The 143,798-nt window shown below is 45.2% G+C and overlaps 1 protein-coding gene across 5 annotated transcripts; it reads left to right on the top strand.

Moving 5' to 3' along the window:
- The first annotated feature begins 34,607 nt into the window (after positions 1-34,607).
- On the top strand, positions 34,608-127,999 carry GATA3 (GATA binding protein 3). 5 transcript variants are annotated; one of them, XM_087968900.1, is made up of 6 exons: positions 34,608-34,888; positions 58,831-59,569; positions 70,027-70,560; positions 114,501-114,643; positions 124,828-124,953; positions 127,688-127,999. In XM_087968900.1, the coding sequence occupies exons 2-6, from the start codon at positions 59,329-59,331 to the stop codon at positions 127,970-127,972; spliced, it is 1,329 nt and encodes a 442-aa protein (XP_087825026.1). In that variant the 5' UTR covers positions 34,608-34,888; positions 58,831-59,328; the 3' UTR covers positions 127,973-127,999. The 5 variants fall into 5 exon arrangements, with proteins under 5 accessions (XP_087825026.1, XP_087825024.1, XP_087825023.1 ...); XM_087968898.1 differs by having other exon boundaries at positions 34,619-34,888; positions 114,498-114,643; XM_087968897.1 differs by lacking the exon at positions 34,608-34,888 and adding an exon at positions 57,808-58,655 and having other exon boundaries at positions 114,498-114,643.
- The last annotated feature ends 15,799 nt before the right edge of the window (positions 128,000-143,798 follow it).

Here is a 143,798-nt window from a genome sequence, read left to right as displayed (position 1 = left end):
GCCTCTCTGAGTTTCTACTTCTCTTTTAGGGGAAAATATTCTGCCTTTTTAATATATCCTAAAATATTTCATTTCTCTAGGAGAGGGTTGGGTTTGAACTTCCAACAACTCTGGGAAGAGTGCAGAGAAGAGCAAACAAGATGATTAGGAAGCTGGAGGCTAAAATACATGAAGAACGGTTGCTGGGATTGGATTTGTCTAGTCTAGTAAAAAGAAGGACCAGGGGTGACATGATAGCAGTCTTCCAATATTTGAGGGGCTGCCCCAAAGAAGAGGGAGTCAAGCTATTCTCCAAAGCAGCTGAAGGCAGGACAAGAAGCAATAAGGATGGAAACTAATCAAGGAGAGAAGCAACCTAGAACTAAGGAAGAATTCCCTGACAGTGAGAATAATTAATCAGTGGAACTTTGCCTGATATTTATTTATTTTATTCATCGAGCATGTATTAGATAACAGATATAATTAGAACATGACCATGATTACATGAAATGGGTACAAATAAAAGGGGGCATTAGGACAGGGACAGTGGGCACATTGGTGCGCTTCTGCACGTCCCTTACAGACCTCTCAGGTGAGGTCAACAGTAGACAGTCTAAGGTTAAAGTTTTTGGGGTTTGGGGAAGAAACCACAGAGTCAGGTAGTGAGTTCCATAAGTCTGTTGCTGAAGTTGTATTTTAACTATTCCAATATTTGTTATCATCGGAACCTTGCCTTAAGTTTCTCAGGGCCTTTTCTCGAGGATTAATTTTGTGATTTCTCCATCTCACCGACCAGCTTTACCTGTTCTTGAATCCTGCTCCGTTCACTTCTTCGCTGTCAACTTGAAAGTTCTTAATATTTAACACTGACATTATTCCCCCCCCCCCACACCTCACTTTCCTGATGTGTAAGGAAGCTGTCAGTGAATGCAAGGGATTGGAAGATTCTGCGATATATTCTCCACTCTTCTCAAATGCTCTCCTGGTTTATTTTTAATGTTAGCTTCTTTCTTTCTTTCTTTCTCTCGTTTTTTTTTGGCAAGAGATACCATGGTTTATATAATGCTACGGATGAATGTTATCCACCTATATATGGAACATAATTCTTTTCAGTGCCCAAGCATAAGAACTATCTATTCAAGATTGACAAAATAGAAATAAATACAGGTCTATAGAAATATGTAAGAATACACAATGTAAGCAATACCACGATCGGACTGTATGTGAATATAGTTTAAAGTGCATAGAGTGATAAATGTAATAGCGTATTGCAGTACAAATATGAAAATAATAGTTATAATTACGATGTACAACACTATGTAGTCAAAGGGGCTATACTGTATGACTATGAGAATCATAACTATAACAAGGATTTATACTATGATGTTGTTGTTTTTTTAAAAAGGACTTGATGTTGTTGTTTTTTTCAAAAGGACTTGATATAACCACTACACTGACATTACAAAATTGGAAATGTGATGAATAATAATGAAAAATGTACAATAAAAATATTTTTTTAAAAGAACTATCTATTGGGCCATGAAACCCCAAGAACTCAGATTAAAAATAAAAAAATTCCCCCCCATAATCTGCTCCCTGGCTTCAAATGTCACAAACTGAATGCAGTGCAAAATAACACCTAAGTGCCCAGAACTCATGATTAAACCGAGTGAGTTGTTGAACTATCAGGAAGAGGAGACGGTGTGCTGATGGAAACAGCAAGGGAAACACTTGGGAGAAAAAGTTTATTTTATGAATCCCCCCCAAAAGGAATGGTTTACTTAGCTTTTAAAACAAAAATATTCTGTGCAACCAGGGGTAGGATTCAATTTTTTTTAACAACCGGTTCTGTGGGCGTGGCTTAGGTGGTGGGCGTGGCTTGGTGGTCATGTAACTGGGTGGACATGGCTTGGTGGTCATGTTATTGGCTGGGCATGGCCAACTCAATATCACTCACATCGAGGCACACATCTCCTCGCCTGGCCTCATGACTGTGGGGATACTGCAACAGTCATAAGTGTGAAAAATGGTCATAAGTCAATTTTTTTCAGTGCCATTGTAACTTTGAATGGTCACTCCACACAAGCAAAGTACCAGCAAAGGAGGGAAAAAAACCTCCAGAGAAGTTCCTGAGACAGGAAGTCTAGTCCTGCCAAGAATGTAATAAGGGTTAACGGAGAGGCAGTTTCTGTAAGCAACACCAGAATGTTTCTTTCCTGCCTTCCTTACAGGATTAGCCCAGTAATTTCTTCTAACAACCGGTTCTCCGAACTGCTTAGAATGTTAACAACCGGTTCTAGCGAATAGGTGCGAACTGGTAGAATCCCACGTGTGCAACTAAGAAAATATACATTTCTTGTGTGGGTTCACACAATGTACTTAGCCTGGTTATTGAATTAGAAATGATCCTTGACTTATGACTTACAATCCTTGACTTATTGCAGGGGTGGGATTCAGCCGGTTCAGACCAGTTCAAGTGAACCGGATGTTAACTTTACGTCTGGTTTTGCAAACTGGTAGTTCTGACGACTGGCTCGCCCCACCCCACCTTTCCCCTCCCAGGAGACCCCACGTGGCTCATTCTGTATCCCAGGTAAGTGCAGGGGGCATGTGTAGCCCGGGGAAAATGGGCCTCCCAGAATCTCATGGAGGGCCCATTTCCAGCTTCCAGAGCCCAGGGGAGGCCATTTTTGCCCTCCCGGGGGCTTGAGAAAAGCCTCTAAGCCCAGGGACGGTGAAAAGCACCCCCCCCCCATGGTGCAGGAGGCTGACTAGGCCACACCCACCATGGCCACGCCCACCCAGCAACCAGCGTTGGTGAAATTTTTGAATCCCACCCCTGAACTTATGACTATAAGGGAGCCTGTCCCTTCACATCATAAGTCGTGACAATCATAAAGTGGCTGGTTTGATTTTACTTTTTTGGGCGGTCATAAAGTGAACAGTCCAGTCATTAAATAAACCCATTGTTCCCTATGGTTTTTTTTTTAATTTTTGCCGAAAACCAGAAGTAAATGCCATTTTCCAGTAAAAATATAAATCAAGGTCATCTGACGGCGGGATGCTGCAAACCGTCATAAATGTAGGATGTTTGCTGAGTGGCCAAAATGCAATCAGATGACCACAAGAAGGGGTTACTTGTTAGAACTTCAGAACTGGGCTTGAAGCAGGGATGGGCTGCTGGGGGTTTGCCAGGGGTTCAGGAGAGCCCCTAACTAAGATTCTCTGCAGTTTGGGGAACCCCCAAATCCCACTCCTGGATGGCGCTGCCTACCCTGCCCCGCCACTCCCAGGAGTCCCCGAGTGACCCATTTTGGAGGCAGGTAAGTGGAGGGCGCACGTAGAGGCTCGAGGAGGGTGAAAACTGGGCCTCCCAGAAGTTCAGGAAGGCTGGAAATGGGCCCGTTTCTGGCTTCCAGAGAGCCTCCAGAGCCCGGGGAGGCCGTTTTCACCCTCTTGGAGACACAAGGAAAGCCTTCGGAACCGAGGGAGGGCAAAAATGCCCCCCTGGCCATGGTGCAGGAGGACAATTAGGCCACGTCCACCATGGCCACGCCCACCCAGCAACCCGGCAGAGAACCTGTTGCTAAAATTTTAGATGCCCAGCCCTGGTTTGAAGTAACTTTTGGGTTCGACTTTTGGGTCCATCGTAACTTTGAACACACAAAGCAACCAGTCATAAGTCTAGGGTTATCTATATCCCATGCTCTTCACACAGTTATAGGAAGTCCTCGAGTTACGAGCACCACTGAGCACAACGTTTCTACCGTTAAGTGAGACCTTTGTGAAGTGAATCTTGTTCCATTTTACCACCTTTCTTGCCACAATTGTTCAACGAATCACTGCAGCTGGGAAATTAGTAACACGGTCGTTAAATAAATCTGCTTTCCCCATTGACTCTGCTCCTCAAAAGGTCCTAAAAGGGGATCACATGACCTCCCAAGATACTGCAACCGTCACAAATACGAATCCGTCACCAAGCAATTGAAGTTTGAAATTCTGGGAGTTGAAGTCCACCTGTCTTAAAATGGCTAAGGTGAAGAAATATCGCCCTAGACTCTTTCCCAAGCATTTTTGCAATGGCAATTTCCAGAATTCTGCAACCACACTGGCTGTGAAACATGGAGATTGTAGTCTTCATTTATTTATTTATTTGATTTGTTAATCGCTTACAAGATAATAGAATAGGTATAAGTATAAACGTAGTTATGAATACATGAAATGGATATATATATAAGAAAAATAAAAAGAAACAATAGGACAGGGACGGTAGGCACATTGGTGCGCTTATGCATGCCCCCTATTTATTTATTTATATTTATTATAGTCTCCCCTTATTTCAAGCCAGGAAAACAAGATTTTAATTTCCTGAGTTTTATTTGTATTTTTCCCTTTTGGGGTGTGGGTGTGTGTGTATTCTTTCTTTCTTTTTTCCCACTGAAGACTTTTATTGGCCGGGTCTGCAAAATAAAAAATACAGAAATTAGCAAGGCTGAACCAGCCCCTAACCAACGTTAATCTCTCCAGGCCGCCTGCCTTTGGTGATTTTATTATTCCTGCTGTTGTTGTTGTTATAATATCTCAGTGCAATTTGGAAATCTGTGTTGCTGTGTATGCGATTTAGCCTCAGTTTCCCCTCCTTTCCTGTCCTTTCTTCTCCATCCCCGCCTGGAAATCAGCCGACATCTCCGCGGTGCAGAGAAAAACTGGGTAGGAAAATGGTCAGGAGGAAGAAAGGAAGGAGGGAAGGAAGGAAGGAAAGAAAGAAAGAAAGAGAAAGAAAGAAGAAAGAAAGAAAAGAAAGAAAGAAAGAAAGAAAGAAAGAAAGAAAGAAAGAAAGAAAGAAAGAAAGAAAGAAAGAAAGAAAGAAAGAAAGAAAGAAAGAAAGAAAGGAAGGCAGAATAAAAGTTTAATAAACGTGTTGTGTGCCGCCGATGACTTTGTGGCGACCTTTGTCGCACATCGTCTATGCATGTGGAATAATGGCTCCGTGCAGGAGAGGGAAATGGCTTAGCGCTATCGCGGTTGCCACGGCAACGATCAGAGTCTCCATCTCGCCGAGAGAAATGAGTTATGAAAAGGCTTGAGTGGAGAAGGGATTAACACATGATCTCTGAGACAGCATGTCAATCAAAAGCGGCAGAGAAATTAGGCTGCCGGTCGTTGAGAAATTTCCCTGAGCAGGCTGTCTTCTGAGGGGATTGGAATAGATTGGGGGGAACAGAGGAAAGGCGGCCTGAGCAAATTTGGGTTTTGGGCATCACGCTGGGGATGGACGGTTGGGGGCTCCTTGAGGGCAGCTGGGAGACAGAGAGAGGGAAAATAAAAACAGATGACGAGGAGGAATATTAGCATTCTTGGTGGTGATGGGAAGATGGGAAGATCATAAAGAGGAGAAGGAGAGGCCGTTTGGGCTCGTGGTGAAGGCGCCAAGCTAGAAGCCAAGAGACTGTGAGTTATAGCTTTGCCTTATGAGAGACCTAGCTGGGTGACTTCGGGCCAATCACTAGGAATCATTGAGTTCTAGTTCTGCCTTAGGCATGAAAGCTGGCTGGGTGATTTTGGGCCAATCAACAGAGGACTGTGAGTTATAGTTCCACCTGCCTGGCTAGGCAATCAACAGGTAAAGTCAGATGGGTGACTTTGGGTGATTTTGGCCAATCACCAGGTGTCTGTGAGTTCTAGTCCCACCTTAGGCATGAAAGCTGGCTGGGTGATTTTGGGCCAATCAACAGGTATCTGTGAGTTCTAGTCCCACCTTAGGCATGAAAGCTGGCTGGGTGATTTTGGGCCAATTAACAGAGGACTGTGAGTTATAGTTCTGCCTTAGGCACGAAAGTCAGATGGGTGACTTTGGGTCAATCACCAGGTGTCTGTGAGTTCTAGTCCCACCTTAGGCATGAAAGCTGGCTGGGTGATTTGGGGCCAATCAACAGGGGACTGTGAGTTCTAGTTCTGCCTTAGCTATAAAAGCTAAGGCTGGGTGACTTTGGGCCAATTAACAGGGGACTGTGAGTTCTAGTCCCACTTTAGGCATGAAAACCAGCTGAGTGACTTTGGGCCAATCACCAAGGGACTGTGAGTTATAGTTCCACCTTAGGCATGAGACTTAGCTGGGTGTCTTTATGCCAATCACCAGGAGATGCTGAGTTCTAGTCTGGCTTTAGGCATGAGAACAGGCTGGATGACTGAGCTAATCATCAAGAGATGCTGAATTCTAGTTCCACCTTAGGGATGAAAGCCAACTGGGTGACTTTGAACCAATCCTTCTCTCAGCTGAACCAACCCTCACAGGGTTGTTGTTGTGGGGAAAATAGAAGAAGAAAGGAGTATTATGTTCACCGCTTAGAGTTAGTTACAAAATAAAAATAAAAATGGCAGGGTAAAAAATATGAAAGGAAAAAAAAGTAAAATAAATTATGCGGATTCTAAGTATGCTGCATTGCATACCTACTCCTCCTATTATTTTCTACTGGAGTAATCTAGGTTACACAAGAACAGGCTCCTTAGTCAACTATTGTTAATAGCATCTTTTTTTGATAATATACTTAACAGATAACCATACCCATCATTATGATGGAAAGATTAGGATCGTGCGAACCCTCAAGTTACAGAAGCTTCATCATACTAGCAAAACAACATGATGCACGTGTGATATAAACAGGCTCAGATTCATAGCAAAAGCTCACGACATAAATTCATGAGGATCAACATGGTAATTTTTACCGCCACTCCATCATGTTTTAAAAATACAGCATATAAATAAAATACATTGTGGGGAATCGGTTCTCCAGAAATATTTTGCAGCACATACAATGCCTTCCATCCAATGTAATTGTCTACATTCGCACAGTCTGCTGAACCCTAAATCTTATTAACAGATTAACAGAGTTGGAAGGGACTTTGTAGGTCATCTAGTCCAACCCCCGCCCAAGCAGGAAAGAAGATCTACACCATTTCTGACAAATGACAGTCTCTTTTTGAAAGTCTCCAATGATGAAGCTCCCACAACTTCTGAAGGCAAATCTGAGTCAGTAAATACAATTGAGAACCCCAAACAAGCCATAATCCGGTTGTCCACTTCACACAGCAAATAAGATGACTCAGAAAACTTAAAAAAAAAACACTCAGGATCTTTGTTGTGTGAATCAGAACCTCTGGAAAATAGGTTAATCGCACCAAACTTGATTGCAGGAAATACGACTTCAGCAACAGAGTGGTCAATGTCTGGAATTACCTGACTCTGTAGTTTCTTCCCCAAGCCCCAAAAACTTTAACCTTAGACTGTCTACTATTGACCTCACCCCTTTCCTAAGAGGTCTGCGCACCAATGTGCATCCCTGTCCTATTGTTTATTTTTATTTTTCTTATATGTATCCATTTCATGTATTAATCATTATGTTTAAACTTATACCTATTATCTTGTAAGCAATTGACAAATCAAATAAATAAAATAAAAAAATAAAATAAAATGTATCTTCAATACCAATAATTGCAGAACAAAGTTAGGAACGAGATTAGACTGTTGTCATCTTCTCCTTGGTGGAATATTAAAAAAATCACCTAGGCCATACAGATATCCTTGACTTACGATAAATTAGTAACCCAGTTGTTTAGTGAATCTGGCTTCCCCACTTAACTGTGCTTGTCAGACATTTGCCAAAGGCAGGGTTCCCAAACTTGGCAACTTGAAGACTTGTGGACTTCAATTCCCAGAATTCCCAGATGAGGGGGTCTCATCTGACTCCTGGACCCTGCAACCATCATCAATGTGAGTCTGTTGCCAAGAATCATGGGAATGTTGTTCGCTCGATTTCATGGGGATGCTGCAAAGATCGTAACTGTGAAAAAATGGTCGTAAGTCCCATTCTTTGGCGCCGCAGTCCCTTTGAACGGTCTCTAAACTGAACTTGTTATAAGTTGAGGACTTACCCATACAAGCACCACTGCTCCAGGGGCCCTTGGTGCCCTCTGAACTTTGCTGGTGTGCTTGCAGACCTTTCGTTATCCAACCAGGTAATGTCATCAGTGCTTACCTAGTTTGCCCAATGAAAGGTCTGCAAGAAAACCAGCAAAGCTCAGAGGGCACCAAGGGCCCCTGGAGCGATGGTGCTTGTATGGGTAAGTCCTCGACTTACAACTGTTCAGCTTAGCGACCGTTCAAAGGGACAGCGGTGCCAAAGAATGTGACATGTTACGACCGTTTTTTCGCAGTTACGACCTTTGTATGCAAGAAAACTAGCAAGCTCAAAGGGCACCAAGGATCCCACAGTTCTTCCCCTCCTCCTCCTCCCCTCCTCCTCTTGCTCTTGCTCTTCCTCCCCTCCTCCTTCCCATCCTCCACCTCCCCCCTCCTCTTCTTCATCTTCCTCTTGCTCTTCCTCCTTCTCCTCCTCTTCCTCTCCCTCCCCCTCCTCTCCCTCCCCTCTTCCTCCTCCTCTTCTCCTCCTTCCCCTCCTCCTCCCTTCCTCCTCCTTCTCTTCCTCCCCCTCTTCCTACTCTTACTCTTCCTCCTCTGCTCCTCTTCCTCCTCCCCTCCTCCTCTTTCCCCTACTCCTTCCCCTCCTCCTCCTCCTCCTCCCCTTCCTCCTCCTCTTGCTCTTGCTCTTCCTCCTCCACCTCCTCCTCCTCCACCACCTCCACCTCCTCCTCTCCACAAACCTCACCTCCTTCTAGCACTGATGATGTATCCTACTTGGGTCATGAAATGTCTGTAAGCAAACGACCAAGCGCCAAGGACTCCTCATCTCCACCCTGAGCTACAAATTCTCTCTCTCTTTGACAACCTCTTTAATCCCGATCCATTTCAGTGCGCCGTGGGAACCCAGAAGCGGGGTACATCAGGAACCAGAAGGTCATCTGAATATGCATCCCTACCCTTCTAAACAAGCACAAAGAGGGTGGCTTCCCTTCAGGCTCCCGTTGGTCATTGTTGCGTGCAAGTAGCTGCCCCCGATCGCTCCACCCTGTTGTAAACCTGTAACACCGACCCAACACCCCTCCCCCCAGTCCCCCACCAAAAAGCAGCCCAGAGCCTCCGGCAACCAAACTCCAAAAAGTCACACTTCTTCTCCTTCTCAAGCAGGGTTGCCTTTCCTCCAGCCCCACCACCGCTTGACCCACGCCTAGGATCTCTCCTGCTTGAGCAGGGGGGCTGGACTAGATGACCTCCGAGGGTCCCTACCAGTTCTATTCTGATTCCTTCCCAAGCCAGGTTCTTGTTTCCTCCAGCCCTGCCGCTTCTTGACCCACGCCTAGGATCTCTCCTGCTTGAGCAGGGGGCTGGACTAGATGACCTCCGAGGGTCCCTACCAGCTCTATTCTGATTCTGATTCCTTCCCAAGCCAGGTTCTTTTTCCTCCAGCCCTGCCGCTCCTTGACCCACGCCTAGGATCTCTACTGCTTGAGCAGGGGGGCTGGACTAGATGACCTCCGAGGGTCCCTACCAGCTCTATTCTGATTCTGATTCCTTCCCAAGCCAGGTTCTTTTTTCCTCCAGCCCTGCCGCTCCTTGACCCACGCATAGGATCTCTCCTGCTTGAGCAGGGGGCTGGACTAGATGACCTCCGAGGGTCCTTTCAGCTCTATTCTGGTTCTGATTCCTTCCCAAGCCAAGTTCTTTTTCCTCCAGCCCTGCCGCTCCTTGACCCATGCCTAAGATCTCTCCTGCTTGAGCAGGGGGCTGGACTAGATGACCTCCGAGGGTCCTTTCCAGCTCTATTCTGGTTCTGATTCCTTCCCAAGCCAGGTTCTTTTTTCCTCCAGCCCCGCCGCCCCTTGACCCACGCCTAAGATCTCTCCTGCTTGAGCAGGGGGCTGGACTAGATGACCTCCGAGGGTCCTTTCCAGCTCTCTTCTGATTCTGATTCACTCGCCCAGCCCCGTTCCCTTCCTCGGGGCTTCTCCGGCGGCGGGGAGGCGCGGGGCGAGCCGAGCCGAAAGCGAAGCCCGCTTTCCCCCACCACCCCCACGGCGAGGCGGCGGGGCGGCGGCGGCGGCGGCGGGCAGATGGCGAGAGGCTGATAGCGGGAAACCTTAATCCTTCGCCCGGGCTCTGCGGACGCCTCGCTGGCCGGATCGACGACCACGGCAGCGCCAGCGAGTCGCCGGGCTGGGTGTCGGCCTTAACCGTCGGCTGCTTTGTTTCCCGGGGGCCGCCTCCCCCACCCTCCCCGCCCCAAGCCCCGGCCAGGAGAAATCCATCCGAGTCGAGCTGGAAGGGACCTCAGAGGTCATCCAGTCCAACCCCCTGCTCCAGCAGGGGACCTTATTCCGGAGGTCTCCAAACTTGGCAACTTTTAAGCCTTATGGACTTGAATCCTTCTTCCTCCTTCAGGGATGAAGCTCCCGCAACGTCTGAAGGGAACCTGCTCCACGGGTTGGTTTGTCCTCCTCTGTGAGGAAGTCTGTCCTGGAGATTCTCAGTCTTCCAGGTCAGGGTTGGCTCAAAGGTGCTTTTTTTTTTTTTTTTTTCAGGAGGCAACTGGACTTTCTGGACTTTTTGTTTTGTTTTTTGTTTTTAATTTTCTTTTGACGATGTTTCGCTTCTCATCCCAGAAGCTTCTTCAGCTCTGACGCTCCCCACTATCCTGCCAGAAGCTGAAGAAGCTTCTGGGATGAGAAGGGAAAAGAAAATTAAAAACAAACAAACCAAAACACTAGAAAGTCCAGTTGCCTCCTGAAAAAAGCACCTTTGGGTCCCCATGAGGAAGTTTCTCCTCAATTCCAGGTTGCTTCTCTCCTTGATTAGTTTCCATCCATTGCTTCTTGTCCTGCCTTCGGGGGCTTTGGAGAAGAGCTTGACTGCCTCTTCTTTGGGGCAGCCCCTCAAATACTGGAAGGCTGCTATCATGTCACCCCTGGTCCTTCTTGCTAACCAGACTCAAAATATGCCACCTGCAGTTTTATCCTTCCTTCCTTCCTTCCTTCCTTCCTTCCTTCCTTCCTTCCTTCCTTCCTTCCTTCCATCTTTCCTTCTTTCCTTTCTTCCTTCCCCCTCTCCCATCTTTCCTCTTCCTTCTCTTCCTTCCTTCCCCTTCCCTCTCCTTCCTTCCTTCCTTCCTTCCTTCCTTCCTTCCTTCCTTCCTTCCTTCCTTCCTTCCTTCCTTCCTTCCTTCCTCCTTCCTTCCTTCTCCTTCCTTCCTTCCTTCCCTCCTTCCCCTTTCCTCTCCTTCCTTCCTTCCTTCCCTCCCCTCCTTTCCTTTCCTTCCTTCCTTCCTTCCTCTCCTTCCTCCTTCCTTCCCTCTCCTTCCTTCCTTCCCTTCCCTCCCCTTTCCTCTCCTTCCTTCCCATTTCCTCTCCTTCCTTCCTTCCTTCCTTCTTTTCCTTCCCTCCTTCCTTCCTTCCTTCCTTCCTTTCCTCCTACCTCCCTCTCTCCCTGCCTCCCTCCCTCCCTTCCTTTTTCCTTTTCCTTTTCCTTCCCTTTCTCTCCTGGGCTTACAGGCCTGGAAACCTTGGATGCCTGTGAGACGACATGGGCCTAATGCTCTAATGCTGCAAAAAGCCACAGCTTAGCCTGCTTGTATCAGACACACCGATGCAAAGATGTGATCACGGCGTTTGCATGTTGACTCACCTTGGTTGCTATTTGGGCTGGCTGTGAACGTGATTGCTAAGATTCCTTCATAACCAGGCCTCACTTAACCTGGCATTCAATTACTCCCAGGTGGCCCTGTGTCTTTAAGATGTCCAACCTTGGCCACCAACTCCCAAAATTCCCCAGCCAGCCTTGGGAGAAAGTTTTGGGAACCCCTTCCTCTGCACCATGACAAATGCAGGCCCAGCTCTCTTGCATCCTCTTAGATTGTGCCAAGTGCCATTTTGCTCTACCATGTGCAATTTGCACATGAGAACAAGCTCTGATTAGCTATTGAACATCGCCCTGCCTGGGCCCTCTTCTCTTTTTCCTTCTCTCTGTTTCAGTTTTTTCCTTCTTGTCTGTTTCCCTCCTTTTCAAAATCCTATCTGAATATGGGAACAGGGCGAGAAAACAAGTGGAGAAAACAACTAGGAAAATTCAAGAGCTACAAGAATCTGGGCTGTGAAAGACTTAGTCCGCCACTAGGTGGCAGGAAAGAGCCTAGGATTTCTATACCTCTTGGCACCATCTGGTGGCAGGTCTGAGTTTTGCAGCTCAGACTCAGCCATTGTGCAATAGACTTTAAACTTTAACACATTTCACAGTCTCGTTGAGGAACTGATCCCTCCTCATCCAGATGGCTTTTTGTGCAATTGGTTCAGCGATGATAACTAGAATAAAGTTTCCCCGATAAGATGGGTGGCCAATAAATTTAATCAATCATTAAAATAAATAATATTTTGATCGTGCAGGGTGCTTTTTTTTTTATAAGGGGAAAAAAATAGGTTTACAGCGGCCAAAGAGTTACCTTATATACATCATTTTTAATGAAACTGATCAGAGTGATAAACTAAACTCTAATTTCATTTTTACTGGCATGCATTTTATGGTTGGGTAGACAGTAAAACACAGATTTAGGATAATGGGTTTTATGGAAATTAGAGGGATGTCTTACCCTGGTATTAGCTGGCTTTCTTTTGTTATATTAATCTCCCGAGAATTTAAAAGCACAGTTCAAATTCCTAGTAGGGGGCAGAATTCAATGTAAAATAAGAGCCCGTGTTTAGGCCCATAAAGAAACATTTACCTCCAAGTTAGTTCAAACCAGAGATGATAAGAAAAGGGTATGGCAGAACAAAAGGGCTCATTCATTGGTTGAGATCGAGAGGGCAGGAAGGATCTGGCATTGACCTGGGTTAGTTTAACTTGCCTTTTTAAAAGAAAGTTAAAATTGGCTGAAAATTTAATGTAAACTTTTTTGGGGAGGAATCTATCCTGGAGCCGTGGTGGTTAGAGTGCAGTAACGCATGCTGCTCAGAGGTGGGGTTTAAAATATTTTACTACCAGTTCTGTGGGTGTGCTTGGTGGGCGTGGCTTGGTGGGCGTGGCAGGGGAAGATTACTGCAAAATCCCCATTCCCTTCCCACCCCAGTAACCTGCTTTCCAGCTCTGTTCTCCTGTGCAGGGCAATCAAAGAAGACCCAGCCAATCAGGTGGGACTCGGGAGGCGGAGAAGAGATGGGGGCGGGGCCAGTCAGAGGTGGGATTGTGCACTCAAAATTTCCTCTCCCGGTTCTCCAGAACTGGTCAGAACCTGCTGAAGACCCCCATTGAGGTTACTTCTGCTGACTGCTGGCTGCCTGCAATTGGGCAGTTTGAATCTCACCAGGCTCAAGGTTGACTCAGCCTTCCGTCCTTCCGAGGTGGGTAAAACGAGGACCCAGATTGTTGGGGACAAGAGGCTCACTCTGTAAATCACTTAGGGCTGTGAAGCACTGTGAAGCGGCATATAAATCTAAGTTGCTATTGCTATTCCTTCCTTCCTTCCATCCTTCCTTCCTTCCTTCCTCTCTTCTCTCTCTCTCTATTCTACTCTATTCTTCCTTCCTTCCTTCCTCCTCTTCTCTTGAAGTCTTCTACTCTACTCTCCACTATCCATCCTTCCTTCCATCCTTCCTTCCTTCCTTCCTTCCTTCCTTCCTTCCATCCTTCTTCCTTCCTTCCTTCCTTCCTTTCTCTCTTCTCTTCTCTTCTACTCTATTCTTCCTTCCTTCCTTCCTCCTCTTCTCTTGAAGTCTTCTACTCTACTCTCCACTATCCATCCTTCCTTCCTTCCTTCCTTCCTTCCTTCCTTCCTTCCTTCCTTCCTTCCTTCCTTCCTTCCTTCTCTTCTCTTCTCTATTCTACTTCCTTCCTTCCTTCCTTCCTCCTCTTCTCTTGAAGTCTTCTACTCTACTCTCCACTATCCATCCTTCCTTCCTTCCTTCCTTCCTTCCTTCCTTCCTCCTTCCTTCCTTCCTTCCTTCCTTCCTTCCTTCCTTTCTCTTCTCTCTACTCTATTCTTCCTTCCTTCCTTCCTCCTCTTCTCTTGAAGTCTTCTACTCTACTCTCCACTATCCATCCATCCATCCTTCCTTCCTTCCTTCCATCCTTCCTTCCTTCCTTCCTTCCTTCCTTCCTTTCTCTCTTCTCTTCTCTATTCTACTCTATTCTTCCTTCCTTCCTTCCACCTCTTCTCTTGAAGTCTTCTACTCTACTCTCCACTATCCATCCATCCTTCCTTCCTTCCTTCCATCCTTCCTTCCTTCCTTCCTTCCTTTCTCTCTTCTCTTCTCTATTCTACTCTATTCTTCCTTCCTTCCACCTCTTCTCTTGAAGTCTTCTACTCTACTCTCCACTATCCTTCCTTCCTTCCTTCCTTCCTTCCTTCCTTCCTTCCTTCCTTCCTTCCTTCCTTCCTTCCTTCCTTCCTTCCTTCCTTCCTTCCTTTCAAGTCAATAAATCAAACAGTAAACAACAGCCTAATCAAATAACTACCAGGAACATCCGCACCAACACTGACAAGGCAAGCTGCTTGCAAACAAACAGAGAGCAAACCCCATTCCCTTCTAGCACTGATGATGTTAGCTAGTTGGGCAATGAAATGTCTGCAAGAAAGCAACCATGCTCAGAGAGCACAAAGGACCCCACAGTTCAACCCTGAGCTACAAATATTCTTTTATATTCTTTACACCTAAGTAGGACACTGGCTTCTAAAGCAGAAAGTCCTGTCTTCATTCAGGAAAATAGTCAAGATGAAAATGTCGGTGAAGCTACTTACTACAACCAAGTATTCCAGTGTTTGAGGGGCTGCCACAAAGAAGAGAGGGTCAAATTATTCTATAAAGCAGGGGTCGCCAACCTTTTGGACCTCAGGGACCACCAAACTCATAATTTTAGATTCCAGGGACCACTAACCGGTTCTGTGAGTGTGGCCTAATTTGTGGGTGTGGCTTGGTGCTCATGTGACTGGCTGGGCATGGCTTGTATGTAAATATTATAAGTATATAATTTTTTTTATAAAAAAAGAACAACTTTTACCCAAAATCAGGCAAAGCAGGCAGATTGAGTTGCTCACAGAATCATTCAATGATCTATCTATCTGCCATCGGCTAGCTCAGTCTCTCAAATTTGCTTGCTATGAGTCTGCACTGAATTTGCTTGCAAGCAAACCTTCAGTCCTAAGGGAGGTTCGGCTGTGCTGAGCAGAAGATCTAAAGACTAGCTAGAAAGCCAGAAATCCAACCATTTCCTGCTTCCTAGCTAATCCAAATCTCCCGGCACAGCAGAACAGATGATGGTCGGAAAAAGGAAAAATAGCAATTTAGCAGGCAACTTTGCCGGGTAAGGAGTGAGTGGGTGGGGAGGTTTCCCGCAGGCCATGTGGGTGGCACAGCCTTGTGTTTCTGCGCAGCCTGGATTAATTGCTTTGTGGGGGTGCTCTGGGGGGTGAGATTTCTCTGCGGCCCACCAAAATTTTCTCATGGCCCACCAGTGGGCCGCGGCCCACCGGTTGACAACCGCTGGACTAGATGACTCCCAAGGTCCCTTCCAGCTGTATTCTATCCAGTTTTGAAATTCCAACATCACACTGCCCACTCGCAGTTTTAGACTGCATTTTAGGCAACTGGCCGCCTTTACGGCCATTTGAAGTGGCCACGTGACCACAATTTAAGAAGATTTTGAACCAGCGCTCAATTTCCGGCAAAATCCACCCCATAGCGAACAATGGGTTCACAACTTCACAACTGTGACCAAAAAAAAGGCTGCAAAACTGGATCCGTTCGTGTGGTGACTTGCTTTATGAGCTGGTGACCTGACTTATGACAGCTAATTGCCAGACTCAATTGAAGTTGTAATTATAGCGAGAGCCAGTTTTGTGTGGTGGTTAAAGTGCTGGGCTAGAAATCAGAAGGCTGGGAGTTCTAGTCCCACATTAAGCAGGAAAGGCAGCTGGGTGAGTTTGGGCCAATCACTAGGAGAAAGTGAGTTCTGGTCTTATCTTAGTTATGAAAGCCATCTGGATGACTTTGGGCCAATCACCAGGAGTTCTGGTCCCACCTTAGATATGAAAACTGGCTGGGTGGCTTTGGGCCAACTTTCAGCCAGCCCACCTCACAGGGTTCTTGTGGAAAAAAAGAAAAACAGGATGTAGTCCATATACCTTAAATAGGGCTGGACTTCAACTCCCAGAATTCCAGTTGAAGTCCATGTACCTTAACTAGGGTTGGACTTCAACTCCCAGAATCCCAGCTGAATTCCATGTACCTTAAATAGGTCTGGACTTCAACTCCCAGAATTCCAGTTGAAGTCCATATAATTTAAAGTTGCAATATAATTTAAAGTTGCTGAAGTTGCAAAAACACAGCACTAGATTCCAGGCCAGTGTTTATTTTCCTATAGTTTATTGAACAAACCATCCTAAGCTGAGCTCACACAGCGCACTGGGCCACAAGAAGCAAGCCAAGATGTCCATTAACCCAGTTAGTGCATTGCACCAAAGCAGGGGTCCCCAAACTTGGCAACTTTAAGGCTTGTGGACTTCAACTACAGGAAAATAAACAGTGGCCTGGAATCTAGTACTATGTTTTTGAAATTTCAGCAACTTTAAATTATATGGACTTCAACTAGGATTCTGGGAGTTGAAGTCCGGCCCTAGTTAAGGTAACTGGGATTCTGGGAGTTGAAGTCCAGCCCTGGTATATGAACTACATCCACAAGTCTTAAAGTTGCCAACTTTGGAGACCTCTGCACCAAAGGAATAGCTCGATTTGCAAGCGACCTGCTGAACCTTGCTGGTCCTCCTCGCCTGTTTATTTATATATACCTCTTAAAGAGAAATATTTTTGGAAAGGGGGAGCACCAGCTTTTCACCGAGAATGGAAACTCTGTGAGGGTGGGGGTTTTCCACTAACCCACTTCCTTCCATTGCCCCGATCAGCAAACCCTTGAAAACACATGCTTCGGGGTTAACCAGGTTCTACCCCTTTACTTCCGAGGAAGCCCATGGAACGGGATTTCCAGCGGGTGGGCTCTCACGACTCCCAACAGATAAATTATTATTATTTTTTAAATTCGAGTTTTTATTTTTCTAGCATATAAAAACCCCATCATCAATTGAACAGTCTGTTGTCTGGGTACAAATATTTTTTAGGATAATATAATAATCAAAAGAAGTTTGCAATCATATTCATGTCATTAAGGTTCCATCTAATAGTATCAATAATAACAATTACAATATTTAGAATGGAACAGAACAGAATTCTTTATTGGCCAAGTGTGACTGGACACAGAAGGAATTTGTCTTGGTGCACATGTTCTCAGTATGCATAAAAAGCAAAAAATAAATAAAAAAATTAGTCAAGAATCATAGCTATAACACTTAATAGCAGTCCAAGGGTACAAATAAGCAGTCAAATCATACTAGAAACCATAATAATAAGCGATCAAATCAAATCATAGAATAAAAAATAATAAGGATACAAGCAACACAGTTATATTCATGCAGTCATAAGTGGGAGGAGATGGATGGAAGGAAGGATGAGAAGATGAATAGTAATAGTCATTGTTTTCTTAACCGATTCAACATGCCTTTCTTATATTACTGATCCTATCCATTTCCCTATATCTAGCTCCTGTTTTTTCTAGCCAGCCATTGATAAAATAAGTCCCAAGTCAGAAAGTATTCAGTTTCCTTCTTTTCCTTGATTATTAAGTGTTAACCTATCCATTTCTTCACATTTTCATCTGTTGGGATCTCTTCCACATTTCCCAAATACAATTCTAGCTGCAGTCACAGTATATGTAAGATCAAATATGCATAAGAGGGTTAACGTCATTGCCCAGAGGATCATTGGTTGCCCTCTCTCCTCTTTGGAACAGCTTTATAGCTCAAAAGTTCAAAACGTTCTTAAAGATCCATCTCATCCTGGGCACCCTTTTTTTTGACCTACTACCATCTGGCAGACGTACGGGATAATAAAAACAAGGACAAATAGGCGAGAGAAAAAAAGGTTCTATCCCAGGGCAGTGGCCCTGTTGAATTCTGCTGCATAATGCAACATTCATGCAATATCAGGGGTTTTCAATTCAATGTATAGAATGTGAAGGATGTGCGTTTGTGTTTATTTTCACAGTCATAATGTACACTGAAGATGGTATTTAATTTCGTTGTACGAGATGCAATGACAATTAAAGTAAACTAAACTTTATTATATTGATCTGGCAAAATGCCCAACAAAAATATCTCTGGTTCCTAGTTCCTAGAGAGAGAGAGAGAGAGAGAGAGAGAGAGACCGAGAGAGAGAGAGAGACCGAGAGAGAGAGAGAGAAAGAGAGAGGTGGGTATAGAGATACATGATAGACACACACACACACACACACACACACACACACACACAGATATGCTGTTTTATCAAACATTTTTCCCCAGCCATGTTCTGACCCTTGACTCCCAAGGAAGCCCATTGAACGAGCGGGCAGGCTCTCATAACTCCAACAGAGAATTTTGTTTTGTTTTCTTCTTGATGCCCACTGCTTCGAGTCAGCAAAAATTGGCAAGGAAACAAGCGTGTATTTATCATATCTGCCAGCCTCCCCTTCTTTTGGGTGGGTGGGTGGTGCTGGGAGGGGTGTCAGGGAGGGAAAGGCCCCAGGGGGGCCCCGTGAAACTGATAGGAGTCCGTCCCCATGTTATTCTCCAGCCTGGATGGCAGACTGAGGAAGGAAAGGTTCTCCTGCCTTCCCATAACACGTTTCCCTCCCTGCTTCTTGAATTTAAGGCTTTCCTGGGTTCCCGCAGCAGACTGGATTCTAGATCAACCCAATTAGCTGGTCTTCTACGCGAGGCTGAACCAGAAACAAACTTAGAATCTAGGAAGAGAACTAATCCAGTTTAGCTCTTGGGGAACTAGAGCCAATTTGGCCCAGTGGTGAAGAGATCAGGCTAGAAACCAGGAGACATGGGGAGTTCTAGTACCTGCCATAGACATGAACAGAAAGCTGGTTTGGGTGACTTTGGGTCACTCACCAGAGACATGGGGAGTTCTAGTCCCGATTTAGGCGTGAATACAAGCTGGCTTGGGTGACTTTGGGCCACTCACGAGGAGACGGGGAATTCTAGTCCCGATTTAGGTGTGAATACAAGCTGGCTTGGGTGACTTTGGGCCACTCACCAGGAGACGGGGAGTTCTAGTCCCGATTTAGGTGTGAATACAAGCTGGCTTGGGTGACTTTGGACCACTCACCAGGAGATGGGGAGTTCTAGTCCCAATTTAGGTGTGAATACAAGCTGGCTTGGGTGACTTTGGGCCACTCACCAGGAGACGGGGAATTCTAGTCCCGATTTAGGTGTGAATACAAGCTGGCTTGGGTGACTTTGGGCCACTCACCAGGAGATGGGGAGTTCTAGTCCCGATTTAGGTGTGAATACAAGCTGGCTTGGGTGACTTTGGGCCACTCACCAGGAGATGGGGAATTCTAGTCCCGATTTAGGTGTGAATACAAGCTGGCTTGGGTGACTTTGGGCCACTCACCAGGAGACGGGGAGTTCTAGTCCCGATTTAGGCGTGAATACAAGCTGGCTTGGGTGACTTTGGACCACTCACCAGGAGACGGGGAGTTCTAGTCCCGATTTAGGCGTGAATACAAGCTGGCTTGGGTGACTTTGGACCACTCACCAGGAGGACGGGAGTTCTAGTCCCGATTTAGGCGTGAATACAAGCTGGCTTGGGTGACTTTGGGCCACTCACCAGGAGACGGGGAATTCTAGTCCCGATTTAGGTGTGAATACAAGCTGGCTTGGGTGACTTTGGGCCACTCAGGAGGAGACGGGGAGTTCTAGTCCCGATTTAGGCGTGAATACAAGCTGGCTTGGGTGACTTTGGGCCACTCACCAGGAGACGGGGAATTCTAGTCCCGATTTAGGTGTGAATACAAGCTGGCTTGGGTGACTTTGGGCCACTCAGGAGGAGACGGGGAGTTCTAGTCCCGATTTAGGCGTGAATACAAGCTGGCTTGGGTGACTTTGGACCACTCACCAGGAGACGGGGAATTCTAGTCCCGATTTAGGTGTGAATACAAGCTGGCTTGGGTGACTTTGGGCCACTCACCAGGAGACGGGGAGTTCTAGTCCCGATTTAGGCGTGAATACAAGCTGGCTTGGGTGACTTTGGACCACTCACCAGGAGACGGGGAATTCTAGTCCCGATTTAGGTGTGAATACAAGCTGGCTTAGGTGACTTTGGACCACTCACGAGGAGATGGGGAGTTCTAGTCCCGATTTAGGTGTGAATACAAGCTGGCTTGGGTGACTTTGGACCACTCACCAGGAGACGGGGAGTTCTAGTCCCGATTTAGGTGTGAATACAAGCTGGCTTGGGTGACTTTGGACCACTCACCAGGAGATGGGGAGTTCTAGTCCCGATTTAGGTGTGAATACAAGCTGGCTTGGGTGACTTTGGACCACTCACCAGGAGACGGGGAGTTCTAGTCCCGATTTAGGTGTGAATACAAGCTGGCTTGGGTGACTTTGGGCCACTCACCAGGAGACGGGGAATTCTAGTCCCGATTTAGGCGTGAATACAAGCTGGCTTGGGTGACTTTGGACCACTCACCAGGAGATGGGGAATTCTAGTCCCGATTTAGGCGTGAATACAAGCTGGCTTGGGTGACTTTGGGCCACTCACCAGGAGACGGGGAGTTCTAGTCCTGATTTAGGTGTGAATACAAGCTGGCTTGGGTGACTTTGGGCCACTCACCAGGAGACGGGGAGTTCTAGTCCCGATTTAGGCGTGAATACAAGCTGGCTTGGGTGACTTTGGGCCACTCACCAGGAGACGGGGAGTTCTAGTCCCGATTTAGGCATGAATACAAGCTGGCTTGGATGACTTTGGGCCACTCACCAGGAGACGGGGAGTTCTAGTCCCGATTTAGGTGTGAATACAAGCTGGCTTGGGTGACTTTGGGCCACTCACCAGGAGACGGGGAATTCTAGTCCCGATTTAGGTGTGAATACAAGCTGGCTTGGGTGACTTTGGACCACTCACCAGGAGATGGGGAGTTCTAGTCCCGATTTAGGTGTGAATACAAGCTGGCTTGGGTGACTTTGGACCACTCACCAGGAGAGGGATTCTAGTCATTTAGGTGTGAATACAAGCTGGCTTGGGTGACTTTGGACCACTCACCAGGAGACGGGGAGTTCTAGTCCCGATTTAGGTGTGAATACAAGCTGGCTTGGGTGACTTTGGGCCACTCACCAGGAGACGGGGAGTTCTAGTCCCGATTTAGGTGTGAATACAAGCTGGCTTGGGTGACTTTGGGCCACTCACCAGGAGATGGGGAGTTCTAGTCCCGATTTAGGTGTGAATACAAGCTGGCTTGGGTGACTTTGGACCACTCACCAGGAGACGGGGAGTTCTAGTCCCGATTTAGGCGTGAATACAAGCTGGCTTGGGTGACTTTGGACCACTCACCAGGAGACGGGGAGTTCTAGTCCCGATTTAGGTGTGAATACAAGCTGGCTTGGGTGACTTTGGGCCACTCACCAGGAGACGGGGAGTTCTAGTCCCGATTTAGGCGTGAATACAAGCTGGCTTGGGTGACTTTGGACCACTCACCAGGAGATGGGGAATTCTAGTCCCGATTTAGGTGTGAATACAAGCTGGCTTGGGTGACTTTGGGCCACTCACCAGGAGACGGGGAGTTCTAGTCCCGATTTAGGTGTGAATACAAGCTGGCTTGGGTGACTTTGGGCCACTCACCAGGAGATGGGGAATTCTAGTCCCGATTTAGGCGTGAATACAAGCTGGCTTGGGTGACTTTGGGCCACTCACCAGGAGACGGGGAGTTCTAGTCCCGATTTAGGTGTGAATACAAGCTGGCTTGGGTGACTTTGGACCACTCACCAGGAGACGGGGAGTTCTAGTCCCGATTTAGGTGTGAATACAAGCTGGCTTGGGTGACTTTGGGCCACTCACCAGGAGACGGGGAATTCTAGTCCCGATTTAGGCGTGAATACAAGCTGGCTTGGGTGACTTTGGGCCACTCACCAGGAGATGGGGAGTTCTAGTCCCAATTTAGGCGTGAAAGCCAGGTGGACAACTGAGTCATTTACTAGGAGACAGTGAATTCTAGTCCTGCCTTAAGGCATGAAAGCCAACTGGGTGACTTTGGGTCAGTCTCTCTCTCTCAGCCCAACCCACCTCGCAGGATTGGTGTTGGAGGGAAAATAGGAAGAGGAATGAACATTGTGCGTGTTCCCTGCCTTGACTTATTGATAGTTATGTAGATATAAAATTAATAAAGGCAGGATTTATATACACGTATAAAATCAAAACTCAGCTCCGTGGTTCTCGCAAGGTACCCTCAGAAGTTTATGTCGTGTATATTGAAGGTGGTGACCCTTTGAGAGCTATATGCAGTGAAATTTCATTTTAATGTATGCCGATTAGTTTGTATTCGAAGTGACAATAGTCTGTCTGTCTGTCTATCTCTATTTATCTATATCTATCTTATGCTAGCTATCTCTATGTATCCATCTCTATCATCTATCTATCTATCTATCTATCTATCTATCTATCTATCTATGTATCTATCTATCTATCTATCTATCTCTATCACGATTCCTATCTATCCCTATTTATCTCTCTCTCTGTCTCTCTCTCTCTATAGATATATCTACATCCATCTCTCTCTCTCTCTGTTTCTCTCTGTCTCTGTGTGTGTATCTGTATCGGTATCTCTCTCTCTCTCTCTGTGTGTGTGTGTGTGTGTGTGTGTGTGTGTGTCTATCATGTATCTCTATATCCACCTCTCTCTTTCTCTCTCTCAGTCTCTCTCTCATCTATCTCTATATCCACCTCTCTCTCTCTCTCTCTCTTTCTCTCTCTCTCTCTCTCTCTCTGTGTGTGTGTGTGTGTGTGTGTGTATCTAGGAACTAGGAAGCAATTCAGAAAGAGCAGGGGAGAGATTTCCTCTTTAAGGACTTTCTCTGTCTTTTGACATTTTCCGTTTTCCAGAGAATAAAAACATGCGTGAGGCAAGCCTTTCACCCCAATTTGAAGGGAGAAGCACTGGCCAGGCTGGAGAGAAAGGGCGAGGCGTGTGTGTTTGTGTGTGTGGGAGATTGCAGTTTAGCAGACGGGGTACGTTGGGTGGGAATTGAAAGGGGTAAAAAAACACAAGAGCTTTTAAAAATAACATTCTTGCACAGGCACGATGGCTGGGGTGCCCTTTGAGTCACAACTACCTAAGAACCATACCTAAGAACTGTAAGATTCTCAGTCCTCCAGCTCATTGGTTGTCCCAAAAGTGCTTTTTCAGGAGGCAACTGGACTTTCTGATTTTTTCTTCTTCTTCTTCTCTTCTGTCAGAAGCTTCTTGGATGAGAAGTGAAAAGTCTTCAAAAGGGAAAAAAAACAAGAAAGTCCAGTTGCCTCCTGAAAAAGCATATTGGGGATAGACCTATACCTAAAAGATACAATGAAGTGTTACAGGAACTGGGCATCATGGCTAGTCTGGTGAAGAGAAGGACCAGGGGAGACAGGATAGCAGTCTTCCAATATTTGAGGGGCTGCCACAGAGAGGAGGAAGGGGTCAAGCTATTTTCCAAGGCCAGACAAGGAACAATGGATGGAAACTGAACAAGGAGAGATTTAACCTGGAAATAAGGAGAAACTTTCTGACAGTGAGAACAATCAACCCATGGAACAGAAGTTGCCCTCGGAAGTCGTGGGAGCCCCATCACTTGAAGCAATAACGGAGGGATACAATCAAGATCAAATGAGGTACTAATACCACTCTATAAAGCCTTAGTAAGACCACACCTAGAGTACTGCATCCAGTTTTGGTCACCACACTATACAAAAAGAGGTTGAGACTCTAGAAAAAGTACAGAGAAGAGCAACCAGGATGATGAGGGGACTGGAGACTAAAACATATGAAGAACAGGAACTGGGCCTGGCTAGTCTAGTGAAGGGAAGGACCAGGGGAGACAGGCTAGCAGCCTTCCAATATTTGAGGGGCTGCCACAGGGAGGAGGAGGAGGGGGTCAAGCTATTTGCCAAGGCACCCGAAGGCCAGGCAAGGAATCATGGATGCAAACTGACCAAGGAGAGATTCAACCTGGAAATAAGAAGCAGTTTTCTGACAATCAGCCCATGGAACAAAAGTTGCCCTCCGAAGTTGAGGGAGTTTCATTATCACTTGAGACTTTCAAAAAGAGATTGGATTGCCCTCTGTCAGAAATGGTGCAGGGTCTCCTGCTTGGGTGGCAGGTTGGACTAGATGACCTTCAAGGTTCCTTCCAACTCTGTCCATCTGATTTCTATTTATAACCAACATTCCCTGCGTATTTGGGGTTGCCTCCCGATGAAAGGCGAGGAGGATCCAACGGAGCCGGGAAAAGCGCCAGGGCAGGTTCAGGAAGACACGTGTCCATGTCTTTTGCCTCCCGCCCCGCCTCTTTCCAACGACTCCTTTGCCTGCGATTCCAAGGGAAGCGTCCCATGTGAAAGTCTTTTTTTTTTTTTTTGACAAGCAGCCGCATAACGCGGCTCCGTGGTCATTGCATACAAAGGACCCCCTCTCTTTCCCACCCACTCCCGCAGCCCCCCAGCCCTCCCCGCAAGGAAATTTCCCGACCAAGCGGGGGAAGGAAGGCTGGGAGTGGAAAAACGGCGGGGCCCCAAATTGGCTGTTCGGTGGGAGCCGGTGGGAGGGGTCGTGTTTCTTTCACGCGTGGGAGTGCGCCTGGGAGGGCAGGAGGGGTGGGGGGAGGAAGGGAAGGGGAGAAAGGGTGCAAAAAAAAATAATAAATCTGGGTGAATGGGGGTTTTTTTAAGGGGAGGGGGAGCAACGCATAACGGCTCCTGTGCGTGCGCGAACGCGCGTGTTTTCCCCGCCTTCTTCTCCTCCTCCCTCCCCCCCGCAACCAGAAAGCAAATCACATAGAATGAAATCCTTCTCGCTTCCCAAGAACAGAAGGAAAATCGATTTGGCCCCTTTATAATTTCCTCCTAAAAGTGACACAATTGTTAAAGGAATTTACACATCTTGGCTCGCTCGCTCGCTCGCTCGGCTTCTTTATTATTATTATTAATATATATATAAAGAAGGGAAATACACACACACACACACACACATACACACACACAAGATCAATTCTCTCCCTCTCTCCCTCCCCCCTCTGTCTCTCTCCACACACACACACACACACACACAAACATTCATATATAAATATTCAATATATATTAAAGAATATATATATGTACACACATATACATGCATACATATATATATACATACACACACATTCATATATAAATATTCAATATATATTAAAGAATATATATATATGTACACACATATACATGCATACATATATATGCACATACAAATACCAGGAGAACCTCAGAAAACACATATATATATATATATACATACACACACATTCATATATAAATATTCAATATATATTAAAGAATATATATATATGTACACACATATACATGCATACATATATATGCACATACAAATACCCGGGAGAACCTCAGAAAACACATACATATATATATACATACACACACATTCATATATAAATATTCAATATATATTAAAGAATATATATATGTACACACATATACATGCATACATATATATATATATATATATATATATATATATATATATATATATATATATATATATATATATATATATATATATATATATATATATATATATATATACATACATACACATTCATACACACACATATAATATTCAATATATATTAAAGAATACACACACATATATATATATACACACACACACATTCATTCATATATATAAATATAAATATTTAATATATATATTAAAAAATGTACACACACACAATAGATCGTGTGTGTGTGTGTGTGTGTGTGTATTTCCCTTCTTGAATTTCGCTGTTATAAAAAGAGGGGATCGAATCTTTTTTCCTCTCTGCCCCCACTCCCGGGGAAAAAAGGCGTGGGGGGGAAGGAAGAGAAGGAAGAGAAAGGGGGGGGGGTCCTTTTTCACAGCCTCGCCGCCGATCGCTTTTCCGCCATCAGATTCATTGTGATGTATTAGATGCAATAAATTATACCAAGTAACAAAACATCGCAAGCTGAAAGGTTGATTATCTGGGAACCAGAGATAAGAATTCATTATTCTGAATCATTATGAATCCGGCGTTGCCTCTGACTCTTTTCTTAATCAGCTCCTCTGATCCTGGATATGTGAGCGGCGCAGATAAGGACAAAATCATTTATAATTCTTTTTTTTCCTTTTTTTTACCTCGCCTTAATATTTTAAAATAAAGTCGGGGACAAGGGAGACGTCATAAAACGCGGGAGGGCGGGCACGCGCGCCCCTCTCCCGAGAAGATGGCAACTTCGGAATGAAACGCAGCTTCGGTGTTACTTGAGTCAAGGAGTGAGGTTTAATTCACGGCGCCTCCCCTGTTATTATTCGCCCACCTTGGCCCCGTGCACACATGCATGCCTTTCCACGTGTTTTGGAAAATTTGGATATAAAAACAAAACGGTGTTGTTTTTTTCTTTAAACACACACCAAGTATCCACCAAGTATCCTTGCAGGATATTGTACTTATCTTTGTTTATTTCTACTGATTAAACAGATGCGTTTATGAGTATTTTCTCAATTCCTGTTCCTTTCCAATGGCGGGTTTAACCCTTCCTTCCTTCCTTCCTTCTCTCTCCCTCCCTCTCCCTCTCCCTTCCTCTCTCCCTCTCTCGTTCTCTCTCTCCTCTTTCTCTCCCCCTCTCTCCCTCTTTCTCTCTCTTTCTCTCCCTCCCTTTCTCTCTTTTTTCTCCCTTTCTCCCTCCCTCTTTCTCCCTCCCTCTCCCTCTTTCTCTCTCTTTCTCTCCCTCCCTCTCTTTCTCTCCCTTTCTCCCTCCCTCTTCTCCCTCCCTCCCTCTCTTTCTCTTTCTCTCCCTCTTTCTCTCTCCCTCTCTCTTTCTCTCCCACTTTCTCTTTCTCTCCCTCCCTCTCTTTCTCTCCCCTCTCCCTCTTTCTCTCTCTTTCTCTCCCTCCCTTCTCTCTTTTTCTCCCTTTCTCCCTCCCTCTTTCTCCCTCCCTCTCCCTCTTTCTCTCTCTTTCTCTCCCTCCCTCTCTTTCTCTCCTTTCTCCCTCCCTCTTTCTTCCTCCCTCCTTCTCTTTCTCTCTTTCTCTCCCTCTTTCTCTCTCCCTCTCTCTTTCTCTCCCACTTTCTTTCTCTCCCTCCCTCTCTTTCTCTCCCCTCTCCCTCTTTCTCTCTCTTTCTCTCCTCCCTCTCTTTCTCTTTTTCTCCCTTTCTCCCTCCCTCTTTCTCCCTCTCTCTCTCTTTCTCTCTCCCTCTCCCTCCCTCCCTCCCTCTCTTTCTCTCTTTCTCTCCCACTTTCTCTTTCTCTCCCTCCTCTCTTTCTCTCCCTTTCTCCCTCTCTCCCTCCCTCTCTTTCTCTCTCTCCCCCCCTCAAAGGAACCGGTCACAAAAAGCAGACGATCGATATATCTGAAGCAGCAGTAGCTGACCAAGAGTGATAAGGAAGAGGATAGGAGAGAGGGCAGATTTAAAATATGCGGGGCGAGCGACCCCCGCGGGGGTCGCAAATCTGGTTAAAAGAAAGAAAAGGGGTCTTTTTTTCCTAAGGAAAAACGCGGTGAAGAATTCCCCGGATTCCCCCCTCCCACGACTTCCCTTTACGGTGGAGATCTGATGGCGTGGGCTAGACAAAGGACCGACCGACCGACAGACAGACAAATAGGTCGATATAATTTGGCCAAATACAATTCGTAATCTGCTTCTCTATCGGAAATGCAGGTTCTTCTGTTCCCTAACTAAATGGTACGTTATTCGTCTCGTCCATTGGCCGCCCTTTAAAAGGAAAAAAAAAAAAAGCCGAATTGCATCCCTGAGCTACACGTGTTACGGGACGGGGTGGGGGTGGGGATGGGGAATGCGTGCGTCGTGGGAATGAAGCCGGGATGATTCGGGAAAGAAAGAAAGAGAGAGAGAAAAAAAGAGAGACTTAAACCGAATTACAACCGACTGACGCTGAATTGCGGGGGAAATTCTTCCAGAAACGGTCCTTTTTCTCCCCTCCTCCCCCCCGTCCGATTGCAAAAGAGATCTTTTTTAACGTCCGAACCAACCCGCAGGGGGAGGAATACAGACGGCTAAGGCCGCGGCTGGAGTCGCACAATCACGTGTCTATCAGCCGCTGCGCCTTTTTCACACACCCCTCTGGTCCCCGGATGGCTGCTGGTCTTGGCCGGCAGGGGTTCCAAGGCGGCAAAACCTGGACTCTGCGAACCCCGTAGCTCCTCGGATAGGTTCCCACGTCCAGGATCGGCCCCCTAACTCCTTTCTCTTGGGAATAAAGGACTCTCACTTTCGAGAGTTAATTCCTACCAAGGGCTGGTTTATTTTACTTTACTTTTACTTTACTTTTACTTTACTTTTACTTTACTTTTACTTTACTTTTACTTTACTTTTACTTTACTTTTACTTTTACTTTTTTATTTTATTTTATTTTATTTTATTTTATTTTATTTTATTTTATTTTATTTTATTTTATTTTATTTTATTTTATCCCCCCCCCCTTAAATAAACCTAATTTCTCTTCCCCTCCCCCAGAAGTCGTCTTCTCTGTTAGGGTTTCCACGAAGGGATCCAAAGCTGCCAGCCCATTCCAGGCTATTCCGCCGCTGGGACTGCTCTTTGAAGCCCCCTTCCGCCGTTTCCACCCCCCCTTCTCAGAAAGAGGGTGCCAGCCAAAGGGGAGGGAGGGGGAGGGGAGGGAGGGGGAGCTGCCGGCCAGAGCGAGCGAGAGCGAGGGGGAGGCCCTGTCCAACAAGGACGCGTGGATTTCCCGAGGCTTCCTTCCCATTCGGACGATTGAAACGTTTCGAGGTGCTGTAATGAGCGGATGGATGGAAGCTTTTCAGATGGATGGAGGGGCGTTTGAGGGGTGGCAAATTCGCACTTGGAACAGAAAGAGACCCCCACTCACTCATTCCGTATCCTTCCTTCCTTCCTTCCTTCCTTCCTTCCTTCCTTCCTTCCTTCCTTCTTTCTTTCTTTCTTTCTTTCTTTCTTTCTTTCTTTCTTTCTTCCTTCCTTCCTTCCTTCCTTCCTTCCTTCCTTCCTTCCTTCCTTCCTTCCTTCCTCTTTCTTTTCTCTTTCTCTCGTTTCCTTCCTTCCTCCTCTTTCTCCTGTCCCTTCTTTCTCTTCTCTTTCTTTCTTTCTCTTTGTTTTCTCTTTGTTTTCTTTTTTCTTTCTCTTTCTTTCTTTCTTTCTTTCTTTCTTTCCTCTCTCCCTCCCTCCCCTCTCTTTTCCTTCCTTCCCCTATCTGATGTCCCTCTTTTCTTTCTTTTCTCCCTACTTTCTTTCCTTCCTCCTGTCCCTCCTGTTCTTTCTTTCTTTCTTTCTTTCTTTCTTTCTTTCTTTCTTTCTTTCTTTCTTTCTTTCTTTCTTTCTTTCTTTCTTTCTTTCTTTCTTTCTTTTCTTTCTTTCTTCTTTCCTTCCTTCCTTCCTTCCTTCCTTCCTTCTTTTTTTCTCCTTTAAGAGTCAACCACTTTTTTCTTCCCCCAAATTCACATTTTGCCTCGCCCCCTATAAGATTCTCCGCACTAAGGGCGAGGGTGGTATTGGGGGGAGTGAGGGAGAGGGGACACTACACTCCCTTGTCTACCTTCTCTGCTTTCTGCCTTGTCAAAAGACCTTCTCACCCACCCAGCCGCCCCTCCCCAAGTCCTGGCGCTGCTCTCCTTGTGGGTGGAAAGAGGACCCGCTGCAGAGCGGCGGCTGTTGCCTGCGCTCGCTTCCCTGGAGCAGCGCCAGCAGCTCTGCAATTTCTCCCTTTAATCGCCTTTCCCTGCTCAAGTTTGCAGCGAGAAGAGGGAGAAGCGAGGAGGCCAGGAGCTCTTTCCTTCTCCATCTCCCTCCCTCCTTTCCCCCTTCTCTCCCTCTCTCCCTCACACACACATTCTCTCCTTCTCTGTTTCTCTCCCTCATTCTCTCCTCTCTCTGTCTCTTTGCCTCTCTTTCCTCCCCCCTCTCCTTCTCTCCACTCTCTGCTTCTCTCATTCTCTCCCCCTTCTCTCCCTCCTTCTCTTCTTCTTTCTCTGCCTCTCTGCCTCTCTCCTTCTCCCCCTCCCTCTCCCCTTCTCTCTCAGTCTGTCTCTGTCTCTCTCTCTCCTTCTCTCCCCTCTCTCCTTTTCTCTCTTTGCCTCTCCTTCTCTCCCCCTCGCTTTCTCTCTCTCCTTCTCTCTCTCTCTCTTGCCTCTCTCTCCTTCTCTCTGCCTCTCCCCTTCTCTCAGTCTCTGCCTTTCTCTCTCTCTTTGCCTCTCTCCCCTTCTCTCCCCCTCGCTTTCTCTCTCTCCTTGTCTCCTTCTCTCTCTCTCTTTGCCTCACTCTTTTTCTCACTCTCTGTCCCTCCCTTTCTCTCTCTCTCCACTCCTCCTCCCTCTCTCTTTGCCTCTCTCTCCTCCCCCTCCCCCCTCTGCCTCTCTCTCCTCTCCTGTTCTCAATCTCTCTCTTTCCCGCTCTCTCCCTCTCCCTCTCTCCCTTTCCTCTCTCTCCTTCCCCACCCCGAGTTTCTTTGGGGAAAGGGGTCCATCCCAAGAACCCCTCCCCTTCCTAATCCAGGCCTATCTCCTTGGGAGAAAGCGCAAAATACAGACCCAAAGGTCTTCCCCAGCCTTGTTCAGTGACAACCTGCTTTGGGGGGGGGGGGGCTATTGTGGGTATGGGTGTGTGTGTGAGAGAGCATCCATTTGCCTCAGTGTCTCGCCTGGTGTGTGTGTGTGGGGGGGGAGGGGGCTGCAGAGAATCCCAAACCCGCATGGAGTGGGGGGTTATATTATATAAACCATTCAAAACAGCGGGAAATCCCTGCCTCCACGCCTGGCCTTGAAACAAAGGCAAGCGTGCCAATGGCCCTTGATTGGCCCTCGCCTTCTCTGGTCGTGTGAATGGGTGGCCTTGCCTCAAACCTCCCTGGTAGGGTCTTAAAACCAATCCGTAGACTGGGCGGGCTTGACCGAGGCAGAGAAAGGCTTTGGCACGAGAGCTACTTTGGTTCGGGCTGGCCCTGAGTCTTTCGCCACGGCGCTTTAACGCCCCGGGGTCTCCACCTTTGGCGACTTTAAGCCTGGAGGACTTCAACTCCCAGAATTCCCCCGCCATTCCCCAGAGATGGAGAGAAAGAGAGAGAAGGTGGGAGAAAAAGAGAGAAAGAAAGAGGGAGAGGGGGAGAGAGGAAGGGAGGGAGAGGGAGAGGGAGAAAAAGAAGTCCTCCAGGCTTAAAGTGGCCGAGGTTGGAGACCCCTGCTTTTAACCTGGATGATGCTAAATTGGAGGGGGTCGTTTCGGATCCAATAATTGTTCAAATCCGGCGAATCCCGGCTAGTCCTCATACAAAAGTATTATATTTGCAGAATAACCTGGAAACAAACCCTACATCGTTATCACTTAACTTTTTTTTTTGACGGGAGGGAAACCAGGCTTCGCTTTATAATAACAATAGGTCTATATTATATATAATTTTATAATAGGTCCATTTTTCCTCTTCTTCTCACGAACATCTACAGTTGCGAACCCCCCCCCCCCCAATAAAAGGGGGAAGTTGTAAAGTAATGCTTGTGCCTTTGTGTGTTTGTGTGTATGTGTGTGCTTTTTCGGGGCTGGCGGGCAAACGGATACCTAGAGCTTTGCTCCTTTCTTTTCCTCCTTTTTTTTTAAAGAAAAAAGAAATACCGATTAGGCTCGTGGCATAAGCGTGTATCAGCTCTCTCCGGCGCGGAGATCCCCGTTCCCACGTATTCGCGCCTCTGCCACGCACCCAAATTCCCCCACCGAACACGCATATCGTTCTCACAGGGCCGACGCCCCCCATCTCTCAATTTTTAAAAGTGTGGTGGGGGACCTTGAAACATTATCCCTAAAGAGAGGGAGGGATATCATTGGTGGGAGCAGAGAGGACGGTCTTAAGTTGGGAAAGGAGTTTGCTGAAAGGGTAAATGACTGATGGGGTGAAAAGAAGACGAACAATGTTAGAAGTGTAATATACGAACAAACAAATGTATATATGTATATAGCTGAATAATTCTTTATAGGAATATATATTTGCCACCCCTCAAACTCCCCTCCATATATATATACTGTAAATACTGTGCCTCACAGACGAACACAATACAGAAGCCTGATGATGGCAGATGAGATTCTGCTGAAATGTTGCTACAATTTTATAATGACGTGGGAAAATACCCGAACAAAGCTGAATACCATACTGTATGTATGTATGTATGTATGTATGTATGTATGTATGTATGTATGTATGTATGTATGTATATATGTGTGTGTGTGTATCTATATCTATATCTATATCTATCTATATCTATATCTATATCTAATCTATATACATACATACATACTGTATATATATATATATATACAGTATGTATGTATGTATATAGATTAGATATAGATATAGATAGATAGATATAGATATAGATACACACTTTATATAGCACATATATAGCACATATATATAGTACATATATATAGCACATATATATAGCACATATAGCACACACACACACACACACACACATATGTGCGATATTGACCCAAGTCAAAACGACTTCATGTTCAATGTTTTTAATTGTTTTGTTCAATAAAATGTATTTTAAAACTTAAAAAAAGAGAAAGGGGGAGAGAGAGAGGGACAGGGGGAAAGAAGGAGGGGGCGTCTATTTACACCGACACCTCTTCCTTGACCCGCATACTCAAAAACCAACAAATCAAAGAGACCCCAGACCATTGAAGAAGGGGGGCGGAGGGGGCGGAGGAGGGGGGCGCAGAGGGTCACCCTAACTTATGTGGCGCCGCGAATCTATTTTTCACGCGGGCGAATCCGCTGAGATTTTGTCCAAGCTCTTTCTGAGCCGGGGAACAAAGAGAGGGGCGCCAGATAAGGCGAAGCGCTCGGATTCCCACGCAGAGATATTGGCATTTTTGGGGTGGAAGAGACGCTGTCCGAGCGGCCGAAGCTCTGGAAAGGCCGGAAAAATAGGAAGAGGCTGAAGTTGGGGTTGAATTCGATCTATTCCCACGCAGCTGTTGCACGCGACACGGAGGACAACCCCCCCAAAAAAAAAAAAAACTCCTGGGAGTTTGTGAACCAAAGGAAAAACCCTGTCCAGAAATGAGTGTTTTTGCAACGGGAAGCCAAGTCTGCATCTCCGGGGTGTTTGGTGCAGCCCGATCCTGAATGCCAACTGCGGAATAGCTCTTCAGGATCCCGCTTTAGATCTGCTCCTAGCCACGGGCGGCCAAGGTGGGCCGTAAGCTTTGAGCCACGCGCGACAGAGAACTTTCCCGTTGGGCGGTCAGATCCAGGAGACGGCTGCGGGGGAAGGGAATATTTTTCTCCGTGGGGAAGATCTCCTTCCCCTTCTCCACACACACACACACCCGCACCCCACGCCCCGAAGGACAGGCGGCTTTTATAGAGAGACCCTCCTCGATCCATACTCCGTTCCACGGACATCAAAGCTTCAGTGGGTTTGGTTCTGAACTTGAACGGACGTGGCCGGGAGAAGCCAGCATTCAATACACGTGGGAAAAGCGTAAAAGGCGAGGGTAACACGTAAGTGTGTGTGTGTGTGTGTGTGTCAAAGGAGGGGGGCGTGGGGAAAGGTAGGAGGCAAATCCGTCCAGTCCATTTCAGTCCGACTTCTGCATGTGGTCTGTTTGGACTCCGGAGTTTCATTGTTACGTCTGAACGAGTTTCGTTACCTCCGGTTTGTCCCTTCTCCCACCCCCACCCCCCACCCCCCGCTTTCCCCGACTCGGGTTTTTCTCCTGATAGTTTCTACAATCCGTTGGAAGGCAGTTCCCATCACTCTCAGCCGGCCAGACCTGCCTCTGGTTAACGTGTGAAAGAGGTCCCCCCCTTGGTGAAACCTGCAAGGAGGAGGCATAAGCGACGGGAAGACCCCGAAAAGATCACCCCCACCCCCCATTAGCGCCTCCGCTTGGTAACTGGTACTCGACTCCTTGGCCGAGTTCACACAAAAGCCCCCTACCCCCTTCCTTGCTCCGTGAACTAACCCCCTTGGCCAGAGCTCTTAACATACAGTCGGCCGCAAAACGAATCAAACGTCCCCGGTTCACGCAAACCACGCTCGGCTAACCAACTACTAACGGAACCAAAGGCTCACACCAAACAGGCTCCGAACGCGGTCAACGCGCCGCCTCTGGAGCCCTTTCGCGCCGAAGAAGGGAGTTCAGTTGGTTGTGGGAACGCAGCTCTTTGCGTGCAAAAGGTTTTCATTGCCAGGTTTTCCAGCCGGGAAGCAACATTCAAAGCGGGTTTTCAAGAGACTATTCAGGGAGGGAGGGAGGAGGGTGTAGGGGTCGCTTTGTTCTCGATTCCTCACCCCCCCACCTCCACCCCCAGTTCTCCTGGACAGGCCAGGTTGACTGGCATGACCTCGCCTTCCCTAACCCAAGAAAGACGCCCCGCCGCTCCTCCCCTCCCCTCCCCGGAGTCCCCACCTGCCAGCCCCGGGGTGTGTGTGTGTAGGGTGCGCCCCCAAGGCCCGCGTGCCTCTGTTGGCTGGCTGACTGGCTGCCCCCCCCGTCCGCCGCCGCCTCTGCCCCGCTCCAACCCGGAAGAGCTCGGCTCTCCCTTGCCCGAGCGAGGAAGAGGAAGAGGAGGCGGAGGCGGTGGCCGATGGGGCTGCCGCGGCTAGTAGTGGCGGCGGCGGAGGAGGAGCGGCGAGGTCAGAGCGATTTGGGCTGGCTGCTCGGAGGATGCGCAACGCCTCCGGTCTCTCCTCTTCGGGGCCCGGCCACAGCAGCAGCAGCGGCGGCAGCAGAGGCAACGGGACCCACGCGGGAGTCCAGGATCACGCGTGACGGGCAAGGGTGACGGGGATCCGGCTCCTGGGGTGCCCAAGAAGGCGCGATCGGCGGCCCAGGTCAGTACTGGAGACCCTTCTGCGTTTCTTTTGGCATCCCCCCACCCACCCGGCGAGATCCGGAAGCCTTCCAGAGGCTCGGCCCGCGGGTGTGTGTGTGTGTGTGTGTGTTTGCGCGTGAAGCATGGGGGAGGCGGGATTTCCCCCTCCCCCCCCGCCGGGGATCCGTTGCTTTCAACCCGGTCCGGGGTCGGGAAGGGTGTTCAGGGGTCTTCCCGCGCGACCCTGGGATCCACTGGAGGAGAGAAAGGGAAGGCAAAGCTCTCGGATTCGTCCTCCCCCCCCGTTTTCCAAATGCCAGGTTTCTTCGTGGCATCCTTGGCTGGCTCCGGAGAGGCCAGAAAAACGAGGGGAGCGCGTGGGTTGGACCCACGCACGCCCAGGCCCACCGGATGACCTGTCCGCGTTGGCCCCTCTCCCTCGCGGGTGGGGGTGGCCTGAAGGCGGAGTGGGGGTGTGGGGGTTTGGTAAGAAGCAAAGGGGAAGAATCAATAGCCGGGGCGGTTTGGATCGCTTTCCTCGCCCTGCCCCGTTCCTTTGAGGCCCGCCGGCCACGGAGCCGGGCTTCGGGGCACCGGTTTTGGGGAGAGGGGGCGAATTTGGGGGGCAAAGCGATCAGTCGACCCGGCCCGCGATTCCAAGCCTTGGTCGTTTGTCCTTTCCACGGCCGCCTTTGTCTGCCTCCATCTTTGCGCACCGGCCTTTCCAGGTAATCCTCTAATAATCCTATTCGCCTGCCTGGACGTGGGCTAGGAGGTCCCACGTCCACGTTCTTGCCCCGCTCGTGTCGTCCACATTTCGGTACTGACCTTTTTGCCTTAAAAATAAGCCCATGACTTCTCCCTCTTTCTTTCTTTCTTTCTTTCTTTCTTTCTTTCTTTCTTTCTTTCTTTCTTTCTTTCTTTCTTTCTTTCTTTCTTTCTTTCTTTCTTTCTTTCTTTCCTTTCCTTTCCTTTCCTTTCCTTTCCTTTCCTTTCGTTTTCTTGCTTTTCTTGCTTTTCCTTCCTTCCCCCTCTCTCCTTTCTTCCCTACATCCCTCTTCCTTCCTTCCTTTTTCTTTCTTTCGTTTTCTTGCTTTTCCTTCCTTCCTTCCCTCCCTCCTTCCCCCTCTCTCTCCTCCCTCCCTTCCTTCCTTATCTACCTACCTTTTTCTTTCTTTTTTTCTTTCTTCCTTCCTTTTTCTTTCTTTTTTTCATTCATTCGTTTTCTTCCTTTTCCTTCTTTCCCTCCTTCCCTCCTTCCTTCCTTCCTCCCTCCCTTCCTTCGATCCTTCCTTCCTTCCCTCCCTCCCTGTGCTATTTTCCCTCCTTCCATTTTCTTCCTTAAAAGAACGATTGCCTTCAACCTTCCCGTCTTGCGCGGCTCTTCCCAGTCAAACCGCGCGCTTTCCTTAACAAATGGCTTCGGGAACCAAAACAGATTTTTCTTTTTCTTTTTTCCAGCCGTGTGTGATCCATCCGAGGCGGGAGAGATAAAAGACGCGAGGGATACAAATCAAGGAAGGAAGAAACGGGAGGGGGGAAGGGGGAAAAGAGAGAGAGAGAGAGAAACCCAATCCCGCAGAGCAGGGACCGAAGCGCCCTCCTCGCCGAGCCCCGGCATCCTCTCGCCCCGTCTTGCTTAAAAGAGGGATCGCGGCTAGGGCGCTGCTGGACGGCGATCCACACGCCGCAGGGTTTGCTGGGGCCAGGGAAACGTAGGCTGGGAGCAAGGAGGTTGCAATTCACGTGGCTCCCTCTCTCCCTTCCCTGCTTCCTAGCAGCCGTGGATCCGTGGGGGTGGGATATGTGTGCGTGTGGAACGAGGTGAGAACGGGTATTTGCTTCAAGACCCGGGCGAGGTAGAAGAGGCGCCTCGGAAGCCCCCGAGTTTCTGCTCCTTGGCTGGGTTTTTTTTGGCCTCCTATCTAGCAAACCCGCTGGAATCCAGCCGAAAGGAAGACGCCGAGAGATAAGGGAAGGAACAAAAGAGAAGGAGAAAGGATCAGAAACCCTGAACCCCGAACGGGGAAGGAGGCTTCCCGCTTCGCGCACTCAGAACCCCGATCTCGGTAAAGAAACCCTTTCTTTCATTCGGGTTTTGGCTTTTTTGCGCTCACACGTTGAGTCTGCAGGGTTCCTCGTCTCCGTAGCGCCCTTCCAATATTTTTACCCAGCCAGCCAGCGAGCCAGCTACCCAGCACAGGTTGGAGGATTGAAGGAGCGGAGCCGAGGGATTCTTTCGGCCCCTTTTTGGAATCGCTGGCGGGCAATTTGGCTGCGCGCCTGCCTGCCTGCCTGCGCGGGAGTGATCGACTCAGCCGGGATCCCTTTTCCTAGCCCGGATTCCTCCCTCCTTCCCTCTCCCTTCCCCCAAGCGTGTGACTCTCCCTGGCATTGTCCTTGTGCGGCGTCCACGCCCCCCCTCCCCCGTGCCTGGGCGTCCACGCACCTCCCTTGCCACCCTCGGGGACTCTGAAGCGAGTACGCGTGGGGTTCAGATAGAAAGCGATCGGCAGAGGGCAGAGACCTGCGAGCTATCCTGACGCCCGTTTTTGGAGAGAAGATTAAACCCGCCTCGCTCAAAAGATACCCAGGTGGGTCTTTCTGGGATATCCCGCTGCCAAGCGTGTCCGTCTGAATGCAACGGGGCTCGGCTGCAGGAATAGCTCGCGGCCCCCTTCGCGACGTTTGCAGGATGCGCGACGTTTTGCATTTTCCCGCGAGCGGGCTGGATCCACGGGCGGATGGATTTGCCACGCCAAGCCGGGTCTTTGCAAAGTCGTTCCATATTCGCACAGCTGCTGGACGGGCCTCGGTTGGTCTGGCGAGCTGCGAGGCGGGCGACCATAACCGTCGGCTCGGGCGCTTTTGCAGGGCCCGCGGTTGCCGGTTCGGCTTTCCTTAAGGCCTGCTTCGCCGCAATTCTGGGAACCGCGTACGAGCCCCCCCACTACCCCTCGCCTGGGTTCATGCACGCACACAACCAGGTCAGTTCCGAGCCAAAAGAGCAGGATTCGCGCGTCCTGGTTAAGTTTGGCCAGCATTAAACTCGGTTTAACGCGTTGGGGGGCGTGAACGCCGGGTTGGGTGGCTCAGCCGGGGAAGCCAGTAAATTCAGAAACCCGTTTAAAAATCGATTGTGCGAGTCCGTTTCTCTTTTCTGCTGAAATTATTATTATGGTTTGTCTATTATTAATTATTATTATTATTATTATTATTATTATTATTATTATTATTATTATTATTATTATTATTATTATTATTATTATTATTATTATTCGATGGTTACGGAGGCGCGGTTTTCGGAAAGCAAAAAAATGGCCCGCATCAGATGTGGCGATTGATTTGATTACTGGAATTATTAAAATCGTTCATTTAGCCCCCCACTCCTTTTTTTTTTTTTTTTAGGTTAGGGAGAGGGATGGGGGGAAAATGGGGGATGAAACTCACTCAGCCTGGCCTGGCTGAGTCATAATTTCCTAACTCCGGGCCTTAAACAGAGTTTAAGAAAAGCGCGGTCCGAAAGGCGAATTGTTTTTCTTTCCATCTGTGATTTTTTCTTTTCTTTAAAAGGTAGGACTATTTTGTGTGTGTGTGTGTGTGTGTGTGTTTCGGTTCGACTTGGCATTTGCACAAAGCGATCCGAATTATTCGCTGGCCTGTCTTTTCTCAGTGGCCCAGCAGGAGGACAGGACGTGGGCTGGTGAGCGTGGGATGGCCACGGAGTGGCAAAGTGGGGCTTCACAACAAGGCGGCGGCCGCACCTAAGGCTGTCCCTGACTTCAAAGAAGGGGGCGATTCCAGGACAGTGATCAGTGCAAACCTGAATCCCCCCTCCCCCCAAAAAACCAACCCTCCTTCGAACCCCCATTCAGGAAAGCCATGTTCTGCTCGCTCCTCCTCCGCTCCTCCTCCGCTAGCCGGCTTTGTTGAGGCAGCTTGGAAAGGAGAGGCAAGGGAAGGGAAGGGAAAGGAGGAGAAAATAGAAAGGAAGGATAGAAAGAAGGAAAAGAGAAAGGAAGAGGAGGGAAGGAGGAGGGAAGGAAGAGGAAAGGAAAGGAAAGGAAAGGAAAGGAAGTGAGATTCTGGCTTTGCTTTCCAAGTCAGTCAGTTGGTAGAACAATTCCTCCAAATGCTGAACACATTTCCCTTCCCTTCCCTTCCCTTCCCCTTCCCCTTCCCCATAGAAGCAGCCTAGGCCTACACATTTAAAATGCCATTTCAAGGGTCTCTTCCTTTGCCACTAACCTAGTAAGTATCCAGGTTAACTTTTCAGCTGGAGCCAGCAGGGAAGCCCAACCAAAACTGTGTGGTGTGGAGAGAGAGAGAGAGAAAGAGGAAGGAGAGAGAGAAGGATCAGGTATGGATGTATCCCATTTGAAAGCGACAGAGTTCAGCCTTTTGAGTTCAACAGCCGTTTTTGGGGATTGGACCTGGGGTTTCCTTTCTCACCGTTTTGAAGAGAAGTCCTGCCAACCATTCTGCTAAACCCCAAAAGTCTTTTCGAAACAGAGAAAGGTGGCAGCTTGCAGCATGGCCAGATCCTAAAGAAGGCCAGAAGAAGTCAAGGTTTTGCAGATTTCTGGGAAGTTATTGGAATATGGGGCTTCATCCCTCTCCCCAAACTTGGCAACTTTTAAGACTTGTGGACTTCAACTCCCAGAATAGCTGGCTGGAGAATTCTAGGAGTTTGAAATCCACGAAGTCTTAAAGTTGCCAAGTTTGGGGACCCCTGCTCTAGATTGACCCTTAGTTGACAATTCCAGATTCAGGGTACAGAAAAAGATGTGTGTGTGGATGTTTGTGTGTGTGTGTGTGTGTGTGTGTACACGAAGGCTCTTTAGGACACCAAACTGAATCTGCTAAACTAATAAAATAAGTAAATAAAATTGCTTCATTCAAAATACTTCAGCAACTGGGACCCAAAATCTGTATTTCCTTTCATGCTAATAACTACTACCACCACCTCCGCCCATCAATCTGCATGAAAGTGGACTGAAGGTTTTAAGGCATCAGGGATAAACCAATTCCAAATGCAGATATAGTGGGCCAGTGGCACAGGTTGGGGTGAAATAAAAGTTCAGCTTTTAAAATATCTTTTTCATTGACACCCTGCGTGATTCTAGGAACCTTGTTTGTCTGTCAATCATCTATCAATCATCCATCTATTATCTATTTATCCTCTATTCTCTATCACCTGTCAACTTTCATCATCTATCTTTCTATCTATCTATCTTTCTATCTTGCTATCTTTCTATCTATTTTTCTATCTTTTTCTTTCTTTCTTTCTTTCTTTCTTTCTTTCTTTCTTTCTTTCTTTCTTTCTTTCTTTCTTTCTTTCTTTCTATCTATCTATCTATCTATCTATCTATCTAATCTATATCTTCTATCATCTAATCTATCTATCTAATCTATCTAATCTATTTAATCTAATCTATATCATGTCTGTCTATTTCTCTCTTTCTATCCCAATCAAGCAATCCATCAATCTATTTATCTAATCTATTTAATCTATCTATCTACCTATTGGTCTCTCTCTCTCTCTCTCTCTCCCCTCTCCTTTCTCTCTTTTACACATTTATCTATCAACCATCTATCTATCATCTCTCTCCCTCTTTTTCCCTCTCCCTCCCTCCCCATCCCTCTCCCCTCCCTCCCTCCTCCCATCTATCTATACATCTATATAACTATATGGGAAGGCCAGAAGTGAGTTCTGTACAAAAAATATATGGGTCCCAGGCCTGCTTCCAGCTGTGTGTAAAATTTCCCCAAAACGTAAATATTCTTTGCATTAAAATGTGGGTTATTATTATTATTGTTTAAATATACCGGACATTAAAGACTCATTTAAAAGCTGGGGTTTTTCGTTGGAGAAAAGCTACGGAGCGAGCTGCATTTCCGCCTGAAACAAGGCTTAGCAGCCACAAAACGGGTTGCAAGGAGGTGTAAAGGAGGAGGGTGAGCGGGCGAGGCCTTTTTCGGAGTGGTCTTAGCTGGTTTACTCAGGAGTTAGTTCCTGGGGGTTTCTTTCTTTGAACCGGCCCGCGACGGTCGCCAGGCTGGATCACAAAAATCTATCCGGCCTTTTTCTCTTTCCTCCGCTGGTGGGATCTCGGCCGGCCGGGACCCCTGCGGGAAAGCCGGACAGGCGCGTCTAGATGACCTTTAGAACTTTATAATTCTCTCAAGTTCCGTTTTTCAACGCCCTCCGCCCCGAGAGAATTGCAGCGGTGGGAGGGAGGGAGGGAGGACACCAAGCGGGCCCGCCCCGCCCGGTTTTTCTTCCCCGGAGGTCTGTGACGGTGGCCAGAATCGGCAGGCGAGACGCGTGTCAGCGATCGGCCGCACGTGCGAGCGTGCTCTTCTTGTCCAGGTGAGTGCCTCCTTTGCCTCGCTCCTCCGCTCGCTGGGAGCGAGCCAGAGGCTGCAAGGAGTTGGGTTTTCGAGGGCTTTTGCACGGAATCGAGGCACGGGTAGAAACAAACGGCAGGCCGACTAAGAAAATGGTGTAGGGCTGCTTGGGCGAAAGGGGGGGCGGGGTTAGACTAGATGACCTACAAAGGTCCGATTCTGTTAATCCTCCCCGAAGAACCGCTTCGTTTGTCGGGAACAGGGCCCACTTTGAAAAGGGTCTGTTTTGAAGGCCGCCTCTTCACCAAGAGAAATTCCCTTGACTAGAGACGGCAAAAGTAACCTTGGGAAGTCTCGTGTCTGGAAGATTAAAATCTTAATTCTTACCTTCTGGGACTGCGCCTCCTCCTCCTCCTCCTCCTCCCCCCGGTCTGAATGGAGGCGTTATGGAGGGCCGCGTCGAGGCTTTTGAACGCCGGGAGACCCCCCCCCCCACATCTCCTCCGTTCCCTCCCTCCCTTCTCTCCTCTCTCTGCTCCCCTCCCCAATTTGGAAATATTCAAAGTTCCTCTTCGGAGCTGGTGTAGCAGGTTTGACTTACAAGCCTGTCCTGGGGGCAGAGGGTGGGTGGGTGGGGGGCATTTAATGAGCGGGGGGAGGCAGAGCCGCGAAGGCTCGTTCAGATTGGCAAACCTCCTGGCTGCCGCTTACCACCCACCGTCGTTTCTCCTCTTCCCTCCCTCCTTCCCCGATATGTCCCGAGCCTTTCCTTTGATATTGGCTTCTCTAGCCTCAGTCTTGCGTCACTCGCCCCCCCCTTTGCAGGGGCTTCTCCCCCCTCCCCTCCACTTTCCACTCGCAAAGATTTCCTCGCGTGGGGAGGAGGGTTACGAAGAAAAGCGGAATTTCGCCTCCGGGCCAAGGCCCAAAAGCAGCCAAGGCTGTTTTTAAAAAATGGCGTGGGGGGTGTTTTTCCACGACTCTCCCTCCCCCTCCCCCACCCCTTGCAAGGTCTTCTCTCCCCTTTCCACTCGCAAAGCTCTCCTCGCGTGGGGAGGAGGGTTTCGCATCCAGCCCAAAGCACAAGAGCAACCAAGGCTGATGGTTTGTTGTTTTTTTTAAATTGGGGGTGTTTTCTACGACTCTCCTGCCCCTTCCCGCCTCCTCATTCCCCCTTCAACCCATATCAGGGTCTTCCCTCCTTTCCACTCGCAAAGCTCTCCTCGCGTGGGGAGGAGGGTTGGAAGCAGATGTTTGGCATCCGGCCCAAAGCACAACAGCAACTTAAGGCTGTTTTTTCTAAAAAAATGGGGGTACTTTCCACGACTCTCCTGCCTCTTCCCCGCTCCACACACCCTCCCACTCCTTGCAGGGTCGTCTTCTTCCCCCTTTCCACTCGCAGAGCTCTCCTCGCGTGGGAAGGAGGGTGGAGGGGAAAGCGGAATTTCGCCTCCAGTTTAAGGTACAGCAGCAGCTAAGGCTGTTTTTCTTTAAAAAAACAAAAACTGGGGGTGCTTTCCACGACTCTCCTGCCCCTCCCTGCTCTTCCCCTCCCCTTGCAGGGTCTTCCTCCCTTTCCACTCGCAAAGATTTCCTCGCGTGGGGAGAGGATGGGAGGGTGGGGGAAAAGCGGAATTTCGCCTCCAGCCCAAGGCCCAAGAGCAACCAAGGCTGTTAAAAAAAGGGGGGGTGTTTTCCACGACTCTCTTGCCCCTTCCCCGCTCCTCAACCCCTCTCTCCCCTCCCCTCCGTGAGTGGGAGGGGGAGGCTGAATGCTGAATCGTGAGTGGGAGGGGGAGGCCACTGACCAGGAAGCGGAGGGAGGGAAAGAGGGGGGTGGGATTTTCAAGCAAAGGGCGCGAGGCGAAGGGAGGAAAGGAAGGTCAAGCCAAGTCCTTTAGAGCCCCTCCAGCTGCGATCCCGCGAGTCCCCGCCCCCAATTTGAAACGCGTGGCGGAGTTCACACGACACGTCGGAACCAGCGGACTTGACGGGTCTAAGAGGTTCTCTCCCCCCTCCCCTCTCTCCCCCCTTGGGATCGGACTGAGCGCGCCTGGAGCTGCCCAGGTGGGGAACAGGTTAGTCCAGGGAGCCGCCGACGCTCGCTGGAAGGCCGCTTGGGCAGCACCGCGCTGGATGAGTTGGACCAGCCGAAGCCAACCAGCCAGGTCTACTACGAGGGGTTGGCGTGGCTTCTCTCCCACTTCGCCCAGAAAAGCTGGGGGCCCCTCCTGCCCCTCCTTCCCCCCTCCCTCTCCCCCCTCTTTCCCCTTTTCTTCCCCCTTCCCTCCTCCTCCCTCTTCCCTCCCTCTCTTGCTCCCTCTCTTCTTCCCCCTTCCCTTCCCTCTCCTCCCCTTCCCTCCCTCTCCTCCCTCTCTCTTCCCCCTTCCCTCCTCTCCTCCTCCCCCTTCCCTCCCTCTCCTCCCTCTCTTCCCCCTTTCCTTCCCTCCCTCTCCCTCCCTCCTCTCTTTCCCTTTCCCCTCCCCTCCCTCTTCCTCCTCCTGCCCTCCCCCCTCCCTCTTCTGCCCCCCTCCCTCCTGCCCCCTCCCCTCCCCTCCCTCCCTCTTTGCCCCCTGCCCCCAACGCCACTTGTTTTACAGGCGGTGTGTCTGTGTGAGCGAGCGAACGAGCAATTCAAAGCGAAATCTGTAGATCTCTCGCCCCGGGCCGTGTCCCCTCTGTAACCCTCCGATGCGTAGCTGCGGGCTGTTGACACAGCTTTACCTGTTCTTACGTCGCTTCCCTATAAAATGCCAGCGCGGTAAAGCTATAGGTAACTTAATCCCGGCCTCGCTCTCTCTCTCTCTTCCCCCCTCCCGCCCCCACTTTAAGGCGACAGGAGGAAGAGTGGGAGGGGGAGGGGGGCTAACTTGCCAGTCCTGCTCCCCCTTCTGCCTCCCTTGCCCCCTCCCAAAGGAATCGGGCCAGCAAGGAAGAATTAGGATGGTCCTGTTGATCGAATAGTCCTGCGGCTGCACATAGTTGACATATTTGAAGTGTGTGTGTGTACATCTCTCTCTATCTCTCTCCTCCTTCTCTCTCCCCCACTCCCTGTCTCTTTCCCTCCCTCTCTCCCTCTCTCTCCCTCCTTCTCCCTCCCTCTATCTCTCTCCCTCCTTCTGTCTCTCCCTCCCCCTCTATCTCGATCTATCTATCTATCTATATCTTTATTATTGAGCCAGCAATTACGAAGGAAGGTTACTCCCGAGGAAACCTGGGCAGATGGAGGAGGAGGAGGAGGGCGTTCTTTGGGAGGGTGGATCGGCTCCTCCTCCCGGACTACGTTCCCACACGACCCCCTTAAACCCCGTGCGTGAAAGACCCCCCCACCTCCAAGCAGCGCGTGGGAAGGCTCTCGGGCAGCACGAACCGTGGTTAGTTGGGAAGGGGCTTTCCCCGCGGGGCGACTCGTTTCTTCCGCCTTCACACGTTGGAATCGGAGCGCCGGTGACTTTTCGAGACGACACCTAGCGCTTGAACCGCGCGGCGTCGTTTGGAAAAAAAAAAAAAGCCCAGAGCCTCCACTCCGCACCCCAAAACCCTAAATTTTAGTGATATAACTTTACTAAAGGTTAGTAAAATGAAGGATGCTCTAACTTGGGTCCAGCTGGGTCCGACGCGCTTCAACCAGGTCAGTTCAAGAACTAGCGGCTGCAATGCGCGGAACAAACCCGGGCGCGGGTGTGTGGGAATTCGGCCCCCCGACGTTCCTTTCCAACTCGGCGTTACGTCGGAATTTGAAACAGAATAACAGAGATGGAAGGGACCTTAGGAGGTCTTCTAGTCCAACCCCCTGCTCAGGCAGGAAACCCAACACCATTTCAGACAAATGGCTGTTCAATCTCTTCTTGAAAACCTCCAGTGTTGAAGCATTCACGACTTCTGGAGGCAAGTCGTTCCACTGGTGAATTGTTCTCACTGTCAGGAAATTCATTCCTTAGTTCTGGGTTCTTTGGTGAGGTTCCACCCATGGCTTCTTGGCCTGCCTTCTGGTGCTTTGGAGAAATAGCTTGACCCCCTTTTCTCTGTGGCAGCCCCTCAAATGTTGGAACCTTGCTATTATGTCAGCCCTAGTCCTTCTTTCCATCAAACTAGACATACCCAATTCCAGCAATTGTCCTTTCTATATTTTAGCCTCCAGATAACAGATAAGCAGAGTTGGAAGAGACCTTGTAGGTCATCTAGTCCAACCCACCCACCCAAGTGGGAGACCCTACACCATTTCTGACAAATGGCAGTCCAATCTCTTCTTGAAAGTCTCAAGTGATGGCGCTCCCACAACTTCCGAGGGCAACTTCTGTTCCATTGGTTGATTGTTCTCACTGTCAGAAAGTTTCTCCTTATTTCCAGGTTGAATCTCTCCTTGTTCAGTTTCCATCCATTATTCCTCGTCTGGCCTTTGGGTGCTTTGGAAAATAGCTTGACCCCTTTCTCCTCTCTGTGGCAGCCCCTCAAATATATTGGAAGGCTGCTATCCTGTCTCCCCTGGTCCTTCTCTTCCCCTAGACTAGCCATGCCCAGTTATGTTTTACCCTCCAGTCCCCTCATCATCCTGGTTGCTCTTCTCTGTACTTTTTCTGGAGCCTCAACATCTTTTTTATAATGTGGTGACCAAAATTGGATGCAGTACTCTAGGTGTGGTCTTACTAAGGCTTTATAGAGTTTTATACTAATCTTTATAGATTAGTACCTCACTTGATCTTGTCTCCTGTGTGTGACCACAATGACCAAATCTCCCATTTGCCTAAATGGAGATTACTTTTTGCTCTAAATCTGCATTTGGAGAAGGGGCAATCTCAAACTTGTTTTGGCCTGGGCATCCTTGATCCCCCCCCCTTTCTCTTCTCCGCTTCCCGACAGAGCTGGGGAGAATGGAAGGGTTGGTGTTTGGCCCTTTTGGACTTGAGAAATCCTCCCAGCTGATCCTCTGGGAATTAAATAGATGCTTTGGATGCCAGGCCAGGGATGGTGCAGGATGAATTGCACTATGCCATTAAAAAAAACGTTAGTGTAAACTGGACTACATGTCCCTTCACCCCCTAAGAGCCAGTGTGTGCCCTGCGTTGTGGTGGAGACAGCAGAAGGCTAGCAACCTGGTGTAACAACCTGGTTAGTCTTCCATTGGCAATGTGAAGGGGTTACTTTGGTGGTCTTTAAATCATGGTTGAATTTGGCTTCCTTTCTAGCTCATTTAATCCACTGTGGTAATAGTCTGCCTTTATCTTGGAGGGCTTCGGGTGATTTACCTGTGGGGAGTCCCTCAATTTTACCCAGAGCATGAGCAAAAGGGTGGATTTGAATCTGGGTCTTCTGAAAGCAAACCCAGATTAGCTCTCTTGCAACCTGAATTTAGATGTAGTTCCTTGAGTTGCTCATTCAATAGGATTGAGACACACACAGATTACAATTTTGCAGCTTGATGCCTTGCAAGCCAAAATCCAGGCCGCAGATGTCGTAGAGATGCCTTATTTATGTGGGGGCAGAGATCCATGTCCACTTGTGAAACAGCTTAGGAACAAAAAAGTCAACCCAATAGACACTAAAGGCAACTGGACTTTCTTCCTTTTTTTTTTCCTTGAAGACCTTTCCCTTCTCATCCAAGAAGCTTCTTCCATTCTCATTCCCCTGAACAGAAGGAGCTTCTTGGGTGGGAAGTGAAATGTCTTCAATTTAAAAAAAAAAAGTCAAGTTAAGTTGCCTTTTGGGGAAAAAAACAAACACCTTTGGGACAATTGAGTAGAAACTAGATCAGACAACCCGCTCCCCCACCACCAGATGATGGGGGCAGGGAGGTGAATAAGACATAGAGGGCACTCAATGTGTGGTTTACTCAGAAGTAAGCCACCTGGTGCTCTTGGCCCAATGCCCCCCCGCCTTGCAGTAATAACAAGGCTGATCCAACCAAACTCCAGTGAGTAGCAACCAATTCTCATTTGATCTTCATGCTAACTTTCCTCCCCTCTTGGGGGGTGGTGGTAGAAAAGGGGTGCTGAGTTTTGAAGACTGGCCATTGCTATGCTCCAATTCCTGAGGGACACTCCTGACACCATGCTGTTGATTCCTTTAACCTGATTAGTGAAACGAACTGTTTCCCCAGGCTGGCACAACCCTCTGAACCTTAAACCAGCTGTGTGGATTTGCAGAACCTGCTAAACCAGTGGTCCCCAACCTTTTTTATGCCGCGGCCCGGTACCGGCATCAGCTGGGCGCCGCCATCTTGTTTTGATGAAAAAGTGCTTCCGGTGAGCTTTCTACCCGGAAAAGCTCACCGGAAGCACTTTTTCATCAAAACAAGATGGCGGCGCCCAGCAAACCAGCGGCCCGGTAGGATTTGTTCCACGGACCGGTACTGGTCCGCGGACCGGTGGTTGGGGACCCCTGTGCTAAACTACAGAACACGCAGGGCCTTGGCAGGGCCTTGGCAGGGAAGCTGAAGGGTTTTTGGCCTTCAGCTGGGTGGGCCAGACCAGAGCACAACAAACCAAAGTGGGGGAGAGCTACCCCATTATCTCAGGAAGGACATCTTTGGGGATCCCTAGATCCCAGTCGAGCTGGATCCTGAAGTGTCACAGATGAGCAGGGCTCAGAGGTAATCTGGCATTAGTCTGGTGGTTTTTTTTTTTCAGGATGGGACCTTGGTCAACTCAAACCCAGTCAAAGTCAAGAGATCCTACTATACTATAGCCAGAGAACAGCTTGGACCAGAGGTCTCCAAACTTGGCAACTTTTGAGACGCGTGGACTTCAACTCCACATGTCTCAAAAGTTGCCAAGTTTGGAGATCCCTAGCTTGGATCAAATGGGGAAGCAAGTTGAGGGGGTGGCTGAATTCACACGGCTTGCTATGATGGATTGTTGGAAGTGGGTTTCATTAAGCCACTTCCAGGTGAGTTTCCAGGCTGGCTGAGGAATTCTGGGAGTTGAAGTCCACATGTCTTAAAAGTGGCCAAGGTTGGAGACCCTTGTGGTCAGGTAACACTGAGGAAGATTTGCCCTGAGTTAGGGAGGGGAGAAGATGGATTGTTACTTGAACACCCCCTTTCCCCTCCTTAGGTGGTTGTTAACCAGGGATGGGATTCTACCAGTTCACACCTATTCGCTAGAACCAGTTGTTAACATTCTAAGCAGTTCGGAGAACCGGTTGTTAGAAGAAATTACTGGGCTAATCCTGTAAGGAAGGCAGGAAGGAAACATTCTGGTGTTGCTTACAGAAACTGCCTCTCTGTTAACCCTTATTACATTCTTGGCAGGACTAGACTCAGGAATTTCTCTGGAATTTCCCCCCCCCTCCTTTGCTGGTACTTTGCTTGTGTGGAGTGACCATTCAAAGTTACAATGGCACTGAAAAAAGTGACTTATGCCCATTTTTCACACCTACGACTGTTGCAGCATCCCCAGTCATGAGAGGCCAGGCGAGGAGATGCGTGCCTTGATGTGAGTGATATTGAGTTGGCCACACCCAGCCAATAACATGCCCACCAAGCCATGCCCACCAACTTAGCCACGTCCACAGAAGCAGTTGTTAAACAATTTGAATCCCATCCCTGTTGTTAACATACTAGTCCACTCAAACAGTGTTCAGAGTGTTGTGGGAATCCTAGCCCTTGATCAGTTAAAACCTAGCCAAGTGTGTCATGTTTTGAGTTGAGGTTAATCTTGGTTAGTTGCTGGGTGTGAATCCAGAAAATAGCAATACCAACTTAGACTTACATGCCACTTCACAGTGCTTTACAGCCCTCTCTAAGCGGTTTACAGAGTCAGCATTTTACCCCCATCAATCTGGGTCCTCATTTTACCCACCTCGGAAGGGTGGAAGGCGGAATGAAAAGGAGTTAATTCAGGAACCAAAGTTTTGGGTTGTTTTTTTTAAATTTTTATTTCATTTTTTTTGACTGTGCAATCATTTGAGGGGCTGCCACAGAGAGGAAGGGGTCAAACAATGGATGGAAACTGATCAGTGAGAGATTCAACCTAGAAATAAGGAGGAATTTTCTGACAGTGAGAACAATCAACCCATGGAACAGAAGTTGCCTTCAGAAGTTGTGGGAGCTTCATCACTGGAGGCTTTCAAGAAGAGACTGGACTGCCCTCTGTCAGAAATGTTGTAGGGTCTCCTGCTTGGGTGGGTGGGGGGTTTGGACCAGATGACCTCTAAGGTCCCTTCCAACTCTGTTACCCTATATTTTATATTTGTCTAAGATGGCTGAATTGCTAGATATCCAGTTTGAAACTTGAATGTTTGACCCATCTGTAAAAAATCATCCTTGTACACTCCAGTGTTCTCCCTGAATGTGTTTTGGTCCAACCAAAACAGCTTTGGATCCACTCAGACATTCCATGCCAGGTTTTCCCTCTGAAATTGACCAGGTAGCATCCCTACACATGCGAGTTGCAGTTCACATTAAAGTAACCACTTCCTCAATCCACTCCAGTGGGACCCTTTGGCCTAAGGGACTAGGTAGGAAATATTTGGGGAAAGGGCGTGAATCACCTGTCCCCCCCCACTTTTTTTTTTTTTTGTAGAGTGGTGCCTTTCACCATTTTTCATGTGCCAGAGGAAGGGGAATGCTGGGAATTCCTTCTGGTCCATGAAAATTATGTGAAGCAGTCTTCAGATTTTAAAAGCTGGGATGTCCCAGCTTGGCTTCTTTAAGACCTGTGGACTTGAACTCCCAGAATTCCCCAGCCAGCCATTCTGTGGACTTCAACTCCCAGAATTCCCCAGCTGGCCATGCTGTGGACTTCAATTCCCAGAATTCCCCAGCCAGCCATTCTGTGGACTTCAACTCCCAGAATTCCCCAGCTGGCCATGCTGTGGACTTCAATTCCCAGAATTCCCCAGCTGGCCATGCTGTGGACTTCCAATTCCCAGAATTCCCCAGCTGGCCATTCTGTGGACTTCCAATTCCCAGAATTCCCCAGCTGGCCATGCTGTGGACTTCCAATTCCCAGAATTCCCCAGCTGGCCATGCTGTGGACTTCAATTCACAGAACTCCCCAGCCAGCCATTCTGTGGACTTCCAACTCCCAGAATTCCCAGCCAGCCATTCTGTGGACTTCCAACTCCCAGAATTCCCCAGCTGGCCATTCTGTGGACTTCAACTCCCAGAATTCCCCAGCCAGCCATTCTGTGGACTTCCAACTCCCAGAATTCCCCAGCCGGCCATTCTGTGGACTTCAACTCCCAGAATTCCCCAGCCAGCCATGGTGTGGACTTCCAACTCCCAGAATTCCCCAGCCGGCCATTCTGTGGACTTCAACTCCCAGAATTCTGGGAGTTGAAGTCCACAGGTCTTAAAGGGACCAAGCTCGGCCATCTCTGTTCTAAAGGAAACTCCATTTGTGTGTTTACACATCACAGGAAGATCAGGTTTCTAGGTCACCACAATCTGATGTCCAAGCACATCGTCTTGAAGCCCAACAGGCTGAACTAGTTTCCTGAACATGTTGAGTTACAAACCATGCAACAACTCCATTTGGGCTTAATCCAATAAATGTTGGGCAAACCCAACTACCACATTCGGTATGACTTACTCCCAGGAAGGCCCTTGTTATTTTGCAGGAACAACACATCCTCTTGAGGTCTGCATTCACACAGCATGGGATCTCCTTAAGCAGAGTTTGTTGAATCATTTGCTTGCTTCACCTGGCATTGCATGATCCACATATTTTTAATTCACAAACCATGGTTTAATTCATGATAATCAATGGTTTCTTAACTAAGCCACACAATGTCAACTCTTAAACCATCTTAGGTCTGAGTAGAATTAGAGAATCATGGGCATCAGCTAGCTAGCCAAATTGTACTTTAACCAGATGTATTTTGTGTGCTAGATGGCCAGTTTCTACTGCAGTTTTTTTGAAATCCTCTAATACAGGGTCTCCAACCTTGGCAACTTTAAGACTTGTGGACTTCAACTCCCAGAATTCCTCAGCCAGCAAAGCTGGCTGAGAATTCTGGGAGTTGAAGTCCACAAGTAAAGTTGCCAAGGTTGGAGACCCCTGCTCTAATAGAGTAAGTTTTTTTAAAAAAATGGCTTTTAAGAAATGATTCTATTGCATGATATGCAGAAAGTTAGGGCTTGAATCCTGCAGTTTGTGTAAAGAAAACTCTTATTTTATTTTGCATTTTTTTAAACACTCCTGTTCAATGAGATTTGCTTCCGAGTTGATAATGCCTGCAGGGTGGTGCTTTGATTGAAGTCAGCTAAATGGAACCGTCTCAAGTTAAACCAGTTCCCTACAGTTACTCCAGAGTAAACCAAAAGGACACACATCCAGTTAGATTCCATTGTGCAAAATGCCCTTTTGAGGTGAAACATCCTGGGGTGGGAGGGAAGAGTTGGAAAACTAAGTTGTAACTATTATTGTAGCTGCAGGTTTGCTTAGTGCGTGAAGTTCTGCAGTTTTGCTCAGGGAATCATAATGACCCATTTGAGTAAAGGATGCTTTCTGTGAGGAAACAAGCTTTGGTTGGAAAGCTACAAGTTATTTCCCCCCCCCCTCCTCCCAGTTTGCAGCCATGGGTAGAGTTTGAAAGTTGTAAAGAAGGCATTGTTGTTATCGTTGGAGGAGAAGAAGGCATTGTAAGCAGTTCTTTGAAAAGTTGTCTCTTATTCAAGCTAGTATTCAGAGCTAGTATTCTGCTTTTTTCCTCCTATAAACCACTTTGAAAATTAAACTGGGAAGTTGATAGAGCTTATCTTGAAAGACAAGTTAAACTTAGAGGGTCCCTGTAGCTTTTTATGAACCAAACCATTAATAAGCCATAATATGGTGGAGAAACCATACTCAAGCCTCATGATTTGGTTTCCACAACGGGCTAATATTGTACAAGAGCAAAGTTTTCTCAAGCTGCCAAACCACAAAACTAACTCAGCTCACTTGAACCGAGCCCACCCGTAGCATTAAAAACAAAGCAAAACAAAAGGAAAACCTGTTCACACAGCGTGCCTAACCAGTCCCAGCAAACCGCCTTTTGCACAACTTTGGTTGGGTTTAGTTGAAATCTTGATTAGTCTTTTGTGGCTTGGGGTGTTGTGTGAACCCAGCCCATCTAATTAATTTATGATTCAGTTTATTGCTGCCTTAATTTGGGAAATGGCTTACTTTTAAATAAAGGAGTCAAGCTTGTTGTGTAACACAGCTATTGTGAGTAGTGAATTTCTTCTTCTTCTTCTTCTTCTTCTTCTTCTTCTTCTTCTTCTTCTTCTTCTTCTTCTTCTTCTTCTTCTTCTTCTTCTTCTTCTTCTTCTTCTTCTTCTTCTTCTTCTTCTTCTTCTTCTCCTCCTCCTCCTCCTCCTCCTCCTCCTCCTCCTCCTCCTTCTCCTCTCCTTCTCTTCTTCTTCTTCTTCTTCTTCTTCTTCCTCTTCTTCTTCTTCTTTTCTTCTTCTTCTTCTTCTTCTTCTTCTTCTTCTTCCTTCTTCTTCCTCTTCTTCCTCTTCTTCTTCTTCCTCTCTTCTTGTCTTCTTCCAGTCTGGGAGAAAAATATCCTTCTCCTTCTCATTTTGGGGTTAACTTGAAAGAAGGTTGCAAACATTCTAGACTGCAAAAATCCTGATAATCACTAGATGGCACCAAGAGACATGCAAATTCTAACCCTTTGGTGCCACCTAGTGGTCCCTCAGATTGTTGCAGGCCAGATCTCTCGTAGTCTTACTTTTCCTCTTGGTCCGCTGTGATGAAGTTTAAGAAAGCCCTTGATGGATTAATCCAGATATGAAGAAGATAAAAACTTTGAATGGGGTCCAGAGACCAAGACCAGGGAGGTTGATGAGATGGTTGAGGTTAGCCTAGAGAAGACAATATGAAGTGATTTGAGACCCAAATATGAGAAAGGCGATGGTGAAAGTATGGATCCATTTATCTTCACCCCCACCAGAGGACAATCCTAATAGAGGGAACAGTTTTTGCAGTGATGGGTCTCCTATGTCAATTTGAAAGCTTGTGGACTTCAGCTTAGTCCAGAAGTCTTCAAGTGACCAAGGTTAAACAGCCCCGATTTACGATTTACGGGAGATGATCTGGTTCACAAAACACGCTGAATGACAGTATATGCCACATCACTTCGGTGTGGCCTACCTTGGGATGCTCAGTCAGTTGTGTTCTCTTGGAAGGATGTACAAATAAAATAAATCAAAAGTCTATTCCTAATTTTAGGACCAGACAGAGCTGGTGGAATTTTTCTACCAGCGATTTCTGAGGAATGGGTCTTTTGCGGGGGATCAAGGTTGTGTTAAGACTGAATTTTTCAGCAGTACCTCCCTCTCCTTCAGAGAGAGGGGGGAAGGAGAGAAAGAGAGAGGAGAGAGAGAGAGAGAGAGAGAGAGAGAGAGAGAGAGAGAGAGAGAGGAGAGAAAGAGGAGAGAGAGAGACAGAAGAGAGAGAGAGAGAAAAGGAGAGAGAGAGAGAGAGAGACACACAGAGAGAGACAGAAGAGAGAGAGAAAGGTGGGAGAGGGAGAGAAGGAGAGAGGGGGGAAAGACAGAAGAGAGAGAGAGGAGAGAGAGACAGAGACAGAAGAGAGGGAGAGAAAAGGGAGAGAGAGGAGAGAGAGACAGAGACAGAAGAGAGAGAGAGAAAAGGGAGAGACAAGAGAGAGAGACACACACAGAGACAGAAGAGAGAGAGAGACGGGAGGGGAGAGAAGGAGAGAGAGAGAGGAAAGACAGAAGAGAGAGAGAGAGGAGAGAGAGACAGAGACAGAAGAGAGAGGAGAGAAAAGGGAGAGAGAGGAGACACAGCACAGAGAGAGACAGAAGAGAGAGAGGCGGGAGAGGGAGAGAAGGAGAGAGAGAGAGAGGGAAAGACAGAAGAGAGAGAGAGAGAGAGAGAGACAGAGACAGAAGAGAGAAAAGGAGAGAGAGGAGAAACAGAGAGAGAGAGGAGAAACAGAGAGAGAGAGAAGGGAGAGAGAGAGAGAGAGAGAGAGAGAGAGAGAGAGAGAGAGGAGGGAAAGGGAGAGAAGAAGGGTGGGAGGCAGAGTTTCATTCCTTTGACCCTGCTTGGATGGGGCCTTTTGTGAAATCTGTAAGTCTGTTGGTTGGTCTAATTTCAAAAACGAGAGGGGGAAGAGGAAAATAAACCTAAATGGATGACACCCCCCACCCCCATGCAAACATCCAGTTCAGCCCCACTGAATTTCCTTGCAATCTTACCCAGAAGTGAGAGATTTTGTTACTTGTTTCTAAACTTTCTCTACCAATGAAAGTTGGTATGAAAGGAGAATTTCATTCCCCTGCAGAACTGGATAAATATGTCCTTTGGCTTTTAAACCAAAAAAGGAAGGGGAATGAGATTAGCCCGACTCCAGGGCTGTGTTCAACACAGGCTCCTAAATTTCAAGCCGTATTAAATATGGCTTGTCCCAAAAGGTGGTTTGTTTTTTTTTCTCTTTTCCTTTCAAGAGACAAGGGGAAATTCTTGGGTTTTATTTGTTTTGGAAACCTTGCACTTCTCACCCAAGAAGTTTCCTCAGTTTCCACTACTACAGTTCTACTTCTTGGATGAGAAGTGGGGCACGTTTTCAAACAAACAAACAACAAAAGAAAAACCAAGAAAGTCTAATAAAAAAGCAGCTTTTGGGGCAACCATGTCCTGGGTGATTGAGTCTCTCCACTGACATTAAATAGGGCTTATTCAAATAAAAACGTAACTGCTTGGGATTCACTCTGACACTTAAGCCACAAAGAAGGAAGCCATTTAAGGTTCGCTTGTTTGTATCCCTGGTTTTAATGCCTCTCCCTCGTTCCAGGATTGGAAAACTATCTCTCTCCATTTGCACAGCCTGGTAAGTTTTTTTTTTTTTTTTTTTAACTCCTTGTTCTCACAACGGTGCTAAACATCAGAAGGTGTTCATGTTTTGGTATTTGAGGAAGCACCATACACATGAGAAAGATGTAGAAAAAGTCCGCGGTGTTTTTCGTTTTCCAAATCATAAATGGAATTTTCCAATGAAAAAAACTAGTCAGAGAAAAACGAGACAGGTCCCTTAATTAGATGTTGTGATTTATGTCTTTTAGAAGCTTCCAGATTAATAGCATTTAAACCAAAGTTTTGCCTGGAGCTTTTGAGGGTAGGGAAAAGCCGAAAAGTTTTCCAGTGACAAACTTTGGTTTAAACGTTCTTAAACTTTTTCTTTTTCTTTTCTTTTTAAGAAGGGGTGGGGGTGGGAAATAATACTGTGGAATATTCTGAAAGAGGCCTATATAGCCTCGGAAATGCGGAAAAGCGCCTTCGTTTAATGGCTCCTTTTTTTCCGGCTTTTTACACAGAATCAATCCATTGGGATTGATGGGAATAATCCCATTGATGGGAATAATCCCATTTTTATTTTATTGGGGCTCCTGTTCAATTAACCCAAATGCAAATCAGCCAGAATCGAAGCTTCTGCGGACTTTTTGCCGCAACTTTTTGATTTAAATCTGGGAGCCAATATTTCATAAGATGAATCATTTGTGGAACTGAAAAAAAAATAGCAAGGAAAAAAAATGATTTTTTTTAAACTGGGTACCGATTGAAAGAGAAAAGGTCCAGGAAAGCAGGGCGGGAAATAAAATCTAATGAAGAGTAAGGAGGCTTATTTGCTACGATTACTTGCACCTCTTGGTGGTCTTAAACTCCCGAAGTTTAAAGACAATTCAGGACAATCGAGTTGCTCTTTGCGCATCGGTTGGTTCGACTAGATCCCTCTTCCCCAAAACCAGTAGATCGAAAAGTAGATCTTTGACAGCGAAGTAACCCCCACCCCCACGGAAATCAATTCAGGCAACCCAGAAATGATTGAAGGCGGAACTTTTAGCTGTTCTTTCTGAAGTTAAAGGCAGAACATTCCGGCGTGACGGGCTACACGTGAATTTCTTCTAAGCGAGGACACTTCGTACTCTTTTAAGCAGCCACGGATTAATTATTCAGATGTAAAGTTACGGACTCGGCGTTCAGGAAGTCAATTAATCCTCCTTTCTTTTTCCCAGACGTGCGCGCAGCAATCGCGATCCAGGCCAAAGGGTCCGATCCAAAGCCAGTTGCGCGGGGTCCGGGAGAGGAGTGGCGATCGAGCAACCCCTCCTCACATTCCCTGATTTTAAAACGATCCCCGACTCGATCCTCTCTCCTGCGCTTTGGTTTGCCCCATAAACCTAGGCTCTTAACTCATATCCTCCCGCCCTCCAAATTCGAGATCCCCCTTTTTTTTCTCTCCCCCTCGTTCCGAGGAAAGTAAAACCTGTGCGAATTAAAACTTTTTTTTAAAAAAAAGGGGGGGGGGAGGAAAGGAGGGGCCCCTCTGCTGCCTTTGGAAAAGCGGGCCCCCCCCCCGCGCCTCTGGCTTCTGGCGTCTGAATGAGCCACTAGGGGATGCCAATGGCTCAATGGACAGAACGTTGAGAATTGTTAAAAGTTCGAACGCGGGGCGGGCAGCCAATCGGCGACGGCTTTCGGCGAGCGGAGGGCGGTGATTGGCTCTGAGTGTATCCATTCCTTCCTCTCTTTCTCTCTGTTTTTCTCTGTCTTTTTCTCTTTTTTTCTCTTTCTCTTTTTCTCTTTCTTTCTATCTCTCTTTCTTTTTCTCTCTGTCTCTTTCTCCTTTTTCTATCTCTCTTTCTTTCTCCCTCTCTCTCTTTCTCTCTCTCCCTCCCCGTTTTTCCTCAAAGTCAATCGTTTCAGGAGCGGCTTGTCTTTAATTAAGGGACTTAAAAACTGGAGCGCCTTTCTTAAACAGATGAACAGAGTTGGAAGGGACCTTGTAGGTCATCTAGTCCAACCCCCCACCCCTCCCCAAGCAGGAGACCTTTCTTCTCCCGCTTGGACGGCGGGGATATGTTACGGGAATAATAACCGGGGTTGGCAGCAAAGGAAAACGTGACGCGCCCTGGGGCTCTCCGGCCTCTTTTAAAACATTCCCGTGTTGCACCCACGCGCGACCGGCGAAACGCTCATTCCAACGCAAGCGAGAACTTGGCCAGAGACGCCTCACCTCCCCGCTCTTTTAAGGGCCAACCGACCTATTGTTTTAAATTCCCCCCTCCACTTGCTTACATTAAGACTTTCTCCCCCTCCCCTCGGGTCTGAATTCGGTTAATTTGGGTAGGTGGGTGGTGAGTGGGTGGGGTATAAGGAAGCCCGCTTAGCCTTAGACCTTTCCCCGCTTGCACGCGCAGCTCTCCTTTAGCCTAGCAAAACCACCACACCCCTCGATCGTATCCCCTGTTGTACATCTCTTTTTCTCGGAAATTGGAAATTTGGGTGGGTTTTTTGGGGAGGGGGCGAGGGCCTTGCTGGATGCGAGCTCCCGGGCGCGCGCTTGGGAAAGGAGTGCTCCTTAAAAAAATAAAAATAAAATAAAAGGAGGAAACGCGGATGAAATCTTTTCTCTTCCCTCCCTCTCCCCTCCCCCCCCTTGCTTAAATTTGCCTGGTGATGATTAACTCTTTCTCAAGTTGGCCATCCTGCGCAATCTTTCCGCCCCAGGTACGAGTGGGAGGAATAAAGACGCTGCTTCTGGAGGGAGGGAGGGGAGAAAGAGCAGAGGGAGGGGGACCGGCCGCCCGTTGGCTTCCTTCCCCCCTCCCCTTCTTCGAGGACAGGCCCCTCCCCGCCGAGGGTACGGGAACGTCCTTAAGTTGCGTCTCGCCACAGCTGTCTCTTAATACGGAGCCTGCTGGCGCCATCCTGGTTCTTTCAGAAATAAAGCCTTCCCTTTAAAAAAAAAAGAGAGAGAGGGAGAGAAGGAAGGAAGGGGAGGGAGAGAAAGAGAGAGAGCGGGAGAGGAGGAGGAGGGAGTGGAGGAAGCCAATTTGAGCCGCCCGATTTTTTTTTCTCCTTCTTCTCCTTTGCAACTTTTTCCCGGCGTTGTTTTATTTTGTTTTGTTTTTTTTTAAAAAAACCCGCTGTCCTTTCACGTTTGCTCCCCTCCCTTCTTCCTTTAATTTAATTTAATTTTTTTTTTGCTTGGCTCCCGTTGCATTCAAAAAATGACCCTGGCAAGCAGGGAGCCCAAACCAACCCCGGCCTCGTTCTAGAAAGCAACCGCTTCGCCTCGCTCTTCCGCGCACGCCTTTTTTTTTTTTTTTGCAAGCTTCTCCGTTCAAAAGGGCCGCCCAGAAATGCAGAGCAACCGCCCGGTAGAGTAACTGCCGCCGGTCCCGCCTGCCTGCCTGCCAACCGCGGGGCCCCCCTTCTCCCCACTCCGGCTCCCTCCCTTCCCTCCGACCGAAACCGCGTCGGGAAGAGAACCCCACTCCCGGGGCGGGGGGGAAAGACGCAGCGGGGCCGAAAGGCCCTTAAACCCACCGCCCGGCCCGGGCAAACGACTCTTCTCCCCCCCAACCCACCTCCTCCTTTCCCGGCTCTCTTGAAAGCCGGCGCTGTGCAGCTCTTGCATTTGCGCTCCGATCCCGAAAGCGAAAGATCGCGGCGCTTTCTTTGCGCCGAGAGAAGGTGAGTCTGTCTGTGTCCCGGATTTTTTGGGGTGGGTGGAGGTCCCAGCAAGTTTGCAAGAATGCCCGATTGTACGGGACGGTTTTTTTGTTTGGTGCAAAAGGGCCGCTTTGGCGTTTCTAATCTGCCTTTTTTCTCCCTTTTTCCTTCTTCCTTTCCTTCTCTTCTTTCGCAGGTGATCCGTGTTGGAAGGGAAAGCAGAAAAGGGTCGGATCCGGGACAAGGGTCTGGACAGCGCCGGCGGGGAATTTTCTGCCGGTGATTTTTCCGGCTGTTCTCTCCTCGTTCTCCCTCCTTCCTTCCCCTCCTCGCTCCGGTTTGGAGGGGGGTAAAAAAAAAAGCGTTTTATTCGAAGCAACACCCGCGGCCCCCCCTCCTTTCCAAACACCCTCCGGTTGCTTTTTCCCTGCGGAGAGACGTTTGCAGAAAACTTCTGCCTGCTCCGGGTTTGTTTTTTTCTTCTTCTTCTTAGACAAAAAACAAAAACACTTTTCAGCAAAACTTCGCTCAAGTGAAAGTTGATTTTTCTTCCACCTGGACTCGGTTGCCTTTTCCGTTTTTTGTTTTTTTTTTTTGGTTGCACGGAGGGGGCGTCTGCTGTTCAGAAGCAGCACCAGCCGCCGCCGCAGCAGCAGGAGGAGCCGTTCTCTCCGGCCATCCCGCGGAGGACAGCATGGAAGTGACCGCAGATCAACCCCGGTGGGTCAGCCATCACCACCCGGCCGTTCTCAACGGGCAGCACCCGGATTCCCACCACCCTGGACTGAGCCACTCCTACATGGACCCCACGCAGTATCCTCTGGCCGAGGAAATGGATGTACTTTTTAATATCGACGGGCAGGGCAACCCCGTCCCTTCCTACTACAGCAACTCGATGCGGGCCACGGTGCAGAGGTACCCGCCGACCCATCACGGTGAGTGTGCCCCGGCGGGGGATGGGAGGAGGGGGGTCAGAGGAGGCGGGGGGGGCGACCAGCGGGGGAAACGACGACATGCATGTCGCTCCTTCATCCCCTTTCGGATCTCCCCTCCAAATCCTTCCCCCAAACTTGCTACTTTTGACAGCCAGCAAAGAAGGCAAAAACACAACAAAAAAAAAACCACCCCACCAAAAAATAATCCTCCGGAAACCGAGCGGAGAGTGTGAGTGTGTGTGTGTGTTTCAAGTGAAAGAGCAAGAGCGGGCGTGCATTTCTCCTCACCCTCTGCCTATTTGCACGCTTTAGCTTCCCCTGCTGCAGTTTTGGCGGCCGAGCAAAGCAAATTCTGCAAAAAAAAAAAAAAAAAAAAGCCAGAAGTGGTTTAAAATCCAGCGATCCTATCCGGTTTTTTTTTTTATTATTATTATTATTATTATTATTATTATTATTATTATTATTATTATTATTATTATATTATTATTATTATTATTATTATTATTATTATTATTTTAATCTTTGGTGAGATTCAATGCCTTTGGGGCTGGCTGGTAGCTCAACAGCTCGAGTCCTAACCAAGGACCTAGAAATTGTTAAGGTAGTGTTGGAGGATATTATTATTATACATAAAAATGACAGTATACACAGCAAACGATAACTATGTTGGGTTTCATATCACAAATCACTAGTCAACACTTCCCAAGTGTTTAGGATTATTATTATTATTATTATTATTATTATTATTATTATTATTATTATTATTATTTGCTGGGCTATATATCACAGCTGTCCCTCCCCCCTTTCGTCTCTTCTTTTCCCCTGGCCCATTTTTACTGGGTCAGCGAAAGATCTCGGGCGTCTATTCAACCTTGGCTTAGGGCTGGTCACATTCACACGACTTATTGACTCCAAGCTCGCTGTTTGAAAAATAAAAAGAAAAGAAACCGAGTTTAAGCTTCCTAAACTTGGCCTGTTGTTAGCGACACTGCCGCCAGTTCCTTCTTTGATCAGGCTAAGGACGATTGTCTCTGCAATAGAGATGTAGGCCAAATTGAATTGGGGGTAGTCGGTTCCTTAATTCCAGGTTTCATTCTGATTTCCCCTGGCAAGGAGGACTCATCCCTGTTTTGAGGAACGAAGGAGCACTTCTGAATTCAGCCTTATTTAAGAAAGAGAGAGAGAGAGAGTATAACTTGGGTTTGTAGGGTAAAATCCTCTAAAACCAGTTTTAGAGACAAGACAATCCCGAAAGAGGACTTGTCTTCTAAATCTGCATGTGTTTTAACTAGCCTAAAACGGAATTGGGTGGGTTGCAGACAGACATGGTTTTTTAACAAGGTGTGAGACCCAATTCCAGGAAGCCTTAACTATGGTTGGTTGAGCTCTACACGCTCTGGGGGAAACGCTGGGATGGCCTAGGGTTTTAACCCAACAGTAGGAAGAGAGAGGCCTGTTGAGTAATTTGCACTCAAAGTGTCCATAAGGAAACTTTTGGCTTTTATTCATTGGATTTCTCTCTCTTGGGTGTCCTTTCGTGTCCTTAATCCCAATGCCAAAGGGAAAAAAAAAATCCAGAATATGACATCTGGACAACAGTTTTGAAGCCCGTTGTGTTGGATCGAGGAAAGGGGGAAAAACAAATACCCCTGTAAACTGAGGCAGTGGGAAAAATGCATAAAATACGATGCCTGCACACCTCCTTAAAGATAATTCTGAGAAAGAGAAAATTGATGTATGGAGTTAAATGAAACGCCTGCAAGGAAACATGCAAACTTAAAGAGCACCAAGGACCCCTCATTTTATCCCTGAGTTACAAATATTCTCTTATTGGTATGGAATTAAAGTCATAAAGGGGAGCAAAATAATTTACCCTCCTGTAGAGACCGTGTTTCATTAGCTGGTGAGATTCTGGCTACATATCTTTTGTCCCCCCCCCAAAATGAACTGGTCAGGATTTAGCCAAAGTTTCTACCACACTGGGCAGTTTGGAGGAATCACACAATGATAAGTGATTTGATAAGGGTCACCCAGGTGTGAATAGGGAGCGTATAATATTAATTTCAGGAGGGTCTGATAACCTAAGGGCTCTTGAATTCATAAATACTTTTTAAATATACTTTCCTTTGCAAAACCCCACTTTTACAAAATTTACACAGAAGCAAATCCAACTTGCTTTCCTTTCTAGCTGAATGAAATTCTTAACCTAGGTGGGTTTAGCCTTTAGAAACCAGGATTTAACTTTTAACTTTGGTCTCCTTTTTTGAGTGAAGGGTAGCTTTAAAGTTTGAGTCTTCCCTCGCATCTAGTCTCCTTTTAAGATCTAAAAGTTATTTTCTCCTCCAGATCTGACACACTATATTTTGCTTTCCGAGCATTCAAAACTAAAAGGAATATTTATACAGTATATTTTCCCTTAAAAAGGGTGGAAATGCAAATGCGGATTGCGTTAGAAATGAATCTGTTCTTCCGTTCTCCTCCGTTCCCTTCTTAAGGAGGTTTCAAAAGTGTTTTTCAACCATACTTCCAAATTAGACATTAGTTGTACAGGGTGTGGGAGAGATTAGGAAAAATAGACCTGATAATTTGGAATATAATGTGCTAGTTAAAGGCAAAGAGAAGTCAGCCTTTCCCCCCACACACCTACAATCCGGGCAATTGAGCAACCCAAATTAAAACCCCTGATTAGTAACTGCTTGGGTCATTATTAGACTTTTCACTGTGTCTTACAAAATGTTATTAGTCCTTTCCGCCCTTTCCTTTTAACTCGCTTGCAAGCCATTGCTTTGATCTGCCATGAGTAGGGCTGGCTTCCTAGGTTTTTTCTTTTCTTAGGCGAGGATTAAATAAACTAGATGGTTATGCCCCAAATGCTGCTGGTAGGGCGCGCTAGCTACATCGTTGCAAAAGATCCAATCATTTTATTACTATTATTTCTTTTGATAAAAGGTTGGTCTTTTTAAGTTCCACAAGCAGAAGATCAACTCTGCGGCTTTTTCCTTGGTGCCCAACAGAATAACAAGAGTGGGAAGGGATTTTTGTCTTTTTTTTTTTAAAAAAAAAAAGTTAAAATGGTGACCCATGAATAAAAGAAGCCAGGGCTTAGAGCATAGAATAATAGAATTGGAAGAGACCTAGGAGGTCTTCTAGTCCAACCCCCTATTCAAGCAGGAGACCCTAGAACATTTCAGATAAATGGGTGTCCAGTCTCTTCTTGAAAACCTCCAATGATGGATCACCCACAATTTCTGGAGGCAAGTTGTTCCACTGGTTAGTTGTCCTCCCTGTGGGGAAATTTCTCCTTAGTTCTAGGTTGCTGTTTCCACCCATTGCTTTTTGTCCTGCCTTCAGGAGAACAGGTTTTAGAATAGAATAGAATAGGGTAGGATAGGATAGAATAACAGAGTTGGAAGGGACCTTGGAGGTCATCTAGTCCAACCACCTGCCTAGGCAGGAAACCTTATACCACTTCAGAAAAAATGGTTATCCAACATATCCAGGTTGACTCCGTCTTCTTTGTGGCAGCCCCTCAAATATTGGAAGACTTGCTATTGCGTCATCCCCCGGTTCTTCTTTTCATCAAACTAGACATACCCAATTCCAACCACCAATTCTTTATATGTTTTAGTCTTCAGGCCCCTAAATCATCATTAGTTTGAAACTGGATTCCCAATGCAAGGGGGGAAAACGCAGGATGGAGACTGCTATGATTTTACGTTCGATTTCAGTAGGGTGGGTAATCAAAAGAAATTTGCTTTTGGATGGGGAGCCATTTATCCTGGAACCCCAAAAAAGATAAAATAAAAATAAAGATTTAAATGACCAGCAATCTTTTTTTTTCTCTGTTGCCCCTGAAAGAAAGATTTTTACTCCAACAGAACAGATAAGAAGGAAAGTAATTCCCCCCAATCAATAATCTTAGAAGCCTGGCTTTAAAATAAAAATAAAATAAGATAAATGGTTAGCCAAACAATCCAGTCATTAATTAATATATATATATATATATATATCATTAATTAATATATCAATCCAGTCATTAATTAATTACAATCCAGTCATTAATTAATATATATATATATATATATAGGAGGCCCCTCTTTCTACTCCCTGTAGGCACTTCTTAGAGGAATAATGAATTCTTATTAATTGCATTGATGCCTCTGTTCAATTCCAGCCCTATTCTGTCATGGTGTTTTTAACTTCCAAAAAAATTAAAAAGACAAAACAAAACCCTCCCTGGAATTTAAATATATTTAAATGGACTGGGGTGGGGGGGCAGTTTGCATACCAGGATTATGTTGTGGGGTGAGAGGGAATGAAGGAAGACGAGAGGTGGTTGAAATGAAGGGGTTTTCCTATGCCAGAGGCTGGCTGGCTGGCTGGCTGGCTGAGGTCTGACTAGGGAAATTGGAGGCCTCTTAAATATTACAATATCTTGCAGGAGTCTTGAGTATGGGTGAAAATGCAAAGGGCTGGATGGGATGGATGGAGCAGTTGGTCTCCTTTTAGGAAAACACACACACACACACACACACACACAAATCCATCCTTCAGGTGTTGAAAGAAATGATTGCCCTTCCCCCCATTTTTTTTTTTGCAAAATTCTGATCATTTCATCTCCATCCAGTTATGAAGAGTTGAAGGCCCTTACTTTCGAGTAGACATGCCTCAAATTGTATCCAGGCAGCTGATGGTTTCCCCAAAAGCGGCTTTGAAAAATAAAACCTGCTTTCCTTTCCCGGATCCAGTACTGCAAATATGGATTATTTGACATTATTATTTATTACGTTTATCGGTCTCGCCTCTCGGGTGGGGGTGGCTGAAGATGATTGCGGACACTGCATTCACACAACACCCTTAACCTGGTTCCTGGATTAACCAGTGCTTTGCAAATAGTGACCCCACTCATGCCTTCACCTGGGCTAGTTTGGTGGCTTGAGTTTATAAACCGACTCTGTTAACGTGCATTGTGCAAAGGCAGCTCCGGTGGCTGAGAAGAGAAACTGGTCTAAATTTTACTCTGGAGGTCGCCACCGAGACCCCTAAGGCCATGTGATGCCTTTAGTTCCCCCCTTTCCCTCCCCCCCAGGGCACTAAGTTAAACCCACATAGCTGGTTTGGCTGCATTTTAGACCCCCACCGATGAGATCAGAAGATGCAATTTTATACTCAGGTCGGGTTGCGTTGAGAAAAAAATTACGGTTGCTTTCCGAAAACCAGAATGGAGGAGTCAAGAATTGAAAATTAATTGCTCCCCCTCCGTCTTTTCTGGATCTGCAGCCCTATGCTATCAGGCTCAAATGATCCCCTTCTTGGGGGTTTCTTGGACTTTTACCCAGAAATGTGGGGAGGGGGCACTTCGGATTACAAGTTGATTTTGTTGGGGTGCATCACAAATCCTAAGGGCTGTTCAGTGAATTTCCACGAGATCAGCCAGATTTGCTATTTATTAATTTTATTAAGGCTTATTGTACATTTTTTCCTTAATATACATAACTCTTCATAGCTATACAACGCCATTGTGCACAGGTTGCATCCAGTCCCTTTCCGTCCCCCCATATGTTATACATCCTAGTTAAAACTATCATGTAGTATAATCTCTCCATCATATTATACATCCAAATTATCTCTATTATCTCGATTTGCTATTTATTGTCTGTCTGTCTGTCCGTCCAGACACTGTTTCTAAAGAATAAAGCATGCTGCCTTGATATTCTGATAGTGCTACTTCGGATCTGGCAAGTAGATACGGAGCTAAGAGAATGCTTAATACTTACAGTTGAGGGCCCGGGGGGGGGCCCCCCTGGCTTTTTAAATTTAGCCCTCTGTCCCAAAAGGGGGAAAACAGAAGGGGCCCCCAAATTAGAGCTGGACAAATATTTTGCCCTGTAACACCCCAGAGCCCTGGGGCCGGATCCATTGAAGTGTTGATGAAGAGAGCAAGGAATTGATGGCAGCCTGGAGCCTGGATTAAGCCAAGGAGAATGAGAATTCAAATGGCAACCAGCGAATGGCAGCTTTTAACCTGTTTCTTCTGAACCCTGGGATTTCAACCTCATGTACTAAGAGTATCGCTTGTTATCGCCTTTCCGCTTGCTTTCTAAGCCAGAAAGTTTCTTGAAACCTAGTTGGGTGGGCAGACACGATACTCTTAACCCTGATAGGATTGCCAGCTGATCACCCAAGATTTTGGTGGGCCTGCTCTTCTCACTTTAAAACAGCTGGCAGCGTTCAGCAGTTGAAACTTTTTCCTGGCAGGGTTGAAGGTGTTACGGTCACTTGCTCACATCCACAAGAAGTAGTTGGTTAAGACTGGTATAGTTACACCTCCTAGTAGAGACATTTGCCAGGGTTGACGAGAGTCGAGAGTCGTGTCAAGTGGATGGGTCTGGTGATCTCATCTATCTTCATCAGAACTCTAGCCAATATATATATATATTCTAGCCAATATATTAATAAAACCCTCAACTTCTTTGAAAAATGGCAGAACTTGAATGGAAGAAATTGAGTTTTTTCCCCCCCTTAAATGGGCTGTGGTGGAAATCTACAATATTTTCAGAAGAATTGGTTATCCCTGGTTAAGAATATAATTCAAAGCAAAAATCGCCTCCTTGAATATGCGGTAGGAATTTCTCTGTAAAAATATTATTTGTGGGAAGCGATAAAAATATTGACTAAGTGGTTAATTCCACAGAATTAAATGATTCTCAACAAATATTCAAAATTGTAGCAGTAAACAGGTTGGGTCCTTATTCGGGTCTAACTTCCGAAGTATATTAAAGGCAGCTTCTATCTTCTTTATTTAAAGCATTTATATAGTCACCCATTTTTTTTAAACCAAGCTCTGGATGACTGATGGCCAACTCTTCATTTGTACAACCTCTCAACATTTAGGTTAGCTTTCCAAAAAATTTGGAGCCCTGACTTGGCAAATAAGTAGGAATTAGCTCGTTTATTCCAGTCAAACATACCTTCTATTTATGAATTGAAAGAATGAGTACTGTATAGAAAAATGCATCTGTAGGATGGACTGGATTCTGTATAATTTTTACTAAGAAATAGGTTCCCAACTTATTTATTTGAATTTTCACAACTTCTCCTCGGATAGTTTAACTGATGAAACATCTGCTAGAATGAAAGGAGCTTTTTTCCCAGTGAAATGATTTTTCAGAAGTTTGGCTGTTTTCACAAATAGCTCCCTAACCCTGAAATATATTTATCATATAAGACCCCACTCTCTCCTTTCTACATTGGTTTTGACAGAAAGCCATTCCAAGCAAAGAAATTGAGAAGCGAAGGGTTTTTTTTTTTCCAGTGGAGAGAGAAAAACAAAATTATAAAACCACTTTTTTTTTTTTTTGCAGAAAAAGAAAATAATATGGTTACGATTCATACATGGTGAACAGCTTAATTTGATTTTAAAAGCTTTTCTCCCAGAAAAAGAAAATCTGATATTTGAAGCTACTACATTCTGGTTAAGACATGGTTTATTTGGAGTATCAAAAAATAGCAATTTGATGGGTCTCTTGTTTTTATTTTCTTGTCTGTTTCTTGTTTATATTTTTTATTTTCTAGCATCTTTTATCAAGCTAGTTTGCTTTGTGTGTATAAGCCTACATTGGGAGCGAGATAGTTTAGCTCCTGGGTTTCATCCCCCAATTCTACAGATATGTGGAACTACCATATGATATCCATCGTCCTCAACTGGTAGGAACAGAGTGACAAAAATTGAGATTATCCTTCCAGAGGTGTGGAGGACATATTCTCAGGAAGGATGGCTGGATTATGGAGGATTGTGATGGTAAAGAAATTTCAAGAAATTTTAAGATATCCCACAAATGATAACAGCTGAACTTCTTGGCATGGCCACCACCTCATCGGCTGAGGGTATCTGAGCATCTTCTGTGCTGTATGACTATGACACCTGTTCAATGTCCCCTGATATAGTCAGTAGAGACCCTCCCCCATGAAGCTTGTGATTCAATATGGTGGTCAATGGGCTCCGCAGAACGACTAGTCAACACAGGCCCACCGAGGGGGCGGTGTGGCTAACTCTCACAACCAGGGGTGGGCTTCGAACATTTTTAGCAATGGGTTCTCTGCTTAGTTGCTGGGTGGGTATGGCCATGATGGGCGTGGCCTAGCCAGCCACCTGCACCACGGCGGGGTGGTATTGGTGTTTTTGCCCTTCCCGGACTCCGGAGGCTTCAGTCGAGCCTCCAGGAGGGCAAAAATGGCCTCCCCGGGCTCCGGAGGCTCTCTGGAAGCTGGAAAAGGGCCCGTTTCCGGCCTTCCCGAACTTCCGGGAGGCCTGTTTTTTTGCCTTCCCTGAGCCTCTGTATGCGCCCTGCACTTACCTGCATCCAAAATGGGTTGTGTGGGGATTTGGAGTGGGATTTGGGGGTTCTCTGAACTGCGCAGTATCTTAGCTAGGGGCTCTCCCGAACCCCTGAGAACCGCCAGCAGCCCAACCCGGATCATAACGCTATGGTCAGAAACATCAATTTTCTTCTTTTTTTGGTGAGGGGAGGGTTGTAGTGCCAAAACTATATGCCCAGGAGGATTGTACAGAGGTAAACCAGCAGATTTTGTGGGGGTCCCTGGTGCTCTCTGAGCTTGGCTGCTTTCCTGCAGACCTTTCATGACCCAACTAGGTAACGTTATCAGTGCTGGAAGGACATCCAGTTCACTCTCTGTTGATCTACATTTAGGTAGTTTGCCCTGCCAGTCTTGCCCCAATTAAGGGGTTATTTTATTGTTTTGTATGAAGCAATAAAAAGCAAGGAGTGAGTCTCCAAGAACACTCCCACTGATACTCACAGGGCAAGCCCTGAGGGCAGGCAGTCCTCGACTTACCACAGTTCATTTAGTGACTGTTCAAAGTGATGACACTGAAAAAAAGTGACTTTTTCACACTTACAACCATTGCAGCACACACCCACCCATCCACACACACACACACACACTGCCATGGCCATGTGATCCAAATTCATACGCTTGGCAACAGACTCATTTACGACGGTTGCAAGGTCCCCCGGGGTCATGCGATCCTCTTTTTACGACCAACTGGCAAGCTAGGTCAACGGGGAAGGAAGGCAATGACTGTCCACCCGCAAGCTTGGTTTGAAGAGAAGATTTGACCTACTTTTCTTTCTTTTGGTGTGTGTGTGTGTGTGTGTGTGTGTGGCCTGTTGAAATAGGCATTTGCTGGATTGAGAGGGGAATGTGCTCATTGACAAAAATTTAGTCAGGGCCCAGGTGGTCTCTCAAGGTGCTTGATTTAATTTCCTCAGGTTTTGAAAGAGGCCAGGCCCCATTTCCTTCTTTGGATGCTATTGTGTCATCACAGAGGAAATGGCGGAAAGCCCACTGACCGTTAGAAACTGTCTGTGGTATGAGAATGGTTGGTACTGGAGAGGAAATGGAGCAACAACAATGCAATAGATATTTAATATAATAGACACACACACACACACGTATATACTGTACATGTGTATATATATTTGATAGTCACATGCAAACTCACACATACACACAAACACAAATTATACAAAAACAATTGTAAAGAGGAGGAAATGGAACAACAGTTATATACACACACACATATATACATATTATGTGTGGGTATATCTTTGTGTGTGTATTTTATATATATTATATAAATATGTGTGTGTGTGTGTAATGTTCAATTTCCTCCCCTTTACAACAAAAACAGTTGCAAAGGGAAAGAAATGGAATGACAACAATTATACACACACACACACACACACACACACACATATTATGTGTGTGGGTATATTTGTGTGTGTGTGTTTTATATATATTATATAAATATTTGTATGTGTGTGTGTGTGTGTGTGTATATATATATATATATATGTGTGTGTGTGTGTGTGTGTAATGTTCCATTTCCTCCTGTTTACAACAAAAACAGTTGCAAGGGAAAGAAATGGAATGACAACAATTATACACACACACACACACACACACACACATATATATATATATTATATAAATATTTGTATGTGTGTGTGTGTGTGTGTGTGTATATATATATATATATTGTGTGTGTGTGTGTGTGTGTAATGTTCCATTTCCTCCTGTTTACAACAAAAACAGTTGTAAAGGGAAAGAAATGGAATGACAACAATTATACACACACACACACACACACACACACACATATAAGCTCGAGTCCCTTAACAACTCTGTTACTAATTTAACAACTGCAGTGATTCACTTAACAACCGTGGCAAGAAAGGTCATAAAGTGAGGCAAATTTAACTTCCCAGCCATCTTGCTTAATGGTAGTTTGGGGCCCCATTGCGGTTGTACGTTGTACCTGTGTTGGGTGGCCTGGTTGGGATGTTTGATGGGTTCTTCACCTGATCTTAAAGTCAGTTTCAAGAGAAGCCCACCTAACAGAGGCCCTCCTTTGTCCTTTTCTGTCCCGGCAGGTAGCCAGGTGTGTCGCCCACCGTTGCTACACGGTTCTCTCCCTTGGCTGGATGGGAGCAAAGCTCTGGGAAGCCACCATAGTGCTGCTCCATGGAACCTGAGTCCTTTCTCCAAAGCTCCCATCCATCACAGCTCGCCGGGGCCTCTTTCGGTCTACCCTCCAGCTTCTACCTCCACGCTGTCGGCCGGCCACTCCAGTCCTCACCTCTTCACTTTCCCACCCACCCCTCCTAAAGATGTCTCCCCAGATCCTTCCATCTCCACCCCGGGTTCCACGGGGTCCAGCCGTCAAGAGGAGAAGGAGTGCATTAAATATCAGGTGTCTCTGGCCGAAACGATGAAGCTGGAATCGTCTCATTCCCGGAGCAACATGGCGTCCTTAGGAGCGTCTTCTTCTGGTCATCATCCGATCACCACTTATCCTTCCTACGTTCCTGAATACGGCTCTGGACTTTTCCCTCCAAGCAGTCTCCTTGGGGGATCACCAACTGGATTTGGGTGCAAATCCAGACCCAAGGCTCGTTCCAGCACAGGTAGGGTCCTTCTTGATTCCTTCCTGGTTTGGAGGAGCGGTTGGGTGGGTGGATGGGGAAGAAGTTTGGATGGTGCTTCAAAAGAAGAGCAGATGTTATCAACATGTTGGGAGTGGTGTTTTCATATTTCGAGGCTGGGGAGCTGTTGTAAAAAAGATCAGACCCACTGAACGGTCAGAGAGGAGGTCAAATACCATGTTTCCCCGAAAATAAGACCAGGGTTTATATTAATTTTTGCTCAAAACAGACACATTATTTTCTGGTTAGGTCTTATTTTTGGAGAAATACAAAAATGGTCCAAATGCATCCGCCCGGCTGACAATCTTAACTGGGGCTTATTTTCGGGGTAGGGCTTATATTACAAGCCTCCTGAAAATCATGCCAGAGCTTATTTTCCAGTTGGGTCTTATTTTCAGGGAAACAGGGTGGGTGTCTCAGAATCTCCTTGCCACTTGGGATTTAGACAAACAGGAAGTTTGTTTTGGGGAACAACGATTCTGGGGTGCCCATTTGACCACCTTGATTTGTCAACCATGATTTAGGGCTGAGTCATCAGTCTTGTTGAAGAAACCAGCATTAATCAAACTGTGATTTAAATCAATATGTGAAGCTGGCCCATGTTATGACACGTTTCTGAGGTCTGATACAATATGTATTTATTGTTTGTTTTCTTGTTTGTATCCCATCTTTTATTCTTTTTACAAATAACTCCAAGTGGTGAACATAATACTCTTTCCTCCTCTATTTTCCTCACAACAACCCTGTGAGGTTGGTTGGGCTGAGAGTGAATGACTGGCCCAAAGTCACCCAGCCAGCTTTTGTTCCTGAGGCGGGACTAGAACTCAGGATCTTTTGGTCATTGGCCCAAAATAACCCAGCCATCTTTCATGGCTGAGGTGGGACTAGAACTCACCGTCTCCTGGTGATTGGCTCAGGGTCACCCAGCTAGCTTTCATGGCTAAGGTGGGACTAGAACTCACCGTCTCCTGGTGATTGGTCCAGGGTTACCCAGTCAGCTTTCATGACTAAGGTGGGATTAGAACTGAGTCTCTTGGTGATTGGCCCAAAGTCACCCAGCCGGTTTTCATGGCTAAGGTGGGACTAGAACTCCCAGTCTCCTGGTGATTGGTCCAGGGTTACCCAGTCAGCTTTCATGACTAAGGTGGGATTAGAACTGAGTCTCCTGGTGATTGGCCCAAAGTCACCCAGCCGGCTTTCATGGCTAAGGTGGGACTAGAACTCCCAGTCTCCTGGTGATTGGTCCAGGTTACCCAGTCAGCTTTCATTACTAAGGTGGGACTAGAACTCCCAGTCTCCTGGTGATTGGTCCAGGGTTACCCAGTCAGCTTTCATGACTAAGGCGGGACTAGAACTGAGTCTCTTGGTGATTGGCCCAAAGTCACCTAGCCAGTTTTCATGGCTAAGGTGGGACTAGAACTCCCAGTCTCCTGGTTTCTAGCCTGATGCCTTAATCACCAATCCGAAGTGGCTTTCAGGCAGCAATGTTGCGTGCATTGTGGCACCCTGGCATCGATTACCTCAGCTGCCTTGTGTCATTTGCACAACGAGGAAGATGATGTCACTTGGCCTTCTTGGATGCCGAATGAGCACCCTTAATTGCCGTGTGAGAACTGGGACTTCTAGATGCCACTGCTTTCACGACCTGGCTGGGAAAAACCAAAGCGACTCTATTTTTGAGGAAATGCCTCCGTAGGTTTCCACCCATTCAGTGAGGTCATGGGGCTTGCTATCACCTTGCAGGACCCAGGAGGGTGGGCCTTGACCTTATGACTGTTCATTTAGTGACCGTTTGAAGTTATGATGGTGCTGGAAAAAAAAGTGACTTATGACCAGTCCTCGCACTTACAACTGTTGTAGCATCCCCATGGGTTCATGACTGCAATTGGGGGGGGGGGGCTTGGTAACCATCTCGCATTGAGGATGGCTGCGGGGGTCACACGATGGCCATTTGCAAACTCGCCAGCCAGTTTGCAACAAGCAAAGTCAATGGGGGAAGTTGGGTTAGTGGAACGACTGCTTGATCCGCTTAACGACTGTAGCATAAAGTCATAGAATTGAGTGTGTCTCACTTAATGACTGAATTGCTTAGTGACAGAATTTGCAATCTCACTTGTGGTCATCGGTGTAATGGCTCCTCCAGAATATTTCCTGAAGAAAGAAAGAAATGTGTGTGTTTTACAAATTGTTAAGTTTTGGTTGTTCTCGTGGGCTATGATGGCGGTTAAGCCTTTTGGGGTTTTGATTCTGTCTCCCAGTCAAATGCGTACTTTTCTTTTGATATATGATTGTCTCTTTTTAATTTTTTTTTCTTGTTGCAAATGTTATTTTATGAAAAAAAAGGTCTATTTTTAAAAGTTTTTAATTTTTTTAAATTGGAAACCGCCCCGTAACTGGGAAGTTGGGTGGTCTTTAAATTGAAAAATGAAACAAAATATAATAGTATTTCCCCTGATGATTTGATAACTCTCCTGCCTATACCAGAATGTTGAAAGGCAACCGACATGAGGATATAATTTGTGATTTGGAGCCATTTCCATTCTTTGCTTTGCAGGAAATAGGATTCCTCTGAAAAAGACTTGGAAAACAGAATAAGATTCAGCACGCAAGGAGACTCAATTTCTGTCTAGGTGCTCTTATAATAGAGAAATAAAACCCTTTGCTGATGGTTCTCTAATCCCAATGTAGCCAAAGCCAAGCAAAAATATTGAATAAAGGGGTTTTGTCTAAGACAATTTAGTATGGGGTCTAGATAGGGTTAGACTAGAGTCTCGTATTCAGAATCAAAGTCACCCAGCCGGGTTTCCGGTCTAAGGCTGGACTAGAACTCACTGTCACCTGGTGATTGGCCCCAAACTCACCTGGCTGGCTTTCATGCCTACAAGGCGGGACTAGAACTCACTTTCTCCTGATGATTGGTCTAAAGTCACCCAGCCAGTTTTCATGCCCCAGGCAGGACTAGAACTCACCGTCTCCTGGTGATTGGCCCCAAAATCACCCAACTGACTTTCATGCCTAAGGGCGGGGGGGGAACTAGAACTCACCATCTCCTGGGGATTGGCCCAAACTCACCCAGCCAGTTTTCATACCTAACATGGAACTAGAACTCACAATCTCCAGGTAATTGGCTCAAAAACCAGCTTTCATGACTAAGGCAGGACTAGAACTCACCGTCTCCTAGTTTCTAGGCCATCACCTTACTCACTACAGCAAAGTTCCCCTTTAATTTTGCCTCATGGGAGATGGGGACAGAAAGTTAAATCAGATTTTAAGTTTAATCACTTCCTTCAGGCCTGGGTAGCGTTGAAATGAACCGGAGGGGAAAAGGAAACATTCAGAATCGATGGGCCATGTGAAGAAGTTAATATGCAAATGCCACATCCATGTAATATTGTCACACACTTTTTTTTTTAAGTAGGCAGCAAAAGACATGTATTTTGCCTCGCATAGAAATAAAAATATATTCATTTATTTGGCGCTTGGTAGGAAATACACGAATAGCAGCAGGAAAAATGTATGGAAAAGAAAAACAGTGATAGGATACACATAAAACAAAGGGCTGTGATCAATTTCGTAGGATGTAAACAAAATCTCAAGAAGTCATATATTAGGTTGCAAGTTACGTTTCAAAATAAGTTCGTTCACAAGGTAAAATGAGTGTTCCACACAGGTAGTCCTCGATTTATGCCCATAATTGAGCCCCCCCTCCCAAATTTTGTGGCTAAGCAAGGCAGTTGTGAAATGAGCTTTGCCCCATTTTACGACCTTTCTTGCCACCGTGGTTAAGTGAATCACTGCAATTATTAAGTTAGCAATACGGTTGTTAATTCAATCTGGCTTCCTCACATGGACTTTGCTTGTCAGAAGGTCGCATTTATCCAATTAAAGGCCATTTATCCAATTAAAGTCACAATATGACTATTCAAAAAAAGCAAACATTATTTTTTTTTCCCCCACAGAAGCCCCCTAGAGTTGTCTGTTTTTTACTCTGCTTTGGAAAGTGTTCCCTCCTAGGCAAGTCGGTGTATCTGGCTTGCATCTCTGTTGTGACATTGTCTGCTAGAGGTTCGTGAGTGCCAGGCCACAAGAGGCAGGCCAAGATGGTTTGTTTGGTTTTTTTTTTTTTTTTGGAGTTTTAGGAGGTGATTGAGGAGGCACCTTTCTCTCCATCTATTTGCAACCAGCTGAAAGTAGCCAACTGGAGTTTTAGCCTTGTTTGTTGTGATTATATGGTTAGTTTAGACTTCAGGGTTTTGTAGGAACTGTAGCAATTAGATTGTCCATAAACCATAGTTTATATGGAAATCCACTTGCGGAGATCTCTCTCTCTCTCACTTTGTCCTTCTTTCCTTCCTTCCTTTCTCTCTCTCTCTCTCTCTTTCTTTCCCCCCACTTTCCCTCCCTCCCTCCCTCCCTCCATCTCTACCTCTAGCTGTCTAACAATCATCTAGCTGTTGTATTTCTCTCTCTCTCTTGTTCCACTGATTAATTGTTCTTTTTCTCTTTCTCTCTCTCTTTCTCTCTCCCTCCCTTCCTCTTCCTCTCTCTCTCTCTTTCTTTTCTCTCACTCTCCCTCCTTCCCTCCCTCCATCTCTAGCTCTAGCTGTCTAACAATCATCTAGCTATTTATCTTTATGTATTTCTCTCTCTCTCTCCTTCCTTCTCCCTCTGCCTCTCTCCCCCACAATTCTCTCTCTCTCTCTCTCCTACCTCTTTATCTGTCTATCTCTGCCTATCCACAGTGTTAATGTTATAACCACCATTTGGCATGGCTCCTATTTAAATCCACATCCTCATCCTTTCTTCTTTCTCTGTTCTTTTCCTTCTTCTCCTTCTTGTTTTAATCCCGAAGATGATAAGAGTCCTTTATAAAAATGAAAGTAGATTCCATAATGAACCGACTTCCGCCTCGTCTCTTCTCTTGCATGCTCTGTTCCCAGCCTGTTTGCTAAGTTTATATCCCCCCCCCCCCGCCCCAACCTGCTACTCAGTCACCTGTTTCTGGAGAGTAGATTCCAGGGGGGTACGGATGCCTTTGCATGCGAAAGGGTGGTGTCATGGGGGAGGGAGAACCACAAAAACCGAATGTGTTCCGGAAATTTTGTTTATTGGTTCAGTAACTTCCCTCAGCAAAGAGGAAAAATGGAGAGAGAATGGTCTTTCCTTCACTTCCCTCAATTCTTTCTCACCTTCCCTGGGACCAGTTCATTTTTAATCTGGCCTTTTCAAGGTTCGGTGTCTCCCTGTATGAGAGAGAGAGAGAGACAGAGAGAGACAGACAGACAGACAGACAGAGACAGAGAGAGGAGGGGGAGGGAGAGAGATGGAGCGAGATAGAGAAGGAGGGAGAGAAAAGGAGAGAGAGAGATATGGCACGAGATAGAGAAATAAAGGGATGGAGCAAGAGAAAGTGAGAGAGAGATGGAGCCAGAGAGAAAGATGGAATGAGAGAGAGTGAGAGAAAGAGAGAAGGAGAGAGAGAAGGAGGGAGGGGGAAAGGGGGAGGAAGGCAGAGAGGGAGAGATGGAAGGAGGAAAGGAGGGGAGAAAGGAAGGGAAGGAAAGGGAGAGAGGGAGAAGGAGGGAGGGAAAGAGGGAAGGAGGGAAAGAGGGAAGGAGGGGGAGAGAGCGAAGGAACGAAGGAGGGTGGGAGAGAGGGAGAGGCAGAGATAGGGAGAGAGGGAGGGAAGGAGAGAGGGATGGGGAGAGATCAGGAGGGAGAGACACTCAGAGAGAGTTAGTGAGTGAGTGAATGAATGAATCAGGGAGACATTAAATAGAAAAAGGGAACTTTGTTTAGACTGGCTGATCTGGGCTGCTCTCCCAAATATTTTGCGATTTGCATGAGGATATTTCACAAAGGCAGTGACCCAAAGTGAGTCTGCTGTACGAGGAAGTATTTCTAACAATTTTTTTTTTTTGGAGGGGGGAGGCATTGCTTTTAAGTAAATAAATTGCTTTAAGTAAATAACCCTCCCTCCCTCCCCGGTGTAGAACAATCTGCATGGAGGCCTCTTAGCTGAGAACTAGCACTGTTCCTCAGAGATAGATTTGGCTAGCTCTGCCAAGACTCAATTTGCCATGCAGGTAGTCCTCGAATTACGACCCCACATTTCTGTGGCTAAATGAGGCATTCGTTAACGCCGTTTGGTGGCATGACCTCTTCCTTGTCACCGTCGTTCAACGCATCACTGGGGTGGATAAGTGAATAACATGGCCGTTAAGTGAATTGGGGTCCTTCCCTCGACTTCTTGCTCGTCGGAAGCTCGCCCAATAGGGATCACACCACCGTCATAAATACGAGTCAGTTGCCGAGTGTCCCAATTTTGAATCACGTGATTCCCCCAGGGGAGGCTGCAGCAACGGTCGTAAGTGCGAGGCACAGGGCTAGGTCACCTTTTTTTTTTACTCCCCGTTGCCGTTCCGCGGTAACGGTCGCTAAATGAAACCGTGGTATGTCAAGGACTATGATCAGGGTTGTTTTGAAACTATGGGGAGCGGCCAATACATTCCAAGCCGCCATGGCAGCTGCGGCTTCTGAACTCCAGCCACCCACAGGTTGTTTTTTTGTGTGTGTTTGTGTGTGTGTGTGTATACACACACCAGGGGGGGGTCATCTAAGGCTTCCCCTGCCAGACCCAGCAGCCCCACTAAAGGCACCCAAGCAGTCAAACTTGGTTTGATGATGGCTTCCCCCTTCGAGACGGCTAATGTCTTTAGCCTCTTTGCCGAGAGGCGCCAAAACCCTGACTTCCGTTTTGGGAAAATAATTTTATTTTTCCTGTGTTTTTGCTTCCCCCTCCCTCCACTTCCTCTTCTCCTCTGGTCTCTCTGCTGCGAGGAGAAAGAGGGGCTCCTCCCCTAACCCCCACTAGATCAGTTTTCAGGGTTTTTCCAGGGTGTGATGCGGAAGACATCCGCTGTCTGAGCCGGGCACCGTTCGTCTCTTTCTCCTTCTTTTAGTTCTCCGATCCGTTTTACTTAATCCAATTATTGTCAGGCTGCTGCACGCGACAGTTACATTGTTTGTTCAATGCCGGGGACTTTAATAGAGTCAGGATGTGGTTAACGGTGACAAACACACACACATACAGAGTAAATCTAGAGCAGTCTCTTTCTGTACAGGCAAGTTGAGGAGAGAGGAAAAAGTAAAAGAGAGAGAGAGAGAGAGAAAATAAAAATAAAAAACAAGAAAGGGGAGGGAGGAGAGGAAACCGAAAAGAAGACTCAACTTCCACCTGCCAACTGGTTTATCTGGGGATGGTGACTGCAGGGGGTCCCTGACTTACAACAGCCCATTTAACGATCGCTCAAAGTTGCCAGGGCGCTCAAGAAGGTGACTTATGACCGTTTTTCACAGTTATGACTCTTTTTTTGCAGCATCCCCAGGGTCACGGGTTCTTTTTCTGACCTAGGCTTCCCCACCAGCGTGAAGCTGACTCCTCGTCCCAATAAACTCCTTTTTATTTAGTTTACGGTGAATTCCTCTCCAGCAAAGTCCCGGCCAACAGTCTTTCCAAGAGATTCCACAATTACTGACCTTTATCAGGCTTGGAGAGTTGCCAGGCCGATATCTTTCAGATGTCACACTGTGGCAGACAATACTTGGCAAGAATGCAGAAACAGATCTTCACCCAAATGAACGAATGGTCTCCTGCAAAACCCCCACTCCCCTTTTGCTCCTCTTTTATTCCCTAAGGGAGGGGCCATTCACCATCCACCTGTGGCTTTACTCCCAGGTTGACCCTTGTTCCTTAACTGTTCCCTTCGGCTGGCAGCTCTGTGCATGTGCACACTGGGAACAGGCTCCAGCTGTTTTTCTGCCCTACTGATCTCTGATTCCCAAGGCAGCTGATAACTGTCAGACGGCCCCGGCCCCATCTCTGCCTCTGATGCAGAGCCCTCGTCAGAGCCTTCCCCAGACTCCAGGACTGGCCCACGCTCCTCCCCAACCTCCTCACGGTCTGAATCTGCTGCCAGCTCTGCTGGCTGCTGGTGGGCCACGACAGGTTCAAAATTCAGCTGGGTAAATATTTGTGACTGTTGCTGTGTCCCCAAGTCACATGGTCCCTTATCGACAAGCAAAGCCTACTCACCAATCAATGCAGGGATCCATTTAACCACGTGGCAAGAGAGGTCGTAGAGTGGGGCGAAAGTCACTTAGCTAATGTCTTACTGAATGACAGAAATGTTGGGATCACTTATGGGCACACATTGAGGAAGGCTGCAGTCTCTGGCACCAAATGCTGCCTGTTTAGTGACAGCCCTGAGCTTCGAGGATTTGAGTATCCCTCAAAATTGGCCTGTGCTCTTAAGGGTAGCAGATGTTGGCCTCTTGGCATGGGATCCAGCTGTCCAGAATTCAGCTTCCTAGTAAGGAACTGCGCAGATGTACGTGGTTGATTCCTGATTTGGGGCTGCAAAATGTCCCAGGTTGGTTTGATGGATAGTTGTTAAGTCCACAGATGTTGGAAGGGACATTCCTGTTGGGAGTTTGGAGATAGTCTTGATTCATCTACTTCAACACATGTTTGGGAAAGTGTTGAATGGACAGTTGCTAGGTCTACAGATGTGGAGAGCCTGGGTATAGTCCTAATTAATCTACTTTACACACTTGTTTGGGAAAGTGTTGAATGGACTAGGTCTACAGATGTGGAGAGCTTGGGTATAGTCCTAATTCATCTACTTATCTTGTGTTTTCCCAAAAATAAGAGCCAGTGTTCCCCCCTCCCCAAACAGCACCAGGTCTTATTTTGGGGGATGTCAACCACTGACTAATCTCACTTGCGTGTGTCACCCCCGGCCTCCTTTTCACTGCCAGAGGCCTTCAGGAACTTCTTCTGCAGCTGGCAAGGCTTTCCTGAAGGCCTGTGCAGCCGACAACAGAGCTCTGGATCGATCCAGAGCTTTGTTATCAGCTACAGAGACCTCCAGGAAAGCCTTGCCGGCCTTGTGGGCTGCAGAAGAAATAGGCCGGCAAGGCAGGTGTTGGGATGTGCGAGGCCTGGCTACAACTGTCCAAAGGTAAGGAGTAGGGCAGCTCCACCCCCACATTCCCACCCTAGCTTAATTTTTACCCGTGTACTCTGGAGGGGTTGAGATCTTAATTAGGGCTTATTTTGGGGATAGGGCTTATATTGGGCATATATGTAAAAAATCAAGCTAGGACTTACTTTCAGGGTAGGTTGTATTTTCAGAGAAGAGGTTTGATGGACAGTTGCTAGGTCTACAGATGTGGAGAGCCTGGGTATAGTCCTAATTCATCTACTTACACACTTGTTGTTTGAGAAGGTGTTTGATGGACAGCTGCTAGGTTCCACAGATGTTGGAAGGGGTTCTTCTGTTGAGAGCTTGGAGGTAGTCTTGGGTCATCTTCTTACACCCATGTTTGAGGAGGTGGTTTGATGGACAGTTGCTAGGTCCCTCAAACGTTGGAAGGGAGTTTCCTTTTGCAAGCCTGGGTAAAGTTTTGGGTTACCTGCTTACACCCATACTTGGAGAAGTGGGCATCACTCTAGGTGTCCTTCCAAAAGGCCTAGGAACATTTTGATTTCCACATTAGCTCGAATTCTGGCCTGTTCTCACCATGGTACAGTTAACCCACAATAGGAACTTGCTTTATGCATCATACAAAATTACCCAGATGGTGGTTTGCAAACCACCATGATTGAATTCACACAATATTTGGATTTCATACACCATATTGCTAAATTAACCATTTTACACCCCCCTCCTTTTTTTACTGCTCTCTCTCTTTCTTTCTTTCTTTCTTTCTTTCTTTCTTTCTTTCTTTCTTTCTTTCTTTCTTTCTTTCTTTCTTTCTTTCTTTCTTTCTTTCTTTCTTCTTTTGCAAGCTACTCAATTTAGGAGTCTGGCGGCCTTGCAAACCTAATATAATAGTGAATAATAATGTTCGGCGTTCTCAGAGAAGCTGGTATCGTAAACTAGCAAAATGGGGTTGGTTTGCACAACCTTCCGAGTAGCAAAAAAACCCAAACTTGGTTAAAACTGGGCTTGAGATGTTCATGGGAATCCAGTTGCTGAGTTTTCAATAGAGCAGCTGCTGCAGTGTGTGGTGTGTGAACTGCAGTTCAATTTGTGATAAGCCAAACAGAGTCAATTACCAGGGTGACTTAGCCTTAAATATGAGCCTGCATTCTATTATTACTGGCTGGATGAAGAATTCTGGGAGTTGAAGTCTACCCGTTGCAGAATTTGGAGACCTCTGGCCTAGAGGAACAGGCTAGGGAGATCTAAACTGCTGCTTCTGTCTCTTAAGGTTTCTTTTTCCCTAATGCTTGTGGCAAGATCTTCTTAAGAAGACATGTTGGCTTTTGCAAATATTGGCCAACCAACCTTGCCTTGCTGACTGGTAGAAGTTCAGATGATTAATTTTTGTACACTGGCTGCTCCTATTTTTGACTTAGGGGGAAATACCTTTAGGCAGCCGAATCAAAGAGGTTTGTGGGTGGAAAACCAGGGGTAGATTTTTAAAGTAGCAATTACATTGAACAGAATTCTACGATTGCAAGCAAACTTCCTCGTTCTGTGCTCAGAATGTCCTGTTCTTTTACCCTAAATGTGTCCCCCTTTTGCACCCTGGATTGTAACATCTCAGGGTGGCTAAGAAAATAATCCATTTTGTAAGCCTGGAATCTACTCATTCCCCCCCCCCACCTCTAAAAGAGACACCTCTTCAAGAGAGACAACCAACCTAGAACTAAAGGACAAATGTCATGTCTGCTAGAACAATTATTCAGTGAAACAGCTTGCTTCCAGAAGTTGGAAGCCCCATCACTGGAGATTTTTAAGAAGAGATTGGACAACCACTTGTCTAAAATGGTATAAGGTTTCCTGCTTGAGCAGGAGGTTGGATTAGAAGACCTCCAAGGTCCTTTCCAACTCTATTCTCCTGTCCTCTCCTGTCCTCTCCCCTCCCCTCCCTTCTTCTTCTCTTCTCTTCTCTTCTCTTCTCTTTCTCTTCTCTTCTCTACTTTCTCTCTCTCTTCTCTCTTCTCTTCTCTTCTCTTCTCTTCTCTTCTCTTCTCTTCTCTTCTCTTCTCTTCTCTTCTCTACTTTCTCTTCTCTCCTCTTCTCCTCTCTCTCTCTCTCTCCTCTTCTCTTCTCTCTACTTTCTCTCTCTCTCCTCTCTCTCTCCTCTCCTCTCTTTCCTCTCCTTTCCTCTCTACTCCTTTCTTCTCTTCTCTTTTCTCTCTCCTAAGTCTGTTACTCTTAAGATGCCCATGGAGGTCCACCTCAGCATTTGTGACCTCCATTCGTTGGAAATGGTATGGGCCAAACTAAGACCTTGTTAAAGTTTCCTCAACTTTGACAGGAAGACCATTCAAAGTTCTTAACTTTTTGCATTGCCAGGGCTCTATTGGAGCAAAGGTGACTTATCCTCAAAGAAGTCTTCCCCGCTTCTAAATTTTATTTGTATATTTTTCCTTAACACACATGAGTACTTAATAAACAGTGTATTTGTCTGGGTCAATTTACCTATATATAATATCAACAATAATAACAAGATTTACTGCTATATACTAGCATTCTTCCAACTCCTAATTTCTACCTCTGCTGTCTAACTATTTGTAAAACAAATCCCATATTAAACAGTATTCTGCGTCCTCTTTATCCTTTATCTTTAATGTTAACCTATCCATTTACGTGCAGACTGATTTTTTTTTTTAAATGATGCTTTCATCTGTAGGAGTTCCCTCATTTTTCCAATATTGGGCAAATACAATTCTCTGCCAAACTTATTTGCAAAGCCTTTCCAAAAGGTTGTGGTGGTTTGCAAATCTTGGTTTTCTCTCCCCTCCCCCCCCCCACTTTAAGTCTTCTCTATTTAATTATGTCAAGCGAACCAATCCGCAATTGAGAGGTACTAATATAGAGGTACTAATACCACTCTATAAAGGTACTAAGACCACTCTATAAAGCCTTAGTAAGACCACACCTAGAGTCCTGCATCCAGTTTTGTTCACCACATTATAAAAAAGAGGTTGAGAGGCTAGAAAAAGTACAGAGAAGAGCAACCAGGATGATTAGGGGACTGGAGACTAAAACATATGATGAACGGTTAAAGGAATTGGGCATGGCTAGTCTAGGGAAGAGAAGGACCAGGGGAGACAGGATAGCAGTCTTCCAATATTTGAGGGGCTGCCACAGAGAGGAGGAAGGGGTCAAGCTATTTTCTAAAGTGCCTGTAGGCCAGACGAGGAATAATGGATGGAAACTGAACAAGGAGAGATTGAACCTGGAAATAAGGAGAAACTTTCTGACAGTGAGAACAATCAACCTATGGAACAGAAGTTGCCCTCAGAAGTTGTGGGAGCTTCATCAATTGAGACTTTCAAGAAGAGACTGGACTGCCACCTGTCAGAAATGGTGTAGGGTCTCCCACTTGGGCAGGGGGTTGGACTAGATGACCTATAAGGTCCCTTCGAACTCTGATGATCTGTTATTTATTTATTACCCGAAATTTCAGGGAACCAGGTTCGACAGGTAGATAGCTGGCATTAGAAAACCAACATGGAAAATGGAATGGGGTTGACATCATGGTTATGGGTAGGAAACACTCGTATTTGGTGGTTTCTGCGTTTCTTCACATTTTTCACATTCTGTTGCAATTTGGACAACAGGGGAAAAGAGGAACAATTTGGATTGTGGCTCAGACAGGCTGACGTCATTTCTTGTGGCTCACTTGAACAGTCAACCTCAAAGATGTCAAAGAACAAAATTCCTACCCACGTTGACTTCTGGTTCCAACTTCCTTTCCATCTTACTGGACCCGTTTGCAAGTAATACAGGTAGTCCCTGATTTACGACCACAATCGAGTCCAGAATTTTAGTTGCTAAGTGAAACATTTGTTAGGTGAATATTGCCTCCTTTTATGGCCTTTCTTGCTCCAGTTGTTAAGTGAATCACTGCAGCTGTTAAGCTACGAAGTGAATTTGGCTTCCCCATTGAGGTTGCTTGTCAGAAGGCTACACACAATAATCCCAGGACACAGCAATCGTCGTAAATATGAGTCAGTTGCCAAGCCTCCCAATTTTGATCATGGGATCGCGGGGATGCTGCAGTGGTTGTAAGTGTGAAAAACAGTCATAAGTCACTTTTTTCCCAGTGCTGCTGTAACTTTGAATGGGCACTAAATGAACTTTTGTATAAGTACAAAAGTAGGACGATAATTAAGTGATTTATTTATCTTCCCCTTTCTTATCAGCAATCTTGTGTGTATCAGTTTGCTACAAAAATATACCAATGTCATTTACTTGTAATGTGTCTAGATTAGTGAATTTACTTTACACAGAATAATCTAAGTCTGTTGGAGTAAATCTGGGGTTTGGTTGTGCTTGTTCAAACTATGCCAGAAATGGGAGCCCTTCAAGACAACCTATTTTTTTCCCCTCTCTTTATTTTACTGCAAAGTTTTATGCGGAAGTCTTAATTTGTTGCATCTTGTTGATTGGGGCAAAAAAAGATTATATATTGGGACAGAATTCAGATGACAACTGCCTCACTTAGCAATGACTTTGCAGCTTGTTTATTGTATGTCTAAAGACTGCATTCATGGATGATCTAAGTCAGACATTGGATGGTGAAGAAGTTAGTACAACTATATCATTCATTTACAACCACAATGAAGAGCAGAATTTCCTTTCCATGGAGACCAAATTTCCTCAAAAAAAGGGAATAACATGGATGGAAAGAAAGAGGGTATACCCAAATCCTAAAAAGTGACAATGAAAACACCCCGAATGCAAAAAGAAACACGGAATCTAATCAGCGAGAACTTCTGTATGACAACTGGAAGAATGCAATTGTTGTTCATTTACTAAACGGAATGGTAGTGCAACCACAATGAAGTGGGATTAGTTTGTTGAGTGTGTTTGGGGCAAAGTGTTTGAAAAAGTTCTGATTGAAAGGGTACAGGTTGGGGTCAAGTGAACAAAATTTGAGAAATGCAGAGAAGCAACTTAGAACTAAGGAGAAAGTTTCTGACAGTGAGAACAATTAACCAGTGAAACAACAGGAAGTGTAAATGCTCCAACACTGGAAGTTTTTAAGAAGAGATTAGGTAACCATTTGTCTGCAGTGGTGTAGGGTTTCCTGCCTAGGCAGGGGGCTGGACTAGAAGACCTCCAAGGTCCCTTCCAACTCTGCTATTCTGTTCTGTTATTCATGCTGGGAGGGTTGTATAAACAGGATACTTCTGCAGGTCATTTATATGTATGAAAGCTTATTATCTGTGTGGATCTAGAGAAAGCGTTTGATAAAGTAGATAGGCTTGAGTTATGGAATGCTTTCTACAAGCGTGGTGTTGAAAAGGAAGAAATTGCTAAATGTAATTGAAATGTATACATCACCTTTATATGGCTGTCCATTTCACCAGTGAATTATGGTGGCAGCAATATTTGTGAGAATTAACGGAGGGCTTAATGAATCTTTAGCTCAGAACAGAGAAGGGAGAAGGAAAAGAATATGCAATTCTCCTTATTTGTATTTATTTATTAGATTTTAATCCCATCTTTATCATTTTATAAGGACCTCAAGGTGGTGAACAGATTTAATAATCCCTCCTCCTATTTTTCCCACAACAACAACAACAACCCTGTGAGGTGGGTTGGACTGAGAGAAAGGGACTGGGCCAAAATCACCCAGTTGGCTTTCATGCATAAGTTGGGACTAGAACTCACCGTCTCCTGGTTTCTAAACCAGCACCTTATCTCCACCAAACCGTCCCTCTTATTTGTTCAGTGATGCGTTCATTCATCCTGAATGAATAACTCTCTCAAGAATTTTATAATGATGCTAGAGGTGTGTCAGTTGTGGATGTGAACGCACCTGTACTTTTGAACAGAAATGATGCAATGCTGGCCGAGAACTCAAATTTTGCAATATTTGCAGCAAATATTAAAAAGGTTGTATGATGCAACCATGGGTCTGAAAATGAAAGGTTTGTGGATTAATGAGCTTGTGTTTAACAGGAAAACAAAACAAACAATTGCAAGTTATAAAAACAAGGCAAAGCATGTAAAGCAACTAGGTGGATTTGTATCTCCTGCTAAAATGTTTGTTTAAAGAAGGGCAAATGAATTGAGAAATATTAGGAGAGTCAAACACTACGCAGGAAAAAAATAGGAAAATGTAGTTCTATCCACTTTGTTATACAGGAGTGAGAATTCAGAAGGGTTAAAATAATTTGAATGGTGGGAATGTCTTAGCTTAGAAGCACATACAATAAAAATAGGAAGAGATGGGAATTGACAATAAATGGCTGCTAAATGAACGAGAGCTGAATACAAAAGAGGTAGCTGGTTATATAGGAAAAAAAATGAGGATTGAATTGCAAAATTGTGATACGAAGGAAGGGTGAATGAAACCGAGAGGAGGGGAGAACAGAAAATAGTGGGATGTGGCTGGCTCTATTTCTGTCAGAAACGGAGAGAAGTGAGAAGTGTAACTAACAAAACACAGTGTAAGAAATAGTGTACAGAAGAGAAGGAAGGAAATATGGTCTGTAAGGTAGAAGGCAATGAATTATGTTGCTATAACTAAATTCAGCATATGCGTCTTTTTTTTTTTATTCTTATCCTTCGGATGCTCATGGTGGACAGGGCATTTCAAGGTCACATCGAGTTTTGTTTTGGATGGAATCTGATGACACCTTGGTTTAGAACCTACCTGTCAGGTGTGGAAGATCAGGTCCACACGTGAAGGCCAAACTAAACTGAGTTAGTCCTTAAAGCCCGGGCACAGGAATCTGCTCAACTAATGGTGAGCACTTGCTTGGAGTTAGCTAAGACTCCATTAAATTCAAAGGGGTTTGGAATTAGTCCGTTTGTGACAATGCAAGGATTTTAGGCTGATTCCCCCTTTTCACTCCGCCTCCAGATTATGCCACTCCTTCTTCTACACTACCAGGAAGGGGAGGCCGAGACCACCCTCTATTGTAGTCTGTCAACTAGAGAGATAATTATCAAAAATGGAAGAATAAACTACTATGTACTGATACTCCTGAACAATCAACGGCACTGAAAAAAGCGACATAATTATTTTTCCCACTGATGACCATTGCAGCATCCCTGTGGTCCCGTGATCAACATTTGAATGCTTGGTAATTGACTCGTATTTATGACCGTTGTAGCAGTGGTGGTATTCTACCGGTTCGGCCTGGTTTGGGCGAATTGGTAGTAAAAAGTGCTACCGTTCAGCCGAACCGGTAGTAAAAAAACAGCTACCGGGCTTTATTCCCCCCCCTCCCAACGATCAGCTGTTCTGAAGATCAGCTGTGCCGGGATCTCCCTCACTGTCTTATTGCTTCACCCAGAAGGCTTCCCTGAGGTCCAGGAGGCAAACAGGGTCGCACGGGGTGTGCTGCGTGGCCTTCCCGCACTCTGTGTTTTGCCTTCTGGGCCCAGGAGGCCAAAAAATGGAGCATGGGTGTGTGTGTGTGTGTGTGTGTGTGTGCTGTGCAAACAAAGAAGCCATGCTCACCCAGTCACAAACCCATGCCCACATAGCTACTCCTACTTAGCCACACCCACAGAACCGGTAGTAAAAATATTTGCATCCCACCCCTGGGTTGTAGTGTCCTGGCGTCATGTGAACCCCTTCGCCGACCTTCTGACAAGCAGAGTCAATGGGGAGCCAGATTCACTTAGCAACCATGTTATCAATTTATGTAACAACTGCAGTGAATCACTTAACGGTGGCCAGAAAGGTCGTAAAATGAGTGAAATTCACTTAACCACTGTCTCACTTAGCAAAATAAATGTTCGGTTCAGTTGTGGTCATACGTCAATGACTAGCTGTAGTTTTTTGGCATAGTGACTTTGCTGAGGTCAGTTTCCTTATGACATGAAACTGGATCAAGTCCAAAGAACACCTGGAACTGGATAGAATATAATATAATTCTTTATTGGCCACATGTGATTGGATACACAAGGAATTTGTCTTGGTGCAAATGCTCTCAATGTACATAAAGGATCTAAAGGAACTTGACTTGAGGGTGGAAAAATGAAAGCAACGATCCCACTATTCACTTATTTTTCATTGGATTTTAACTCTCTGGCCAGCTGGGTCTGAATCGAGGTTTTATCGTAAATCTCGCAACCCTCCCTTGCATTTGGTGTAGGTTGCCGTAATGGATCATCTGTTGCCAGATCTCCTTTTGGAGGTTGAAGTTGGTCCAAAATGCATGTGCTGTAATGTTCTGTCTATTTGGCTTGCACGGATTACCACTCTGTTTTCCAGTGCCATTCCAGGTGCTGATTACAACCTTTGAAGTCCTAAATACTTTTTCCTCCCACTTAAACCAACCTTCATTAATATAAGGATACCTGGCTTGGTAATTGTCCATGAGAAAATGGCCTTGGTATTTTAATTGATGCCATTTTACATCATCAGAAATATCATTTCCACACAGCAGGATTTAATAGTTGAGGTTTATCCTGCATTGGTGAGGCCCTACCTGGAGAATGAACACCCGTTTAGGTTAACGACATTTGAGAAATATTCAGGTTTAGGCAGTGGTGGGATTCAAATAATTTAACAATCGGTTCTCTGCCCTAATGTTTTCTTCCAACAACCAGTTGACCAAACTGCTCAGAAAGTTAACCGACTGAATCCCACCCCACTGGGTTTAGACTTAGGGCAGGGGTAGCGAAACTTGGCTCTTTTATCACTTATGGACTTCAACTCCCAGAATTCCTGAGTGAGCCATAAAAGGTTCGCCATCCCCGGCCTACTGGTTTTTCAGTTGTGGGGGAAATCAATTTTTGACTTGAATGGGACTGTTTAATATTTAAAATTGATTTCCCCCACAACTGAAAAACCAGTAGGGGAACCTTTTATGGCTCACTCAGGAATTCTGGGAGTTGAAGTCCATAAGTGATAAAAGAGCCAAGTTTCGCTACCCTTGGTCTAGACCAGGGGTCTCCAACCTTGGCAACTTTAAGCCTGGAGGACTTCAACTCCCAGAATTCCCCAGCCAGCTTTGAAGTCCTCCAGGCTTAAAGTTGCCAAGGTTGGAGACCCCTGGTCTAGGGAAACGATCAGGAATGGGTCTAACTTTGATGGAGATGAGATACAATTACACACTTCTATCCCATGCAAGCAACCAGAGGCACTTGTAAAGAGCTAAAGCAAGCAACTTTATTGTTGTTTATTTTCTATACCAGGGGTGTCAAATTCAAGGCCCTGGGGCCAGATCCCACGGGATGCTTAGATCTGGCCTGGAAACAGTGAAGGACTGGCCTGTGGTGCCTCTGCCAGTGAAAACGGAGCTTAGGAGATCCCTATGTGGCCCCTTACGAGCTCCATTTTCACTGGCAGAGGGTTACAGGAGGCTGCTGCAGCTGAAAACGGAGCTAGGGAGCCTGTTTTCGCTGGCAGAGTGCTCAGGCCACCACAGGCATCCCCGACATGAGTGATGTTGACTTGGCCACATCCACCTTAGCCATGCCCACCCCAACCCCCCGAGGTCAAACACAACTCTGATGTGCCCCTCAGTGAAATTGAGTGTGACACCCCTGCTCTATACTATCTATATTGCAAGAAAGTCTCCAAACTGCTTGCTTTTCCCTGGGAATGGCCAGATGAGGCTTCATGGACCTTGAGGGAAGTCAAGCTTCTGCCTCTTGTGACTACGCAAGGATTCTAAGCTAGGTCCTCCCTTGACCCTTCTTTCCAGCTTAGCTGCCAATTTCCCCACACCTTCAAATTCATTATTATGCAGCATTATTATGCAGTCTTCTTCTCATTCCGATGTGCAGACCGAGGAAAAATGGTTTTAGGTTAGAGCTGGTCCTCAGCTTATGACCACAATTGAACCCAAGATTTCTGTGGCTAAGCGAGACAGTTGTTAAGTGAGATTTGTCCTCTTTTATGACTTTTTTGTTGCTTAGTTAGTAACATGGGTTGTTTCTAACTTAACTGCTGAATCCTTGCAGTTGTTAAGTTAGTAAAATGGTTGTTAAGTGAATCTGGCTTCCCCATAGACTTTGCTTGTCAGAAGGTCACAAAAGGAGATCATGTGATGCTGGGACATGGCAACCGTCATAAATACGAATCAATTGCCAAACGTATGAATTTTGATCACGTGACCTTGGGATGCTGCAATTGCCGTAAGTGTGAAAAAAGATGCTATGTTGCTTTTTTCAGTGCTCTTGTAATTTCGGTCACTAAAAGAATGGTTGTAAGTTGAGGATTGATTTGAAGTGAATGTTAATAAAAGCTTATTAACAGAACAGTTTCCCAGCAGGGTCAATGACCCATGTAGATAGTTGGCTAGTTTTCCTTGGCTCTTTTCAAACAGGGGATTGACATACGATTGTCAATCCTATGTTAGGATTCCAGAGCTTTGATCTGTATCTATGCATTGAGATTGGTACTCTTTTTGTATTTATATTTTTTATTTGGCTTATATGTGGCTCAAATTGCGTCCGGTTCTGAGCAGTTTAAGACAACCAAACTGTAATATAATTAAAAATGAAAATCGCAGCAGCGTGAAAAATATAACTCACTCCAGCATTGGGGAGGGAAAAAAAAACAGCCCATACACAAAACCATTTATAGGGCCTAGGATGGGATCAGTGGCTCTTTATAATTATATGAAATGGACATTTTAATCATTCAAGTATCTCCAAAGCTAACCTGGTGGTCACATAGAAACGGAATTTCTGCTGTTCTTCCTTCGCTGAGGAATTCCTTACATCTCGCTTGCTTTTGAAAATTTAATGCTTAAGAAAAAAAATGTAATTTTAGTCCAGGGGGTCTTCAAATTTGGCAACTTTAAAACTTGTGGACTTCAACTCCCAGAATTCCTCCTCCAGTCATGTTAGCTCAGGAATTCTGGGAGTTTGAAGTCCGCAAGTCTTAAACTAGCCAAGGTTGGAGACCTCTGTTTTAGTGTCTTGTTTCATCTCCTGGTTTGGATGAGTGGAAATCTGAGCACAACTTATCTAGCTATCTAAATTACAGGTAGTCCTCAACTTAATGAACAAAATTGAGCCCAGGCTAAGTGAGGAATTTGTTAAGTGAGTTTTGCCTCATTTAACGAACTATCTTGCTACAGTTGTTAAGTGAATCACTGCAGTTGTTAAATTAGTAACGCGGTTATTAAGCGAATCTGGCTTCCCCACTGACTTGTCAGAAGGTTGCAAAGTGGGAATCACATGACCCCGGGAAACTGCAACTGTCATAAATGTGAGTCAAGCCTCTGAATGTAAATGAAGGGACCATGGGGTGCTGCAATGGTCATAAGTGTGAAAAACGGCCATAAGTCACTTTTTTCAGTGCTGTTGGAACTTTGAACGTTGTTCTGACCCAAACCTTGTTCCAAGGAAACAAACACAAAATGGGGGTAACAGCAAAATCTTTTAATGATTTCTTTACGAATTCCGTTCCTTCACGGTTAAAAGGCTGTTTCAAACTAATTGCCTCTGATAAGAACGAGCCTTGCCAAGGTGGTGCAAGGCTGCCAAGAACGCTAGATAAAGTTACTAAGAAAGATTTCAAACACAAAGAGTCTCCAAACACCAACCAAGATACTCCGAACGTCCACACGGCTTGATTGCAAAAACTTCTTTGCTTCCTGCAAAGAACTCCAGTTTCTCAGCTGGCTTTTATCTCTGAAGGGAGGGGCCACTACCTTGCAGCCTAACTCCTGAATCCTCTGTGTTGCTGCTGCTGCTGCTCTTTCCTTTGAGCAGCCCTGCACGCATGCGCACTGGGCACAGGCTCCTCGGGGACCTCTTCATCACTGCTGCCAGCCTCCACAAGCTCTGAAGGCAGCACTCCACCCCCTGATGGTCCTGGCCCCATCCCTGCATCACACACAGGCCCCTCATCTGAGTCCTCGCTCTCCGAGACCTCAGCCATCTGCGCTGAACCACAACAAACGTTCCCTAAGCGAGCTGTTGTACATCCAGGACAATCTGTATTTGGAATTAGCTATTTCATTGCTAGGAGCACCTTTTAGTAACCCAGTAGGAAAAGCTAAGTATTCCAATCGGTCTTTTCAAGCAGAATGTATGATAATTAATAATAAATCATCACTAAAGAATAGCGGAGAGCCTGTTTGATGTAATAATCAAGGCATCAGACTAGAAACCAGGAGACTGGGAGTTCTAGTTTGCATTGACAAGGTCACCCGTCCTTGGGCTAGTCGCAGGGGTTTGGGAGAGCCCCTAGCTAAGATTCTGTGCAGTTCAGAGAAACCCCCCATATCCCACTCCTGGCTGAGACAACTTCCTATGTTCTTCTAGAAATTGAGCAGGGGGTTGGACTAGAAGACCTCCAAGGTCCCTTCCAAGTCTGTTATTCTATTCTGTTCTGTTCTGTTTTGTTCTGTCTCATTCTATATATTCTATATTCTACATCCCATCCCATTCTATATTCTCTGTTCCATATTCTATATTCTGTGTCTCATCCTGTCCCGTCCCATTCTATATTTTATATTTTATATTCCATATTCTATATTCCATATTCTACATCCTGTCCCATCCCATTCTATATTCTATATTTTATATCTCATCCTGTCCCATTCCATTCTACATTCTACGTTCTATTCTATTCTATTCTATTCTATTCTATTCTATTCTATTCTATTCTATTCTATTCTATTCTATTCTATTCTATTCTATTCTATTCTATTCCAGTCTATTCCAGTCTAGTCCAGTCTAGTCCAGTCTAGTCTATTTTCCTATTCCTATTCCTATTCCTATTCCTATTCCTTATTCTATTCTATTCTATTCTATTCTATTCTATTCTATTCTATTCTATTCTATTCTATTCTATTCTATTCTATTCTACTCTACTCTACTCTACTCTACTCTACTCTACTCTATTCCAGTCTAGTCTAGTCTAGTCTAGTCTAGTCTAGTCTAGTCTAGTCTAGTCTAGTCTAGTCTAGTCTCGTCTAGTCTATTTTCCTATTCCTATTCCTATTCTATTCTATTCTATTCTATTCTATTCTATTCTATTCTATTCTATTCTATTCTATTCTATTCTATTCTATTCTATTCTATTCTATTCTATTCTATCCTATCCTATCCTATCCTATCCTATCCTATCCTATCCTATCCTATCCTATATTGTATTCTATATTGTATTCTATTCTAATCATGGGCTCTCTGACTGAGAATGATGGGGCTGGAAGTTCTGGCTTTAAATCACGTGTAAATTTCTTGGGTCAGATGATTTCGAGAGAGTAGCTCTCGGAAGCTCAGAAACTGACTGGGCAAGGATGCAGTTAATCTCCTTAAAACACCCAGCTGTAGAGAGCATGCCATTGCATGTGGGCCATTAAACTGAGCATCCTTCAAAGAGTGAAGCAAGACCGCGGGGCTACGAAAACCTGAGAAGATCTATTGCTAATTGCCCATTGGTTAAGGGCTTGCTTTTATCCAAAGGGCTCGTTTACAGAAGAAAGGAGGGAGGGAGAGAAGATTAACTGGAGAGGACCTGAATCACCTCCTAAAACTAATAAATATCGGTGGAGCTGGACGGAGGGAGGCCAGAATAAATAGGAGGCTGTGTCAGTCTAATATCTCAACTGCTGTTTATTTAGGTCAAGGAAGAGCTCAAGTGTGGCAATCGCTTTGCGCTTTCCTAATACATGCGTTTCAGTTTCACTTGTAAACAGAGCAACAGGAAGTCTTAGACTTATGGCCACAAGGGAGCCCCACCTTTCTCTGTTGCCGAGTGAAACATTCTTTTGTGAGGTGAATTTTTTGGCCCCCGTTTTTACGAATATTCCTGCCGCGGTGGTTAAAAGGGAATCGCCTCAGTCGTTAAGTTAGTAACACAGTTGTTAAGTGAACCTGGCTTTCTCCCTTGGACTTTGCTTGTCAGAAGGTCACAAAAGGAGATCACGTGTGATGCCTGGGATACGGCGACCATTGTAAATAGGAACTGGTTGCCAAGCATCCGAATTTGAATCATGTGACCGCGGCGGGGAATGCCGCCATGGTTGTAGGTGTGAAAAATGGTCGTAGGTCACTTTTTCCAGTGCCCTTGTAACTTTGAAGGGCCACTAAACAAACTGCTATAAGTTGAGGACTGCTTGTAGTTGCTTGTTCCCCTCCTCCAGACCTCATGGTTTTGCACAACAGTTGTCTTAGGCAAGCTGCTTTCAAAATAAAAGCGTGCGAAGAACAGTCATATAAATCACTTTTTTTCGGTGCCGTCGTAACTTCGAACGGTCACTAAGTGAACTGTTGTAAATTGAGGACTACCTGTTATTTTGCCTAGGTCTTTATATATCCTGGATGGTGGAAACTGGAGGCAAGCTATCCAGCTCTTGAATAGAAAGATCTTTCCTTTTCTAGGACGATGAAAAACCAAGAATGGTTTGAGTTATAGCTGGATGGAAGATTGTTAATCTTCTTAAAAAATATAGAAATCGTAGGATCATAAGGCTGGAAGGGATCTTGGAGGTCTGCTAGTCCACCCCCTGCCAAGCCAGCAGTCCTTACATCACCCTCCACAAATGACTGTCCATTCTCTTCTTGAGAACATCCATAGATGTAGCACCCACAATTCTGTGTGGCAAACTGTTCCATTGATGAATTGTTCCCGCTGGCAGGAAATTCCTCCTTATGTCCACGTTGGATTTCCTCGAAGGAACTTCCACCCATGGCTTCTTGTCCTGCCCTCCAGTGTTCTGGAGCAGGGGTGTTAAACTCCCGTGGGCCGGATCTGGCCCACAGGGGGCTTAGATCTGGCCTGCAGAACCGCCCTGGAAACAGGGAAGGACCAGCCCATGGCGCCTTTGCCAGTGAAAACAGATCTCGGGAGGGCTGCGCGCTGCCCACCTGAGATCTGTTTTTGGCTGCGAGGGCCTCCTGCAACCCTTCTGCCAGCGAAAACAGAGCTTGGGACTCCATTTTGGGCTGAGATGGCCTCCCACAACCTATCTGCCAGCAAAAAATGGAGCTCAGGAGGGCTGCGCTCTGCTTTTCCTGGCGGCCCTGACACGAGTGTCACCATTTTGGCTGTACCAACCCTGGTCACATTGCCCTGCCCCTGCCCCCGAGGTCAAACACAACCCTAGTGCGACTTTCAATGAAATGCAACTCTCAATGACACCCCTGCTCTGGAGAATAAATCAATGCATTCTTCTCATTGAGAGCCCTTCAACTATGGGAAGATTGCTATCATGTCACCCCGATCCTTCTCTTCGTTAGGTTAGACCAAGGGTCCTCAAACTTGGCAAGTTGAAGACTTGTGGGCTTCAACTCCCAGAATTCCTGAGCTAACATGACTGAGAGGAGGAACTCTGGGAGTTAAAGTCCATAAGTCTTAAAGCTGTCAAGTTTGAAGACCCCTGGGTTAGGTATACCTAGTTCCCTTCCCCGTTCACCGTACGATTTGGCCTCCAGACCTCTGATCATCCTCGTTGCTCTTCTCCACACGCTTTATAGCTCCCCAACATCTCGATTACATGTATCTGTGTTAATGAGAATAATTCAATCTGCCAATATTGTTTCTGGATTGAGAATAGCTGTTGTGGATCTGTTCTGACCCAAGCCTCGTTCAAATCAAACAAATGCAAAACCGAGATAAAAGCAAAACCCTTTTAATGCGTCTCTGTGAATTCCATTCATTCACAGTAAAACACTATTCAAACTAATTGTTCCAGATAAGAGCAAGCCCTGTCAAGGTTGTGCAAGGCTGCCAAGAACACAAGAGAAATTGCCAGGAAATATTCAAAGTCAAAAGTCTCTGAAAACAAACCAGGATAGACCAAACTTCCATGATAACTTGAAGTGCAAGAACTTCTTTGCTTCCTGCAAAGAATCCCATCTCTGAGGGCTGGCTTTTATCCTTTAAGCTAGGGGCCATCACCTTGCAGCCTTACTGCCGAGTCGCCCGTGCTGCTGCAGCTGCTCTTTCCTTCGAGCAGCCCTGTTGCGCACGTGCACTGTGTACAGGCTCCTCGGGAGCCTCTTCATCACTGCTGCCAGCCTCCACAATCTCCAAAGGCAGCACTCCACTCCCTGATGGTCCTGGCCCCATCCCTGCATCACACGCAGGCCCCTCATCCCACTCCTCGCTCTCCGAGACCTCAGCCGTCCGCACCTGCTTCCAGTGAACCACAACAGGATAAGGTTTAACAAAGGCAGCGGGGCAGAGGAGAGCTGATCTCCACCCTTCTCCTAAAACTTGAATAACCAATTTCCAAGTATGCTAGACAGGTGGTTCTCGACTTATGACCGCAAAGTAGTACACATTTCCATTGCTAAGTGAAGTGGGAAGTGAGCTTTGTCCCTTTTTATGACCTTTCTTTGTCCCTTTTTATGACCTTTCTGTGAAGCGGACCTCTGCAGTTGTTAGTAAAACCGTTGTTTAAGTACATCTGGCTTTTTGCTGTTGACTTTGCTTGTCAGAAGGTTGCAAAAGGGGATCGCATGATCCGTCATACATATGAATCAGTTGCCAGGTGTCTGAATTCAGATCACGTGATTGCGGAGATGCTGCGAAGGTTGTAAGAGTGGGGAAGAAAGTCACGAATTGCCTTTTTTTCAGGGCTGCTGTAACTTGGAATGCTCATGCAATGAATTGCTGTAATTTGAACTGTACTGGCTAGACTTAGCATAACTTTATTGTCACTTTAAATGTACACAAATAAGGCATGTGTTGAAATGAAATTTCATGGCATACAGCTCTCGAAGGGTCACCACCTCCAATGTACACTATGTAAACACACACACACACACACCACACACACACACATGTAAACACACAAACAAAAATATAAATAAAAAAATATATTTTTATTTATTTATTGCTTGGTGGATGTGGCAGGGGAAGGATACTGCAAAATCTCCATTCCCTCCCCAGCTCTCTAACCTGCTTTCCAGCTCCGTTCTCCTGTGCAGGACAGCCAAAGAAGACCCAGCCGATCAGCTTGGGACTCCAGAGGCAGAGAAGAGATAGGGGTGGGGCCAGTGAAAGGTGGGATTTGCCGGTTCTCCGAACTACTCAAAATTTCCGCTACCAGTTCTCCAGAACTGGTCAGAACTTGCTGAATACCACCTCTGCCACACACCCACATATATTATATGACACTGAGAAAGAACACAGTCTAGTTCGGACGTATCAATCTACATGCAATTATGGTTTGATAAAAACAGTCAATCAGAAGGGAGCTGGAGCTTTGCTAGGGATTCAGAACAATCCTTCAGACAAGTCGGAGGCAGTGATGGGATTCAAATAATTTAACAACTGGTTCTGCGCCCTAATGATTTCTTCCAACAGCCAGTTCGCCAAACTGCTCAGAAAGTTAACAACGGGTTCTCGTGAACTGGTACGAACTGGCTGAATCCCACCACTGGTTGGACTTCATCTCCACCTAAAGTAACTGAGGATTGTGAGAAATGAGGCCCATCACAATCAAGGAACTGTATTGGGCTGAGATGGTGCAGTGGTTAGAGCGCAGTACTGCAGGCTACTTCTGCTGACTGCTGGCTGGCTGCAGTTTGGCAGTTCGATTCTGACTGGCTCAAGGCTGACTCAGCCTTCCATCCTTCCAAGGTGGGTAAAATGAGGATCCAGGTTGTTGGGGGCAAGAGGCTGACTCTGTAAACCGCTTAAAGAGGGCTGTAAAGTACTGTGAAGCAGTATATAAGTGCTATTGCTATTGTGATAGGCCGATCCAGAACAAGGCCGAACAACTGGCAAATCCCTGCAAAAGTGACTTCACTCATATCATCCCGGAGTGTAGGAACACTTCCAGAATCCAACTCTTGCTTCAGAGGTTTATTCCATTGTTAATGTCTTCCAGACCCGCTTAGTGTGGGGCGATGAAGTCAAAGAGGAAACTCTCAGACTTTGGGCAAAGGATTCCAAAGGATGTGGTCTAGAAAAAATTAAAATTAAAATAAAACCCAGTTAGGCATGGCGAGCTTAAGGGAACGGGAAGACGATGACATCAGATGAAGATGGAGGGGATCAAAGAGATGATGGGATTGTCCTTGGAAAAGCTTTGAGATCTTTCTCGCAACCAGTGGAAAAGTAGAATAAAATAAAGACTCGCCAATTAGCTAATTGAAAAGTTCGTTGGATTAGCCTTGTAAAGGCTTAGGAAGTTAGCATTCCATCCTTATTTGCATTCCTTCCATCACAGATGGGCCAAAGAATGTGTGTCTAAGTGTCTCTCTTTTTTTCCAGTTGCTTTCTAAGCCTGATACATTCCACAAGGGCATCTTTAAAAAAAAACACCAGAGGTAGAATCACCAATGTCATGTCCTTTCCTTGTTACCTTTCATTACCACCAACTTGTGACCTACGTTTTCCCTTCTTCAGGGCAATGGAAGGGGGAAAGTAGCTGTAAGTTGGAGGAATCCAATGAAAGGATAAATGTTTAGGTATGGTGGGGAAACTGATCCAATCAAGTGCTTCCCATGGGTTCTTAAGGAATGACTGGAGAATTTAGGAAGAAGAAGAAGAAGGACAAGGAGGAGGAGAAGGAGAAGGAGGAGGAGGAGGAGGAGGAGGAGGAGGAGGAGGAGGAGGAGGAGGAGGAGGAGGAGGAGGAAGAAACTAAACAAACTAAACAATGGATGGAAACTAAACAAGGAGAGAAGCAACCAAGGAGAGTCTTCCTAACAGTGAGGACAATTAACCAGTGGAACAGCTTGCCTTCAGATTACTACTACTTAGTAGTAGTAGTAATTCAGTAATTAGTAGTAGTAGTAATTTAGTAATAGTAATAATTTAGTAGTAGTAATTTAGATCTTGGATTGTACAGCCTTTTACGCAACACATTTTAGATGCTTGTAACATATGGCTTTCATCCATGGTATTATTGGTTCAGATTGCAGGTATCATGACATAGAAAGATTCCAAGTTCTGTCTTCTCCTCCTCCTTCCAGAATAGAGTTGGAAGGGACCTTGGAGGTCTTCTAGTCCAGCCCCCTGCTCAAGCAGGAGAACCTCTGCAATCTCAGACAAGTGTCTGTCCAGTCTCTTCTTAAAAACCTCCAGTGATGGAGCGCCCATGATTTCTGAAAGCATCCTGGAATATTGCTATGTTGTTGTTGTTGTTGCTCTTCTTCTTCTTCTTCTTCTTCTTCTTCTTCTTCTTCTTCTTCTTCTTCTTCTTCTTCTTCTTCTTCTTCTTCTTCTTCTTCTTCTTCTTCTTCTTCTTCTTCTTCTTCTTCTTCTTCTTCTTCTCCTCCTCCTCCTTCTCCTTCTCCTTCTCCTCCCTCCTCCCTCCTCCCTTCTCCCTTCTTCTCCTCTTCCTCTTCCTCTTCCTCTTCCTCTTCCTCTTCCTCTTCCTTCCTCCTTCTCCTCCTTCTCATTTCTTTTCTTATTCTTCTCCCTCCTACTCCTCATTCTTATTCTCCCTCCTACTCCTCATTCTTATTCTCCCTCCTCCTCTTCTTTCTTCTCCTTTTCTTCCTTCTCCTTCCTCCTTTCCTCCCTTATTTTCTTATTTTCCCTCCTCTTCTTATTCTCCTCCCTCCTCCTCTTTCTCCCTCTTCCTCCTCCCTCCTCCTTATTCTTCCTCTTCCTCCTCCTCCTCCCCCCTCCTCCTCCTCCTCCTCCTCCTCCTCGAATCACTTGTGTTTAATTTTTTTAAAAAAAGATCCCATCAAATTGTAGAACAAATTTGATGCTCCAAACCAAATAAGAAAATATTCCATTAGCCCCATTAAAATTCCGATTTGTTGTTTGCACTTCAGCACACCTAAAAAAAAAAAAACAGTTAAAGAAAAGAGATAAAGGAAGGTGCAGATGTGAAAGAAGCTTACAAGTGTGTCCTTGGAAGCGCATAGCAAGTGAAGGCACGACACCTATTTGGAAGAAGACTTGCGATGGTGTCCAGCATCCTTTTTCTCTTTGGAAATGTTTCTTGGAATCATTTCCATGATGGAACTCATACTGGAAACACTTAGAAGAAGAAAATGCATGCTGTTTTTCCCCCCCTCTTTTCAAGGACAAATTCCCAGTTAAAAATCTGGCTGCTCTTTAAGGTTCTATTCTGTGCATATGTTTTTTTTTTTGTAGGAAGGGAGTTTGTGTAACAGGTTTCCTAAATCTTCTCATGCAAGATGTGTCAGCCATAGCAACACGAATTAGCTTTAAAGCAGGGAAGAAAAAGGAAGTAACCAAGGACCCCACAGTCCTCCTCCTCCTCCTCCTCATGATGATGATGTTATGTCTGCAAGAAAACAACCAAGGACAGAAAGCACCCAGGACAGTCCTCTTCCTCCCCACTGATGATGTTATGTAGTTTGGTCATAAAACGCCTGACCACCAAGTTCAGAGAACACCAAGGAACCCACAGCTCAATCCTGAGCTACAAATATTCTCTTCTATTATTTCATATTTCTCCCATTCCATCCCATTAACAGATTGTCAATTGGACAGCCTGGCGGGGTTGGGTTTCAGATTGTTTAATTCCCCTTTTCAGTAAATGTTGTTGCCTGGAGAAATCTCTTTGGCGGGGGAAAGATATTTACAGAAGAGCATCTCCTTCAAAAGGAGATATGGATAAAGAGAAGAGAGAAGTCAAGAGTCCAAGGTTCAAAACCTGGAGTTGACACCAGTCGTCTTAATTGCCCCCACATCACCCCAAACGCCTTGTGACAAATTGCTCAGAGCTTCCAGACTCTCAGTTAGTTTAATAACAGTGACAAGGAAAATCTCTTCTTTCACCCTTGCAGTTCAGGCTGTTGAATAAAAGAAAGCCCGAAGGGAAATATGAGTAGAGTTGGGTGTGAACATTGCTGCCGACAGTGAAAACAAATTCCCAGGCTAAGAAAACAAGTTTGCATTCGTTTTTTCAGGGAGGGCTTCTCTGATAGAGCCATCGCTTCCCAGCACCTATCAAAGTAGCCTATCAAAGAGAAGGATGAGGTGGGACATAATATCCATCTTCCAGCAGAGGTGGGTATTCAGCAGGTTCTGACCAGTTCTGGAGAACCCGGTAGCGGAAATTTTGAGTGGTTTGGAGAACCGGCAAATCCCACCTCTGACTGGCCCCATCCCCATCTATTCTCTGCCTCCCAAGTCCCAGCTGATCGTCTGCGTCTTCTTTGGTTGCCCTGCACAGGAGAACAGAGCTGGAAAGCAGATTAGTGGGTTGGGGAAGGAATGGAGATTTTGTAGTATCCTTCCCTTGCCATGCCCACCAAGCCATGCCCACAGAACCGGTAGTAAAAATTTTTGAATCCAACCACTGGTCCTTTCCACCCTATGATTCTACATTCTATGTATCTGGAGTGTAGTATGTTGCTTTTGTAGCCTTGTTTACTACCGTCTTTCTACCACATGGAGAAATGATCTCATAAATAAAACTGGTGTGTACAAGGTGCTTACGTGAAACTACAATGTAGGTCAAAGAGTTATCTTGCATCTTCGTCGCCTGTTGAGTGGAAGGTACTTAGTTGTAGAACAGTTTTCTCTTTTGAGTTGTTGAGAAGGGATGTGGCGCTCTTCAGTTGAGGCGGAGAAGGAGACAAAATTGGTCAGGTCCTTCCTGACAGCATCTTGGCTGAGCTCGAAGGTAGCACTACAGATAATCTTCAACTTTATAATCACAATGGAGCCCAACATTTCCATTGCTGAGTGAAACTGAGTTTTGCTACCTTTCTTGCCATAGTTGTTAAGTGAATCACTGCAGTTGTGAAGTTACTGTGTTTTCAAAAAAGGCGGGTCTTTTTTTTGACCCCGAAAAATGGCTGGCGCTTTTCGGGTGACTTAATCCCCCTGCACTTGGTGGGCGGTCGCGCTTGTGTTGACCGGCGTTGGTGGGCACCTCCGCGGGCACCCAATCCGGTGTGCAACAACCCCCCGTCTCCCCGCCCCCACCATCCCCCCATCCATGTTTTAAAAGGCCTTAATTTGGGGGGGCTTATTCCATGCCTAAAAACAGCTGGGACCCTATTGGGGGCGGGAGAACGGTAGTAACTCAGCTGTAAAGTGAATCTGGCTTCCCCATTGAAGGGGGAACCAAGGATGACACATTTGGTCATCAGAAGGTCTCAAAAAGTGACCACATGACCCTGGGACACAGCAATTGTCCTAAATATGTGCCAGTTGCCAAGTGTCTGAATTTTTTATTATGGGGAGATGCTGCAATGGTCATAAGGGTCATATTTTTTCAGTGCCATTGTAATTTTGGTCACTAAACGAATATTTATAAACTGAGGGCTGCTGTATTACCTTCAGCTGGTCCATGATCTGTTGATGACATGGTTTTTTTTTTTTTTGTTCTGCATTTTGATTTTGCTGTCCATACGCTTCTTCTTCGACACACATGTTCCCATCTACTGAGAAAACAAATTTTGGCTAGTGACGGTAAAAGAATTGGGAAGAATTTCAACAGTCCAACCTTGCTTATAGGTGGCATGGAATGACTTGCCTCTAGAAGTTGTGAATTGCTCCAACACTGGAAGTTTTTAAGAAGAGATTGGACAACCATTTGTCTGGAATGGCATAGGGCTTCCTGCCTGAGCAGGGGGTTGGACTAGAAGACCTCCCAGGTCCCTTCCAACTCTGCCATTCTTCCGTTATCTTCTCGGGGCGAAGCGATCCACGTGCTTGGATCTCTCTTCATAGGACATCGTTTCTTACACTCTGGATCATCTTCAATGAGATTATTTGAACAGGTCCCAATTTTTTTTGAAGCCTTCTCTAAGTAGAGGCAGTCCTTGACTTAACAACAGTTCATTTAGTGACCGTTTAGTGAAAGTTACAACAGCACCGAAAAAGTTACTTATGACCAGTGGTGGGATTCAACAGGTGTAACAACCGGTTCGGTGAGTGCGTGCTTCTCGTGCGCAGTGTTTGAGAACCACCCAATTTCAGCTCTAAAACTTACCTTCTGCCACAGCTCCAGTGAGTAAATCAGCGGAGGTGCGGCAATATGGTGTGCCATGCGAATCAGCTGGGCTGAAAAACACGGAAACATAGGACAGACTAGCGCAGGGGCAGGGTGGGACTAACGGATCGCCTTAACTACTGGTCCTCCCAAACCGGTCCGAACCGGCTGAATCCCACCTCTGTTTATGACAATTTTTCATAGTTACAACCTTTGTAGCATCCCCATGATCATGTGACTAGAATTCAGATGCTTGGCAATCCGTTCATACTTATGATCGTTGCTGTGTCCCAAGGTTTAGAGGAGTAAACTAGAACACTGACTACATATGATTTATTGATGTAATCTAAAACTACATTTTGCAACCACATATTACACTAATGTTTTCATATTCCTATGTCCCATGTATTTAGTTTCTGTTTCCTAACTGAAGAACCTTATACTTGTCTCTGTTAAATCTAGTTCTTTGGCTCATTTCTTTAATCTGTCAAAATCATTTAGCCAATTACCATCTTTTTCTTTAGATTTTTTACCTGCTTCCTCAAGCAATGAATAATAATAACAACAACAACAACAACAACAACAACAACAATAATAATAATAATAATAATAATAATAATAATAATAATAATAAACCCTTCAGAAAACTTACATCGTTTTTCTGTTTAAAAATATCAAATTTGCAATTGTTTACCAGTCCTTAGTACAACCGCATCACCAAAATGATGAAATGCAAGGAAAATTAAGAACCAAAGATGAAATAGATGCGTAGGTGGAAGCAAAGGATATAGCTACAATTTTTAAGATAAATAAAAAATTTAAAGTAAGAGTAAACAGAAATAAAGTATTCATAACAAAACACTGCAAAGCTTTCTTAAATGCTTAAATCTAAATTAAGGATCTAATAAAATATTAATGAGTTAAGAAAAAAATATATATAAATCAATAAACTTCCAGCTGATTTTAAGAAAAACAGCTGAATTTCCATAGGATCAATCAAATTTGTTTTGTCAATAGAAAGAAATCAACTGAAAGGAATATGAGTGGAGTGGGCTAACCTCAAGAGAATTATTCACTGTTTGAAAAAAGAAAGACCATACTTCCTTTTTCATTTCTTACAAATATCTAACCATTCTTATGACTAACCTAAGAAAGAAGATCTATCATATTTGAAGCTCCATTGGTTGAAATTGGCTCTTGATGGATCATGAAAGGTTTCAGGGAAGAAATGAACCTGCCTGTGTGTTTACTTAACGTAGGTCCCAGTTTCTAGAGGCTTTTAAGAAGAGACTGGACAGCTATCTGTCTGAAATGTATAGGGGCTCTTGCTCGAGCAGCAGGTTGGACTAGAAGACCTCTGAGGTACCTTCCAACTTCTGTTCTTCTGCTTGCATGATTCTGATCTTCGTAGGCAATGGTGGGATGCTGCCGGTTTAACAACCGGTTTGATGATCGCACACTTTGCATGAACCGGTCCAAACCGAGAGAATCCCACCCCTGTTCGTAGGTACAAGACATCGAAATATTTGAAGATCTTTTCCAAGGTTTTCATGGCTGCTTAACCCAATGCCAGTTGTGTGTTGTTATGTGTGAGGTCCCTTTCCAGTTCTGTGATTCTATGTATATGTGTTCTATGCTTGGAAAAGTTGCAGTTGGTTAAAGAGGATTTTACAAAACTGGCAGGCAATGCAAGAGGCCAGTGAAATTACCCACACAGCATGGAATATATGGTTAAAGAGTGTTTGGAATGCAGTGCAGTTCAGTACTGATAATACTTACCCCTGTTTCTGTGGGGAGAGATTATTCCAAGTGTTTCTCCCCCTGGGCAGATTGATGATGGATGGACTTCAACGTCCAGAATTCCCCAGCCAACAGGAATTCTGGGAGTTGAAGTCCATGCATGCTGGCTGGGGAATTCTGGGAATTGACATCCACACTGTCAGGATTTCGGCAGCTACTTCCATTTAAATCATGAGTCTTGAGCCAAACTTCCAAAACTTAAAAAGGATTTATTGGGAGTTAAACTGTCCGACACTGCCTGGGTGTAGCTGACTCTGAGGCACATCATTCATTGTCACCTTTGACCCTGGTTTCCCCCCACCTCCTGGGTGTATCGTAATTCATATTCTCCAATGGGACACATCCATAGCCAAGAGTCATCAATCACGCTCTCCAGTTAGAATTTTGCATTGGAGAAACTTCAGTCACCTAGTTACTATCTTTGAAAACATTTATGGAATGCAATTTCATTTTGCAAGCTGCTGTACTATTCCCACCTCCCTTTCTGTTGGCAACTCTAAAAAGACCATATATTTTATGACTTGACACACACGTCTTCAGGATATCCAAGTGGAGAAACACCTCCCTACCTACTGTGGGAATTCCACGGGGATACAGTTGGAGAATATCGCATACACTTCCTGGAAACACTTTTATTTGAATTACTGTATTTTAAGACTCGGTGATTTTTCAAGTGCTCCCATCTCGTAGGGACTTTGCCTTGTTTCAGATGGTTTCCATCAAATTAGAAGTTTGTCCATTTTTGATTTTGGGCTTTATCGATTAAATACCGTGTTTCCCCGAAAAGAAGACCGGGTCTTATATTAATTTTTGCTCCAAAAAATGCATTAGGGCTTATTTTCCGGGTAGGTCTTATTTTGGGGGAAATACAGCGCTAAATGCATCCATCTGGCTGACAATCTTATATGGGGCTTATTTTGGGGGTAGGTCTTATATTACGAGCATCCTGAAAAAAAAACATGCTAGGACTTATTTTCCAGTTGGGTCTTATTTTTGGGGAAACACAGTAGATAACGGAAATAGCTAGTTTAAAGTACTATGTAAAATTAAAAAGTTGTGGTTTGATGTTATTACCCTATTCTATTGCACCAAAGGAAGTTGGAAGTCAATGCCTTTTTTCCATCTTTCCCCCTCTTCTCCTCCACATTTTCTCCTTCCACTTTCTTCCCAATCTTCCCTATTTCTCCTTTTCTTTTCTTTTGTATTCTTTTTGTACACTATATCATAAATTAATAAAATTGGTATACACACACACAAACACGCACACACACACACGTTTGTCCACGAAGGATGCAGTGTGGAAAAATAGCACTTCCCAGAATACAATGAAGTTATTTTTGAGATAACATGACACAGGATTAGATTAGTTTAGAGCCTCTGTCTGTTCCCTTGACCCACATTCAAAGAAAAAAGAATTACTAGCACGTGCAGTTGCAAAAAAACATTTTGCCTTCTCTCTTCCTAAATATGTTTTTAAAAAAACACACACACATCACCCCACCCCCTGGAAGATACTTTCTATTGGCATAAATCAACTGCAGGCATTTTTGTATACCAATTGGCCTGCTATGCAAGTATAAAACTGACATTAGAATGTATATACATTTTTCTGCATCTATTAGCAACACCAACATGTGGCACCAATAAAGGCTATTTTAATCTTCCATGTGAAAACTGCTTAGGTTTTATTGGTCCTGCCTTTCACATCTGCTGTTGAAGTTTGCAAAGTTCAAGTTATTTATATTAATTAGTATGCAGGGAAGATAAGGCTTTGCATTAAAGTTCTGGTTTGTTCTAGTTTGTTTTAGGTTATTGTATTATTTTCAAGTTGCCTTTTGAGCAGACATGGAGGAGGGAAGAGTCCTCTCTCAACGTGAAACGCTCTGTAGGAAAAATACACTTTTAAATCTATAAATTAAGTTGAAAATACACTATTAAATCTGTAAATAAGTTGAAAATACACTTTAAATCTGTAAATAAGTTGAAAATACACTTTTAAATCTGTAAATAAGTTGAAAATACACTATTAAATCTGTAAATAAGTTGAAAATACACTTTTAAATCTATAAATAAGTTGAAAATACACTTTTAAATCTATAAATAAGTTGAAAATACACTTTTAAATCTGTAAATAAGTTGAAAATAACTTTTTAAATATGTCAGTAATTGAAAATACACATTTTAACCTGCAAATAATCTACCTCTATAGCAGGTGGATTGATCCATGGAAAATAGAGATGGCTGGGCTGATTGAAATGAAAGACTGGTTACAGTATAGATAGTCCTGGACTTACGACCATAGCAGAGCCCAAAATTTTGCTTGTTAAGCAAGATGTCAAGGTTCCCGCGATTTCCCTAATTAAATCATGACCCTTGAGCCAAGCTTCAAAAAAAATCAAAAGATTTATTAGGAGCAACACGTCAACATTAACTTAAACAATCCAACTCTTACAACTCTGTAATTTACATTCACCTGTGACCTTGTTTCCCCCCCTCCCACATGGGTGTATCATAAATCAGATTCTCCAATGAAGCACGTTCATAGGCTGGGTGTCATCAATCATGTTCTCCAATGAAGGACTTTCCCAGGCAGAAGATCTGGTAGCCTAGCTACAATCTGTGATGACATCACCCCACCCCCTGGATGGCACAAAAATAACAAAGTCACCAAAGTAGAATAAATTCCCTTTAATGCCTCTAATTTGGCCCCCAGTGTCCAGTTATCCTCGGCTGGAGATCAAAGTCTTCCAAAAACAGTCTACGAAAGGGAAGAAATGCAGTCTGAACCCTAAGTAAAGATAATTAGAAATAAAAAAAACCAACACAAACCACGCTGAAGTAATTAACACGACAGGCCAGGATGATAAATTGCAGACTTCCAAAAGATAATGCAGCACCCACAGTTAGGAGGATGCCAAAACCCAGATAAGCCTCGACAAAGATAATGCACTCTTTGCTTCCAGCAAGGAGCTGTGTGCAAACGTCCTTCTTATATCCTGTTCTCCCAGTTGCAACTAATGAAAGGGATCAGGGCCTTTTTCTCTCTCGTAAGCCACGTTGCTCCCTTCTCCGTTCCTCCTTGCATGCCCTAGGATAAAAAGGGGGTGGCCTTGGGTCTTCCTCTGAATGCCCAGCCGGACTGTACCCTTCCCCTGTGTCTTCTACAGTCACCGGAGCCACCCTCCCGCTCCCTGTCAGCTGCTCAATCTCCAACAAGGGCATGACAATAAGACTCCAACAAGGGCATGAGAATCTTTGTAAGATAAGTGTGGAGTGTACTTCTGGTTTTAAACTGTCGTAATGCTCCCTCAGATTCCCCCCTCCTTATTTATGGCAACTCAAAAACAGGCATAGAAATGCTTTACGAGTTGACACCAGACAGGTGAGGTTTGGCCCATTTTACCACCTTTTTTGGCCACATTTGTTAAGTGAATTGCTGCCGTTGTTAAGTGAGTAACACGATTGTTAAGTGAATCTGGCTTCCCCATTGTCTTGTCTTGTCTGAACGTCGCAAAAGGGGGGGGGTGTCACATGACCCTGAGATGCTGCGACCATCATAAATATGAGTCAGTTTGCCAAGCAGCTGAATTTTGATCACATGGCTGTGGGGATGCTTGCAACGGTCATACGTGTGACCATTTTTCCCCCCAGCGTCTTTGCAACCTTGAAGGGTCACTAAGTTAATTGCCGTAAGTCAAGGATTATTTTGCAGTTACTTATTTGCCATCCCCCAAACCTGATGGTTTTGCATCTCGGGCAAGTGGCTTTTAAAATAATTCCTCTGACTGGAATATGTGTTCGTGGTAGGAAAAAAATGGTATCTGAACCTCAGTCTGCGGTCACAACCGTTCTCCTCCTTACCGTTGTTTCGTTTTAAGTTAAAAACGGCCTCAGTGTCATAATAAGAGGTTGCGCTGCCAGAAACTACCTAGGCAGGAAAATGGTGAGATTCATTTGAAGTACATCCCCACAGGAGTAATAACACAAGGCCATCATTACTGCATTCATTCTATATCAGCATTGCTATAAAAATGGATTAGAGAGTGAGATGAGAGAGGGAAGAAGACAGAGGGAGAGGGAGGAAGGGAAAGACAGGGAGGGAGGGGGAAAGAGAGGGAGGGAGGGAGAACGAGAGAGGGAGAGAGAAAGGGAGGGTGAGAGAAGGGGAGAGGGAGAGGGAGGGAGAGAGGGAGGGAGGGAGAGAGATGAAGGGAGAGAGAGGGAGGGAGGGAGAAAGAGAGAGAGAGAAGGGAGGGGAGAGAGAAAGGGAGGAAGGGAAAATGAGAGGGAGGGAGAAAGAGAGAGAGAGGGAGAGAGAGGGGGAAAGGGGGAGGGAGGAAGGGAGAGAGAGGGAAGAAGAGAGAGAGAGAGAGAAAAAAAAAACACTTTTTTTTTAATTTGGAAGAGTTTCTCATCTGAATTTCAAGAGAGGGACAGAAGAAAATAATGACATTATATAAATGCACATAACTCATTTCAGCCACAGGGTAAAAGCTAAGCATGTTAGAAAGTTCACAGAGCCTTATTAAGATTGTCCCATGGTTTAATTCACTGAGGTGTTAATTATAGCCCTCTTTTGGAGCAAGGACGGCTGATAGTTAAGTAAAAGTGGGGTTTCAAGAAAGGGAAGGAGATCTTAGCCGATACAAGATGTTGAGACTCTAGCAAAGAGAGCAGAGAAGAGCAACAAAGAGGATTAGGGGATTGGAGGCTAAATATATATAAAGAACAGTTGCTGGAGTTGGATTTGTCTAGTCTAAAGAAAAGAAGAATTAGGGGTGACAGGATAGCAGTGTTCCAATATCTCAGGGGCTGCCCCAAAGAAGAGGGAGTCAAGCTATTCTCCAAAGCACCTGAAGGCAAAACAAGAAGCAATGGGTGGAAACTAATCAAGGAGAGAAGCAACTTAGAACTATTTTTATTTATTTATTTTTTATTTGTCAGTTGCTTACAAGATAATAGGTATAAGTAAAAACATAGTTACAAATACATGGATATATATAAGAAAAATAAAAAAAATAAAAGAAACAATAACTAAGGAGGAATTTCCTGACAGGGAGAACAATGAACCAGTAGAACAACTTGCCTCCAGAACTTGTAAAATGCTCCAACACTGGAAGATTTCAAGAAGAGATTGGACAACCATTTGTCTGACATGGTATTGGGTCTCCTACCTGAGCAGGGGTTGGACTAGAAGACCTCCCAGGTCCCTTCCAACTCTGTTATTCTGGATGCTAATTTTTTTTTCTCTTGGAAAAAATTAAGCAAAGGTCTGATGTCTGTTGTTAAATCAAATTGCTTTTCAACCTCCTTTGAGTTGGTGGTAGCAAATTTTCCCAGCGTGACGTTTTGCTGTCCCCGTTGTCCTCCCTTTGCCTGTCTTGGTTGGCAGCCCTTTGTTGGCAGCAATGTGGAGCAGATCTGACACAGTTTGAGGCTACCCACAAATGGTGTCAAATGAACAGAGGGAAAAAAAAAGGTACCTTGACAGTCACATTCGTAAGGTTAATGTATTCTTGTTGTTAAGTTGGGGGAAGATGCAAAGGCAGGAAAAAAAATGGTGGTTGCCGGAAGATATTTAGGTCATATTTAGACAGTGTTGGGATTCAATTTTTTTTTTTTTTTACTACTGGTTCTGTGGGCGTGGCATGGCTTGGTGGGCGTGGCAGGGGAAGGTTACTGTAAAATCCCCCTTCCCTCCCCACTCCACTAACCTGCTTTCCAGCTCCGTTCTCCTGTGCAGGGCAACCAAAGAAGACCCAGCCAATCAGCTGGGACTTGGGAGGCGGAGAATAGACGGGGGTGGGGCCAGTCAGAGGTGGGATTTGCCGGTTCTCCAAACTACTCAAAATTTCTACTACCGGTTCTCCAGAACTGGTCAGAACCGGCTGAATACCACCTCTGGATTTAGATAAAGATGGAGGAAGGTTCCAAATATACTTGTTTCGCAAGTACTGGACTTCCTTTGTTTTTTACTTGAAAACCTTTCGCTTCCCATCTGAGAAGCTTCTTCAGTTCAGTTTAGATTCTGGATCAATAGTAGGAACTTCTAATGGTATAAATGGGAAATATTTTTCATCTGAGAATTATTAAGGGCTGAGTAGACACTTTTCTGGCATGGATTAATTTTAATAAGTAAAATTTGTCTGGCCATGGCTGTTTGTCACTTTAGATCTAATATAGATCTTTTTCAGCTGGTATTTTTTATTTTACAAAGGAAATAGTAACAGATGCGTGATATACTGTTGTTTAAAGATATGGAAAAAAGAACACAATGGGTAGGAACTGAGCTTTTTAATGCTTAAACAGCATGCACCTGGATAAAATGCCTATAACTTAACTTAAATAACCTTTAAAGATTTAACTAAATTAACAGAGAACATTGAAAGACCCCATTGTCTTCCTTTCCACCTACGCGTCGAATTAAAAATAATCCAGTTTCTGGATTCCCTAGCGGTACAGGTAATCCTCGACGAATGACCACAATTGGGCCCCAAATTTTCTGTTGCTAAGGGAGACATTTCTGAAGTGAGTTTTGTCCCATTTTACGACCTTCCTTGCCACAAGTTAGTAAGTGAATCATGGCAGTTAAGTTAGTCCCGCAGTTGTGAAACGAATCTCGCTTCCTTATTGACTTTGCTTGTCAGAAGGTCACAAAAGGGGATCACATGACCCCCGGGAGGGGACGGACGGACACTGCAACCGTCATAAATATGAATCAGTTGCCAAGCGCCTGGATTTTGATCGCATGACCATGGAAATGCTGCATGTCATAAGTGTGGAAATGGTCATAAGTCACTTTTCCCACTGCCGTTGTAACGTCAAACATCATCATCATCATCTTTTAACAACCCCATAATCCCTTGTGGGGTGGAGTCTGGGCAACTGAATGGAGCTAGCAGAGTGTTTTAATGGCCGGATGCCATTCCTGACGCCAGTGCGGAGTTTTGTTGCCAAACGTCTGGATTTTGATCACGTGACCATGGGGATGCTACGAGAAATATGGTCGTAAGTCATTTTTTTTCAGTGCTGTGGTCACTGAATGAACTGTTGTAGGTCAAGGACTGCCTGTATACTGGCCCATAAGTTAAACCAACAAACTTAGTTTGTGTGGCACAGTTAAATCACAGGTGTTCAAGCAAGGTAAACACAAACTTCTTATGAAATTGCATCTGCTTCAATCAGAGGTGGCATTGAGTAGGTTCTGACCAGTTCTGGAGAACCACTAGCGGAAATTTTGAGTAGTTTGGAGAACCGGTGGCAGAAATTTTGAGTAGTTCTGGAGAACCGGTAGTGGAAATTTTGAGTAGTTCGGAGAACCGGTAGTTGAGTAGTTTGAAGAACCGGTGGCAGAAATTTTGAGTAGTTTGGAGAAATGGTAGCGGAAATTTTAAGTAGTTCGGAGAACCAGCAAATCCCACCTCTGACTGGCCCCAATCCCCCATCTCTTCTCTGCCTCCCGAGTCCCAGCTGATCGGCCGGGTCTTCTTTGGTTGCCCTGCAGAGGAGAACAGAGCTGGAAAGCAGGTTAGTGGAGTGGGGGAGGGAATGGAGATTTTACAGTAACCTTCCCCTGACATGCCCACCAAACCGCATGATTTTACTTTGTAGAAAGAAGATCTATCTACACCGTATATTGTCATTTAAATTTTTGCTGCTTTTGATCAATTCAGGGAATTTAGGTTGATTAATTTTCAGCCTTAACCCACTGGTGTGCACATGACTAGTTCATTTTAATGGGTTATGCCGAATGGCTCAATTTTTGCTCTTGTTTGTACACGTTTTTAAATCTTTTACTTCTGTGTGAACAGTTCAGTGGAAAGTACGAAAAATATGTCAATAAAGCTTTCTATGAAGGGATTCTCTTGTTGAACTTGGAAGAGATGAACCTCTGAGTAAAGCACTACTGTTAGATTTACGCTGTCTTCACAAAATCAAAAGGTTTTTATCATTTGCGGAGCTGCAGCATTTAATTGGTTGGATTAATTAATTCAAAGAATCCCTCAATTGATGAAATACCGTTCCTTAATAATGAAACAGCAGGTCTTCTTTGTTTGGCTGCATAATTTATACTTATAAATTGTTGTTAATTATTTTTACTGCCAAGACTGGAGGTTTCAGGGTTTCAGACTGGAAGAAGGTTAAATTATTTGAAGGTTGGAGCAGAGGTGACACTTCAAAAAGCAAAGCACAGATCACACGGTGAAACAAACTGAAAATTAAGTTGATCCCTGGTTGATGCAAGTTCCTTTGGAAAGTTGGTGGGTTTATTGATTCTGAGATCTGGACTTTCTGGTTTTTCTTTGAAGACGTTTCACTTCACATCCAAGAAGCTTCTTCAGCTTCTGGGGGAATGGAAGGATTATCCTGTCAGGGCTGAAGAAGCTTCTTGGATGAGAAGTGAAACGTCTTCAAAGAAAAACCAGAAAGTCCAGTTGCCTCTTGAAAAAAAAAAAACCAAACACCTGTGAGACAACCAGAACCCGAAGGACTGAGAATCTCCATAAACATTGATTCTGAGAATGATCCAATCTTAATCTGAGCCAGTGCTCCATTCATTGGTAAGTATATACAGTGTTAACCCGATGAATGATATAATTGATTGAGGGTTCAACTCCTATGCACCATCTTTTCTGAGCCATTGAACTCAAATTTCCGAGTAGCTTTGTACTGAGGTGAAGTCAACTTCAGCATTTCTCAATACTGTTACATTTCTAGGCACGCTTACCTGGAAAAAATTTTTTACCTGTTAAAGAAAGAGAGAGGGGGGTACCTAGAACTAAAGAGACATTTCCTGAGGGTGAAAACAATTAATCAGTGGAACGACTTGCCACCAGAAGTTGTGGATGCTCCAATACTGGAGGTTTTTAAGAAGAGGTTGGGTAACAATTTGTCTGAAGTGGTGTAGGGTTTCCTGCTTGAGCCTGGGGTTGGACTAGGAGACCTGTAAGGTCCCTTCCAATTCTATTTTATTCTGTCCATCAAGGCGTGATTCCCACCTAGAATTAAAGGGAAATTTCCTGACACTGATTAAAACAGCCAATGGAACTGTTTGCCTCCAGAAGTTGTGGATACTCCATCACTGGAAGCTTTTAAGAGGAGATTGGACAACCACTTGTCTGAAATCGTATAGGGTCTCCTACTTGAGCAGGGGTTTGACTAGAAGACCTCCAAGGTCCCTTCCGACTGTCTTCTTCTGTATGTCCTACATCAGGGGTCTTCAAACTTGACAGCTTTTAAGACTTGTGGACTTCAACTCCCAGAATTCCTCCTCCAGTCATGTTAACTCAGGAATTCTGGGAGTTGGAAGTCCACAAGTTCTTCAACTTGCCAAGTTTGAAGACCCTTGTTCTACATGGTGTCCTGATCTGAATGCAAAAGGGAAAATGTGTTTCACTGTGTTTCAATATCCTGTTGCACACAAATTATCCAGAAATATTGATGATCTCTTGGGATTCCCCTTGCAATTGGAATGTCTGCGTAGCTCTTGTTTTTTCCTATCCATATCGTTAATTTATGGTTTTAATTGTGCATTTGGGCAGAAGGCAGTCATTTAATTTCATTTTTGCCTTTTTTTCTCCCCCCTCATGGTTGGGGACTACCAAGGACCCCTAGATGCAGGCAGTGATGGGATTCAAATAATTTAACAACCGGTTCACCAAACTGCTCAAAAAGTTAACAACTTGTTTTTAATGAACCGATGCGAACCAGCTGAATCCCACCACTGGATGTAGGGGTATTTCAGGTAGTCCTTGACTTAAAAACTTCCGTGTAGCGACTGTTCAGGTGTACTCCCTTGTTCAGGTGTACTCCCTCCCTTTACAAAGTGATTTATGACCATATTTTCACACTTATGACCCTTGCAGCATCCCCCTAGTTACAAAAATCTAGATGCTTGGCAACCGACTTGTATTTATGATGCTGGCAGCGTCCCAGGAGGGTCATGTGATCCCCTTTTGCGACCTTCTGACAAACAAAACCAGTAGGGAACCCAGATTTGCTTAACCGACATGTGACTTGCTTAGCAACTGCACTGATTCACTTAACGACGGTAGCAGGAAAGGTGGTGACACGGGGCAGAACTCATTGAACGCCTGTCTCGCTTAGCAAGGGAAATTATTTGGGGCTCCGGTCGTGGCCGTAAGTCGAGGACTACCTGTAGAAATGTAATAAACCTCATCTCTGCAGCGGAGAAACCCTGTCCCACCCGACGTGTCCCCCTCTTCCTTCCTTTACTGCCCCTCCCTCAATGATTTGTGTCCCCTTTTGTTTTCAGAAGGCAGGGAGTGTGTAAACTGTGGAGCTACCTCAACCCCACTTTGGAGGCGAGATGGCACAGGGCATTACCTCTGTAACGCCTGTGGATTGTACCACAAAATGAATGGGCAAAATCGGCCGCTGATAAAGCCCAAAAGAAGACTGGTAAGTGAAACTCGGATTTCAAAAAATGCACTAACTTCTTTTTCTCCTCTCTCTCTCTCTTCTCTTTCTTTCTTTCTATTTCCTTTTTTCTTTCCTCCCACTCCTCTTCCTTATCCTCCCTACCTTCATCCTTCCATCCATCCCTTCTCTACCATCACGTCCTCTTCCCTCCCTCTTCCCTTCCACCTCCTCCTCCCTACCTCCATCCATCCATCCGTCCCTTCACTTCTACCTCCTCCCTCCCTCCCTTTCTTTCTACTTCCTCCTCCATACCTCCACCCATCCAACCATTCATCCATCCCTTCTCTTCTACCTCTTCTCTCCCTTCCCTTCTACCTCCTCCTCCCTACTTCCTTCCTTCCTTCCATCCATCCATCCATCCATCCATCCATCCATCCATCCATCCATCCATCCATCCCTTCTCTCTCCTCCCTCTCCCTTCCCTTCTACCTCCTCCTCTCTACCTCCATCCATCCATCCATCCATCTATCCATCCATCCATCCATCCATCCAATCCCTTCTCTTCTACCTCCTCTCCTCTCTCCCTTCCCTTCTACCTCCTCCTCCCTACTTCCATCCATCCCTTCTCTTCTACCTCCTCTCTCCCTTCCTTCTACCTTCTCCTCCCTACCTCCATCCATCCATCCATCCCTTCTCTTCTACCTCCTCTCTCCCTTCCTTCTACCTCCTCCTCCTCCTCCTACTTCCATCCATCCATCCCTTCTCTTCTACCTCCTCTCTCCCTTCCCTTCTACCTCCTCCTCCCTACCTCCATCCATCCATCCATCCATCCATCCATCCATCCATCCATCCATCCATCCATCCATCCATCCCTTCTCTTCTACCTCCTCTCTCCCTTCCCTTCTACCTCCTCCTCCCTACCTCCATCCATCCATCCCTTCTCTTCTACCTCCTCCTTCCTCCCTCCTCCCTCCACCTCCTCCTCCACCTCCTCCTCCTCTACCTCCTCCTCCTCCTCCTCCTCTTCCTTCTTTCCTCAGCCCAAGATGGAGAACTTTCTGGAGGGACTAGAACTGGGCCAATCCGCCCAAAGTCTTATTTGTCTGTACAGAAGAGAGTTTTTGAGGGGCCCCGCTCCCCATTTTTCACCATGAGTGCCAAGTTATGTACCATTTCTGTCTCTCTCTATATGTCTTTTATTTAAAAAAAAAAATTCTGGAACTTTTGCTTTGAAATGAAAAATAGGGTCAGGATGATCTTAAACGGTTTGTCTTTGAGGGTGATGGTGGTTGAAGATGGAGAAGATGCAGAAAAAGATGGGAAAGAGAGGATTGATTAGGGGGAAAGGAAGTGGGGGGAGATACAATGCCTTGATCCTGATGGTTTGCAAAAATTAAAAAGGTCCTGAAAGCTTAAAGATGGTGGACAGCCTTATCTTCTGAGGCGGGTTTGTTAAGAGTACCGAAAGGTTCCAGAAGCTGAAAAGAATAGGATGTTTTTACCTCAACTTCCTCTGTAATAAAATGAGTGAGAGACTCAACAGTGAAAGACTGCAGTTCATTTAGTGACCATTCGAAGTTACAACGGCACTGAAAAAAGTGAGTCATAACCATTTTTTTTCACACTTATGACCGTTGTAGCATCCCCTTGGTCACATGATCAAAATTCGATCATGATCAATTCTTGGCAGTTTGATTGTTTCCTTGCAGACCGTTCATGACCCAACTAGGTAACTTCATCAGTGCTAGAAAGGAGTGGAGTTTGCAAGGAGGAGGAGAAGAGGAGGAGGAAGAAGAGGGGAAGGAGGGGGAGGAGGAAGAGAACTGTGGGGTTCTGGGCACTCTTTGAGATTGTTTCCTTTTCAGACGTCTCATGACCCAACTAGGTAACAGCATCAGTGCTAGAAGGGGAGTGGTGTTTGTCCTCTTTTTATCCATTCGTGGATATAGGCTGTGGATTGTCAATTCCACAGCAGAGCAGGGCCCTAACCAGATTCTGGTTATGGAGAGAGAAATGGAGGCACTATGCTTACAGGCACACAGATAGCGAGATCCTATCCTAATCCTGGATTTGAGCCATTCTCACGCTTAACTGTGTTTGATTGTTAGAATGCCAGGTGACTGGATAAGGAGAAGCACATTCTCCCTCACCTCTCATTAGGATGTTGTTTTTCCCCTAGTCTTTTGCAGCCCACCTGGGGTTTTTTTTTCCAGGACCTTTTTGGGTTATTTCCCCCCACAACCCCATCCCCTCTTTGAGGATTAAAAAAAAAACACACCGCTTTCCCAAAAACCAAACAACACAAAGTGGGATTATAAACGGGTCCGAGGGAAGAGAATGACACAGCCCCTTCCTCTTCCCAGTGCCCGACCCACGACTGAGCGTCCTTCCGAAGCTGCTTCTCATTAGGGAAAATAAAAGTTGGAGGGAAGTTCCATATGCCTGCGTGTACCGTGTCGTTTGGCCCTAAGGAAATAGGACATTGTTTTTGTTTGTTACATCTGTTTCTCTAAAGGTTTTGGAAGACGTACAAGGCTGTTTGGATAAATCGGCTGGTGCTTTGGATTGTAAATGGGGGAGAGGAGGGAGCAGAGGAACGTTTTGCAGGGACTGGTAGAGAGGATAATGCTGGACCTTTAAGTAGAAATCCTGCCTCTCCCCCTCCCTTTCTTAATATAGGTAAAGGTAAAGGTTCCCCTCACACATACATGCTAGTCTTGCTAGTCATTTCCGGCTGTAGAGGGGGCAGCATTATCTCCGTTACAAAGCTGAAGAGCTAGCGCTGTCCAAAGACGTCTCCGTGGTCATGTGGCCGGCAGAACTAAATGCCGAAGGCTCACGGAACGCTGTTCCCTTCCCACCAAAGGTGGTCCCTATTTTTCTACTTGCATGTTTTACATGCTTTCGAACTTCTAGGTTGGTAGAAGCTGGGACAAGGAACAGGAGCTCACACCGTTACATGGTGCTAGGGATTTGAACTGCCGAACTGCCGACTTTTCTGATTGACAAGCTCAGCATCTTAGCCACTGAGCCACCATGTCTCCTTTTCTTAATATATAAACCCTTTTTCAGGTGAGGGAGGGCTGTCCCATACAGGTGTTCCTTGATGTACGACCACAAAAGAGCTGAACATTTCTGTTGTAAAGCGAGAGAGTGGTTGAGTGAGTTTTGCCCCAACTTTCTTGCCGTAGTTGTTAAACGAACCCCTGCAGTTGTTAAGTGAATCTGGCTTTGCCCAATGACTTTGCTTGCCACGACAATCGGGTCTTCATTCGACCAACCTGGGAAGGATGAAAGGGCTGAGTCAGAACAGAATAGAAGCTAAACAAAACAGAATTACAGAGTTGGAAGGGACCTTGGAGGTCTTCTAGTCCAACCCCTTGCTCAAGCAAGAAACACTACACCATTTCAGACAAATGGTTTTCCAGTTTCTTCTTTAAAGCCTCCAGCGATTGGAGCATTCACAACTTCTGGTGGCAAAATGTTAAATGTTTTCACTCTTAGGAAATTTCTCCTTAGTTCTGGGTTGCTTCTCTCCTTGATTAGTTTCCACCCATTGTTTCTTGTCCTGCCTTCAGGTACTTTGGAGAATAGCTTGACTTCCTCTTCTTTGTGGCAGTCCCTCAGATGCTGGAACACTGCTATCATGTCTCCCCTGGTCCTTCTTTTCACTAGACTAGACATAACCCATTCCTACAACCATTCTTCGTTTTTGTCCTCCAGGTTCCTTGGAGAATAAGTTGACTCCCTTCTTCTTTGTGGCAGCCCCTTATATATTAGATATTGATAAGAGTTAACCTTGGGCCCTGTCAGGATCAAAGGGGAAGGGCTTTGATCGTCAAAAGTTGTTAGAATTCTTAGATTATTTTACTTTATGATTGATCCAGAGATATACACGCAAGCACACAGACATTAGTTAGATATGAAAATTCTTCCGTTTGATTGTAGTATAATTAACAGCTCTCTTCCTTTCCCCAAACCAGCTGCTAGAATAAATTTGCATCCAATGCTGGGAAAGAATACTTTGGTATGTGTCAGGAGAGTTCCTGGTTGTAGTGTGCTAGATGTGGTTTCCAACATATGAGAATCAGAAGAAAAATTAAGATACCCTTTTGCCCCCATGTGCAAAAGAAGACAGAGTGCATGTGCTGATTTGCATGATTATATGCACAGGATGAAAATAGGTCTTAAAAGGGAATGGAAGACATGCAGTTGTCATGGCGAGGCCACCAAGGGTATTGCTGATCATCCATAACTCAAGATTCGCTGAAACTACAACTCCCATATTTTCTTATGTTAAGTGGTAGCTCTAACTCCTCTGGGAGAATCGATAGTTGGGGACGAACCACGAGCAGAGGGGTTTGGCTAGAAGACCTCCAAGGTCCCTTCCCTTTCTATTATGAATTTGAATTTGAAAAAAACGTAAGAGTTGTTCTTAAGTCTTCCTTGGCACAAATATACAGTACATCGGACCTGAGAACCTTTGCTGTTGGATGATGATCTGGTGGCGCCCACAGAACTCCTGCTAAATTTCCAAAATAAATAAGAAAGCCCCTGGATTCCTTGAGAATTAAAACCTTCCCTCCTCCATCCAGCGGCTATAACGGTTTTAAAATTCTTCCTTCGATGAATCTAGCCCTTAGACTTATATACCGCTTCACAGTGCTTCACAGCCCTCTCTAAGTGGTTTACAGAGTCAGGATGTTGCCATCACAATATGGGTCCTCATTTTACCCACTTTGGAAGGACGGAAGGCTGAGTCCACCTTGATCCTGGTGAGAATTGAATTGCTGAACTTCTGGCAATCAGCAGTCAGCAGAAGTAGGCTGCAATACTGCATTCTAACTACTGTACCAACAGTCCCTTCCTTCCTTCCTTCCCTCCCTGTATTCCCATTCCTTCCTCTTTTCCTCCTTCCCTCCCTGTATTCCCCTTCCTTCCTTCCTTCCCTCCGTCCTTCTGTCCCTCCCCCTCCCTCCTTCCTTCCCTCCCTGTATTCCCCTCCTTTCCTTCCCTCCGTCCTTCTGTCCCTCCCCCTCCATCCTTCCTTTCCTCCCTGTATTCCCTTTTCTTCTTTCCTTCCTCCCTTCCTTCTTACTTAGCACTTAGACTTATATACCGCTTTACAGCCCTCTCTAAGCAGTTTACAGAGTCAGGATATTGCCCACCCCCAACAAACTGGCACCTCATTTTACCGACCTCAGAAGGATGGAAGGCTGAGTCGGTCAGGATCGAACTGCCAGCAGTTGGCAGTCGACAGAATTAGCCTGCAATACCGCATTCTAACCACTGCGCCACCACGGCTCTATACGTGGCTGGACTGGTTTTAAGTCCCTTTTTTTTTCAGCACTGACCTAACATTTGTTAAATGAATGATTGTAAGTTCAGGACTCCCTGTAATTTTTAAATGAGCAACTGGGATATCTTGAGTAGGGCTTGACGATTCTCTGGGTTTCTGTCCAGATCAGCTGCATTGGACCATATTACAGGTAGTCCTTGACTTACGGCTGTCATTGAGCCCTGAATTAGGTCTGTCATAAATCATGCCAGTTTTTAAGCAGGTCACTGTGCCTGATTTTTTACAAGTTTTTTTTTTAAATTTGAATTCAGGCCATATGTAGTCCTAGGGAGATTTGCTGTAACTTTGATCCGTCGCTAAGGATTTACTCATAAGTTGAGGACTACCCGTGGTGGGGAATAGACGCCAATATTGGAGAATTCCAAATACGGCATGATTCATTGACAAAAAAACAAAGTACAGTATGAATCAACTGTAAAACTGACAACAACAGTCATTTGAAAAGGCACTGCAGGCTCAGTTCAGTCAAAGTGAAACTTGTTGCGATTCCACTGCTGTCAGCAAAGAAAATTAACCCTGGTTTATAGCTCAGGCATGGTTTGTGGAAGTAAAATAATAATAAAAAAATATTTAAAATAATAGACCCTGTAGGTTTCCTTTCTACGTTATCTGACTTACTTCAGAAGAGCCAGGGATGTTTTGTGATAGGGCTTTTAAACATTCAGATTTTATTGGGCAAAAAAAACAACAACGGTATGTTTCTAGTCCATAAGGCCACAAAGCTGGGTTTTAATATTATTTGGGCAGTGCCTTGGAAAATCACAGATACAGGCAGTCCTTGATGTACGCCCACAATTGAGCCACAAATGTCTGTTGCTAAGCGAGACATTTGCTCCCAGTGAATTTGACTCCGTTTTACAACCTTTCTTGCCACCGTTGCTAAGGGAATCCATTCAGCTGGCTTCCCAGTTGACTTTGCTCATCAGACGGTCACAAAAATGGATCACATGACCCTCAGATATTGCAACCGTCACAACTATGAGTCTGAATTTTGATCACGTGACCACGGGAACTCTGCAATGGTCATAAGTGTGAAAAATGGTCGCAAGTCACTTTTGCAAGTGCCGTCGTAACTTTGAGCAGCCATCAAACAGATTGTTGTGAGTCAAGGACTGTCTGTCCAGATCTTGGAAACTTTGCAAATCACAAAAGAGAAATATTGGGACCGATGCACTGTTTTTGGTCAAAGAAACCTCAGAGAAATACATAACTCTATAGTATTGTTTCCTCTCTCGCCGGTCTGAGAAATAATGTGTTTAAACACAGCATCATAATTAATTTGATCCTGATGTTTAGACTCTCATAACTAAATTGTTGAGCAGTGACATTATTTTACAGATAGGATGTACCACGTTCAGCCCTGAACGTTGTAGTTAAAACACACACACACACACACAACTGCGCAAATCTTCAAGTTGACTGGGAACAAGCTTTTTACATTTTGGGATAAAACATAGGCATATGGCTTGACTAAAATGTGTTAGCCACTGCTGAGGTTCATTAGTCATGGAGAACTGTGAGAAGAACTTTAACCGAAAAAGATCGGTTGATCATTTTGAGGTGGACGGTGGTTGAGGAGTTGTTTACAAGCAGTCTGCAGAACATATGACTCCAGCCTCAGAGGAACACAGAGAAGAATGTCAAGGAGAAAGATTTTGGATGCCTAGCATCTTTAATTAACTCCGTCTTCGGCAATGCACAGTCCCCAGGGTGGGATGGTGGGATGAGGGCCAGGTTGCCCATCAGAGAAGCAACATAGATTGAAGGAGATGGAGGTGGGTGGATGGAGAATGCTTCCAACTGCCCACATGGTGGGATCCAAATGTCCAAGGACGCCTTCCTTGGCATCCGTCACCTCCCCGGGTCCATCCGTTTCCCATTTTTTAAATTTATCAAAGCGCGTTGTTACTACGATGGAAACTGGGCAAGCTCGAAATCAAAGGGCCAATCTCAATACTCTTTAGAAAAAGAATAGTTTTTTTGAGTCCTGCAGACTTTTTAAAGAAATAATGAACGAGGGGGGCTCGTTGCTTGGATGTTTGCCCGTCTCCACCAGGAGAAGGAAGGCAAAACTAAGCTGAAGTTTTAGGGAGGACCATGAGAAGGTTGCATGGAGCAGGCCTCCTAGTTAACTTCTTCTCAGCGGGTGTCTTGGCTCTGGCTGTCATCCTCTCGGTGGCCATTTTATGAATCGGGAATGGCATCCTTGAAGGCAGCCATTTTGTGAGAGAGCGCCATGCTCTCCAAATTCCATCCAAAAGTTGTGGATCCAAGAAAGTGAAGCGGATGTTGTCAACTTGTGAAACATTCCTATGCCTGTTTCCAAGATGCCACGAGGATGAGGGGGGAAAGACCCGAAGGAGCATATGGCAAATAAAATCAGAAGCACATTCCAAGCTTATCTTATAAAGATTGTAATTTAGGAAACCAGGTTTTCTGCCCACGAAAATCCTTTATAGGAGAAAGTGACTGATGACACCCAGCCCATGAACGAATTATTATACACCAGCAGGATGGGGGAAGACAGGGTCATAGGTGATTGTAAGTTACATGTCTCAGAGTTGGCTTCATACAGGTCATACTGGCATGTTGCTCCTAATAAATCTTTTGAAGTTTTTTGAAGCTTGGCTCGAGGCTTATGATTTAATTAGGGCGATCACCGAAATCCTGACAGATGTGTCTACTGAGTGAAGCCTCATAGTTGCTCTACCTCGATGGAGAGAAGTGGGTCACCACGGCATGCTTCATGATCATGACTGAGCCCAAAATTTCAGTTGCTAAGCGAGAGAGTTGTTAACTGAATTCCCCACCCCATTTCACAAACTTTCTGGCCACAAGTGGTTGGTTGGTTGGTTAGTTAGCAGTTGTTAGTTAGTCACATAGTTGTGAAGTGAATCTGGCTTCTCCGTTGACTCTGTTTTGTCAGAAGGTCACAAGAGGTGATCGCAGGTTGGTTAAGGTTTAAGTGTCAAAACCGAACATTGGATGGACATCAGACAATTGATAAGGAGCAGTAGGATGGAAAATTGGCCCTCTATGTGGAGATGTCTATCTCTTGGATCTTGAGAAAGTCTTGGATGCTGTAAGGCAGTTTGGAGGGATCAATTCTAGCAGCTTCATCGGTTAAACTCTAGTATGCCTGACTTTTAATCTCTGATCATTTAAACCTTAATGATAGAACTTGGTGGATATATTCTTGATATCATCTGGAGATGCACATGGTGAATGATCCCACTGGTTTTAGGGAAGCCCGTGAATAATGTATCTAAGACTGTTGTTCATCTGTGTGTTTTTTCTTTCTCTGACTGTTCGTAGCTGGGAACTCTATTGTTTAATACAGAGATCTCCAAACTTGGCAACTTTAAGACTTGTGGATTTCAACTACCAGAATTCTCCGGCCAGCTGGAGAGCTGAAGTCTTAAAGTTGGGGACCCCTGGTTTAATACATTGAAAAATTATGGGTAGAGATTATAAGAATATAAGCAGTGCCCTGCTGGATTAGACCTAGTCTTCTCCCAGTGGGCCACCAATCCTATGAGCAAAATTGACCCCAATGTTTTTGTTGTTAAGCAAGACAGTTGTTAAGTGAATCACTGCAGTTGTGACGTTAGCGACATGTTTGTTAAGAGAATGTGGCTTCCCTCCATTGACTTTGGTTGTCGGAAGGTCACAAAAGCGGATCACATGCCCCTCGGACACCACAACCATCGTAATATGAGCCCGTTTCCTAGCATCCAAAATTGGTCATGTGACCATGGGGATGCTGCCACAGTTGTAAGTGTGAAAATAGCAACAGCAGTAGCACTTAGACTTATATACCGCTTTATAGTGCTTTCCAGTCCTCTCTAAGCAGTTTACAGAGTCAGCCTATTGCCCCCAACAATCTGGGTCCTCATTTTACTGACCTCGGAAGGATGGAAGGCTGAGTCAACCTTGAGCCTGGTGAGATTCGAACTGCTGAAGCGGGTGGCAATCGGAAATCAACAGAATTAGCCTGCAGTACCTGCACTCTAACCACTGCGCCACCAAGGCTTTTAAGTGGTCATCAGTCCCTTTTTTCAGTGCTGTTGTAATTTTGTAGGGTCACTAGTGGTTGTAAGTCAAGGACTACCCATAGATGTTCTTCAGAGGCTGTCCCACTGCCACCAGGGCCAATAGCTGTCTGTCTCCACTACTTTCATGGATGGGTCCCACCCTTGTTGCTGCCAATCAGCCAGCAACACCTCTTGCGGTAGCACACTCCAAAGTTTAATGGCGTGTTGAAAATATTTCTCTCTTGGTTCTTTCGAAGTTTTTCCATTTCATTGGGTTCTGGTTCGTTGCCAAGAGAAACACCAATGCTGAGCCTTGGAATAAATATTATTTTTGGGGTGGCTTCTGAGTTGGCTTTTGCAACTTTGAACTAAGTATTGAGATTCTTGTTGATTAAAATCTTGTGTCTTTCACCATCGACAATCATGAGACTTTGATCTTGACGTTGTTGCCTGCATGATCATTGGGGAAAGATGCAATCCTACTCAGATAACACCCATGATTATCAACAGGATCTGGGCTAATGTAAGACCCAAAGAGGTGACTACACAATTGCACTTGGATCCAACCTCTGAAGAACTCAGTGAATCGATGCATGGTTTATTGTAATGGGCTGGCTTTGCTTTTGTAGGATGCACAGTGATGGTTTAGGGCAGGGTTACTCAACAGTGACAACTTTAAGATGGGTGGACTTCAACTCCCAGAATTCTGGGAGTTAAAGTCCACCCATCTTAAATTCACCAAGATGGAGAAATACTAGTTTAGGGTCTTCAAAACCACCACCACGTGAATCAATGGTGAGGTGACTTTGCTTTCTCTCTTCTCCCCACAGTCAGCTGCAAGACGGGCTGGGACATCGTGTGCAAACTGCCAGACGACAACCACCACACTGTGGAGGAGGAATGCCAATGGGGATCCTGTGTGCAATGCCTGCGGGCTGTACTACAAGCTCCACAATGTAAGTGAGATGGTCATCCTCTCAGCAGAGATAACACGGTTGCGTTACCTCAGGGGTATCCAGCCCGGTCTACTGTGAAGACTTGTGGACTTCAGCTCCATGATGGCTAGGGAATTCTGGGAGTTGAAGTCCACAGTCCGTAATTTGGACAAGGTGGAACGGCGGCGCTGCATTACATGGCAAAGCTAAATTGAACTGCTTTTGATGTGCTCACCTTAGTTTGCCGTCTTGAGATCAAATGCAGGACATTTTAGTCCAGGGAACGGGGAACGACAGTGGACTTCATCTCCCAGAGTTCTTGAAATTCCATGAATTTCCATCCTATCCTCCAAATTTCAGATTTATCCTCCATCTAAATTCCCACAATACCCTTGTCGAACCTTGCTGTGAAAGGGATTGTGGACCATCTAAAGCAGAGATGGGGAACGATGGCCTCTTTATGACTTGTGGACTTCAACTCCCAGCATTCCCCAGCCAGCCGTGGCTGACTCAAAATGGCCGGCTGAGGAATTCTGGGAGTTGATGTCCACAAGTAGTAAAAGGGCCGTACTTCCCTACCTTCTGTTTTGGTGTACGTTGATCGTGTTTGAACACCCATGAAGCTTCCTAAATCAAGCTGGGCTGATGAGATTTAATTCAAGAATGGGGATGCACTGTCCTTCCATATGGAGCTGGACTACAGTTCCCATCGTCACCGACCATCTAAAAATAAATCGTCTCTGATCGGGAAGCAGAGAGACAACTAACCATGCAGTCGTTAAGTGAATCTGGCTTCCCTCATTGACTTAGGTTTTTGGAAGCAGCGGGAAAGGTTGCAAAGGATCCCAGCATGTGGTAAATATGTGTCACTTGCCAAATTTTGATCACACGACCATGAGGATGTTGTGATGGTCATAAGTGCAAGGACTGGCCATAAGTCACTCTTTTTTATAGTACTGTTTTAACTTTGAATTGGTTGCAAAATAAATGGTTGGTTGTGAGTCAAATACATATACATTTTTATATACATTAATTAATTTATACACAGGTTGTCCTTGACGTACGACCACAATGGAGTCCAAAATTTTGGTTGCTAAGCAAGACAGTTTTTAAGTGAATTTTGTCCCATTTTACGACTTTTCTTGCCAGGATTGTTAAGTGGATCCCTGCTTAGTTTGCTAAGTGAGTCACACGGTTGTTAAACAAATCTCGCTTCCCTATTGACTTTGCTTGTCAGAAGGTCGCAAAAGGGGAATCACATGACCCTGGGACACTGCAACCGTCATAAATATGAGTCAGTTGCCAAACGTCTGAATTTTGATCATGAGACCGGGGTGTGTGTGTGTGTGTGTGTGCCACCACGGCCGTAAGTGTGAAAAACAGTCAGAAGTCACTTTTTGCAGTGCCTTCGAAGGGTCACTGAACGAACTGTTGTAAGTCGAGGACTACCTGTACGTAAATGAATGTTGCTAGCCAGTTTTTAAAAAATTACATCCTGTTTTGTCGGTCCTTGCTCTGGAATAGGGATCTGCAAGCTTGGCAACTTTAAGACTTGTGGACTTTAACTCCCAGAATTACCCAGCCAACATGACTAGCTGAGGAATTCTGGGAGTTGAAGTCCACAAGCCCTAAAGTTGCCAAGGTTGGGGACCCCCTGCTCTCAAATAGCATTTCTCAACTTCCGCCATTTTTAAGATGTGCGGACTTCCAACTTCCAGAATTCTCTAGCCAGCAAAGGAATTCTGGGTATTGAAGTCCATGCTCCTTGAAGCGGTTTGAGAAACACTGCTCTAGGCCAGTCATGGCGAACCTTTTTGTTGTGGTGTGTTGAAAGCGGGCGCGTGTGCCAGCACCCACAATGCAATGCACCCCGCTCCCCTGCGCATGGGTGCTCAACACCCCCCACCCCCACCATCCCCTTACTGCGTGCGCCTCCTAGCTGATTTTCAGCCTGTTTGAGGCCTTTTTCGGCCTCCTAGAGCAGGGGTCCCCAACCACCGGGCCGCGGACCGGTACCGTCCGCGGAACAACTCGTACCGGGCAGCTGGCTTGCTGGCGCCGCCATCTTTTTGATGAAAAAGTGCTTCCGGTGAGCTTTTCCGGGTAGAAAGCTCACCGGAAGCACGTTTTCATCAAAAAAGATGGCGACATGCGCTTCTGGTGAGCTTTTCCGGGTAGAAAGCCATTTCTGCCGGAAAAGCTCACGAGCGCAGCGCCGCCATCTTTTTGATGAAAAAGTGCTTCCGGTGAGGTCACCGGAAGCACTTTTCATCAAAAAGATGGCGGCGCCAGCTGATGCCGGTACCGGGCCGCGGCACCCAGCTGATGCCGGTACCGGGCCGCGGCGTAGAAAAGGTTGGGGATCACTGTCCTAGAGGCTCAAGGGAAGTCCCTGTAGCCTTTGGAGGCTGAAAAACAGGCCCATTTTTTGGCCTCCAAATACCAGAAGTGATGAAACGGGCCTGTTTTTCGGTCTCCAAAGGCTGCAGATGCTTCCCTTGAGCCTCTGGGAGGCTGAAAAAGGCCTCAAATGGGCCGAAAACCAGCTGGGAGGTGCGCGCGTGAACCATGCAGGTAAGTTTGGCTGGAGCTCATGTTCCCGCACCAATGGCTCTGCGTGCCACCTCTGGCACGCGTGCCATAGGTTCGCCGTCACGGCTCTAGGTCTTCGCCATCGTGCGTGTTTGCGTGAGAGATTTTGGACAAGCTGGAGACATGACCAGCTCACAAAAAAAGTTAATTGATTTTTGTTTAGATTAACAGACCCCTGACCATGAAGAAGGAAGGCATCCAGACCCGAAACCGGAAGATGTCTAGCAAGTCGAAGAAGAGCAAAAAGATTCACGACAGCCTGGATGATTTCCCCAAGACCAGCTCCTTCAATCCTGCCACCCTTTCCAGACACATGTCGTCCATCAGTCACCTCTCTCCCTTCAGCCATTCGGGCCACATGCTGACCACACCGACTCCGATGCACCCTTCTTCCAGCTTGTCTTTTGGACCTCACCACCCCTCAAGTATGGTCACCGCCATGGGCTAAAAGAGTGCATTCTCAGGCAGAGAGAGGGGGAAAAAGAAAATAAAAAAAAATAGAGACTTTCCTGCTTAAAAGAAAAAGAAAAAAGTGAAAAAAAAAAAGAAAGAAGAAACCAAGTTCCTGTTTTTTGTTTTTTTATTTTGACTTCTCTGAATGAGAAAGTTATCTTTTATATATTTGCCTCATGAGGGGGAAACTTTCCTGGCCCTTTCAAAAAAAACAAAAACAAAAACTGTTCGATGCAGACGCTAAAACGGACTGGCGGGAAAATAAAGGAAGATGGAAAAATGGTAAAAATTGGCTGAAATCCTCGGAACGAAAGAAACAAAGCAAAGATGGAATAATTACAGAAAGTTGACTGCGAGCGTCTTTGTGTTTCTAAACCACCGAAATCTGGAGGCCATTTGTGAATAAACCATCGCCACGCAACTTCACTGTCGAACTGAGTTTTTAGTGCTGTGAAATAATAATAATAATAATAATAAATAATAATAATAAAACCCATACCACCCTCCTTCCTTCCCTCCCTCCTTCCTTCTCTCCCCTTTCCTTTGCTTTTTCCCTCCCACCGAAATGAAAGCAAACACTGCTGAACACTGTATAACTTATATTGTAAGAAATATTGTACATTTTGTTTTTTTGGATGAAGATTGACAACTGGGTAGCTGTAAAAACAAAAACGGGGGAGGGAGGGGAAAAGAAAAAAAAAAGAAAAGAGATTTTGGAGGTATGGATAGTACGAGTGCCATGAGAAATATTTTATGGTACGGTCTGCAGAGAATGGACAAACCGGCAAATGTACAAATTGCCAGTTAATGCTTTTTTAGCTGTTTTGCGTGCTCTCGCTCTCTCTCCTCACCTGCTGGCTGAAAATTATTTTGATGCATTAAAAAAAGATAAAATTACATCCAAGCTGTAAGCAAGTCATCCATTCCAGGTGACGGGCCTCTGATCAACGGAGAAGGGGTTAAAGGATGGTAACGGGGGACCTGGTGTGACACACAGTAGCTTGTCTGTCACAGCCAGTTTGTCTTAAGGCCTATTCACATTGTGAACCAGTTCTTGTAATTGTCGTTTGTATGTATAACTAAAAAAAAAAGCGCTCTCAAATAAGACAAGGTGTAGATTTATTTCATCCTATGATGCAGATTTGAATGGTTGTACAAATTTTACTTGCTGCTAGTGTTTAAGAACTGCGCTTTGGTTTTTTTTTTTTCCATTTTCATATTTTTCCTCTTTTTTTTTTTTTTGGAGAATAAACTAGATTAAATTCTGTTAATTTGATGTCGGCTTGTGGTTTGGAAGGGATGGGAAGTGACGTGTCAAAAGGGTCTTCAAGATTTGTGGAGAGAAGAGTCACGAAGACGATAGATAGTCCAGAGGCAACAGTAGGACTCAGCTGGTTCGCATCGGTTCAATAGAACCGGTTGTTAACTTTCTGAGCAATTTGGTGAACTGGTTGTTGGAAGAAATCATTAGGGCAGAGAACTGGTGGTTAAATTATTTGAACCCCACCACTGGCCAGAGGTCTCCAAGTCTTAAAGTTGCCAAGTTTGGGGACCCCTGCGATAGGCGATCGACATTCTCAGTCATCCAGGTCATGGTTGTCCCAAAAGTGCTTTTTCCAAAAGACAACTGGACTTTCTTATTTTTTGTTTTCCTTTGAAAATGTTTCGCTTCTCATTGAAAAAGCTTCTTCAGTTCTAACTGACTGTTAGGAAATGGTCAGTTAGATGGTTAACATCTAACTCTCAGAGAGCCAACGGTCAGATGACTTCAAAGGATATAAATCCTTCCATTCTCCACCAGTCAGTCAGAACTGAAGAAGTTTCTTGGATGAGAAGTGAAACGTCTTCAAGGAAAAAACAAAATCCAGTTTACCTTTTTTGGGGGAAAAACACCTTTGGGATGATAAAGGGTCTGGAGGTTAAACTGTATGATGAACAGAGCTAGGTATTCTAGCCAGGGGTCTCCAACCTTGACAACTTTAAGCCTGGAGGATTTCAACTCCCAGAATTCCCCAGCCAGCAAAACTGACTGGGGAATTCTGGGAGTTGAAGTCCTCCAGGTTTAAAAGTTGCCAAGGTTGGAAACCCCTGTAATCTAGCCTATTGAAGAGAAGGACTAGGAGTGACATGACGGCAGTCTTCCCATATCTCAGGGGCTGCCTCGAAGAAGAGGGGGTCAACCTATTCTTCACAGCACCTGAGGGCAGGACAAGAAACAATGGGTGGAAGATCATTAATGAGAGTCCCAATCTAGAACTAAGACGGAATCTCCTGATAGAAGAATTAAATCAATAGAATGGCTTACCTCTGGAAGTTGTGGGCACTCCATAACTGGAGTTTTCAAAAATAGACTGGACAACCATTTGACTGGGATGGTATAAAGCTCCTGTCTTGAGTAGGGCTTTGGAGTAGAAGACCTCCCACCTCCAGAATCATTGGAGGCACGCTAATTTCTGTGGACCAAAAGTTTCATTTCAACCATGTGTTCCAACTATGCCTCACTATGATAAATTCCTTATTTTCAGATCCCCGCACCTTACAAGTGCCATTTATTGTCTTTGGGCATATAGGGAGGACGTGCTGAAAAACAAGTTCATGTGCAAATTACAAACTCCAGTATCCCTCTTCCTATTTCCTAGACAGCCAAGGATTTGTAATAAAACCCCATGTAGAATTTCACCGAGGAGGAAGCCCTGGATTAGGTAGAGTGTATATTTTGCAAGGCGGGGGAAAAACCCAAGTGAGACGTGGGCATGCAATCCTTGACCACCTGACTTGATTGAAGGACAATTTCTAGGTTCCTAGCATTCATTCATCTCTATCTCTGGGAAGTCTAAGGTAGCACTTCTCAACTTGGACAACTCTTAAGAGGTGTTGGGGGCTATAACTCTCAGAATTCTTCAGTCAGAAGGCTGGCTGGGGTATTCTGGGAGTTGAAGTCCACACAGCATAGAGTCGTTAAGATTGAGAAGCACCAATCTAAGAGGTCAAAGGTCTGAAGAGGAAGTGGAAACATCTGGTGTCCAATGCACACATGCAGCTATGGACACTAACTTCCTTTTCAGACTGATAGACTACTCTTCTGGTTTGCCTTGTCTTTCCAAACCAGCTCTTAGCTGTTTGGCAACATCTTGAATCTTAGCTAGCTAACAAGCTCTCAAGGAAACCATTTCACCGGTTTCTTCAAGAGACCAACGCTACATAGTTTTCTAGGACATTTTCCCCTTGGCTGAGAATGGCAGAGTTTTGATCTTTCAGCATCAAGACGAACACGAATCCCAAAACTGCTACAAAACATCTTAAGGATTGTTTTATGCCCTCAATAAGGCACTTGTTAGCGGATTTGGCTTCTTGGGAAAGTTTAAGAGAAGACAACACACTGTAGGATTAACTTTAATTTGGTTAAGATCAAGGAATGCCGAGACACATCAGCCATCGGTGGTTTGGGGGTGGATGGGCCAATTATTTACCAAATTAGAATCATGGAGTCAGAAAGGGCCCTTTGGGTCATCCAGCTCACCCCTTCCTCATCTGCCTTCACTCTGCATGGAACCAGCAGCAGATATCCCTGCTGAAGGTAGCTGAATATATTTGAGGGGCTGTCACAGAGAGAAGGGGGTTAACCTATTCTACAAAGCACCAGAAGTCAGGACAAGGAATAACAGATGGGAGGTTATCAAAAAGAATTCCAAATTAGAACTAAGGAGAAATTTCCTGACAGAACAATTAAATCAATGGGAGGACTCACCTTCAGAAGTCACCACAATATGAAAAAGATGTTGAGACTCTAGAAAGAGTGCAGAGAAGAGCAACAACGATGATTAGGGGATTGAAGGCTAAAACATACACGATGAACGGTTGCAGGAACTGGGTATGTCTAGTCTAATGAAAAGAAGGACCAGGGGAGACATGAGAGCAGTCTTCCAATATCTCAGGGGCTGCCACACAAAAGAGGGAGTTCTCCAAAGTACCAAAGGTCAGGACAAGACGCAACTGATGGAAATTAATCAAGGAGAGAAGCAACCTAGAACTAAGGAGGAATTTCCTGACAGCGAGAACAATTAACCACTGGAATGACTTGCCTCCAGAAATTGTGGGTGCTCCATCACAGGAGGTTTTTAAGAAGAAATCGAATAGCTATTTGTCTGAAATGATATAGAAGGGTTCCTCAAACTTGACAGCTTTAAGACTTGTGGACTTCAACTCCAGAATTCCTCTGCCAGTCATGTTAGCTCAGGGATTCTGGGAGTTGAAGTCCACAAGTCTTAAACTTGCCAAGTTTGAAGACCCTTGTATAGGGTTCACCTCTGGAGCTGATAGGGTAAGAAGACCTCATTCCCGTTCATCTCTTAGCCGTCGTAGTTGCAGTTTCAGTACAGTTTTTAAATAATAGTTTAATCTGCGTCATTTTAATTTTTTAATTACTTTTTACTCGTTTACTTGCAAACCTCCCAGAGTCACCTGGTAGGGGAAATTGGCAGCATAACTATATAATAAATAGTCATAGAAGAGTAATTCTACAGCCCAGGACTCAAACATACACTTTTAAAAAAAAACACCCAACCTCTCAACTCCAGTTCTTCCTCATCTGTGACTTCATATTAGCCTGTCCTATATTAACCTTGCATTCTAACTCATTGATAAACATCAGTGCTCCAAAAAAATTTTTTTTTTGCTGGATGTGAAACTTATTTCAAGCTTCATAATTTCATCACTTCGCTGTCGGGTTGACAGAAGTGTATAACGTCTTCCTCTGTGGGTTTTGTGGGCCTTGTTCAATGATGCAAAAAAGATGTCCTTCTCTGCCACTTCCCATTTCTTCTTTCTTCTTTGATTCTGATGTTCCATTCTTACAGCTTAAAAAAAAAAAACACCCATTAATAGCGAGATTCACCAAGTCAAGAGGATAACCATATAGTGTCTAGGTCAGCAACCTTATGGTTATAGGAAGGTTGGAATGATTAGTGTTTTCCATGAATTGCTCCCGGGTTCAGAAAGGAAAGCCAAGATAAGCTTTGTGAGGTCCTTAGAGGTCTCTGAGCTTGGTGGCTTTGTTTCAGAAATTTCATTACCGAACTAGGTAACATCATCGTTGCTAGTAGGGAGTGGAGTTGACTCTCATTTTATAGACTAGTGGGGCTATAAATTTTCTATCGACAGAAGCTTCTCTTCCCTGGACAACCTCCACATAACCGTACAACATTAAGAAATTGTGACCTTGAAAAATCATCTCCTCCTCCTCCTCCTCCCTCCTCCTCCTCCTCCTCCCTCCTCCTCCTCCTCCTCCTCCCCTCCTCTTCTCTTCTCTTCTTCTCTTCTTCTTCTTCTTTTCTTCTCTTCTTCTTCTTCTTCTTCTTCTCCTTCTTCTCTTCTTTCCTCCTCCCTCTCCTCCTCCTCCTCTTCTCCTCCTCCTTTCTTTTCCTCCTCCTCTTCTTTCTCCTCCTCCTCCTCCTCCTCCTTCTCCTCCTCCTCCTCCTCCTCCTCCTCCTCCTCCTCCTCCTCCTCCTCCTCTTCTTCTTCTTCTTCTTCTTTCTTCTTCTTCTTCTTCTTCTTCTTCTTCTTCTTCTTCTTCTTCTTCTTCTTCTTCTTCTTCTTCTTCTTCTTCTTCTTCTTCTTCTTCTTCTTCTTCTTCTTCTTCTTCTTCTTCTTCTTTCTTCTTCTTCTTCTTCTTCCTCCTCCTCCTCTCCTCCTCCTCCTTCTCTCCTCCTCCTCCTCCTCCTCCTCCTCTTCTCTCCTCCTCCTCCTCCTCTCCTCCTCCTCCTCCTCCTCCTCCTCCTCCTCCTCCTCCTCCCTCCTTCTCTCCTCCTCCTCCTCCTTCTTTCTCCTCCCCTCCTCCTCCTCCTCCCTCCTCCTCCTCCTCCTCCTCCTCCAAATTCAAACTCCAGTTTCTCTAATTAAAGAAGTACTTCTGCATCCTTGGAGGAAGCGAAGTAGAGAATGCAAGATCGGGATAGATGAGAACACTCTATAGCTGGTGGGCCCTATGTAGGATCTCCTTCCCATTTTTGTGCTTCATGTTGTTCTGTTACTATTCAACTCTGACTTTTCACAACCCCCATGGAGCATAGCATGCCAGGCCCCCTTGTCCTCCACTGTGTCCCAGAGTTTGCCAAATTGTGAATGACACTATTTAACTATCACATCCTCTGCCGCCCTCTTCTCCTTTTCTCTTCCATCTTCCCAACATCAGAGTCTTTTCTTATTAGGTGGCCAAAATATTTGAGCTTCAGCTTCCAAAGAAGAGTCAGAGTTGATTTCCTTTAGGATTCTATAGTCCACAACCTCTTATTAGTAGGTTAAAAAACAAAATGCTTCCTGATCAAAGTCTGTAGAGATTCTCGGTCATCCAGGTCATGGTTGTCCCAAAGGAGCTTTTTCAGGAGGCAACTGGACTTTTTTCTTTCTTTTTTTCTTTTGAAGATGTTTTGCTTCTCATCCAAGAAGCTTCTTCAGCTCTGACAGGATAGTGAGGAATGGAAGGGTTTATCTTCCTTGCAGACAGCTGGTCATTTACATCCTTTTTAGAGAGTCCTTGAGGCCACTTGGAGGTTTATCTGTATCTTCAGGATCTTCAAAAGAAAAAAAAAAACAAGAAAGTCCAGCTGCCTCCTGAAAAAGCACCTTTGGGACAACCATGACCTGGATGCTTGAGAATTTTTCAAGATTTTTAACTGTACAATTTGGGATGGACCCCCTTGGAATGGTGTGGGAGTAGGAATGGATTTCCAGAGGAAGAAAAATTGCAGACCACAGTAACCTGGAGCACCACTCAGGTGACCCCGAGGACACAGATAAACCTCCAAGTGGCCTCAACGACCCTCTAAAACAGAAGGTGTCAAAATCAAGGCCCACGGGCTAGATCCAGCCTGCAATATGGTTGGATCTGGCCTGCAGAGCCATCCTGCTCTACCCAATGTGAAGGGGAAAGATCAGGCCAACGTAGCTTTGGCCCGGTCTACCCAGGGCAAAGAGGAAGCATGCCAGCAGTTTGGGGAGTGGTGTCAAGCTGGCCATGCCCACCTGTTGGTCACGCTCACCCAGTTGGTCACATCCACCCAGTTAGCCATGCCCCTCCCAGCCCCCGCAAGTTAACCACCGCCCTGATGCTGCCCTCAATAAAATTGAGTCTGACACCCCTGTTCTAAGAGGATGCAAATGACCAGCTGTCTGCAAGGAGTATAAACCCTTCCATTCCCCACCGTCCTGTCAGAGCTGAAGAAGCTTCTTGGATGAGAAGCGAAATGTTTTCAAAAGAAAAAATAAGAAAGTCCAGTTGCCTCCTGAATAGAATAGGATAGAACAGAACAGAACAGAACAGAACAGAACAGAATAGAATAGAATAGAATAGAATAGAATAGAATAGAATAGAATAGAATAGAATAGAATAGAATAGAATAGAATAGAATAGAATAGAATAGAATAGAATAGAATAGAATTCTTTATTGGCCAAGTGGGGTTGGAAAGAAATTTGTTTTGGTGCAAATGCTCTGTGTACATAAAAGAAAAGATACATTCATCAAGAGTCAGTAATCATAAGGTACAACACTTAATGACAGTCATAGGGTACAATAAGCAATCAAATCATACTAGGAAAAATCCATATAAATAGTAAGGATACAGGTGACAAAGTTACAGTCATACAGTCACAAGTGGGATGGGATGGGTGATAAAGAGTGATGAGAAGATTAATAGTAATAGTAGTGCAGACTCTGTAAATAGTTGGACAGTGTTGAGGGAATTATTTGTTTAGCAGAGTGATGGCTTTCGGGAAAAAAACTGTCCTTGTGTCTAGTTGTTCTGGAGTGCAATGCTCTATAGCGTCATTTTGAGGGAAGGAGTTGAAACAGTTTGTGTCCGGGATGTGAGGGGCCTGTAGATATTTTCACAGCCCTCTTTTTGACTCGTGCAGTATACAGGTCCTCCATGGAAGGCAGGTTGGTAGCCACTGTTTTTTCCGCAGTCCTAATTTTCTGCAGTCCTGATAAAGATCTTTGGGGCCTTCTGATCAAAGACTCAAAGAATCCAAAATGGACCTCATATCCCATCCCTGACTAAGAGACTAATGTTCTTACAACATCCCTCTATTCAGCCTGATATCTAAAAAAATAGGGTGACCATGATGCACATTAAAAAGTTGTGGGTTTTTAGTGGATGACCATGGACACTGCCTCGACTTTTTGACCTCTTCCCCAAGATCCAACAACATGTACACATCTTCTGCTGCTCTAATTTACACAACCTTCACGTTCTGGAAGATTGCCCTAAGTCTTAAGTCCAGGACAGGCATCCGAACACTCATTTTGGAGTTCTTTAAAAATAAATAAATAAATTGAAGAATGAGGAGGAGAAGATAAAGTCATGACTCTTGCTCGAGGGTTGTTGGAAATCTTGCTAATACCCACTAGAGCTAAAAGTAATAATGGTAAAAACATTAGACCAGAAAACCACAAGTCGATTTCTTTCTGACTGGCTTGAACACCAGTGTGAGCTGAACTGCAAAATTCATCGGAAAAGTCAAAGAGGGGGGAAGACATTGGCTTCTGAATACATGTGGACTGTTTAGTAGACGTTAAAGATAGATTCATAATAACGGAATAACAGAGTTGGAAGGGACCTTGGAGGTCTTCTAGTCCAACCCCTGATCAAGCAGGAAACTTTATACAATTTCAGACAAATAGTTGCCCAATACAAGAGGTGGTATTCAGCCAGTTCTGACCAGTTCTGGAGAACCGATAGCAGAAATTTTGAGTAGTTGGGAGAACCGGCAAATCCAACTCTGACTGGCCCCTCCCCCACCTATTCTCTGCCTCCCATTGAGTCCCAGCTGATCGGCTGGGTCTTCTTTGGTTGCCCTGCACAGGAGAACGGAGCTGGAAAGCAGGTTAGCGGGGTGGGGAGGGAATGGGGATTTTACAGTATCCTTCCCCTGCCATGCCCACCAAGCTACCCCACCCCCACCAAGCCATGCCCACAGAACTGGTATTAAAATTTTTTTTGAATACCATTACTGCCCAATACCTTCTTAAAAACCTCCAGGGTTGGAGCATTCACAACTTCTGGAGGCCAGCTGTTCCACTGATTAATTGTTTTCACTGTCAGGAAATTCCTCCTTAGTTCTAAGTTGCTTCTCTCCTTGATGAGTTTCCATCCTTATTGCTTCTTGTCCTGCCTTCATGGGGTTTGGAGAATAGCTTGACTCCCTCTTCTTTGGGGCAGCCCCTGAGACAGACTGCTATCATGTCCCCCAAATCCTCCTTTTCATCAGACTAGACATACCCAGTTTCCAGAAACCGTTCTTTATATGTTTTAGCCCTTAATCATCCCTTAATCATCTTGGTTGCTCTTCTCTGCACTCTTTCCAGAATTTCAACATCTTTTTTTACACTGTAGCAACCAAAACTGCCTATAATATTCCAAGTGTGGTCTTACCAAGGCATTATAATAAAGTGGTATTATCCCTTCACATGATCTTGATTCTAATCCTCTATTAATGCAGCCTAGGACTGCATTGGCTTTTTTGGCAGCTGCAGCACACAGCTGGCTCCTATTTAAGCGATTGTCCACTTAGGGCTCCAAGATCCCTCTAGCAGTTCCTACTGTTGAACCAGGTACCACCTGTTCTACACTTGTGCATTCAGTTTTTCTTGCCTAAATGTAAAACCCTTCTCTGCACAGAATTTTCATTTTGTTAGATAGGGCCCGGTTATTTAAGCCTGTTAAGATCCTTCTGTATCTTGAACCTCACTTCTGGAGTATTGGCTATTCCTGCCAGTTTAGTGTTGTCTGCAAATTTGATAACTTCCCCTTTAATCCCCTCATCTAAGTCATTGATGAAGATGTTGAAGAGTACTGGTTGTCAGCCGAGTTTCCAGCATGGGTTTTCCATTTGATCAGTGGTGGGATTCAATTTTTTTAATTGTGGGCATGGCTTGGTGGGCGTGGCAGGGGAAGGGTACTGTAAAATCTCCAGTCAGAGGTGGGATTTGCTGGTTCTCCGAACTACTCCAAATTTCTGCTGCTGGTTCTCCAGGACTGGTCAGAACCTGCTGAATACCACCTCTGCATTTGATGCTTGCTTGCTATTGGCTGCCATAGTAATGAGGAAAGTGGGGCATGGCATTTGGGAAGTGAGCTGGTATGGTGAAAACCCATGTGAACTGAAAGGGAGGTTTGCTCTCAGGAATCACTGCGCTTGTGAATGGTGTTGTTTACACCCAGTCAAGGCAAAAACCTCCCCCACAAGCAGTTACGAAAAGGAGGAAATGCCGTTTAAACTAAAAATGCCTATAAATTATAAAGAGTAAAAACAACACAATTAAGGGAACCAGGCAAGATAAGGGCTTGAAGACGTCCACAGATATTGGAACATACACTGGGAAGAACGCCAAACTCAGAGAGGAATGACAGACTAAAGATAATTTCACGCTTTGTTTCCAGCACTGGCCCATACACATGTCCATCCTTTTAACCAGTTGTCACAGCCGCAGCCCATGAAGAGGATCAAGGCCCTTTCCTCCCCCATTGACCACGCCATTCACGCCTCTCCCTTATCCTCTCCTCCCTGCGTGCCCTAGGATGGAAAGGGGATGGTCCTGGGTCTTCCTCTGACTGCCCAGCCTGGCCTCTGCCCTTCCCCAGCCTCCACTACAACCTCTGGAGCTACACTTCCAGTCCCTGTCGGTTGTTCCTCCTCTCCCTCAGAGTCAGTCTCCAACAGGGGCATGACAGCATCCAAAGATATGCTCCATATGACACTATGCAGGACTGCTGAATACCACCTCTGCATTTGATGCTTGCTTGCTATTGGCTGCCATAGTAATGGGGAAAGTGGGGCATTGGACATTCAGCCTGGGTCCCTGGGCAGGGGGAAGAATTTGGGGAAACTTTCAATCGGGGTGGGATTCTCCCGGTTCGGACTGGTTTGGGTAAACCTCTACCTCCGATGATCAGCATTGAGCGAGCCAGTTCTCTCCGATGATTAAGTCAGCCCGCCCTCCCAACCTCTTGCCCCTGTGCTGTACTTACCTATATCCTCTCCGCTGGTTTGTGCGGCAAAGCGCATTGCCGTGTCTCAGCTACGTTACTCCCCAGAAGTAACATAGGATGTAAGTAATTGTGAAAGCTGCCCACGCGCATGGAGAGGGCGATCACCAAACCGGTGGTTAAACCAGCAGCATCCCACCACTGCTTTTAATATGTAACTTGCACACCTTTTGGCTCAAATCTTGCTTTTCTTTCGCCGCTTTCATTTCAAACTCAGTAAAAGTATCTCTTCTCTACTTCAATGGAGCGGGGAGGCTTTCTTTCTTGGGTTTTGAACACAGGCAGGCCTGGACGTTAGGCCTAAGACAGAGCCTTTGGGCTACCCCACTGCTCATTTCCCTCCATGTAGATGGAGTTCCATTGAGGACTACACATTGAGTGCTGTTGGTCAGGCAGTTGCTGATCCATCTGTAGAGCATGCCTCTTCCAAAAGGGACAATGAAGCAAGTTCAGCTGGGTTCACAAGCCCAGGAAGTGACCAACGCTCTGGATTCAGCTTATAGTTTAGTGATGTAACAGGTTTGTATGCATGCCCAGATCCTGTAGCATCCATGTGGTCTGGTTGAAGAAGTTAAGATGATGGCTATGGTGATGCAACGCATCCATTTTTATGTGCATCAGGACTCAGAAGAAAAAAGAGAAGAAGATGGAACTTTGATCGCACTGTTGTGGTCACCATCTTTGACCACATCCTCCAGACACTTCTGTTAGATCTGAAGTCAATACAGATTACTGAAATCTTTACACAACCTGTGGATCTTCTGCTAGGCTGGCCTTTATTTCCCATAACTTTGAAAAATAAGGGCCACGGTTTTTCAATGATGAAGGATGTCACCAAAATTGTTGGTGGAATAGCCAACAGGGAGTGGAAGTGTGGCTCCGGAGGTTGTGGAGGAAACTGGGGAAGGGCACAGACCAGCTGGGCATTCAGAGGAAGACGTCTGGACCCATCCCCTCTTCATCCTAGGGCACACAGGGAGGAACGGATAAGGGAGCAACATGGGTTACGGGGGAGAAAAAGGCCCTGATTCCCTTCATGGGCTGCAGCTGTGAGGACTGTTTATTAGGACAAACTGCGCATGACCCAGTGCTGTAAGCAAAGCGTGAAATAATTCTAGTCTTTCAGTTCTTATGTGAGTTCTGGCGTCCTTCCCAGTGTGTGTATTTTGATATCTGTGGACCTCTTCAAGCCCTTGCCTTGTCTCATTAATTGCTTCAGTGTGGTTCCTGTTGTTTTTTTCTGTTTATAATTTATATGTATTTTGAATGGCATTTCTTCCTTTTCGCAACTGTTTGTGGGGGAGTTTTTTCTCCAGTCAGTGATAATTGGAGCTTTGAAGCCAAGTTGAAGGAATTAAAGGGACTTCACTTGTCTTTGTGACTTTGTTGCTTTTGTATCCCACCCTGGGTCATCACATAGGTGCATGATAAGAATATTGTTAATACTACTGTGTGGATTTCTGAAAGCTACATAAGAGGAAAGAGAGGCCTTTTTCTATTTGAAGCTTGTGTTACAAAAATTGAATAACGAAAGAAAAAAAAAAAAGGAACCAGGAAAGTATCTGAGCTGAAAAAAAGCAGCTCCAAGGAAGATGCATGTGGCTATTGTAAAATGGGACAAAATTCACTTAACAACCGTCTTACTTAACAATGGAAATTTGGGGCTCCATTGTGATTGCAGGTTGAGCACTACCTGTAGTGGAATTAATTTTTTAAACTCCAGATAAGTTCAAGAGCCAAATAAATCCAAGATCCAGCCAGTGTCTTGCCCCGTGTTGAAAATTTACTTAGTAGATGTGATTTTTTTAAATGATTTTTTGCTATTTTTTTTTTTAATGGAAATATATTTTTTTAATATGATGTAACGTTCTACTTGAAAATCAAAGTTGGGGAAAACTCATCTGCAATGCTGGAGGCCGCTTGTCAAAAAAATATCCTTGTGTGGACAAGGTGACTCAAATGTTCGCCAATTTACTTGGAGATGACAAAATTTGTTCCGTCAACACATTTCAATACCAAAAGTTTTTTTTCCCCAAACTCCTTTTTCCGCCCCTCTATGGGACTTGAGACGACTTCAGAGAACATGAACACAACTGGTTCACTGGTTACTCATCCGAAATCAAAGCAAACCCTAGTCAGATGAACTGGTTGGTAATCTGCTTAAACTTGTAGGGCTGTGAGGGGGTCAAACCATCTTTCGTTTATGGCAACTTTAGCCCATTTCCTTGCTTTTGGTTTTTCTTTCTCTTCTCTTCACTTTTTGCAAATCTTATGCCCATAGAATGACCTTGATTTATTCTGCAACGAAGGCAACTTTAGTTAGTTAATTTACATTATTGTCATTGTACCTCGTACAATGAAATTAAATGCCATGTTCAGTGCAAATTGTAACAGTGGTGGGATTCAATTTGTTTTACTACCGGTTCTGTGGGCGTGGCTTGTTGGGCATGGCTTGGCTTGTTGGGTGTGGCAGGGAAAGGATATACTGCAAAATCCCCATTCCCTCCCCACCCCACTAACCTGCTTTCCAGCTCCATTCTCCTGGGCAGGGCAACCAAAGAAGACCCAGCCAATCAGCTGGGACTCAGGAGGCAGAGAATAGATGGGGGCGGGGCCAGTCAGAGGTGGGATTTGCTGGTTCTCCGAACTACTCAAAATTTCCACTACTGGTTCTCCAGAAACTGTCAGAACCAGCTGGATACCACCTCTGCTCCCCACCCCACTAACCTGCTTTCCAGCTCCATTCTCCTGTGCAGGGCAACCAAAGAAGACCCAGCTGATCAGCTGGGATTCAATGGGAGGTGGAGAATAGATGGAGGCAGGGCCAGTCAGAGGTGGTATTTGCCGGTTCTCCAAACTACTCAAAATTTCCTCTACCAGTTCTCCAGAACTGGTCAGAACCGGCTGAATACCACCTCTGCTTGGGAGCCATTTCCTAGGTTTAATTTACGTTCCAGATTAAAAACGGGAAGGCCGCTTATGTCTTTAATTCATGTTCTCTCTGTGGTGATAAGAAGAAGACATAACGCACACCTCTCCATAGCAAGATATTTCTTTGGCCTGCAGATAAGGATATTGTTGGATGTAAAACAAAGGGTGTTAAGATAGAGAACACACTGGATGTAAAACACCATATTTTTTTTCTTCCCCCTTTGATTTCTGCGACTGAAGGAAACTGTAAGATTCTTCTAAAAGTAGCAATAGAGGTAGTGTTATGACCACAATCGAGCTGAATCTTTCTGTTGCTAAGCGAGATATTTCTGAAGTGAGTTTTGGCCCATTTGATGACCTTTTTTTTTTTGAAAAAGTTTTTTTTATTTTAACAACAAAGACAGCAAATAAAATCATCTTTCAATTTTACAGTGTGTCAGTTGAGTGCATACATCTTCTGCACATAATAATATTATTGTACATTTCTTACTTGATTATATTTATAAACCATTCTAAACAACATTTTATATCCTATTATTCTGTTATTATTGACATTATAGTAGTTATCTTTTAAAAACACATCTCATTCTTGCTAAATTATATTCATTCTCTTACTCATTCAAGCTTAATCAATTATAGTATATTATTACTATTACTACATATTTAGAATACTAGAATAGAATAGAAGAGAATATTTTATTGGCCAAGTGTGATTGGACACACAAGGAATTTGTCTTGGTGTAAATACCCTCAGTATACATAAAGAAAAGGTACATTCATTAAGAATCAAGAATCATAACGTACAACACTTAATGATAGTCATAGGGTACAATCAACAATCAAATCATACTAGGAAACAGTCAAGTGGGAGGGGATGGGTGATAAGGAGTGGTGAGAAGATTAACAGTAATAGTAGTGCACACTTTGTAAATAGTTGAATAGTGTTGAGGGAATTATTTGTTTAGCAGAGTGATGGCTTTCGGGAAAAAACTGTTCTTGTGTCTAGTTGTTCTGGTGTGCAATGCTCTATAGCGTCATTTTGAGGGAAGGAGTTGAAACAGTTTATGTCCGGGTTGTGAGGGGTCTGTAAATATTTTCACAGCCCTCTTTTTGACTCGTGCAGTAAACAATTGAAGGCAGGTGGGTAGTAATTATTTTTTCTGCAGTCCTAATTATCCTCTGAAGTCTGTGTCTGTCCTGTTGGGTTGCAGAACCAAACCAGACAGTTATAGAGGTTTCTTATTAATATGAATTATATATTTCATATAGTTATATTTCAGTTTCTTATTCTTCTATCTAACCATTCATAAAATAAATCCCAACTCTTAATACTCTTTTTCCTCCTGTTCTCTAATTGCCATTGTTAGTCTACTCATTTCCACACATTCCATTATTTTCTTAATTGTTTCCTCCTCTGTCGGAATTTTCTCATTTTTCCAATTTTGTGCAAATACAATTCTAGCTGCTGTTAATACATTAATAATTAAATATGTTATCTCTCTATTATAACCTTCAGGCATAATTCCTAATAAAAATATCTCTGGTTTTAAATCTATGTGTTGTTTTATCATTTTTTCCAACCACATGTGTATTCTAGTCCAGTATCTTTCAGCTTCTGCACATGGCCACCACATATGGTAATATGATCCAGCTATCTGATGACACTTCAATATTTTGCCGATTTGTCTTTAAACATCTTCGCTATTCTTGCTGGGGGTTAGTGCCACCTGTAAAACATCTTATACAAATTCTCTTTATAAGCTGCTGACATTGTTAATTTATAATTTCTTGTCCATAGTTTCTGCCTTTATGATCTTTCTTGACACTGTTGTTAAGTGAATCACTGC

Source organism: Notechis scutatus, chromosome 6, assembly GCF_049901735.1.
Source record: "Notechis scutatus isolate UNSWTSFEM ecotype Mainland chromosome 6, rNotScu1.2, whole genome shotgun sequence".
NCBI lineage: Eukaryota > Metazoa > Chordata > Lepidosauria > Squamata > Elapidae > Notechis > Notechis scutatus.
This window is presented reverse-complemented; position numbering and strand designations above follow the sequence as displayed.

Bases quoted from the DNA above. Each gene is read 5' to 3' on its own strand.
- GATA3 (XM_087968898.1), top strand. From the start codon at position 59,329: ATGGAAGTGACCGCAGATCAACCCCGGTGGGTCAGCCATCACCACCCG. The intron at 59,570-70,026 runs GTGAGTGTGCCC...CTGTCCCGGCAG, and splicing joins GTACCCGCCGACCCATCACG to GTAGCCAGGTGTGTCGCCCA. The intron at 114,644-124,827 runs GTAAGTGAAACT...TTCTCCCCACAG, and splicing joins TAAAGCCCAAAAGAAGACTG to TCAGCTGCAAGACGGGCTGG.